Source organism: Ranitomeya imitator, chromosome 3 (genome assembly GCF_032444005.1).
Source record: "Ranitomeya imitator isolate aRanImi1 chromosome 3, aRanImi1.pri, whole genome shotgun sequence".
Classification (NCBI taxonomy): domain Eukaryota; kingdom Metazoa; phylum Chordata; class Amphibia; order Anura; family Dendrobatidae; genus Ranitomeya; species Ranitomeya imitator.
The window spans coordinates 149,283,095-149,427,273 of record NC_091284.1 but is presented as its reverse complement, the minus strand read 5'-3'; the positions used below and the strand labels follow the sequence as shown (position 1 = coordinate 149,427,273).

The window sequence follows — 144,179 nt, the reverse complement described above, 5'->3', positions numbered from 1 at the left end:
TACATGCTGCCGAAACACATCCCCACAGTATGATGTCACCGCCATGTTTCATTGTGGTTATGTGGAGCGCCCCCAGACGCAGGGCCGTGGGTTACTCGGTACCGGTCTTCTGCTGGCTCAGTTCTGGGGATGTCACGGTGGCTGGACCCGGTCCGTGACCCTGCTAAGGGGCGCCCAATGAAAGGTGATACGAGTCTGTCAAGGGTTTGTGACGCCACCTGTGGTGTTCGGTCAGGGTGACCGACGCTGCTTGGGGTCCACTGGGGTGATGTGATAGCAGCTAGATGGTATATCTTCTCACAGGTGAAGTATGTCCCCAGGGCTTCCCAGTAAGGTGGATGGTGATGGTGTGAGGTGCAGACAATAACGAGGACACAGGGTTGCAGTCTCTTTACCTCTTTACTGAATACTTCAGGATCCGCAATCCAGAGCACAGTTAACAGGGCTGTCTGAGACAGGCCGGTCCGAAGGCACATCCAGAGTTCCCTTTGCAGGTGGAAATCGTTGCCTACCACTAGCGCCTGTGTGTTGTAGTGCTTCCCTGCTGAGCATTCGGGATAGTCCTCACAACTTCTATTCTCGTTCGTTCTAATTCGTTCCAGTTCTTTCTAGTTCTCCGTCACCCAGTATGTTATGGCTAGGACGCACCCGTTTGACGGGTAGGCTCGGAGCTCTTCCGGGACCCTAGAGACGCCCCTCTCCACGCGTTGCCCCCTATGTCTGCTTAGGTGATGTAAGGTAGACAGCCAACCTATAATTAACTGTCCTGCGGTATTTGAAGTAAGGCATAAAGTCAGTCACTTCCTCGGTGTTCCGGGCACAGGCTACGCTCCTCAGTAGGATGTTGCCGTTCTCCAGGCACGACTCCTACTGGCTCTCCTTTGTGCTTGATCTCGTTTCTCACTGTCCACAATATCCTTCGCTTCGTGTCTCTTTCTTAGGATACTGCCGCGGGTAGTGCAGGCGCGGTTCCGTAACATTCTGTTCTTGTCGCTAGGTACCTGCCAGGTTCCCACGCCTGACAGGGACCCCCCTGAATCTTCTCCCTGCAACACCCCCTGCCACGGGATGTTGCCTGAATCCAACCCAGTCAGCTTCTGACTAACTTCCTATCCAACCCCTAGTTTTACCAGTGTGAGGAGTGGCCTAATAAATAAAACCTTTTGCTCCCCCTAGTGGCCGGAGTGTGAAGTGTAATGTGTGCTGGTGATACCTGGTCAGAATAACTCCTTTAGTGCCATCAGACATACCATCACTCCCCTTAGTGGCAGAGCAACGTTACTGCAATGACCAGGTCTCTGGGGCGCTGCATATGGTGTTCTTGGGGTGATGAGCTGTGTTGGTTTGGTACCAGACATAGCATTTACCTTGGTGGCCAAAAAGTTTAACTTTTGTCTTATCTGACCATAGCATCTTCATATATTTGAAGAGTCTCCCATATATATTTCGGCAAACTCAAAATGAGCCTTACAATTTTTGTGTATAAGAAATTTGTTTTTTCTGCCCACTTTTCCATAAAGTCCACCTCTATGGAGTGTACAGCTTATTGTGGTCATATGGATCTATAATCCAGTCTCTGATTGGGAACTCTGGAGCTCCTTCATAGTTACCTTTGGTCTCTGTGCTGCCTCTCTGATTAATGCCCTCCTTGCTCTGGTTGAGAGTTTTGGTGGGCAGCCTTCTCTTGGCAAAATTTGTGGTAGTACCATGTTCCTTCCTTTTGACGATAATAATGGATTTGATGGTGCTCCGAGGGATCATTAGAGATTGGGATTTTTTTTTTTTATAACACAACCCTGACTTGTACTTCTTAATAACTTTGTCCCTGACTTATTTGGAGACCACCTTGGCCTTCATGGTGTTGTTTGGTTAGTGGTGCCTCTTGCTTAATGGTGTTGCTGCCTCTGTGGCCTTTCAGAAAACGTGTGTATATACTGACAGACCATGTGACACTTAGGTTGCACACAGGTGGACTTCCTTTCACTAAGCATGTGACTTATGAAGGTAATTGCTTGCACCAGAAATTTTTAGGGGCTTCATAGCAAAAGGGGTAACATAGTAACATAGTTAGTAAGGCCGAAAAAAGACATTTGTTCATCCAGTTCAGCCTATATTCCATCATAATAAATCCCCAGATCTACGTCCTTCTATATAACCTAATAATTGTATGATACAATATTGTTCTGCTCCAGGAAGACATCCAGGCCTCTCTTGAACCCCTCGACTGATTTCGCCATCACCACCTCCTCAGGCAAGCAATTCCAGATTCTCACTGCCCTAACAGTAAAGAATCTTCTTCTATGTTGGTGAAAAAACCTTCTCTCCTCCAGACGCAAAGAATGCCCCCTTGTGCCCGTCACCTTCCTTGGTATAAACAAATCCTCAGCGAGATATTTGTATTGTCCCCTTATATACTTATACATGGTTATTAGATCGCCCCTCAGTCGTCTTTTTTCTAGACTAAATAATCCTAATTTCGCTAATCTATCTAGGTATTGTAGTTCTCCCATCCCCTTTATTAATTTTGTTGCCCCCCTTTGTACTCTCTCTAGTTCCATTATATCCTTCCTGAGCACCGGTGAATGCATATATCCCATAAGTTTAATGTATGCCTATATTTTTCTCATTTCACCAACTTAGACTATTTAGTGCTGTTGCATCATACTCAAATCGGACTACAAAATATTTAAATGCAGGTTGTAATATTACAAAAAAAGCCAAGGGTGGTAAATAATTTTGCATAACACGGTAGGGGTAAATTTAGTCCCATGTTATGGAAAGTTAAAAATCACATTTCTAAAGTATGCTCAAAACTTCATCACAAAAGTAAACATGTAAAAAACATTGCTCAAATCATTTTATTGGCCTAAATATTAAATAGAATGAGTTTATACTTGTCATGCAATATTCTAACACCCCCTCCATCCTGTTCTAGGCACATTGTCTGTACAGAGAAAAGTGCAATCAGTGGCTAAAAACTATGTATACGACATAAAATGCTGAGCAGAGTAACAATGCTGGGAAATGTGGTATTTGCACATACAGAATGAAACTTCCCATTTCCCATGATATAAATAATGATGCAATCAATTTCACAGTGGATTTGTGTAGGGTGTTAGTTGCGTCATATTCTGATGTGAAATTGTGAACAGGCACACTTGTAAAAGGTGGTGTTGCACCTCTAAATAAATGTACAGTGGCATGTAAAAGTTGGACACCCCTGATCAAAATTAATGTTATTGTAAACAGTTACGCAAGTTGAAAATTAAATGATCTCTAAAAACGCTAAACTTAAAGATGATACATATACTTTCAATTTTAGGCCTATATATATATATATATATATATATATATATATATATATATATATATATTCGTGAACACTTGTCTGATGTTGTTAATTCGCCTCCAGCAGGTTTCTCTGCAGTTTCACGACATTTCGCCAATAAGCATAATGGGGATCTAAAATCTTTTTCTTTCAAAGGAATAGAGAAAGTGTCTAAGCCCGTTGGGGGGGGGGGGGGGGACTGGGGGGCAACTTACACATCAAAATCTTGGCAAGGGAAAGTAAGTAGATGTTTTTTACTGGGAACTAGAGTGCCGTGTGGTTTAAATACAGTAGCCGCATAGACTTGATAATGCAATATTAAATATAAATCGAAATGTTATAATAGAAGCTCTATAGTCACGGTAATTTAATATGAAATAATTCCACAATTAACCATTTTTTTGTGCTGTGAATTTCTGAATATTTAATATCGTATAAAAAGAATGGATATCGCGCTACAACTGCGGTCTAAAAGACAACTGCTGTTCCAAAAAGAAAAAAACCTTAGAAATCTATATCACAACATGTTACAGCCTTATAACATAGTGGATAATCTATTAGGAACTGTAACTGTAGATACCACTGGTGTGCAGTAAGTGGGTGATAATCCCACTATTACCACTTATTATAATCATTACTACTGTGTTAGGATAAAATGTATATACACTTGCTTGCAATGACAGTAACCCTCAAATACGTCATGAAGGTAGACGGATCAAGGCCGATTTCTTACCCAATTAGCATTAGTTAGGTGTTCGGTGCTTGCACGTTCCTCCACACCGTAAGTGGTAGGTAGATAGGCGTCCCGATTTCTGTATAGCTGATGACGGCCGTGCAGAGCCAGGAACGCCCTGGCCGGCGTCGTCGCTGGATGCTCGGGAAGAAAACAGGAAAAAAGGTGGCTGCTAGTGGTCGCTTACAGCGTGTGACGTCACTCGGCTACAAAGCCTCACTGGGGCCAAAAGAGTTCAACCAATGCATTTCAAAGGATCGTGTCCTTCCTCAGGACCTCTAGCGGCCGCCTTTTTCCTGTTTTCTTCCCGAGCATCCAGCGATGCTGTGCAAGCACCGAGATGAGATCCTCAGACCCCTTGTGAAACCATATGCTGGTGCGGTTGACCCTGGGTTCCTCCTAATGCAGGACAATGCCAGACTTCATGAGACTGGAGTGTATCAGCAGTTCCTGCAAGATGAAGGTATTGAAGCTATGGACTGGCCCGCCCATTCCACAGACCTGAATCCTATTGTACACATCTGGTACATCATATTTCGCACCATCAACCAACGTCACGTTGCACCACACTGTCCAGGAGTTGGCAGATGCTTTAGTCCAGGTTTGGGAGGAGATCCCTCAGGAGACCATCTGCCGCCCCATCAGGAGCATGCCCAGGCGTTGTAGGGAGGTCATACAGGCACGTGGAGGCCACACACACAACTGAACATCATTTCCTTGTCTTGAGGCATTTCCACTGAAGTTGGATCAGCCTGTAATTTGATTTTCCACTTTGATTTTGAGTATCATTCCAAATCCAGACCTCCATGGGATATTCATTTTTATTTACATTGATCATTTTTATGCTTTATTGTTCTCAACACCTTCCACAATGTATTGAATAAAGATTTGCAATATATATATATATATATATTCGGAGGGTCGGAGCTGTATGGACCGGGAGTGGTGGATGTAGCATGGGAGGCTTGGGGACCTAATTTTTCTCTCCTCTGACATGTATATCATGTCAGAAAAGACAGAAATATTGTGTAATAGCTGGCACGCTTTTTTCGCGTGATCACTGTTACTGATTGAATAACGGGGACCAAAAATACTGGGTGTTCTCTCCACTAGCTGAAACCCCAGAGATTTTCCGACCCTGGGAGGGCACTAAAGGCTTTTTCCCGATCTCCATTTTAAAATGGCAATAAGGGAATAAGGCCCCTTAACAGCTGCTGTTTTAATGTGTATCGGCAGTCGTCAAGGGGTTAAATATTAGTAACGTGTAACACATGGAATAAATGATAGTAATACAAATAAATCACTAGAAAGTCATAATTTCATAGTGAGGACAATAATGTTATATGGATATTACTGATCATGCCCGATGCGCGTGTCGCCAAGGCTTCTTCAATGGGGCAATATCAGCAATGAAGATAGCATGGTGTAAAAAGGGCAAGAGAAAGTGGAAAATGAAAACATGAGGCAGGAAGGAAGTGGAACGTGATTGATTGGTGGAACTAATGAATTATAAAAAGTGCATATATAAAAATATACACCAAATGGATACACATGAACCATATTTAATAATGTTAATAGAGGAGGGAGGAAGAACACATCATGAATAACTATTGCATACAAAGCCTCCTGTTGAGGCACATCCAAATATGGTATATATCCATATATATTAGTTATTGTCAGATCCGACTTACAAAATGGAAAATACAGAAACAGCAGGTATATGCCGCAGGACCGACAGGACAAGACATAAACGTGAAACACCGATGGTGATAAAACTAAGTGCACACAAGTGAGTGTAAAAATCCTTTACTATATGTATATGCACTATATATACACATGCAAATAAAAGCGAAAATGATAAAAGTGCCACAAACTGCTAAATACGTGAGACTCATAAGGAAAAATATGTATTATCATTAATAAATAAATACAGCTGGAATCATAACATATGTAAAAATATCATTTTATGAAGGTAAGTATAAACAAATATGATGAACTAAGGTAAGTGTGTAAGTGATTGTGCAAGAAAAATATTGCTTTATTATCATGGATGAATTGATAAAGCTGGAATCATAACATTAAGGCTATGTTTGCACATTGCATTATTGACGTTTTTTTTATACAAATTTTAAGCTACATTTTACTGTACCCGCAAAAGCTATGAGATTTCAGAAATCATGCACACACATTGTTTTTTTTTTTTTTTTCGTGATTGAATTGGAAAACCGCTGCATTTTTGCAAACTGCAGCAAGTCACTTCTTAGAAAGCAATGAGTACGGTAAGTGAAAAAATGCAGAAAAAAAATGCAGGTATCGGTTTTTGCTGCGTTTTTGTTGCAAAAACCTAAGGAAGTTGCATCATGATTTTTTCGGGCCACTAAACTTTATCAACATGCACAAAAGACGATAAAAAAAAGCAACAAAAATGCAGCAAAACCGGCTTCTTTACTGCGCAAAGAGCAGGTTTTGCCTGCAGAAAAATAACGCTGCAAAAACGCAACGTGTGAACATAGCCTAAGTATATAAAAGTGTAAAAGTATATTTTTTTTATGAAGGTAAGTATAAACTACTGCTTTGCACATGGCCTATGAGGTGAGGTGGGGGGCGATTATCCCCCTTCCAAGCTGCCCTAGTCAATCCAGATCTGAGGTTGCAGTCCTGATGCTTTTCCCCCTTTTTCTGGGTGTAAGGGTTACTCAGGGGACAAGATGCAGGTGCTGGCACAAATTCAATTTCCTAGGGGTGTGACGGCGCCATTTCGTGATTAGGGTGCTAACCCCCAGGGTTAGGCAGGGAACAGTTTCCCAATAGGACCTTAATAGGGATATTTTTTATCAGGTCCTTTTTATATACTGCCTGCCCTACAGATTGTTTCTATTTCGTGCCCCTCCCCCCTCTATTAATTGTTTTTGGGATTTCATTATAGTATGCTTTTTATTGGGATATGAATGATCCCTCGCGGGGGGGGGCCTATTTATATTTATTCATGTTGATTTTTTTTTTCACATATTTATATATGCGGTATTTTTAATGTTTATCAATAAAGTTTTAGACTCTTATAGAAGGATTTTTCTGGCAAATAATTGTTTATACCTTATTGTTTCATTACCTGTGAGCTATGTATAACCCCATCCACACCCCTGATTGACAGCTTCTTCTTGTGTACACATCACATTGTCAGTTAGCAGCCAATCATTGGTGGGGATGGTAGAGACTGGGTTATACAGATTAGTCTGACTGGCTTGCACAATATACCTTGTCTGGCAGTGATAATCTCCTGCTGATAAAACACTGATTTTATTAAAACTGCAGAAAGCCTCTGAGCGAGTGACAAATCCCTGGAGTCAGGCTTTCATCATGCTGCACTCAAAATAAAAAGCAAAATCCTGCTTAGATTCCTTTTAACCAATATTCCGTTTTTAGGTTATTTGCCATCCTCACTTCTTTTTCCCTGTAATATGATTCCCGTAATGCAGCCATTTTCCATGATGATCCTCACCTTACATCGCTCCTGCTCCCATTTAGTGACAGCCAATGAAGAATTACATAGATCTGCTTTCCGCTGATATATACTGCAGGGAATATCACTGATTTCATGTAAGAGAAAAAATGATAGGACAGATTTATGAAACCATCTAAAGTAAAACTTTTGCTCAACGGAACCAATCATTAAAACGCAGCTGGTTGGGAATGAGCTATGTGCAAAAAAAGAGCATTGCGGAAATTTGTCTGCAGGTTTTTTTCACCTCATCTGAGATTAGTACCATGTAGGCAAAGGGAAGCTGAATCCAACGACATTTATCACTTAAGATTACTGTGTGCAGCAGTTCTGTCACAATCAGACTTTTTAGATTTAGCAGATTTACGTAGCCAAATCAGTTCTCATGCTTCGCACTGACGAGGGCCAACAGCCCGAAACACCGTGTCTGCGAATTGAGATATTGATTTGGCTTTTATCCAAAGTCATATTGCAAGACTCGTTAAAGGGTTGATTGTGACTTGTAGGATCGCTACTTCCAACAGGTGGCGCTATAGAGTTTAAGTCCTCTTTTTCTCAGAAGAGGCAATTTGCATATAGATTTAGCAGTGCAGCAGAGCTGAGAAAGCTAACCCCGCCCACCCCAGGCTCTCTATGTACATAGTCTATAGACAGTGAGCTGCTTATCAGTGGAGGGGGTGGACTCCAGGTGATTAAATTTTCAATCTAACAGGCTAAATAAGCAACACCACACAGGCAGACATGTGACACATCGTTGAATACTGTGTTTTAACTCCTACCTCATGCTGTCCTCAGATTACATAGCAAAAACCTGCTGACAGATTCCCTTTAATATTAATAAAAGTTTGTTTTATCTGTAATTAACCTATTTAGTTTTGTGGAGTGATCATTGGGTATTTTCTTGCAAAGCTCCAATTTGTCAGGGCAGCACAGTGGCTATGTGGTTAGCACTACAGCCTTGCAGCGCTGGAATCCTGGGTTCTAATCCCACCTTGGACAACATCTGCAAGGAGTTTGTATGTTCTCTCCGTGTTTGCTTGGGTTTCCTCCAGGTACTCTGGTTTCCTCCCACATTCCAAAGACATACTGATAGGGAATTTAGATTGTGAGCCCCATCGGGGGCAGTGATGATAATGTGTGCAAAAGTGTAAAACGCTGCGGAATATGTTAGCGCATATAAAGAGTATTATTATTATTATTAATTTGTTGTACAGAAAGGATAATTTTATGCCCACCACCTATCTCTAGTGGAATCCAACAGACCAAAATATAAGGCAATAAGGTCTGTCAGACACCTTTAATGTCAATCTCCTATAAAAGATAAGAAAGCTTCCAGGGAAGTATTAATGGAATATTAGGGCAATATTAGAGAAATAAAAATGTTATTTCTCAATGTATAGGTTTATTGAGTACATATGTTACATAGTAAAGCGTTATCTTACCAATCGGACAAGTGTGTCTGCACATTGTAAACTCTCTTATCTGATCGTCACAGACTTTAGAAGAAATCTGATTGAAAAGAAAACATGTTCTGTTACATTTTACATCGTTTCATCACACATCAACACTAGTTTAGTCAATTCCTTGTTTTATCTTTGTAACTGAAATGAGCCCTCGCCCTTCCTGTCTGAGAGGTACAACGTTGTCAGAGCTTCCTGAGCTCGCAGTGTGGCAACTTTGTTGTCTTCTCTAGCTGCTAAATTAGTTAAAAATAATGCTAAAAGGTACAAGATACAAGTTCATTTATTGTAATAATAGGAATAACTCAAAAAGGCCTGCCTATGTTGGTGGACAGAAAACTCAACCTTAACCCCTTTACCCCCAAGGGTGGTTTGCACGTTAATGACCGGGCCAATTTTTACAATTCTGACCACTGTCCCTTTATGAGGTTATAACTCTGGAACGCTTCAACGGATCCCAGTGAATCTGACAATGTTTTCTCGAGACATATTGTAATTCATGATAGTGGTAAAATTTCTTTGATATTACCTGCGTTTATTTGTGAAAAAAACGGAAATTTGGCGAAAATTTGGAAAATTTCGCAATTTTTCAACTTTGAATTTTTATGCAATTAAATTACAGAGATATGTCACACAAGATACTTAATAAGTAACATTTCCCACATGTCTACTTTACATCAGCACAATTTTGGAACCAAAATTTTTTTTTGTTAGGGAGTTATAAGGGTTAAAATTTGACCAGCAATTTCTCATTGTTACAACACCACTTTTTTTAGGGACCACATCTCATTTGAAGTCATTTTGAGGGGTCTATATGATAGAAAATACTCAAGTGTGACACCATTCTAAAAACTGCACCCCTCAAGGTGCTCAAAACCATATTCAAGAAGTTTATTAACCCTTCTGGTGCTTCACATGAATTTTTGGAATGTTTAAATAAAAATGAACATTTAACTTTTTTTCACAAAAAATTTACTTCAGCTCCAATTTGTTTTATTTTACCAAGGGTAACAGGAGAAAATGGATCCCAAAAGTTGTTGTACAATTTGTCTTGAGTACACCGATACCCCATATATGGGGGTAAACCACTGTTTGGGCGCATGACAGAGCTCGGAAGCGAAGGAGCGCCATTTGACTTTTCAATGCAAAATTGATTGGAATCGAGATGGGACACCATGTTGCGTTTGGAGAGCCCCTGATGTGCCTAAACATTGAAACCCCCCACAAGTGACACCATTTTGGAAAGTAGACCCCCTAAGGAACTTATCTAGAGGTGTGGTGAGAACTTTGACCCACCAAGTGCTTTACAGAAGTTTATAATGCAGAACCGTAAAAATAAAAAATCATATTTTTTCACAAAAATTATCTTTTCGCCCTCAATTTTTTATTTTCCCAAGGGTAAGAGAAGAAATTGGACCCCAAAAGTTGTACAATTTGTCCTGAGTACGCTGATACTCAATATGTGGGGGTAAACCACTGTTTGGGCGCATGGGAGAGCTCGGAAGGAAAGGAGCGCCGTTTGACTTTTCACTGCAAAATTGACAGGAATTGAGATGGGACGCCATGTTGCGTTTGGAGAGCCACTGATGTGCCTAAACATTGAAACCCCCCACAAGTGACACCATTTTGGAAAGTAGACCCCCTAAGGAACTTATCTAGAGGTGTGGTGAGCGCTTTGACCCACCAAGGGCTTCACAGAAGTTTATAATGCAGAGCCGTAACAACAAAAAATTTTTCCCACAAAAATTATTTTTTAGCCCCCAGTTTTGTATTTTCCCGAGGGTAACAGGAGAAATTGGACCTCAAAATTTGTTGTCCAATTTGTCTTGAGTGCTCTGATACCCCGTATGTGGGGGGGAACCACCGTTTGGATGCATGGGAGGGCTCGGAAGGGAAGGAGCGCCATTTGGAATGCAGACTTAGATGGAATGGTCTGCAGGTGTCACATTGCGTTTGCAGAGCCCCTAATGTACCGAAACAGTAGAAACCACCCACAAGTGACACCATTTTGGAAAGTAGACCCCCTGAGGAACTTATCTAAATGTGTTGTGAGAGCTTTGAACCCCCAAGTGTTTCACTACAGTTTATAACGCAGAGCCGTGAAAATAAAAAAAAAAACTTTCCCCCCAAAATTATTTTTTAGCCCCCAGTTTTGTATTTTCCCGAGGGTAACAGGAGAAATTCGACCCCAAAAGTTGTTGTCCAATTTGTCCTGAGTACGCGGATACCCCATATGTGGGGGGGAACCACCGTTTGGGCGCATGGTAGGGCTCGGAAGAGAAGGAGCGTTATTTGGAATGCAGACTTAGATGGAATGGTCTGCAGGCGTCACAATGCGTTTGCAGAGCCCCTAATGTACCTAAACAGTAGAAACCCCCCACAAGTGACTCCATATTGGAAACTAGACCCCCCAAGGAACTTATCTAGATGTGTTGTGAGAACTTTGAACCACCAAATGTTTCACTACAGTTTATAACGCAGAGCCGTGAAAATAAAAAAATCTTTTTTTTTTCCACAAAAATTATTTTTTAGCCCCCAGTTTTGTATTTTCCCAAGGGTAACAGGAGAAATGCCCTGTTTGGGCATACGGGAGAGTTCGGAAGGGAAGGAGCACTGTTTTAGTTTTTCAACGCAGAATTGGCTGGAATTGAGATCGGACGCCATGTCGCGTTTGGAGAGCCCCTGACGTGCCTAAACAGTGGAAACCCCCCAATTATAACTGAAACCCTAATCCAAACACACCCCTAGCCCTAATCCCAACAGTAACCCTAACCACACCTCTAACCCTGTCACACCCCTAACCCTAATCCCAACCCTATTTCCAACCGTAAATGTAATCTAAACCCTAACCGTAACTTTAGCCCCAACCCTAACCCTAACTTTAGCCCCAACCCTATCTGTAGCCTTAACCCTAGCCCTAGCCCTATCCCTAGCCCTAACCCTATCCCTAACCCTAGCCCTAGCCCTAGCCCTAATGGGAAAATGGAAATAAAAACATTTTTTTAATTTTTCCCTAACTAAGAGGGTGATGAAGGGGGGTTTGATTTACTTTTATAGCGGGTTTTTTAGCGGATTTTTATGATTGGCAGCCGTCACACACTGAAAGACGCTTTTTATTTCAAAAAATATTTTTTGCGTTACCACATTTTGAGAGCTATAATTTTTCCATATTTTGGTCCACAGAGTCATGTGAGGTCTTGTTTTTCGCGGGACAAGCTTATGTTTTTATTGGTAACATTTTCGGGCACGTGACATTTTTTGATCGCTTTTTATTCCGATTTTTGTGAGGCAGAATGACCAAAAACCAGCTATTCATGAATTTCTTTTGGGTGAAGCGTTTATACCGTTCCACGTTTGGTAAAATTGATGAAGCAGTTTTATTCTTCGGGTCAGTACGATTACAGCGATATCTCATTTATATTTTTTTTATGTTTTGGCGCTTTTATACGATAAAAACTATTTTAAAGAAAAAATAATTATTTTTGCATCACTTTATTCTGAGGACTATAACTTTTTTATTTTTTTGCTGATGATGCTGTATGGTGGCTCGTTTTTTGCGGGACAAGATGCCGTTTTCAGCGGTACCATTGTTATTTATATCTGTCTTTTTTTCGTGTGTTATTCCACTTTTTGTTCGGCGGTATGATAATAAAGCGTTGTTTTTTGCCTCTTTTTTTTTTCTTACGGTGTTTACTGAAGGGGTTAACTAGTGGGCCAGTTTTATAGGTCGGGTCGTTACGGACGTGGCAATACTAAATATGTGTACTTTTATTGTTTTTTTATTATTATTTAGATAAAGAAATGTATTTATGGGAATAATATTTTATTTTTTTTCATTATTTAGGAATTTTTTTTTTTTTTTTTTACACATTTGGAATTTTTTTTTTGACTTTTTTACTTTGTCCAAGGGGAGGACATCACAGATCACTGATCTGACAGTTTGCACAGCACTCTGTCAGATCACCGATCTGTCTCAGAGCACTGCTGCCTTACCAAGCGCCTGCTCTGAGCAGGCACTTGGTAAGCCACCTCCCTCCCTGCAGGACCCGGATGCCATGGCCATATTGGATCCGGGCCTGCTGCAGGGAGGGAGGTAGGAGACCCTCGCAGCAACGCGATCACATCGCGTTGCTGCGGGGGTCTCAGGGAAGCCCGCAGGGAGCCCCCTCCCTGCGCGATGCTTCCCTGCACCGCCTGCACACCATGATCATGTTAATAGGGTCATATGGCAGAAAGGCGTTAATGACCAGTGCTATTTAACTGCCACGAAGGAAAAAAAATCATGGGATGAAACAAAAAAAGAGGCTTAAATGCTAATGACACTAATGACAGGAACATAGTTGTGCCTTTATACAAGTCATTAGTCAGGCCACACTTGAAATACTCAAATCTTCACAGGAGAAAGAAGTGGCAGGATGGCTCTCACTGTCCTCAATAATCCTTTATTGGATATCACATAAGGCAGGAGGACATGGAGTGAAAAAGTGCCGGACTACGGCCTTTTTGAGCACAAAATGCGCTTCTACGGGTCCGTAACACAAAAGGTTGATACATAAAATGAGAATAATGGGGATAGGGGAAAATATGTGTAAGTGGGTTAAGAGCTGGCTCAGGGATAGGAAACAAAGGGTGATTATTAATGGAGCACACTCGGACTGGGTCGCGGTTAGCAGTGGGGTACCACAGGGGTCAGTATTGGGCCCTCTTCTTTTTAACATATTTATTAATGACCTTGTAAGGGGCATACAGAGTGGAATTTCAATATTTGCAGATGACACTAAACTCTGCAGGGTAATCAATACAGAGGAGGACAATTTTATATTACAGGATGATTTATGTAAACTAGAAGCTTGGGCTGATAAATGGCAAATGAGCTTTATTGGGGATAAATGTAAGGTCATGCACTTGGGTAACAGTAATAAGATGTATAATTATGTGCTTAATTCTAAAACTCTGGGCAAAACTGTCAATGAAAAAGACCTGGGTGTATGGGTGGATGACAAACTCATGTTCAGTGGCCAGTGTCAGGCAGCTGCTACTAAGGCAAATAAAATAATGGGATGCATTAAAAGAGGCATAGATGCTCATGAGGAGAACATAATTTTACCTCTATACAAGTCACTAGTTCGACCACACTAGAATACTGTGCACAGTTCTGGTCTCCGGTGTATAAGAAAGACATAGCTGAACTAGAACGGGTGCAGAGAAGAGCGACCAAGGTTATTAGAGGACTGGGGGGTCTGCAATACCAAGATAGGTTATTACACTTGGGGCTATTTAGTTTGGAAAAACGAAGGCTAAGGGGTGATCTTATTTTAATGTATAAGTATATGAGGGGACTGTACAAAGACCTTTCTGATGATCTTTTTAATCATAGACCTGAGACAGGGACAAGGGGGCATCCTCTACGTCTGGAGGAAAGAAGGTTTAACCATAATAACAGATGCGGATTCTTTACTGTAAGAGCAGTGAGACTATGGAACTTTCTGCGGTATGATGTTGTAATGAGTGATTCATTACTTAAATTTAAGAGGAGACTGGATGCCTTGCTTGAAAAGTATAATGTTACAGGGTATATACACTAGATTCCTTGATAGGGCGTTGATCCAGGGAACTAGTCTGATTGCCATATGAGGAGTCAGGAAGGAATTTTTTTCCCCAATGTGGAACTTACTCTTTGCCACATGGGTTTTTTTGTCTTCCTCTGGATCAACATGTTAGGGCATGTTAGGTTAGGCTATGGGTTGAACTAGATGGACTTAAAGTCTTCCTTCAACCTTAATAACTATGTTACTATGTTAGCATATTACACACTATTAGGATTTGGCATGCTACAGTGCTTAGTTTTATAATTAATTAACCTAACATAAATAGAAATGTAATAATCCTTAACTTATCAGACAGCACAGTACTTTATTAACAAAGCAACGTTTTCATGTGTCTGGGTTTGAACCCTTGAGCCTGTGCTTTGGGGTCAGCTTCTCTATCTACCGAGCAATAGCTGATACACTTTTTCTCCAGGTGTTTAGTTTATGTTATCCTTGCTTCAGTCTTTTTAGGGTAAGAGGTGTTTTAATTTACTTATTTGTCGTCCCTATCACCTTTCTGGTGTGGTTTTATATACTTTTCCCCTCCTGGTATATCCTGCTAGTGATAGTCTCATTTGGGCCAGCTAGGGTTTATATCTTTCTTATACTCTAACAATGTGTACTTAATCTTTTGTATTGTATTTCGTGGTTTGTTTTACACACTCTGGGACTTATTTCTATTTCAGCACACTTTACCTTCTGTTGGTAATTTGCACTCTGATGTGATTCTATAGGAGGAATGTCAAACACTTGACCGCCTTTCAGGCATTATAGCTCCAAGTTGCCATCATCTAGTCTGTTGTTAGCACTATCTCCGCTCATGCAGGAACCACTAGAGACTGCTGGGGTCAAGATTTCTAGTCTGTACAGGAACCGGCAGGGTCAGTTGCAGTTTTTAGTATGTTACCTATTTTTTCCAAGTGAGTTGCTACACTATCTTAACATTATTACCAGCCCATTTTTTGTGTGCTGAGAAGCCACCATGGGCGCTGTGGACAACCTGACCATGCAATTGAAGTCTTTTTCCTTGAAGGTGGCAGACATCACGCCACAACAAAAGCATGCGTTATCCGCCGCTAAACAGGTTTTATTCCATCTAAAACTTCTGAGCCTAAAGTAAATTTGTCAGATTTTCTCGGCAGGGACAGAAGTAAGTTTTCCATCTGTGTTCATGCAAATTGTATTTTCGTCTCTATCCTGCCTCATCCAGCATAGAGAGTCAACACGTAGGTACTGTTCTGTCATTGCTCCGTGGAGATCCTAAACCTTGGTATTTCTCTGAATGAGGATTCTACAGTGTTTTCCTCAGTTGACACTTTTTTATCTTCTCTGGGGCTCATTTATGATGACCGTGATAAAGTTGCTGTTGCTGAATCAATGATCTGCAGGTTGGTTCAGGGAAATCGTAAAGTGGAGGACTAATGCTCTCAGTTCAGATGCTGGGCAGTGGAAACCTTCTGGAATGAGCAGCTCTCTGCAGTCAATTCTGCTAAGGTCTTTTTATGGCATTATTTCTGGGCTGTATTGTGCATAAATATGTGATTCTTCAGAATATGTATTAGTCCATGCCTGATGAAGAGACCTGTGTAGTCTCTAAAGCTTGCAATTTGTTACCATCTTTTCAGTTAGCTATTAAAAGGTATCAACCACTGAGGACTCTAAAGGTACCTTCACACTGAACAACTTTACAATGATATCGCTAGCGATCCGTGACGTTGCAGCGTCCTGGATAGTGATATCGTTGTGTTTGACACGCAGCAGCTATCAGGATCCTGCTGTGACATCGTTGGTCGGAGCAGAAAGGCCAGAACTTTATTTCGTCACTGGATCTCCCGCAGACATCGCTGAATTGGCTTGTGTGACACCAATTCAGCGAAGTCTTCACTGGTAACCAGGGTAAACATCGGGTTACTAAGCACAGGGCCGCGCTTAGTAACCCGATATTTACCCTGGTTACCAGTGTAAATGTAAAAAAAAACAAACACTACATACTTACATTCTGGTGTCTGTCCCCTCGCCGTCAGCTTCCCGCCCTGACTGTGAGCGCCGGCCGGCCGTAAAGCACAGCGGTCACATCACCGCTCTGCTTTACGGCCGGCCGGCGCTCACACAGTGCAGGGAAGCTGAGGCCGAGGGACAGACACCGGAATGTAAGTATGTAGTGTTTTTTTTTTTTTACATTTATAATGGTAACCAGGGTAAACATCGGGTTACTAAGCGAGGCCCTGCGCTTAGTAACCCGATGTTTACCCTGGTTACCAGGGGACTTCGGCTTCGTTGCTCGCTGGAGAGCTGTCTGTGTGACAGCTCTCCAGCGACCACACAGCGACGAAATAGCGACGCTGCAGCGATCGGTATCGTTGCCTATATCGCTGCAGCCTCGCTTAATGTGACGGTACCTTAAATTCTAAATATTTTTCTTTCCACTGGCTAACACGGTACCAAGATATATATCTTCCCTATATCAGGGTAATTTCAGCCAGATACGAGATATGATGGTCTTTTGTTCCTCCTCGTCCCTGGGAGAGGCCATGTAAGTGACAGTGCATTTGGACAGGTGTCTTTGGAATAAGAACACATTTGAGGGTCTTTTTATGATTTCTTCCTCTCATCCTATTGAGACAGGAGAACTGATGTAAATTAGGGCCTGTAGAGAGTTCAAGGAGGGAATTGAACATCTTTTTGTTTCTGTCTATACGACAGAAACAAACGATATGACTCTCGAATGGGTCATGTAATAATTCAATGTTTCAGATACAATAATACCTTTCTGAAAGGTAGAGAAAAGAACCAACCACCCTATGGATTGCCAGAGAAGCCACACACAGGTTTTATATCACAGAAATATCTTTATTCCAAATTACACATGGCAACCATCTAAAAACAATAAATATGTACGCAAAAAAGGACATACACAGTTAATACATAAGATGTTATCGGTACCCAGGTATCCACATAAATAGTCCCCAAAGTAATGAATGACAACAAAATCTATTAAAATTTAAACAATGTGCCTCAATCCACCTGTATCCATATACTCATAAAGTGCAATGTGCTAAAGGCCAGCAGCCGGTAAAGCATGTGCACAAACCATTTTTTAAAAAAAAGTGCTATGTGCTCAAGGGACAGGGGAATAGTGATTATACGTCTTTCAGTGTTGTATACCCACAGCAAACAAAAAATATATATAAATGTGTCCAAAAATCCATAAAGTGCTATGTGCTGAAGGGGCATAAATAATGGTGGGTATATACCTTTAAGGGTAGCTGGGTCCTGTAATCGCATACCCCGACGCGCGTTTCGGATGATTTCCTTTGTCAGGGGGTGATTACTTAAAGGCTCCAGAGTGTCTTTTATACTGTGTGTCCACCTAACACTGACGCCCGAGCAATGTCGGCGCGTGCGCAGTCAGGAGGACCCGGAAGTTCCAACTCCCGCCCCACGTGACCCGACGTATGGGGCCGAGTACCCGACATTTCCAAGGACACGGGGATGCGGTGAGGAGGAACTCCGGATCGCAGACCGGGCATGCGCACTTACTTGAGGCGCAGTCTAAGAGGAAATAAGTAAGAATACACGGGGGCAGGACAGCGTGTCTTATACTAAAGAGATCATGGCCAGATACGCTCTAGATCGAGGCACAATCCCATCTACACAGGGATAAGAGAGTGAGTGTCCGGAGATACTGTATATGAGATGGACCGTTACAAAGGCAGCACAATCAAGTAAATTAAATAACATATTTTGTGTCTCCATAATAACTATAATGGCAATAAATATATATACAGAAAATTATATATAATATGATATGTGAAAAAAACATCAAAGCAGTCGTGGATACTATTTATAAAAAAAATATATATATATAAAAATAATAATAAATAACTAACTATAGCATCCTATAATTGTGTAACACTCAATGCTATAAAAAATCAAAGTTATAAATATGACAACCTTGTTTTTGTAAAAACTCAACAATATATCCTTTCTCTCACTATAGTATATATGTACACCGGAGACTTCAATCCAGACAAGCTGCATGATCTCCATGATGATCCACTCTGCTGAAACCCCCACATAGTAAATTGCACACGGTAAGTAGTAATCTAATAATAAAAATGGATACAAAAATTAAGATTAAAATAGAACAATAAAATGACATAAAAGAGCTTAAAAACTGTGGTTTGCATAAGTCCCAATTCACAGGAAGGGAACAAAGCTAATATTTTCATTTAAGCCCATAGGTGTTACTGTATCTAAAGTCCAGATCCATCTGGTTTCCATTTTTGCCAATGGTGTACTAATTGCCCCGCCACGTTCACCGGTTTCAATCGCATCAATACCAATGACTTTCAACAGAGATGAATCACTATTGTGATGGATTCAAAAGTGTTTGGGGATTGTTTTCAAAGTTGAAATGTCCTCCACTTCCCTTGCATTCTGTTTCCCCAACACATGCTCGCGGACCCGAACCTTTAACTGTCTCGTGGTCATCCCCACATATATTAAGGAGCACGGGCATGTTGCGTAGTAAATTACTGCCCTTGAAGTACATGTTATTGAGTGTCTAATTTCAAAGGTTTTTTCCCCATTAGAGCTACAAAAATTATGTGCCCTTACAATATTGGGGCAGGCCACACATTTACCGCATGATCTACAACCCAGACTCCTTTTGGCACTGTCTAAGAAAGAAGGAGGGGCCGAATTGTGTGTATAGTGACTCTTTACCAGACAGTCCCTAAGGTGTTTTGACCTTCTATATGTTACACTTGGTTTTTCACCTATGTATTTTGATAATATTGGATCCGCTTTGAGAATACCCCAAGATTTACTTAATCGGGATCTCATCATCTCTGTTTGCCCATGATGTTGGGTGATGTATCTAACAAGTTGATTCGATTTGGTTGGTTTTACCCCATACAAAGCCTGATGCCTAGTGGTATTTTTCACCCGATTATAGCCTTTTTTGATTGAACGTCTGCTATATCCTCGTTCTAAAAATCTATTTTTGAGTTCAGAAGCTTGCTTTTCAAATTCAATTTCGTCAGAACAGATTCTTCGCAATCGTAAAAACTGTCCAATGGGTATAGAATTAATCATTGTAGCTGGATGCGAGGATGTTGCATGCAGGAGTGAGTTCACTGCCGTATTTTTACGAAATATGTTGGTGTATAGGCAGTGATCATTACCTCTATATACCTTCACATCCAAAAATTCCATCTCGTTTACATTGAATTTATACGTCAAGCGTAGGTTGTGAGAATTTTGATTCAATACCGACATAAAATCCTGTAAAGATTTAACCAAACCCTGCCAAATAAAAAATATGTCGTCAATGAAACGCACCCACAGGAGGATGCGGTCCACTGACGGCATGGGTTCAGACATGAAAAGGTCCCTCTCCCACAGCCCCAGGAACAGATTGGCATAAGCTGGCGCAAAGGCCGCGCCCATTGCTGTGCCCTGCAGGTAGAGGGACCCCCTGAACATAAAAAAAAATTTTGTTAATGAAAATTCAAGCAACTGGATAGTAAACTGTCTCATTGGTTAAGGCAAAAAGGATGACTCCAAAAAATACTTCACAGCCTACACCCCATCATTATGCCGGTTATTTGTATAGAGGCTTTCAACATCGCACGACACCAATAGCGTGTCCGTACCAATGTGTAGGCCATCAACTTTTTTTAGGAACTCATTTTTTTTTTTTTAACCGATGGTAGCCCTTCAACTAGTGGTTGTAATTTTGAATCCACGAATTTATAAATTTTTTCCAAATAATTACCACATCCCGAGATAATTGGTCTCCCAGGTGGGTTAGTTTGATCTTTGTGTACTTTTGGTAATAGGCAAAAAGTTGATATTGTAGGTTCAACCACTTGAAGAGCCAAAAATAGATCCTTCGATATTACATTAGCCTCACGGGCCCCACATAGTATCTCAGAGAGTTCACCCTGAAATTTTACTAGTGGGTTGAACGTCATTTTCCTATAACACACATTATCTTTTATATGGCGAGATGCTTCTTTTTCATATAATTCTTTGGGCCACACAACCACATTTCCACCCTTGTCAGCCATCTTGAACACCACAGCAGTTAAATTTTGCAAATTTCTCAAGGCTATCTTTTCCTCCTTGTTTAAATTGTCATATTGGGGAAAACGTGGAATTTTGTCAAATGCCTTACTGACTGTTTTAACAAAAACTTCAATAGTGGAGCAGGCCGACAAGGGGGGAAATTTACATGATTTCGGATGAATAGATGGCGGAATCTTACCTCCTATTGGTTCGTTATGTTTTTGGGCCAGCTCGTCCATGATAACTAGTGCCTCCTGTTCCGCCTCTGTAGGGAATAATTGTGATGTATCCTCATTATGAAAATGTCTCTTAAACATAAGTTTCCTTGCAAACAAGTGCAAGTCCTTAATTGCCACAAACTTATCAAATTGTGCAGTAGGACAGAACATTAGAACATTGAACCTCTCTGCAGAATATCAATCTCATTTTTAGACAATATGTGTGTACTCAAATTAATCACCTTTAAACTGTTCTTGAAAATTTCAGGGGAATATCCAAAATTCCGTTTAGCTGGTGCGTAGCGTGGCTCACGCTTATGTTTTGGGGTTGAGGCGATATTAGTGGACACAGAGGCGGAAGAGGAGGCACCAGATATATCCACCATTGCTGTATTGGAGGAGGTAGAATAGTTGCAGTTACGACCATCATCACTCTGGTTATCCTTACGCCATCTATAGATTCTTCCATTGGAAAAGTCCTTCTGGTCCCTTACCAATTTGTTCGTTTGATTTGCTCTGATCTCCTTTTTCCATTGGTCTATCAATTTTTCCAACTGACTGTCCATGGACGCAAATTGATCAGTTGGTAAACAGGACTTTGCCTTGGCAAACATCTCATCCAAGGATTTATCAATCTCTATCAAATTCTTAGAATGGTACTTCACTAGGAGTTCCATCAGTTGTTTGGACGCTACATTACATACCTCCTCCCAGTTCTTAACAATTTCATCATCATTAACCGGAATGGCTGGGGTCACATGTATCCGTAGCCCCCTTGGAATAAAATGATGCTGAATATAATTTTCCAAGAAGGCCCTATTCCACCAGGAACGGGTTCATTTATATGTTAAATTTCCAATCGTCTTAAATATCTCATCAAATTGCAAACCACCAGTGTTTGCAGTTGCCATATCACTATTGGAGAATACCACATTAATCTGTCCCTGCCATGATAGCTCCCTGGCTTTAAAATCCATGTTTGAGTTGAAGGAAGAGTACCTGTGCGAAACACAGTAATTACATATAATATTAACACACAGAAACACCAGAGATAACTCAATTAAAATATATATAAAACAATGAAATTATTTAAAATTATTGGCTCCTCACGGTGTTCTGTGAATGTTGGAGACCACCACCACCAAGTAGAGAAAAGAACCAACCACCCGATGGATTGCCAGAGAAGCCACACACACAGGTTTTATATCACAGAAATATCTTTATTCCAAATTATACATGGCAACCATCTAAAAACAATAAATATGTATGCAAAACAGGACATACACAGTTAATACATAAGATGTTATCGGTACCCAGGTATCCACATAATTAGTCCCCAAAGTAATGAATGACAACAAAATCTATTAAAATTTAAACAATGTGCCTCAATCCACCGCATATTACCTGTATCCATATACTCATAAAGTGCAATGTGCTAAAGGCCAGCAGCCGGTAAAGCATGTGCACAAACCATTTTAAAAAAAAGTGCTATGTGTTCAAGGGACAGGGGAATAGTGATTATACGTCTTTCAGTGTTGTATACCCTTCGTCAGGGGGTGATTACTTAAAGGCTCCAGAGTGTCTTTTATACTGTGTGTCCACCTAACACTGACGCCCGAGCAATGTCAGCGCGTGCGCGGTCAGGAGGACCCGGAAGTTCCAACCCCGGCCCCACATGACCCGACGTACGGGGCCGAGTACCTGACGTTTCCAAGGACACGGGGACGCGGTGAGGAGGAACCCCGGATCGCAGACCGGGCATGCGCACTTACTTGAGGCGCAGTCTAGGAGGAAATAAGTAAGAATACACGGGGGCAGGACAGCGTGTCTTATACTAAATAGATCATGGCCAGATACGCTCTAGATCGAGGCACAATCCCATCTACACAGGGATAAGAGAGTGAGTGTACTGAACACTGTGAGGAGCCAATAATTTTAAATAATTTCATTGTTTTTTATATATTTTATTTGAGTTATCTCTGGTGTTTCTGTGTGTTAATGTTTCTGAAAGGTGGAGAGATAGAAAAAAATAATTAAGATGTAAGGACACTGGTTCTAAAGGTTTGAAGTTATCTCATGCATACTACTGGTTGTTTTTTTTTACAAGCGTCTTTGATTACCAAATCTTGAGTTATAATTAACTCTGCATGTGTTGACTCAGGTTTATTTTTTATTTAACTTATATAACTTCATTAATTCATCAGCACTTTACAGACATTATTGGCACTGACCTCATTGGGGTTCATAATATAAATTCCCTGTCAGAATGTCTTTGGAGTGTGGGAGAAAACACAGAGTGACTGCAGGCTTATCGATTTTGACAGGACAACCCCTTTTATGTGGCTTAATGTAAGAGAGTCTTTTAGATTTTTTTGTCATCTTTGGTACACAGTTTCAACTTTCGGCCATCCTATTCAAGTATTCGCACTCACTCTGGGATCTCTTTCTATTTCAGCATACTTTCCCTTCTGTTCGTAATTTACCCTTTGCTCTTCCCTCCAGTTTTTTAGGAGGAATGTGAAGTGCTCGAAAACCTTTAAGACAGCACAGGACCGAGTTGCCATCATCTAGTCTATAGTTAGCATGATCTTAGCTATCAAAGGAACCACTAAGGACTGCTGGGGCAGGATCTCTAGTTTGTACAGCAATCAGCAGGGTCAGTTGCAGTTTTTAGTGTGCTACCTAATTTTCTGAGTGAGTTGCTAAACTATCATAACACATAAGTTACATTATCAGACACATTACGGATTGCTATATGTGTACAAGATCAGAACCAATAACAGTACATGAATAAATTACCAAATACACTAACAATCCAGGAATACACCATCATAAGCACCATTAGTACATGAATACATCATCAAAAATGCCATCAGTACAGAAATACGTCACCAAAACCACCAAAAGTTCAGAAATACAGCACCAAACCCACAATCAGTACAGTAACACATGACCAGAAGCACCAACATTATAAAAATACAGCATTACAACCATCATCAGTACATGAATACTGAGCACAATAGACATAAGTGTGATTCTGACAACTTTGAGCTAATCACCAGTCTAGGGGTAGGGGCAGTACAGCAGAGGTGAAGGGGCAATGAGAGAAGGGAAGGGTTTGTAATGTGACACAGTGAAACTCAGCTGTACTATCTCTCCTCCCATACTGACTACCAAGACCTTATCTGAGAGGTGTAGTCATCTGTTCTCTACTCCCAGTACTTTATAATCATCAATATGTTAGACCGGGAGATCAGGACTTCATCATTATATGAAACACACTGAGAAACCTGATCCAAGGTATTGTGGGGGTGTGCTCTTCTTTCTCAAGTGTGTTGCAGCCTGCTCATAATTAGTCAGCATCATACAGGATAAAGAAGTACATGCCCCCAGTGAAAACTATCCACTTGGATTTAACAAAAGTAAACTCATTAGGTGCCACATACTTTGCTTATATAAAGATGAAATTATAAAGACTATTTTACTCTACAGCCACTATTCCATCATGTGTCCAGTTCGACATAAATATCTGGTGAAAAGCCCACTTTAGTCATAATTAATTACAGATGAAGATTATTTACTGTATGAGCAGTGGGATTATGAAACTCTTTGCCACTGCACGTTGTAACTATCGATTCACTGAACAAGTTCAAGGAAGGCCTGGATACCATTCTTTAAAAATGTAACAGTATAAATTTATGGGCGCTAGATTTTGCGATGGGATGTTAATCCAAGGAACTGGTCTGTTATATCTGGAGTAGAAAGGAATTTTTCCACTAACATGGTACAATTAACATCTGCTTCATGGAGTTTTTGCCTTCTTCAGGCACGGGGGTTTTCTCCTTAAAAATGTTAGGTTATAGATTGAACTTGAAGGACTTGTTTAAGCCTTTTAGCTTTAATGTTCCTGTGCAGTGAGAGCCCTTTCTCTCTGTTTCAGGAGGGATTGTGTTTCACATGCTGGGCAGCAGAAAAGAAGTGCACAGTGAATTTAGTATCAGATCTGTGTTGTGCGTGAAAACTATACGTAATTACAGCACACTTTATAATAGAGGAGCTTAGAAGCTGCTGCATACAGAGGCAATGTGTGTGAGGGCAGAGAAATCATACGAAACGGTGTTCCTATTCTTTCACAATGCCGACAAAAACAAAATTCAGCAAAATGAAAACAACAATGTTATATGCAAATTGCCTCTTGTGAGAAAAAGAGGACTTAAACTCTATAGCGCCACCTGTTGGAAGTAGCAATCCTACAAGTCACAATCAACCCTTCAACGAGTCGTGCAATATGACTTAGGATAAAAGCCAAATCAGTATCTCAATTAGCAGACACCGGGTCAGCGAATTGAGATACTGATTTGGCTTTTATCCTAAGTCATATTGCATGACTCGTTAAAGGGTTGTTTGTGACTTCGCTACTTCTAACAGGTGGCGCTATAGAGTTTAAGTCCTCTTTTTCTCAGAAGAGGCAATTTGCATATTATATTTCCCAGAGGAGCATTGCACGGCGAATAAGCCTCCTTACCTTGACAAGCCAGAGATGGAATGTCACTCTCCATAAGGAGAAACGTTACCCCTTAGATCCCAACAACAATGCTACACACCACATTGGTAAGAAAAAACAGATACTTCTGAGCCATGATGGGCATTCAGACAGATTTAGGTAGATTTAAGTATGTTTATATACTTTGTATAAGTTTGGAAAAACTATCTTTATATCTTAAGCCCACCACTATCAATATCTATTTATCTATAGAATTGTCAAAGAGAAATAATGCCAAGGCTACAGATTGCCACTAGTGGTAATTAAACCATAACAAGAAGACAGAGGACTAAATGTAAGAGTAAAATTTGCAACAGGAACACCACCCACGCACATTGTACTGTACTTTTTAAAAATATGTATTACCTTATGTGATTGAGGGGATACTTGGGTTAAAGTGCTAGCTCTGCATTAAGAAACAGTCTATAGGGTAATAATAAATAAAAAAAATGTAAATATCTCACATTGCAGGCTAAAAATCAATAATTTCATTGTATTGTATGTCATTTCTCAGTGCTTGTTAGTTAATTTATAGGTTTTAGGCAATGCCCTTTTAAAAACCTAAGGTTTGTGGCTAAACTGTTTCCTGTTACGCTACTATGAGTATTAAAGATAGTCTAGTCTTGTATGCAAAACGTAACTGAACACAGAAATCTTCAGTTGAGTCTTCCTTTCATAGACCCCGCCTCAAGAGCTGCTATAGCTGAGAACAATTCAGTTGCAAAAAAATAATTTCATTTCCTGTCCTTCCTATTTTTGTCCGCTCTTACTTTGCGACAAGATGACAAATCTGTCTGAACCACAACTGAATGACAGAGCTGGTAAGCATTGGCTGGTACATGATAACTGTTGTACTAGATTATCTCTACTCTCGTGCATTTATATTTCTTTTTTTTGTTATCTGTGGCTTCATCATCTGCTGAGATGCCATTAGCTATAAATATTATAAATCACAAGGCTTTTTATCAAGCTTCGTAGCTCGGAGATGTCTCCAATGCATAAGTGTAGAATGCAGCTGAGTATGTTCTGTAATAGTCTAACAGTCATACGTGTAATAATAATGGTGAAATTACATGTTCAAAATATAAACTGCTACAAATCTACTTTAGGACCTTGTCACGACATTCCCACCTTGCTGGTGTCTTCAGGTTCATATAATATTGTATGTAACACCGCCCAAGACGTTTGCATTAGATACCTATTATTGCATTTGTCGACTTGTGAAGATGGGTATACACGCTATATGATGTTTGTAGGTATTTTTGGCCGTTTTAATCTACGTGTACTCTATGCCGGGATGCATTTTGGGCATGATACATACTGTATTAATATAGATAAGTCACTTTAAAGTGTCTGTACGCGGGTGTGCAATCACACACCTATAGCCCTTTGATAAGAAACTGTGACACTTGCAACAAGAATACTGCTTTATTACATATTTATATAGAATTTATATCCTGAAATGAAAAGTTTAAATTATGTATTTGTATGAGCAATAAGATACAGATTTATTTATCTATCTATCTATCTATCTATCTATCTATCTATCTATCTATCTATCTATCTATCTATCTATCTATCTATCCTGTGATCAATCAATCTTTGTTTTAAATAAGCATATACCACAGATTTCCCGAATTTTAGGGGTTAATAATTATACATCATGAAAATCTCATAAAACACGCCTCATCTGCACTGTTGCTGCGGATTGTTCCTTAGGACAAACAATATGATCTGGTAATAATTTCTGTGATTTCCGAATCAGGTGAGCAACTGACGTAAAGCATTAATGAGAGGTCACAGATAAATCATATTTTATTATCCTGTATGAACCTTTGTCCAGTATTAATAAGAAGTCACTTTGAAATCAATTTTTTCACGTTTTCTGCACTTTTTTAAGTGAGTACTACATTTGTTGTCCAGCAATAATTTTTATTTCTCCATAGGCTTGTAGATGTTTAAAACAACAAACACAGCATTACCTACCCATCCTGAGCCCATCGATGCCTTACAGCCGCTGCTCCATTCTTTGTTTACTTCCTGCAGCTGTGAGATCACAACTACAGAGTAGGTAACCGCTGCAGCCAATCACTGGGCTCGATTGCTTGTGCCACCGTCTTCGGCATTACTGCTGAACGTAGTGATTGCCTAAAGTCAGATTATTCTTCTATCCATTAATAATACATCTGTTCTTTTTAGCTCCTTAACATGGAGCTTGTTTTTGAACTAGGAGTATACCTACATTGTTACTTATAAAATAAACCTATTTAATCTTTGAAAGAGAATGTATAGTTGGCACCGGAAATCACCAAACATTTGGTAGCGCACACCGATAGTTCATTTCATTAGAAAGTGTCCCAATATGCAATATAATCTCACTGGGATCAAAGTAATCGATGCTTTAAAACTCAAACATGTAAGACATGGGCTGCCAACAAGGTACAGTCATGTCCGAAAGTGTTGGAACCCTTGAAATTGTTCCAGAAAATGAAGTATTTCCCCCAGAAAATTATTGGAATTACACATGTTTTGCTATAAACATGTTTATTTCCGGGGTGTATTGAAAGAGCACAAAAAAACTGAGAAAAAAATGCAAATTGGATATAATTTCACACAAATCCTCAAAATGGGACTGATAGAAATTGTTAGGACTCTCCATTTAAAGAATCCAGAGGAAAAAATGGCAGCACACACAATGCCATAAAAATTCTTCTTTATTCAATGTTCCACAAAACATGGATGTAGGAGAATGCAAATACAGAGACAAACGACGACCGTTTTGCAAACAATGGAGATTCAACGGGTCTCTTCTTTAGGTACATGAAGCACCAGAATTCCCAAACAAGTCGCAGGTGTGTGCGACATCTATTCATGATATGTAGGTTCTTAAATGGTGCTGGTGTTTTCTCCTTACGGCACCCTCAACTTAATATTTGGTTGTACACCCTTTGGAATAAATTGCTTCCGATAACCGTCAACAAGCTTCTTACATCTCTCAACTGGATCTTTGGACTACTCTTCTATTGCAAACTGCTCCAGGTCTCTCATATTTGAAGTGTGCCTTTTCCCAACAGCAATTTTAAAATCTATCAACAAGTGTTCAATGTGATTTAGATCTGGACTTGATGCTGGCCACTTCAGATCTCTCCAGCTTTTTGTTTCCATCCATTTCTGGGTGCTTCTTGAAGTATGTTTGGGGTCATTGTTCTACTGCAAGACCCATGACCTTGGACCATTGCTACCCAAAATCCTTTGGTTATCTTCAGATTGCATGATGGCTTGCACACAGTAAAGACACCCAGTGCCCGAGACAGTAAAAAACCCAAAATATATTTGAATCTCCATCATATTTGACTGTTGGTACTGTGTTCTTTTCTTAGTAGGCATTCCATTTTGGTAAACAGTAGAATAGTGCTTTACCAAAAAGCTCTATCTTCGTCTGTCCACAACAGGCCTGTCTCAGCAGTGAGGTCCCCCTGGGTCTCCTAACTAGAGATGAGTGAATTTGCTTAGGTTCCCTCTTATTCGGCAAGCTATAGCGCTTGCCGAATAAGCTGTAGAGGAAACCCGGCTTCCTGGATCGAGGCGGTCGATCAGCACCTCAGCTGCATGTGTCGCGGTTGTGTGACAGTCACGACACATGCATGGAGAGCCCAACAAACAGGCTCTCCATGCATGTGTCCTGACTGTGACACAGCCGCGACACATGCAGCTGTGGCGCCGATCAGCCGGCTCGATCAAGGAAGTCGGGTTTCCTCTGCAGCTTATTTGGCAAGCGCTATAGGTTGCCGAATAAGAAGGAACCCGAGCAAATTCGCTCATCTCTACTCCTGACATAGCGTTTCATTTAATTCAAAATGTGGACTTATAGTTCTCTGACACTGATGCACCCTGAGCCTGCAGGACAGCTTGAATTGTTTTGGACCTTGATTGCCTCTACTTATCCACCATCCAGACTATCCCTATTCTGCATTGCAACCTTTCATGATTATCTACAGCATCTGTTGTAAACTTCTTGTGCACTGTGGACAAAGGAACATCAAGATCTCTGGAGATGGACTTGTAACCTTGATATTGTTGATATCTTTCAACAATGTTAGTTCTCAAGTCCTCCGACAGTTCTTTTCTCCTCTTTCTGTTCTCCATTGTTAGTATATCACACAATGCAAAAATTGCGTCAACTTCTCCCCTTATCATCTGGCTTTAGGTGTGATTTTCATATTGCTAACACCTTTTACTTGCCACAGGTGAGTTTGAACGAGCATCAAATGCTTAAAACATAGCTGTTTACCCACAATTTTGGAAAGGTGCCAACAATTTTATCTAGCCCATTTTTGGGGTTTTGTGTAAAAATAGTTTTGGCCATGACTGTAATGTCTGTTTCACAATTTTATACTCTTTTTCAGACCGCATTCAAATTAGCCATGTTTATTCACACATGTGAAACTGTCAGTCACAGTACTTACAGTAGTATTTGTGACTTTTTTGTTGGATGTAATTTTTTTCTTGCCTGAAAGAATTGTTGCACATTCGTATGAATATCCATACACATTACCATTTGTTTACTTATGTGTTTTGGCATTTATTGAGCTGATGATGGCTTAATCTGATGTTCAGCCATAGACTTAACAAAATATTTTTAATATTCCCTAAAAAATGCCAAAAATGCACACTGACAGATGTTGTTCTTTGCTTTTGATTCCGTTTTAACACTCAATAAATTGATATGAACTGGAACTTGAGGTCCATGCACACAAGGAAAGTGGCTTAGAAAGACCCTGTGCCTTTGTATATTTATGTGTATGTGTATAACACCACATTCGCCCTGGGAAGATGGTAACCACTGTAATATAGAATGTGCTAGAATATGCATTTGTTCCTCTTCACTTATGCTCCTTTATGAGTTACAGTATGGGTCCATAGTGTTGTATAGGCACCGTATTATGAGCCCGCACAAGACATCCATAGTCTATATTTATTGTAGACACAGTAGAGCTGCAGCCCGGTTCTAATCACACAGATAGTTTAGTTACATCATTGTCAGTAATGAAAATGGCAACGGAAATTCTATTGACATGTGTAGTCAGACAGTTTCAAAGTACAGGTTGTCAGAGAATACAGAGTGATTTAGTTTGAAAGAGCTGGAGAGCCATAAGTTGGAGATTATATTTCCCTAAACCTTTGGTGTTATGGAGTAGTAGATGGTGGCCCGATTCTAACGCATCGGGTATTCTAGAATATGCATGTCCACGTAGTATATTGCTCAGCCACGTAGTATATTGCCCAGCCACGTAGTATATTGCCCAACCATGTAGTATATTGCCCAGCACAGAGCCACGTAGTATATTGCCCAGCTACGTAGTATATTGCCCAGCCACGTAGTATATTGCCCAGCTACGTAGTATATTGCCCAGCCACATAGTATATTGGCCAGCCATGTAGTATATTGCCCAGCCACGTAGTATATTGCCCAGCCACGTAGTATATTGCCCAGTCACGTAGTATATTGCCCAGCCACGTAGCATATTGCCCAGCCACGTACTATATTGCCCAGCTACGTAGTATATTGCCCAGCCACGTAGTATATTGCCCAGCCACGTACTATATTGCCCAGCCATGTAGTATATTGCCCAGTCACGTAATATATTGCCCAGCCACGTAGCATATTGCCTAGTCACGTAGTATATTGCCCAGCGATGTAGTATATTGCCCAGTCACGTAGTATATTGCCCAGTCACGTAGTATATTGCGCAGCCACGTAGTATATTGCCCAGCCACGTATTATATTGCCCAGTCACGTAGTATATTGCCCAGCCACGTAGTATATTGCCCAGCCACGTACTATATTGCCCAGCAACGTAGTATATTGCCCAGTCATGTAGTATATTGCCCAGCGACGTAGTATATTGCCCAGTCACGTAGTATATTGCGCAGCCACATAGTATATTGCCCAGCCACGTAGTATATTGCCCAGTCACGTAGTATATTGCCCAGCGACGTAGTATATTGCCCAGTCACGTACTATATTGCCCAGCCACGTAGTATATTGCCCAGCCACGTAGTATATTGCCCAGCCACGTACTATATTGCCCAGCAACGTAGTATATTGCCCAGCCACGTACTATATTGCCCAGCCACGTAGTATATTGCCCAGCCATGTAGTATATTGCTCAGTCACGTAGTATATTGCCCAGTCACGTAGTATATTGGCCAGCCACGTAGTATATTGCCCAGTCACGTAGTATATTGCCCAGTGACGTAGTATATTGCCCAGCATCGTAGTATATTGCCCAGCTACGTATTGCCCAGCCACATAGTATATAGCAGAGACACGTAGTATATTGTCCAGCACAGAGGCACGTAGTATAGAGACTTAAAAAAAAAAAACATATACTCACCTATAGCCCATTGAAGTCCTGCTATACTTACCCTCCGCTGCCTTTCTCGCTCCTCTCCACGCTTCCAGCACCACTCCATTGCAAGCGGCAGCTTGCGGTCCGGTCCCAGGGCCATTTTCTTCCGGACTGTGCCCGTCGCTGATTGGTCGTGGCTGTTTTGCAGCGACCAATCAGCGACTTGGATTCCCATGATAGACAGAGGCCAGGACCAATGAATATCCGTGACAGAAGGACAGACAGACAGACGGAAGTACCCCTTAGACAATTATGTACAGTGGGGCAAAAAAGTATTTAGTCAGTCAGCAATAGTGCAAGTTCCACCACTTAAAAAGATTAGAGGCGTCTGTAATTTACATCATAGGTAGACCTCAACTATGGGAGACAAACTGAGAAAAAAAAATCCAGAAAATCACATTGTCTGTTTTTTTATCATTTTTTTTTGCAAATTATGGTGGAAAATAAGTATTTGGTCAGAAACAAACAATCAAGATTTCTGGCTCTCACAGACCTGTAACTTCTTCTTTAAGAGTCTCCTCTTTCCTCCACTCATTACCTGTGGTAATGGCACCTGTTTAAACTTGTTATCAGTATAAAAAGACACCTGTGCACACCCTCAAACAGTCTGACTCCAAACTCCACTATGGTGAAGACCAAAGAGGTGTCAAAGGACACCAGAAACAAAATTGTAGCCCTGCACCAGGCTGGGAAGACTGAATCTGCAATAGCCAACCAGCTTGGAGTGAAGAAATCAACAGTGGGAGCAATAATTAGAAAATGGAAGACATACAAGACCACTGATAATCTCCCTCGATCTGGGGCTCCATGCAAAATCCCACCCCGTGAGGTCAGAATGATCACAAGAACGGTGAGCAAAAATTTCCAGAACCACGCGGGGGGACCTAGTGAATGAACTGCAGAGAGCTGGGACCAATGTAACAAGGCCTACCATAAGTAACACACTACGCCACCATGGACTCAGATCCTGCAGTGCCAGACGTGTCCCACTGCTTAAGCCAGTACATGTCCGGGCCCGTCTGAAGTTTGCTAGAGAGCATTTGGATGATCCAGAGGAGTTTTGGGAGAATGTCCTATGGTCTGATGAAACCAAACTGGAACTGTTTGGTAGAAACACAACTTGTCGTGTTTGGAGGAAAAAGAATACTGAGTTGCATCCATCAAACACCATACCTACTGTAAAGCATGGTGGTGGAAACATCATGCTTTGGGGCTGTTTCTCTGCAAAGGGGCCAGGACGACTGATCCGAGTACATGAAAGAATGAATGGGGCCATGTATCATGAGATTTTGAGTGCAAACCTCCTTCCATCAGCAAGGGCATTGAAGATGAAACGTGGCTGGGTCTTTCAACATGACAATGATCCAAAGCACACCGCCAGGGCAACGAAGGAGTGGCTTTGTAAGAAGCATTTCAAGGTCCTGGAGTGGCCTAGCCAGTCTCCAGATCTCAACCCTATAGAAAACCTTTGGAGGGAGTTGAAAGTCCGTGTTGCCAAGCGAAAAGCCAAAAACATCACTGCTCTAGAGGAGATCTGCATGGAGGAATGGGCCAACATACCAACAACAGTGTGTGGCAACCTTGTGAAGACTTACAGAAAACGTTTGACCTCTGTCATTGCCAACAAAGGATATATTACAAAGTATTGAGATGAAATTTTGTTTCTGACCAAATACTTATTTTCCACCATAATATGCAAATTAAATGTTAAAAAAAAACAGGCAATGTGATTTTCTGGATTTTTTTTTCTCAGTTTGTCTCCCATAGTTGAGGTCTACCTATGATGTAAATTACAGACGCCTCTCATCTTTTTAAGTGGTGGAACTTGCACTATTGCTGACTGACTAAATACTTTTTTGCCCCACTGTATATAGATTACTGTGCATGCAGGTGGTATGGAGTATTACTGTGCAGGCAGGAGGTATGGAGTATATTACTGTACAGGCAGTTGGTATGGAGTATTGCTGTGCAAGCAGGTGTTATGAACTATTGCTGTGCAGGCAGGTGCTATGGAGTATTACTGTGCAGGCAGGTGGTATGGAGTATTACTGTGCAGGCAGGTGGTATGGAGTATTGCTGTGCAGACAGGTGTTATGGAGTATTACTGTGCAGGCAGGTGGTATGGAGTAATTGCTGTGCAGGCAGGAGGTATTAAGTATTACTGTGCAGGCAGGTGGTATGGAGTATTACTGTGCAGGCAGGAGGTATGGAGTATTACTGTGCAGGCAGGTGTTATGGAGTATTGCTGTGCAGGCAGGTGGTATGGAGTATTACTGTGCAGGCAGGAGGTATGGAGTATTACTGTGTAGGCAGGTGTTATGGAGTATTGCTGTGCAGGCAGGTGGTATGGAGTATTACTGTGCAGGCAGGTGGTATGGAGTATTACTGTGCAGGCAGGTGGTATGGAGTATTACTGTGCAGGCAGGTGTTATGGAGTATTGCTGTGCAGGCAGGTGGTATGGAGTATTACTCTGCAGGCAGGTGGTATGGAGTATTACTGTGCAGGCAGGTGGTATGGAGTATTGCTGTGCAGGCAGGTGGTATGGAGTATTGCTGTGCAGGCAGGTGGTATGGAGTATTGCTGTGCAGGCAGGTGGTATGGAGTATTACTGTGCAGGCAGGTGTTATGGAGTATTACTGTGCAGGCAGGTGTTATGGAGTATTGCTGTGCAGGCAGGTGGTATGGAGTATTGCTGTGCAGGCAGGTGGTATGGAGTATTGCTGTGAAGGCAGGTGGTATGGAGTATTGCTGTGCAGGCAGGTGGTATGGAGTATTACTGTGCAGGCAGGTGTTATGGAGTATTACTGTGCAGGCAGGTGTTATGGAGTATTGCTGTGCAGGCAGGTGGTATGGAGTATTGCTGTGCAGGCAGATGGTATGGAGTATTACTGTGCAGGCAGGTGGTGTGGAGTATTACTGTGCAGACAGGTGTTATGGAGTATTACTGTGCAGGCAGGTGTTATGGAGTATTACTGTGCAGGCAGGTGTTATGGAGTATTGCTGTGCAGGCAGGTGGTATAGAGTATTACTGTGCAGGCAGATGGTATGGAGTATTACTGTGCAGGCAAGTGTTATGGAGTATTACTGTGCAGGCAGGTGTTATGGAGTATTACTGTGCAGGCAGGTGTTATGGATTATTGCTGTGCAGGCAGGTGGTATGGAGTATTGTTGTGCAGGCAGGTGGTATGGAGTATTGCTGTGCAGGCAGGTGGTATGGAGTATTGCTGTGCAGGCAGGTGGTATGGAGTATTGCTGTGCAGGCAGGTTGTATGGAGTATTACTGTGCAGGCAGGTGGTATGGAGTATTGCTGTGCAGGCAGGTGGTATGGAGTATTGCTGTGCAGGCAGGAGGTATGGAGTATTACTGTGCAGGCAGGAGGTATGGAGTATTGCTGTGCAGGCAGGTGGTATGGAATATTGCTGTGCAGGCAGGTGGTATGGAGTATTGCTGTGCAGGCAGGTGGTATGGAGTATTGCTGTGCAGGCAGGTGGAATGGAGTATTGCTGTGCAGGCAGGTGGTATGGAGTATTGCTGTGCAGGCAGGTGGTATGGAGTATTGCTGTGCAGGCAGGTGGTATGGAGTATTACTGTGCAGGCAGGAGGTATGGAGTATTACTGTGCAGGCAGGTGGTATGGAGTATTACTGTGCAGGCAGGTGGTATGGAGTATTACTGTGCAGGCAGGTGGTATGGAGTATTGCTGTGCAGGCAGGTGGTATGGAGTATTACTGTGCAGGCAGGAGGTATGGAGTATTGCTGTGCAGGCAGGTGGTATGGAGTATTACTGTGCAGGCAGGAGGTATGGAGTATTACTGTGCAGGCAGGTGGTATGGAGTATTACTGTGCAGGCAGGTGGTATGGAGTATTGCTGTGCAGGCAGGTGGTATGGAGTATTACTGTGCAGGCAGATGGTATGGAGTATTACTGTGCAGGCAAGTGTTATGGAGTATTACTGTGCAGGCAGGTGTTATGGAGTATTACTGTGCAGGCAGGTGTTATGGATTATTGCTGTGCAGGCAGGTGGTATGGAGTATTGTTGTGCAGGCAGGTGGTATGGAGTATTGCTGTGCAGGCAGGTGGTATGGAGTATTGCTGTGCAGGCAGGTGGTATGGAGTATTGCTGTGCAGGCAGGTTGTATGGAGTATTACTGTGCAGGCAGGTGGTATGGAGTATTGCTGTGCAGGCAGGTGGTATGGAGTATTGCTGTGCAGGCAGGAGGTATGGAGTATTACTGTGCAGGCAGGAGGTATGGAGTATTACTGTGCAGGCAGGTGGTATGGAGTATTGCTGTGCAGGCAGGTGGTATGGAGTATTACTGTGCAGGCAGGTGTTATGGAGTATTACTGTGCAGGCAGGTGTTATGGAGTATTGCTGTGCAGGCAGGTGGTATGGAGTATTGCTGTGCAGGCAGGTGGTATGGAGTATTGCTGTGAAGGCAGGTGGTATGGAGTATTGCTGTGCAGGCAGGTGGTATGGAGTATTACTGTGCAGGCAGGTGTTATGGAGTATTACTGTGCAGGCAGGTGTTATGGAGTATTGCTGTGCAGGCAGGTGGTATGGAGTATTGCTGTGCAGGCAGATGGTATGGAGTATTACTGTGCAGGCAGGTGGTGTGGAGTATTACTGTGCAGACAGGTGTTATGGAGTATTACTGTGCAGGCAGGTGTTATGGAGTATTACTCTGCAGGCAGGTGTTATGGAGTATTGCTGTGCAGGCAGGTGGTATAGAGTATTACTGTGCAGGCAGATGGTATGGAGTATTACTGTGCAGGCAAGTGTTATGGAGTATTACTGTGCAGGCAGGTGTTATGGAGTATTACTGTGCAGGCAGGTGTTATGGATTATTGCTGTGCAGGCAGGTGGTATGGAGTATTGTTGTGCAGGCAGGTGGTATGAAGTATTGCTGTGCAGGCAGGTGGTATGGAGTATTGCTGTGCAGGCAGGTGGTATGGAGTATTGCTGTGCAGGCAGGTTGTATGGAGTATTACTGTGCAGGCAGGTGGTATGGAGTATTGCTGTGCAGGCAGGTGGTATGGAGTATTGCTGTGCAGGCAGGAGGTATGGAGTATTACTGTGCAGGCAGGAGGTATGGAGTATTACTGTGCAGGCAGGTGGTATGGAGTATTGCTGTGCAGGCAGGTGGTATGGAGTATTGCTGTGCAGGCAGGTGGTATGGAGTATTGCTGTGCAGGCAGGTGGAATGGAGTATTGCTGTGCAGGCAGGTGGTATGGAGTATTGCTGTGCAGGCAGGTGGTATGGAGTATTGCTGTGCAGGCAGGTGGTATGGAGTATTACTGTGCAGGCAGGAGGTATGGAGTATTACTGTGCAGGCAGGTGGTATGGAGTATTACTGTGCAGGCAGGTGGTATGGAGTATTGCTGTGCAGGCAGGTGGTATGGTGTATTGCTGTGCAGGCAGGTGGGAATGAGTATTAGGCCAGGGTCACACTGGCGGTTTAACTCAAAACGGGCACTAGCTTGTGGGAAAGCTAAAGGTCAATTTTTACTTTAGGTGCCAGAAGGGAGTTATTACTATGGTGGAGATTAAGAGGTATCTTTACTGTGTAATGGCAGAAAGGGGGGGACAGGTATGGTTGGACACGAAGGAGGCATAAATATTATGTTGACAGTTGCAGAATGTTTCATTTACTCTGTAGGGACACCATACATTTATGGAGGACAAAGGGGACACTTTTACTGTGTTCTGGGCAGGAGAATTGAGTGTAGCAGCAAAATAAAAAGTTTGAGTGCAGACACAGGTTAGGTGGTTAAAGGAAAAACCTCAAATTTCAACCAGGGAAAACGTCATCTTTGAGTCACTGGGTTCCCCTATACCGATACCGATTATTTGCACCACTCCAGCTCTACAATGAAAAAGACACACACTGGAGTGGTGCTAAATCATGCATCATGGATGCCAGTGAGTCTGGAGCACCTGCTCTCACGGAGAACATCTATGAACCAAAGTTTTGGCCCTTTGTATCAACGCTGTCACATTTGCCACTCCGCATTGCAACATAAAGATTAGTGGTTGGGGTTAGGGGTGCAAAAGTATATAAAATGTAGAGAAAATGAAAGCTGAGGTACAGTGCTGTTCTCTCTCCATTGGTCTCCATCTCTAAAACTATCTTCCCCTCTTCAAATGATCTGTTGTGATACCAACTCTCCAGGGTGTGTCTGTGTTATGGAACGAACAGATGCAAACTGTCTGACTGAATGGCTGGTTTGCTGTCTGAAAAGACAAAAAAAAAAGAACCCACACTATTTTCATAGTCAGATGATGCGCACATGTGGCTGGTGCCATACGCAGCCCTCCATCACTGATCATCATATGGTTCCGGACCATTGTAGCCTGGCAGACATTTCGCTTGTCCTTAGCCAAACACCAACCCTAATGTAATGGCATCTTTTCCATATTTTGTGCCCCTAGGTCTGACAACATTTAAAGGGACATTTCATGTAAACTATGACAATCTAACTACAGTGTATCTTTTGTTTAAAGTGACGCAAGGCCATTTCTTTGCCCGAGGAAGGTTTTTCTTAACACTTTTTGTTTCGCACAGCGGTGATTTTTCTTTTATCCACACAGTGCCGGTACTGTTCCTTCTCATACTGTGCTAAGATTTATTTTATTTTTTATTTTAAAGTGACTATCCACCAAAAGTAGTGGCCGTATATTAATAAGTCAGAAGGTAGAGTTATAGCCAGAGTGCAGTAATAGTGCTTACAGAAATGATTGCAATCCTTGTAGAATTTTGCATACTTTGCTCAAAATATATGGAAAACCTCATATATGACAAACGTATCCATGGGACTTGCATTACTCAATAGAGGCCAAAATAATGTATTTATGCTTTTTTATCGAGCCGCTATACTTTTTTGCACTCTGGGATAATGTAGCCACCTATCCTTTTCCATACAAAGGTACATATTAAAAAAAATGCGTACCATATAATATACAGAAGCTGTTTGTTGCAATGGGTGCATCATAATAGTAATCTTTATGTAGCCCCAATATATTGTGCAGCAAGTTACAATTCGTAGGTCACATGACCAGGCAAAATCAGACATTACCTAATAACCAATTAGCAATTTACACAGGGTCAGATGGATCTGCTCACAAGAGCTTACAATCTATGGCCGCCGTCACACATGCGAGTTTTACGGACGTAAGAGCGCAGAATCTACGTCCGTAAAACTCGCAAAAAATACGGCACAATTATTCTCTATGCCCCTGCTCCTATTTGCCGTATTTTACTGATCAGTATTATACGGCTTTCTACGGCCGTACAAAATCGCAGCATGCTGCGTTTGTCACCGTACTGCGCAAGAAATACGCCAATGAAAGTCTATGGAAGCGTGAAAAATACGGATTACACACGGACAAGCAGTGTGACTTGCGAGAAATACGCAGCGCTGTTAGAGAGAAAAGCCGGTAATTCAGTGCGGTGTACAGTAAAATCACACTGACAGCTTCCAGTCCAATAGATATAATAAATGTGTACACATAGAATAAGTATATATATATATATATGTCAGTGAGACACATATATGTATATATATTAATATTTATTCCAGCGCTATACAGCTTGAAAGCCGGTAATTCAATTACCGGCTTTTTCTTTCTCCTTCATAAAACCCGACATGATTTGAGACATGGTTTACATACAGTAAACCATGTCTTCTCTCCATTTTTTTTGCAGATTCCACACTACTAATGTCAGTAGTGTGTATCTGCAAAATTTGGCCGTTCTAGCTCTTAAAATAAAGGGTTAACTGGCGGAAAAAATTGGCGTGGGCTCCCGCGCAATTTTCTCCGCCAGAGTAGTAAAGCCAGTGACTGAGGGCAGATATTAATAGCCTGGAGAGGGTCCACGGTTATTGGCCCCCCCCTGGCTAAAAATATCTGCCCCCAGCCACCCCAGAACAGGCACATCTGGAAGATGCGCCTATTCTGGCACTTGGCCACTCTCTTCCCATTCCCGTGTAGCGGTGGGATATGGGGTAATGAAGGGTTAATGCCACCTTGCTATTGTAAGGTGACATTAAGCCTAATTAATAATGGAGAGGCGTCAATTATGACACCTATCCATTATTAATCCAATTGTAGTGAAGGGTTAAATAAAACACAAACACATTCTTTAAAATTATTTTAATGAAATAAAAACAATGGTTGTTGTAGTATTTTATTCAACGCCCAATCCAGTCACTGAAGACCCTCGTTCTGTGAGTAAAGAAACATAATAAACCAACAATATACTTACCCTCCGCAGATCTGTAACGTCCAACGATGTAAATCCTTCTGAAGGGGTTAAAACATTTTGCAGCAAGGAGCTGTGCTAATGCAGGCTGCTCCTCGCTGCAAAACCCCAGGGAATGAGGCTAAAAATAGATCAATGATCTATATTTAGCATCATTTGCGGTGAGGCGCCCTCTGCTGGCTGTTCATAGATCGTGGGAAATTACCTAGAAAGCCAGGGAGCCAGGGAGCTTTCTAGGTAATTTCCCACGATCTATGAACAGCCAGCAGAGGGCGCCTCACCGCAAATGATGGTAAATATAGATCATTGATCTATTTTTAGCCTCATTCCCTGGGGTTTTGCAGCGAGGAGCAGCCTGCATTAGCACAGCTCCTTGCTGCAAAATGTTTTAACCCCTTCAGAAGGATTTACATCGTTGGACGTTACAGATCTGCGGAGGGTAAGTATATTGTTGGTTTATTATGTTTCTTTACTCACAGAACGAGGGTCTTCAGTGACTGGATTGGGCGTTGAATAAAATACTACAACAACCATTGTTTTTATTTCATTAAAATAATTTTAAAGAATGTGTTTGTGTTTTATTTAACCCTTCACTACAATTGGATTAATAATGGATAGGTGTCATAATTGACGCCTCTCCATTATTAATTAGGCTTAATGTCACCTTACAATAGCAAGGTGGCATTAACCCTTCATTACCCCATATCCCACCGCTACACGGGAATGGGAAGAGAGTGGCCAAGTGCCAGAATAGGCGCATCTTCCAGATGTGCCTGTTCTGGGGTGGCTGGGGGCAGATATTTTTAGCCAGGGGGGGGCCAATAACCGTGGACCCTCTCCAGGCTATTAATATCTGCCCTCAGTCACTGGCTTTACTACTCTGGCGGAGAAAATTGCGCGGGAGCCCACGCCAATTTTTTCCGCCAGTTAACCCTTTATTTTAAGAGCTAGAACGGCCAAATTTTGCAGATACACACTACTGACATTAGTAGTGTGGAATCTGCAAAAAAAATGGAGAGAAGACATGGTTTACTGTATGTAAACCATGTCTCAAATCATGTCGGGTTTTATGAAGGAGAAAGAAAAAGCCGGTAATTGAATTACCGGCTTTCAAGCTGTATAGCGCTGGAATAAGTATTAATATATATACATATATGTGTCTACTGACATATATATATATATATATATATATATATATATATATTCTTTTCTTTTTGGGACACATGGATCACTTCTATAGCGGTATGTTGGTTTTGCAAGCCTGCGAGAAAACCACGCAGTACGGATGCCATACGGATTACATACGGAGGATGCCATGCGCAAAAAACGCTGACACAGCCTGCCTACGGAGGAGCAACGGACCATTTTTTTGGGGACTTTTCAGCGTATTACGGCCGTAATGTACGGACCGTATTGTTTTACGCTGTGTGTGACGCCGGCCTATGAGGAAATATGTTATGTTTAGTTTGCAGTTTTTTATCAATACATTATACGAGCACTTGCCCTTCCCCACAATGGCAGCAATCTATTCTGCCTAATCCTCATCCCAGCCCTAAAAAGTAACTTGACAAGTAATATGGTGGTAGATCCAGCTGGTACTGTCGTACACATGACAAGATACATCATTTTGCAAGTAAAATGCAAATTGTGGGCAAATTTTGGTTGAAGGTTGAAATTGTGATTCATTTTTAAATATTTGGTGGTTTTAGGTGAAATTGTAATTTCAGATATTATGCTGTTGTATAAAGATATTAAGGTCATCTCCCCCCAAATCAAAAGTCCTGTGCATTTATTTTATTATTTTATAGTTGTTGTTGAGATTCCTCCTTTCTTGTCCCACAGACCTTATACAATGTCAAAGCTGAAATCTCATTTGTTAAAATGGGCAACTACTCCACTTTTTCTTTGCACCAGTTTTGATAAATTCCCCTCTTTATTCCTTTGCTCACATGGAATAACTGGTTTGATAGATCATGAAATTATGATTTTCCAGCTATACATGATAATTGTGTATTGGGTATTTTCACCCCTGCTGATATTCATATACTATACCATGTCCACGGAGACAGGGATTGAAAACAGTTCTGGGGACATTTTTAAGGGGAACCTTGTCAGCAGGTTTTCACATACAGAAGTTGCTAACATTATTTGTAGAGATCTGATGTACCAGTCCTAACAAATATAGAGTAGAAGTTATATGCAAAGCAGTCATCAAAGCAAAAGGTGGCTACTTTGAAGAACCTAGAATATAAGACATAATTTCAGTTTTACACTTTTTTGTTAAGTATATAATTCCACATGAATGTACAATTTCCATAGTCATGAAAATACAGAAAAATCTTTAAATGAGAAGGTGTGTCCAAACTTTTGGTCTGTACTGTAGGTCTAAGCACTTATCAGCAGGTATTTAAGCATCTGCCTGTTCCACCATGTGACAATCTCTGCCGGCTGTGACTACTCCTGTGACCGGCAATTCTCCTACGTCCTATGATGTCACGTCGACAGTGCAGTTCCTTCTCTTCCATGCTACACTTTCGACAACGTGTTGACATCACGTTGATTGATGGGTTGAGAAGGGACTGCCCTGTCAATGTAACATCACAGGAAACAGGAGAATCGCTGCCAGGAGCCGACTATGACTACTCTGAGTTGGGAGAGATGGTCACCCGGCAGAACAGGCAGGTAGTTAGCAATTACCTGCTGATAAGCCAAATAGAAAACAATTAGGTCCCAGATAACCCATTTAAGTGCACTAGCACACCGCAGTGCACTTCTAGTCTGTTTTGCCTTTATCTTCTGTAGAAAATGTTTCATTGCACATTGGAGCTCTCTTTTTTGTATAGGAGGACAAGCGCCCCCACAGCCCCTCCACTATTCCCATATGTAAATATGACTGGTTATCTTTATATACTTTCTGTCACCAAGTGGAGCACTTTACATTAAGTATCCTATAGGACTAAGGCTGCCGTCACATTATCAGTATTTGGTCAGTATTTTCCATCAGTATTTGTAAGCCAAAACCAGGAGTGGAACAATTAGAGGAAAAGTATAACAGAACCATATGCACCACTTCTGCATCTATCACCCACTCCTGGTTTTGGCTTACAAATACTGATGTAAAATACTGACCAAATACTGCTAGTGTGACGGCAGCCTAAGGTGCACAACCATAAATGTCCGACAGGTACAAATTCTCCTTGCAGGACTCTTACCTCCAAACATTAGTACACTAATACAGGTCCTTCTCAAAAAATTAGCATATAGTGTTAAATTTCATTATTTACCATAATGTAATGATTACAATTAAACTTTCATATATTATAGATTCATTATCCACCAACTGAAATTTGTCAGGTCTTTTATTGTTTTAATACTGATGATTTTGGCATACAACTCCTGATAACCCAAAAAACCTGTCTCCAAAAATTAGCATATCAAGAAAAGGTTCTCTAAACCAGGGGTCCCCAACTCCAGTCCTCAAGGCCCACCAACATGTCATGTTTTCAGGATTTCCTTAGTCTTGCCCAGGTAATAATTGCATCACCTGTGCAATGCAAAGGAAATCCTGAAAACATGACCTGTTGGTGGGCCTTGAGGACTGGAGTTGGGGACCCCTGCTCTAAACGACCTATTACCCTAATCTTCTGAATCAACTAATTAACTCTAAACACATACAAAAGATACCTGAGGCTTTTATAAACTCCCTGCCTGGTTCATTACTCAAAACCCCCATCATGGGTAAGACTAGCGACCTGACAGATGTCAAGAAGGCCATCATTGACACCCTCAAGCAAGAGGGTAAGACCCAGAAAGAAATTTCTCAACAAATACGCTGTTCCCAGAGTGCTGTATCAAGGCACCTCAATGGTAAGTCTGTTGGAAGGAAACAATGTGGCAGAAAACGCTGTACAACGAGAAGAGGAGACCGGACCCTGAGGAAGATTGTGGAGAAGGACCGATTCCAGACCTTGGGGAACCTGAGGAAGCAGTGGACTGAGTCTGGTGTGGAAACATCCAGAGCCACCGTGCACAGGCGTGTGCAGGAAATGGGCTACAGGTGCCGCATTCCCCAGGTAAAGCCACTTTTGAACCATAAACAGCGGCAGAGGCGCCTGACCTGGGCTACAGAGAAGCAGCACTGGACTGTTGCTAAGTGGTCCCAAGTACTTTTTTCTGATGAAAGCAAATTTTGCATGTCATTCGGAAATCAAGGTGCCAGAGTCTGGAGGAAGACTGGGGAGAAGGAAATGCCAAAATGCCTGAAGTCCAGTGTCAAGTACTCACAGTCAGTGATGGTGTGGGGTGCCATGTCACCTGCTGGTGTTGGTCCACTGTGTTTCATCAAGGGCAGGGTCAATGCAGCTAGCTATCAGGAGATTTTGGAGCACTTCATGCTTCCATCGGCTGAAATGCTTTATGGAGATGAAGATTTCATTTTTCAGCACGACCTGGCACCTGCTCACAGTGCCAAAACCACTGGTAAATGGTTTACTGACCATGGTATTACTGTGCTCAATTGGCCTGCCAACTCTCCTGACCTGAACCCCATAGAGAATCTGTGGGATATTGTGAAGAGAAAGTTGAGAGACGCAAGACCCAACACTCTGGATGAGCTTAAGGCCGCTATTGAAGCATCCTGGGCCTCCATAACATCTCAGCAGTGTCACAGGCTGATTGCCTCCATGCCACGCCGCATTGAAGCAGTCATTTCTGCCAAAGGATTCCCGACCAAGTATTGAGTGCATAACTGAACATTATTATTTGATGGTTTTTTTGTTTGTTATTAAAAAACACTTTTATTTGATTGGATGGGTGAAATATGCTAATTTATTGAGACAGGTTTTTTGGGTTATCAGGAGTTGTATGCCAAAATCATCAGTATTAAAACAATAAAAGACCTGACAAATTTCAGTTGGTGGATAATGAATCTATAATATATGAAAGTTTAATTGTAATCATTACATTATGGTAAATAATGAAATTTAACACTATATGCTAATTTTTTGAGAAGGACCTGTAGTATGTTCACACCGAGTTTTTTTTCAACGATTTGGAAATAGATTCTGTTCCTAAATCCACTTGAAAAACCACATCAAATACTCTTTGAAAAAAATTTCCTACTGATTTGAATATGAGAAATCTGCATTAGAGCACAGTACTGTTTTTTCACCATATTTTGTACATTTCACTGTAAAAACAAAAAGAAGCTTAATCAAGCAGTATTTGAAACATTTTTAATGTGGATTTGCAATAACATCCACTTCTAAATCCTTGTAGAAAGCTGTGTAAATGGAAGAGGTCATGCATGCACATGGCTCTCTACAACAGATCATGTTTTTTTTGCTTACTGCCCAATGATTCAGAACCCCCATGAACTACAGTGGAGTTAGCCATGGACACAGGAGGCCACCTTGTCTAGTTCACATACACCTTTCCGGAGAGCTAAATAGGTAGAGAGACCCCATCTCCTGATGATAATGAGGCATCCTGAGAGGTCTACACAGGGCACCATTAGTACTTGCCAGTCCCTTCTCCTTAGCCGGTTGCCACTACTCTTCTGTTTGTGGCTGCCCACATACAGCTAATTTAGCAGACAATCATTTTTTCTGTCCATATGGTTGGAGGCCTCACAGAATGGCATCATGGGCCGCATGTGGCCCCCAGTCCAAACGTTGTGCACCCCTCTAATTGGACAACCAGATACAGGGGAGGAAGTGATTGGAGCTGCACCCATAAGAGAAACTCTCCAATCATTACCTGCTCTCAATTCTCGTTATGTTACCTCTCCTTCCCCCTACTCAGACTTATTAGGCTCAGTGGCACCCACAAGCTTCATTTCATAAGGCTGGAAATAAACCCAACTAGTTTAGATGTTTCTTCTTAATAAAAATACGAACACCTCATTACAATAATTGCTTTGTTTTTGCATCACATCCCTGCATTATTATTATTATTATTATTATAGCGCCATTTATTCCATGGTGCTTTACATGAGAGGAGGGGTATATGTAGTAAAAACAAGTACAATAATCTTAAACAATACAAGTCACGACTAGTACAGTAGGAGAGAGAGAGAGGACCCTGCCCGCGAGGGCTCACAATCTACAAGGGATGGGTGAGAATACAGTAGGTGAGGATAGAGCTGGTCATGCAGCAGTTTGGTCGATTGGTGGTTACTGCAGGTTGTAGGCTTGTCAGAAGAGGTGGGTCTTCAGGTTCTTTTTGAAGGTTTCGATGGTAGGTGAGAGTCTGATATGATGTGGTAGAGAGTTCCAGAGTAGGGGTGATGCGCGGGAGAAGTCTTGTATGCGATTGTGGGAAGAGGAGATAAGAGGGGAGTAGAGAAGGAGATCTTGTGAGGATCGGAGGTTGCGTACAGGTAAGTACCGGGAGACGAGGTCACAGATGTATGGAGGAGACAGGTTGTGGATGGCTTTGTATGTCATGAACCCTGCCTCACTGACGCTGGGATTTGACAGTCCTTGATAAATTAAGGGAAATCATGTTATTTTACTATAAACTCAGAACATACTGTAATGAATGGCAATTGGACCCTCTACTTTTTCCCCACAAAAGTACAAATCTAAGCAAAGCCAGTGTCACGCTTGTTTGTCGCTGCAGAACAGATGAGAAGTTGCATATGATTTACGTTGGTTAGCCATCCTGCGGATTTTGTAACCAGGGCACAAGACATCCTGTTTGTACTTCAACAAACCTTTCAAAATGATTGTCACACGCGCAGCTGCCTCAAGTTCCTGATTACTTTCCACATCTGAATATGTCACGTGCTCTTGACCTCGAGACGTCTGATTTCAATGACTGAAGTGTGAACAGTAATCTAACGCTAACTGTATATCGTACAGGTGTTCATGACAGAAATATACCTTCCGCTGTCAGGAAAACAGACAACTGCAAGAACAGAATCAAAAGAACAATGCTAAAATAAAGGTAAATACTGAATTGTAAAATATGATTCATTACAATAAATCATAGCGTGGTATTTTGTAGCACACAGGTGCAGCACAAGTATGAAGGAGGTAGCGTTTCTTATCTACTTACCAATCTTCCCAAATCCAATTAAAACATCTAAGGACATACATCTCAGAGTTAAATATCACATGAAAAAAATGAAAGATAAAGTGATTGTCTGTGTTTAGTCTAGTTAATGCAGCCCTGTGATTACAGCAGCCTCTACAATTTTTCAATTGGCCATCTCTGATTTTTGAGAAGGAAGGATCCACTTTAGTGTACTAAAAAGAAGAGGGAACTGTGGCAAAAGCAATGTCAGCTACCAGACTTGTAGACAAAATGGCCATGACTGAGTTGTAGATTCATTGCATCTGTAGCACTACAAATTAATAGCATCATGTTAATGACTTAGGAAGGAGATGTCTACAGCACAAAAAGCTGAACTTTGAGGGTATGTGCAGACGATCCGCATGTGGCAGCGCTTTGGACATCTAAAGCTCTGCCGTCTATTGAACGCAGGTGATTCCGCATGTGTTCACTGAACCGTGCAGATTCACAGCGTCCAATACATTGTATTGGTGAAATTTCTCTTGTGTAGGCATGCTGAAGTCTGGAGAGACGTGCCGCATGTCCGTCTCCACGGGTGATCCGCTGGCGTCTGTAGACGCATTGTGGCATGGGACATGCTGTAACATTTGGGTGCTGGACAGGTAAGCTGCGTCCAACCCGCAACTTTTACTGATCGTCTGCACATACCCTAAGGCTCTGTTCCCACAGTGAATATTTGGTGACTTTTTGATGTTGCAGATTTTTTCCCCAGCATATCTGTACCTATTAGTAAGCGTTTCTTGTGTTTTTTCATTATATTTTTGAGTGAGTTTTTGTGCAGATGTTTATCATGTTTTGACTTCATATTTTTGTCTTTTTGGTATGTCATGTTTCAAATTACGATGCTTTATTTGTGATCACTTATGGCATTTGGTTTTGACAAAACTTTATTGATGCAATAATGTGTGGATTACATGCGCATTTTGTGCTTTTCCACAGTGGAAATGCACTAAAAATGCATCTGTGTTTCTTTACCTGTACATTTTTTTTGCATCTAATGCAATTCTATGGGGAAAATCCACACATAAAACTCAGCGTACCCACATTAGCAATTAACCGTTGCAGATTTCAAACAGGCACAGCAGGTTAGTTTACACAATGTAAAAAAAAAGTGCACCATGGCCATGAGATTTATATAAATCCCACCCATTTGGCTCGAACTATAAGATTTACATTTTTTCACAGCAAAAATACGCAGGGTAAAAAATTTACCAAAAATTCATTGTGCGTACTTAACACAGGGGAATGGATTTCCCAAAATACTTTATAAATGGATCTAAATGCAGTAGGCAGTTTTTAGTTTTGAACAGAAGTCCACTTTAAAGAGAAAGTCTATCCTTTTCTGTTTAGCTATTAAATTTGTGCTACCTTTTATATATAACATCAATTGCTTTTTTTTTTAACTAATTTGTTAGGTACTTCTACATATGTTTCACTTCAAAACGTAAAGGTAAAGGGAGGGGTGTACATTTTCCACATCTGTAGGGCAATATTTTACAAAAGTAGAAGCAAAACCAGAAGTAGGTGGATGGTATGCTGGTAGTTGATTTCAGGCTCTGAAACTGATGTAGTGTCTTGTTTTGATCATTTTCGGAAAAGTCCCTATACGTTACAGTTTTTCTTTTATTCTTTTGTAACAAACTATACAGTACGTGGTGTTTTCTACTCAATATCTAGAGGAAAGTTGCCAACGTCGTGTAGTTTTCTTTTCTACTCAGTATATTGAAGAAAGTGAAACTTTAAATATTAGGACATAGACCAGTACCATTTAAATAAAAATCCTGTGTTGGAAAACAAAAAGCTCTATGGTAGCTCAGTGGGAACACCAGTCCACCTACACTCTCCTGCTATTCATACAGTACTATACATTGTGATGTTCGATTGTCACATAGCGATTAGGGACTGTGAGCACCTACCCGATTCTTTGAACTAGGGGGCACCCTAGGCTATCCCTGTCTTCCGGATTACACTTGAAGGTGGAGATGCCGGGGTCACGTACCTTGCTATGCTCCTATCTTAGCCCTTATCTGTTCCCTCCCTCACCCAGGGAGGTGTGAGGCAGAAGTGTATAGGATTACACTAACCAGACTGACAGAGGTAGACATAAAAGGATAAAAGAAAACTACAATCATGCAATTACACTCACAAAAACAACAGAGTGGAAAACAGGTTAGAAATAGGAAGGAGAAACCAAATGGGAGGATCAACTTGCAAAACAACTCCACACAGAAATCTCCTGAACAACTCTCCAAACGCCTACTCCAAACACAGAACTTCTACTTCAACACCAAACCAGGAGTGGGAATTATCACTGGCAATTCCCAAGTGCCAGTGGTGAGCATACATACCAGAGGGGAGTGGCCAACACAGAACAGCTGAGACAATTCAGAACAGAGAGCTCCTGGAGATTCACTGAACTGATAAACCCTTGCAATAACAGAGCAAGGAAAAACCTCCACTATTTAATAAGATAGTGAAGCAAGTCTAATCAATGCAGAAGTTCGTGTGGCCAGACACTACAATCTTTTATCCTCTCTCTGTCGTGGTATCTCTGTGACATAGATTTTCTGGTAGTTTTGCTATGTGCTTGTAATTTGGTTACAATAAAGTTGTACAGGATTTGAAATGGTCACTGAACTTTCATACAACTTGATGTTGTTGTGTAAATAGGCAATCTGCAGATCACTTTGCATAGTAAATTTGTTGTCACAAAAAAATCAAACCAAAAAGTTGGCCACTAAGTGTTTTGTATAACGCACTGTCCCCTGGCTGTTGTGAGTGCAATCTGCCTCTAACAGCAAAGATGATGAGAGTGGTTATATGAATTTAGGGGCAGATCTTATTCTCTCTGCTCATGATCTCTTGTTCAACTTTAAACAGGTATCACACTGAGGCAGGCTTTCAGAATTGGGAATTCATGCCATTGGCAGTTGAGTGCTTGGTGAATTCCTCCTTTAAAGAGTTAGGACAATATATTACTTCATAAACACACAAGTGAGGACAATATAAGACATAATGAATACATGAGTTAGGACAATTCAAAACATAATGACTATATGAGTTAGGACAATACATTACTTCATAAACACACAAGTGAGGACAATACAAGACATCATGAATACATGAGTTAGGACAATACATGACATTAATACATGAGTTAGGGCAATATATGAGATTCTGATTATAATTAATCCTAATATAATTAAAATCAAAATGCTTTCATGATTTTATCATTTGGCAGTTAATCTGTGGTAACTGTCTGATGTAATATCACAGTTCCTATTGAGTACTGGCTTCCTTTACCTATTGAAACCTTCAAGCAGTGTGCTAATATCTGACACTGGTAAACATTTTTGTAACTACACAGAATAAATTCTATCTTGTTTTTTTTTACCTAATACCATCATGGCTTTTGTTTTGTTTGGAAATCATAAAACTGGCTCCACCATATGGGAAATCAGAACAACGACTGATTGACCTCGGTGACATTTCATGTAATTTCTTAAGATTTTATGGAGTCTTCTGTCTTTTTTTTAAAGGGAACCTGTCACCCCGAACATCGCGGGTGAGGTAAGCCCACCGGCATCAGGGGCTTATCTACAGCATTCTGTAATGCTGTAGATAAGCCCCCGATGTTACCTGAAAGGAGAAAAAGACGTTAGATTATACTTACCCAGGGGCGGTCCCGCTGCTGGTCAGGTCAAACGGGCGTCTCCGGTCCGCTGCGGCACCTCCCATCTTCTTTCCATGACGTCCTCTTCTGATCTTCAGCCACGGCTCCTGCGCAGGCGTACTTTGTCTGCCCTGTTGAGGGTACAACAAAGTACTGCAGGGCGCAGGCGCCGGAAAGGTCAGAGAGGCCCGGCGCCTGCGCACTGCAGTACTACAACAGGGCAAAGTACGCCTGCGCCGGAGCCGTGGCTGAAGATCAGAAGACGACGTCATGGAATGAAGATGGGAGGCACCGCAGCGGACCGGAGATGCCCGTTTGACCTGACCAGCAGCGGGACCGCCCCTGGGTGAGTATAATCTAACGTCTACAGAATGCTGCAGATAAGCCCCTGATGCCGGTGGGCTTACCTCACCCGCGATTTTCGGGGTGACAGGTTCCCTTTAAAAACAAAAATACAGTAGATCATCATGCTGAGCTATTCTTATTGTTAAGAATGATGGATACCCAATCCTGAAGTCATCCAGGAAACATTGTATTATTGGATTTCAAATTTAATTGGACAAGTCTAAGATATAAATACTGTGAAAAAGAATGATAAAGTCAGAAGAAAATGGCTATCAAACATTCTTGACTTGCATAAAGGTGCATACAATGTATTGTATGTAGGTATTCTTTCTCATGACCAAAGAGTCTCCCGAAAAGCTATCTTATAATTTCTTGGTTTCTTTGACCTTACCAATATTTTATTCCTAAGCACATAAAATCTAATACTCAGGTTTTTCTGATTTGCATAACCTCTTAAAGGGAATGCGTTATTAGAAAATGACCTATTATTTTAACCCTTTCACCCTCCAAGGCTGTTTGCATCTTTATGACAAAGCCAAATTTTACAATTATGATCACTCTTACTTTATTAATAACAATAGATATATTGTACTTCATGATAGTGGTAACATTTCTTAGATATGACTTACGTTTATTTGCAAAAAAAACGGAAATTTGGTGAAAATGTAGAAAATTTTACAATTTTCAAGTTATGAATTCTTATGCCCTTAAATCAGTTATATCGCACAAAATAGTTAATAAATAACATTTCCCACATGTCTACTTTACATCAGAAAAATTTCTGAACAAAATTTTTTTGTTAGGAAGATAAGGGTTAAAAGTTGACCAGCGATTCCTCATTTTTCCAACAAAATTTACAAAACTATCTTTTTTAGGGACCATCTCACATTTGAACTGATTATGAGGGGTCTATATGACACAAAATACCCAAAAAGTGACACCATTCTAAAAACTGATCCACTAAAGGCACTCAAAGCTAAGAAGTTTATTAACCCTTCAGGTGCTTCACAGGAACTGAAGCAATGTGGAAGGAAAAAATGAACATTTAACTTTTTTCACTAAAATTTTATTTAGACCCAATTTTTTTATTTGCACAAAGGCAACAGGAAAAAATGGACCGCAAAATTTGTAGTACAATTTCTTCTGAACATGCCAATACCCCATATGTGGGAGAAAACCACTGTTTGGGTGCACGGCAGGGCTCGGAAGGGTAGGAGTGCCGTTTGACTTTTTGAACACAGAATTGGCTGGACTCCAGAGTAGATGCCATGTCGCATTTGGAGAGCCCAAGATGTGCCTAAACAGTGGAAACTCCCCATAAGTGACCCCATTTTGGAAACTAGACCCCTCAGGGAACTTATCTAAATGTGTGGTGAGCACCTTAACCATCAGGAGCTTCACACAAGTTTATAATGTAGAGCCGTGAAAATAAAAAATCTAATTTTTTCCACAAAAATGATTTTTAGACACATTTTTTTTTTACAAGGGAAACAGGAAAAAATGGACACCAAATATTGTTGTGCAATTTTTCCTGAGTACGTTGATTCTCCATATGTAAGGGAAAACCACTGTTTGGGCACATAGCATGGCTTGGAAGGGAAGGAGCATCGTTTGACTTTTTGAACACAAAATTGTCTGGAATCCAGAACAGATACCATGTCGCGTTTGGAGAGCCCCTGATGTGCCTAAACAGTGGAAACTAATTGCTCATTGAACCAATAAGTACTTCACAGAAGTTTATAACGTAGAGCCGTGAAAATAAAAAAAATCACATTTTTTCCACAAAAATGATCTTTTAACCCCACTTATTTTATTTTGACAAAGTTAACAGGAGAAAATAGACCAAAAATTTGTTGTGCAATTTCTTATGAGTATGCTCTTACCTCATATGTGGGAGAAAGCCACTGTTTGGGTGCACGTCAGACTTTGATGGAATGGTCTGTGGGTGTCATCACGTTTGCAGAGCCCCTGATGTGCCTAAACACTAGAAACCCCCCACAATTGACCCTATATTGGAATCGATCTAGTGCTTTCCTGCTATGTGAATTTTATAATGTGTTGGCATACACGTAAATTGTGCAAAGCGCATTAGGTTGGCATACGTAAGTTGTGCAGTGTATGTCATGTTGTCATACATGAGTTGTGTAAGTCAGAAATGAATTTATTAGTCCATGAATGTGTGGTACAGACTGAAGCATTCTTTCATATACAAACCAGGTTTGTCAGCACAGGTGTTACATTGCCAAATGATGCCCTTGCGTATTCCCCTGTTGTCCCTTTTTTGGGACTTTCATTTCTTTGTGGTTTGAGGGACCTCACTGACAAAATGTTGGTCTGGTACAATACAAGCACCTTCAGTTCTGAACGTACTGGGGCCCACTCCTTCCTAACTGCCATATATTAGGGCCTTAATCACTAGCTCCTGGAACTGGTACCGGTCTGGCTTGCACATTGTGATAGCATGAAAGTGCTGTGCATTGACATCTGTACGATGTGCACAACCAGCTTCTTGTACCACACCTTGGCCTTTCTCATGGCACTGACACAACGCATTGTGACGGCCGCCGAACGACGGAAGTGGGAAAGAAGCCTAAGGCTGGAGGACTTGATCAGAGAGATCAACTCCCACCATGTTCTTGTTGTACCTCAGTACACAGTTTGTTTTGTGGACCTTTGTAGAGGTACCTCATACAGTCATGGAGGTGCTGCCATCACCATGTACAGTGGTCAAAAAAGGCTATCTCTGTTGTCATTGTACATGACCACCAGCCTGTTGTCGCTAGATTGGACTCTGCTCTCGCCCTTCCTGAGCAGCCACCCAATTAGCATCTTAGGAAAGTCTTTCTGATTTCTGCGGTACCTTGTGCAGAGAGGGATTTGAAGAAAAAATGCTGTGACTGGCTGTTCAGAATTGTGGCTCATGGGCCCATGATGTGTGGCTCATGACCATCTGCATTAGGACCAGGTCTAGCAAACAGCTATGAAGAGCAGGTCTCCAAATTGTGACTTTTGTGAGTAACCCCTCACATAAGAGCAGATCTGGATGCGTGTATACTGGAGGTAGGGAAGAATAATGTTTTAAGTTGGATAAAGGATGATACTGCTAGTTAGACGCTGTTTGAAGCTGGATAAGATGGTGTGGTGAGAATGCTTGATGCAAGAATACCAAATGGGGGTGAAGTGGAAAACCCTGGATGTGAATATTCTGACTATAAGTAAGAGGGGCACAAGGTATTGTTGTTCATCTCTGAGAGCGAAATATGGATCTCAAAATCTTTACGCTTTCCCACCCCTCTATGATTGAAGTGTTTGATTAAAGGGGTATTCCCATCTCCAAGATCCTTTCCCATTAGGAAGTAGGAGTAACAATAATATTAGCAAATACCTCCAATTAGAAATGTAGTATAGTTCTTCTTGTTCAGTATGTCATATACCCTATGTGCAGGACATTAGGTCAGGTATCCATGGTTATAATAATAATAATAATAATCTTTATTTTTATATAGCGCTAACATATTCCGCAGCTCTTTAAAGTATTCCCCGATAAGGCTCACAATCTAAGTTCCCTATCAGTATGTCTTTGGAATGTGGGAGGAAACCGGAGTACCCGGAAGAAACCCACGCAAACACAGGGAGAACATACAAACTCCTTGCAGATGTTGTCCTTGGTGGGATTTGAACCCAGGACTACAGCGCTGCAATGCTATCCACTGAGTCACCATGTTGCCCGTTATGACCACTAACAACTAACTGTTACTATGTAAGTGGTCATAACCATGGATTCCTAAGCTACAGCAATGCCCTGCACATGGGGTAAGCAACATAGTGAATCAGAAAAACTATACATTTCTAATTGGAGTTACATGCTAACATCATACAATTACATCTAAAACACATTGGGATAGAATCTTGGAGATGGGAATACTCCTTTAAGTTGAGTCTCCGTGAAGTATTGTCTTGTCTCATGAGTCATTTGTGATATATTGGGTGGAAAATAACCTCAATAATATATATATCTTAGCTATTCACAGAGCAAACACTTCAGAATAAGACAAGCCTTGTTCAGTGTAAGAAAAAGTTTACAATAAGTAAATTTAGCCAATATCTTACATTATTCCTAAAGAGATGCAAGACGGTTACAGATGGAGATAAAAGACAAACACAAGCAGGGTGCTATCAGAAGTTATATCTACTGGAAGCAGGCACGTGAATATTAGTCATGTCTATAAATACTGGCACACATATGATACATGTGTAGAGAGAAAGTGGTATGCAAGGTTACTGTGTTAAAGGCTATGGAAGCTATTTTTCATACGCTTCCTAAATGCAAAATGAAAAGGGACGTGTCAGCATGTTACATATAAGTAGTGTTACGGCGTTATAGGTGAATGTCCCACAATAAAAATGATTTTTGTAGAGATCTGATGTATCAGTCATGTGAAAATTAGCATAGAAGCCATATGCAAATCAGGCTGGAAGTGCATTGGGACGTGTCTCTGCCCTTGGAAGAAGTCGATTATACATTACCACGTCCTCTGCCTTATTTACATCTGGCTTCTACAATCGATTTCTCATGACTGCCACATAGGATCTCTATAAAAAAGTAATATTGTGTAAGGTACATGCGTCTATGCAGCTATACCACTACTTCCATATGTAAAAACTGCTGACAGATTCTATTTAAGCAACTTTCTTCACTAAAAATGCCAATTCTTTGTAAACCTTGTACTCGGGGTCTGCACCGTAAATGCTCATCTGTGTGCCCCCCAAACTACAAATCGGATAAGGGCATCACTCTGAACATTGGTGGTTAAAGGGGTATTGTTGCATCGATAAAAGAAAAAAATCTAATTTATTTTATGATGAAAAGTTATCTGACTTTCCAGTTGAATTGATTCAACACGCTGTTAAATATCTCTGCATACTGTCAATAATCAAAAGCATTCAGTGTTTACTCCCTGTGGATTTAAATCTGCCTGGAACACCGGGTTGTCAACTATCCAGAAATTTTTGGACAGTACATACCAAGTAAAAATAGGGCACTTTTTTCCCCATTATTATGACTGTAATTATCATAATTTTACAGTTCATAGGGAATGCAGCTAATGCCTGCTTATCAGAATTATGGGCTGTAATATTAAAAATGTGTTATGATATGTAACTCTTATAACATTAAAAATGTGTTGTGTCCATAAAAATTATTGTCTGTCCTTGATTTTTTGATAAGTTATCCAGAAAAATATAAAACATGAAGTTGGCAGCCCCCCTAGTCATGTGATGAACAGACAGATACATGGCTCTTTGTAAGACACAGCTTTGATTACACATCATATAACTAATGAGACTCGCGGCTGTATGTCCATCACATGCCCATGCGCGAGAATTATAGAGGCAACAGAGCCCACAAGACCATAGGGTGATACCATGTGAAAAAACAATAAAATTCAAGGGAATGTGCACACCTGAGCAAGTTGTGAGTTGTGTGAGGCACAAATCCTATTGAGGTATGATATCAGCTGCTGCCCTGTGGTTGGGGGATGAAATCCTCCAGGATATTTGACCAAATTAGACGAAGCAGAGTATTGGGCTGCGCTACCAAATTAAAGATCCTATTGCCAAGTATAGATTGAATGGTGTTTATTCCACAATGTATTTTGACGCTGGACTGGTGTCTTTCTCAAGTGTAAGTGGTGTACAGTCCAGCGTCGAAACGCAATGTGGAATAAAAACTGCTCAGTCTATATTTGGCAATACGATCTTTATTTCTTTAGTCCTCCAAATAAAATGAAAAAAATTATAGTCCTCTCCTACACCAGAGATATTGGTCTCCCAAATGAAACTCGCACTTCCATTAGACGAAACTAGGACATCCCGGAGAACGCCCATTAGTGGTCGCTGATAAACTACAGTACTCACATGACATAACAATGTCACCTGAATACTGGCAGATGCGGCACTGACTTTGCTGAAATGGTGCCAGACTTGGAGATGAGTATAAACTCTTTTTCTTATTAAAGGAACCTGTTTGATTTAAGAAGAGGTTGACAAAGTGAACAAGTAGCAGTGTCAAATCTAATTTAGGGTGTCATAGAGGCATTGTGCCAGTACGCCACTGACCTAGGCTTCCAGACCTGATGATCCTTTAGTATAGTCATAGCACTCAGGTGCACATTTCTGGGTGATCCATAGGAAGAGTGCCATGTCACTGTTAGTCTAGAGTAGTGTTCCCCAACTCCGCTCCTCAAGAGCCACCAACAGGTCATGTTTTCAGGATTTCCTTAGTATAGTCCAGGTGATGCAATTATCACCTCTTCAGTGCTAAGGAAATCCTGAAAACATGACCTGTTGGTGGCTCTTGAGGAGCGGAGTTGGGGAACACTGGTCTAGAGGTTTAGCGTTCAGTGTTCCTGTCATTAAAAAAAGCATCAGTGGGAAGAGTAGTTAGTGATATTGTTTTATTGTTGCAAAAGTAGAAAAAAATTAAAGAGCGACAGTGAAATAGGAATTGAATGTGCCAGAAGTTCCCATTTGCTGACCTTCCAATTGTCTGTCTGTTTTAGAATACATCCAAAGGCATTATGATTACATACCGTTCTTTGTCATCTTACAAGGCTGCCAAAAACAGTTTGACAGTAGGTTTGTTGCCAGTTTGACAGGAAGATAAATGTAGCCAACCAGTCACAAAAAACTTGAGACTGAAATCTGATAGAACCTTTACACTCAGGAATACATGAGGACTCCTACCAGGTCACTAATTTACCTGGAGGGCACCACAACACCCTGCCCATGATGTAGTCACTGAAAGTGCAGAATACCTTTGGAAGTCTCAGGTTCAGTTTCCGCTGCTACTAGAACAAAAGAAGCAAACATATAGAATTTCCTAGGGAAACAACAAAGATGTTATTTTCCCATAGTATTTTGGGAAATCCAAATAATTGTTTAATTGATTATATCATCAATAAAACTAAGAGAATCATAGACAAAATTATTAGAAAAAAAGTGTTTGAATCATTATTAAAAATCTATCAGCGGTGAAAATGGATAATTTTACGTTGTACATGCAGACTTACAAGTAGGCAGGATGGAGAGCTCAGCAAGTTAATTTATCAGTATATGTGAAATTAGTTCTGTGTTTCATTACAGAGGTTGTCTCTCAAGAGATATGTATGGCATATCCATAATATAAGGCATAAATGTCTGCTAGAAGCACCTATCTCCAGAACAGTGGTCATTTGATTCCTCATGCCGGCCAGAGTCCAATCACCTGTGAGTGGAGAGGTGGCGTTGTATTCATCAACTCTCTCAACTCATAGTTATGGGCGTTCCGAATACAGCGAAGCAAATACTCTCAGCTGGAATTGGAACAACCATAGTAATGAATGGAGAGAGCTGCCATGTCAATCACCAGCTCTACATTTACTGGTGGTCTGATGGCGTGAAGAACGTAGGGATCAGGTGAACCCTAGTCGGTAGATAAGTGAAGGGCCCAGAGGTGGGATCCGCGTCTATCACACATTTATGGCATATCCCTCTGATATGCCGTAAATGTTTCTACAGAGCCAATCTCTTTAATAAAAGCACAGCCCTTTCTATACTTAGGAGCTATGTGTGCAGTCCTATTCAATGACTACCAATTAGCTCAGTAAGCACAGTCATACAGGCAAGGCTGCCAATGTTATTAAAAACTGCTAGAACATGCAGTAAATAAGGCTCACATAAGCAAAAGGATCTGAGTATTTTCCCTCAAGATGCATTGTGGGAAGTAAAATGAGCTGATCCTTTTTTCTATATGCTCTTTACCTTCTCCCTATCAAAAAGGACATTTTAAACTTAAACTAGTAAAACAGGTAGAAAGTGTTTATAAGAAATTGTGACTTTAGTATGAAGATGTAGATTCATTTAGTGTTAATAAATGAATACGTTAGTAAAGAAATCAGCAGATTGAAGTGGTATGTCTTAGACCACCAAAGGAAATAACACGTGCTTGTCTAACCCCAAAAGGTGATCACCTCTAGCAGCAAAAAGTCAGCGTCTGATGGGTTGGCCTTTGCTGAACTCTACTATCTCTGTTGTGTCTGGGCCCTATCATTGTGTCATAACAAGAGCCCCCCAAATACGACTGTGTCCAAGGTGTGGGCCAGTCTGACCCTGCATACATTTAGGACAATGGGTTTTGTTTGTGTTGGATTAACTTTATTGAAATGAATACATTCCTTATGCAATATGCCTTCTCTTCACTAGACATCTCCAAACTGCAAAACTACAGAAATAATAATTTTATTTGTACATATTCTGTAGCACTTTAGAACTGACCGAGCCAGCTTGTTTAGCTTTCCATGACATCTCCAAAAGCAATGGGCCTTAATTGCCTTTTTTCATCTACCGTTACTTTGCCCATAAAAAGCTTTACCACTTGTCTTTTTTAAGATCCATTCAGCTTATAGTCTGATGATATTATAGCGTGTGTATTTCTAGAACTTATCAGGGGTTCAAACGCAATTATGTTGCAGAATGAGATGAGTGGTAATGATTAGAGTTGAGCAACCTTGACCTTTTTAGAGTCGAGCCGGGTTTCGCGAAACCCGACTATCTCAAAAGACGGGTCGAGTGAAATCGGCCGATTATGACGTAAAGTCGGGATCGACCGAAACACGAAACCCAATGCAAGTCAATGGGGCAGCATAGTCGGCAGTGAGTGGGGGCCAGGAAAACACCTAGAGTGCCCATTTTAATGTCAAAACCATCCATTCTTCTTAATGAAGCTTGTCAAGCGTAATTTACCTTATAATAATTGGAAGGCATTTGAAATTGGGGGTCATTTGGCTAAAGTTGTGGTGGGTAGGGCTGGTTCAAGTAATTAGTGGGCCCAGGAAATCTGGACCACGTCACGGCAGTGGAGCAGGGAGAGGTAAGTATTTCAACTTTGCAAGTGCTGTGAACCTGAGCAAGCAGGGGGGGCCCACTCGTTGGCATTGGCACTGGCACAGGGCCCCTCAAAGTACAGCGGTGTGTTTGCACGGCGGGGGCGCCTCCCACCGGCAGCAACACTTTTGCGTACTATGAGAGGCCCTGTGCCAGTGACGTCGCCAACTAGTATTCCTCCCCCCACCTGATGAAGGAACCTGCACTTTCATCTGCACCTTCCTCTTTGTCCCCGTGTAAGGTGGTATGGTATGCGGGAAGAGCAACCTGACTTTCAGCAGGGTCACAATGTTGTTGTGTAGCGTGCACGGGGAATGTTGCATTATGGGTCAATGTACCAGCAGACTCATCTATCACTGGCTGGGCAATGGGCAGGATGAGGAGGAAACACAGATATAGGCCCAAAGAAGAAAGTGGGCTAAATGCAGTTCAAAATTGGTAACACAGGAATAACCAGGGGGCATTGCAGTGGATGACAACTGGAATGAGAGGCTGACACAGAGAGTAGGCCCAAATCAGTAAGTAGTCGAAATGCAGTTCAAAATTGGCAACCGTAGTAAACAGGCGGCACAGCTTTGTTCAGTGGAGGAGAACAGCAAGGAGTGGCAGACACCGATAGTAGGCCCCAACCCAACTAGTAGGCCAAATGCAGTCTAACATTAACAACTACTTAACGAGCACCTGAAAACGGAATTTCAGGACAGGAAACCAGGAGAACAGCAAGGAGCGGCAGACACTGTTAGTAGGCCCCAAACCAACTAGTACGCCAAATGCAGTTGTTCCATTTAACCACAATTTAACGAGAGCCTGAAGATAGAAGCTCAGGAAAGGCAACCTGGAGAACACCTTGGAGTGGAACACACCATCTCTCTCCACCCCATACCCATTTTGTAGGCCTAATGCTGTGTAGTTTTCTACAACTACTAAACGAGAGTCGGAAGACCGAAGCAATGGCAAGGCAACCTGGGGAACACCTTGGAGTGTAACACACCATCTCTCTCCACCCGATACCCATTTTGTAGGCCTAATGCTGTGTAGTTTTCTACAACTACTAAACGAGAGTCGGAAGATCGAAGCAATGGCGAGGAAACCTGGAGAACACCTTGGAGTGTAACACACCAACTCTCTCCACCCCATACCCATTTTGTAGGCCTAATGCTGTGTAGTTTTCTACAACTACTAAACGAGAGTCGGAAGACCGAAGCAATGGCAAGGCAACCTGGGGAACACCTTGGAGTGTAACACACCATCTCTCTCCACCCGATACCCATTTTGTAGGCCTAATGCAGTGTAGTTTTCTACAACTACTAAACGAGAGTCGGAAGACCGAAGCAATGGCAAGGCAACCTGGGGAACACCTTGGAGTGTAACACACCATCTCTCTCCACCCCATACCCATTTTGTAGGCCTAATGCAGCCTACTTTCCGACAACTACTAAACGAGAGCATGAAGATCGAAGCTCAGGAAAGGCAACCTGGAGAACACCTTGGAGTGGAACACACCATCTCTCTCCACCCCATACCCATTTTGTAGGCCTAATGCTGTGTAGTTTTCTACAACTACTAAACGAGAGTCGGAAGACCGAAGCAATGGCAAGGCAACCTGGGGAACACCTTGGAGTGTAACACACCATCTCTCTCCACCCGATACCCATTTTGTAGGCCTAATGCAGTGTAGTTTTCTACAACTACTAAACGAGAGTCGGAAGACCGAAGCAATGGCAAGGCAACCTGGGGAACACCTTGGAGTGTAACACACCCTCTCTCTACACCACGGAAGGGCTGATTCTTAGGAAGGAAGGCTGTCGGAAAGAAGCAGGGCGCGTCCGAGGGTGATTATATTCTTATTAGGTATATACTCACCCTCGGACGCGCCCTGCTTCTTTATTTGTAATGAATGTTTATTTGCAATGTGATTTTGACTTACTCTATTTTTTTGGTAAATAATGATTTTATTATTTTCATTGTTTTGCATCTTCTTGGCAATAATATAAAGAAGACGTGACAGGACAACACTCGGTGGATGCCATATCTGTGTTTTAAATTGAAAAAAACTTTCAGTTAACTACTTGCAGGAGAAAGATATTGTAGCTGGTGGCCATTTTTAGTACTGTACCAGATTTTTGTTGTATGTGTTTGTTTTTAATGTTAAAATGTCTGCATTTGATATCTCTCCAGTATTTTCTTTTTTATAAGCAAAATACTTATTTTTATATTTTCTGATGTTGGTTCAAGGGGTACACGGGCAGCAGTAGACAGGTCAGTGGAGGCCTAGTGGAAGGAGGGACCGCAGACAGGCTTCGAAGCCCTAACATAATAAATTGGCCTGGCTGTAGGCAATTTACAATTGGTTCCAGGGGAACCCGGGCGGCAGTAGACAGGTCAGTGGAGGCCTAGTGGAAGGAGGGACCGCAGACAGGCTTCGAAGCCCTAACATAATAAATTGGGCTGGCTGTAGGCAATTTAAAATTGGTTCCAGGGGAACCCGGGCAGCAGTAGACAGGTCAGTGGAGGCCTAGTGGAAGCAGGGACCGCAGACAGGCTTCGAAGCCCTAACATAATAAATTGGGCTGGCTGTAGGCAATTTAAAATTGGTTCCAGGGGAACACGGGCAGCAGTAGACAGGTTAGTGGAGGCCTAGTGGAAGGAGGGACCGCAGACAGGCTTCGAAGCCCTAACATAATAAATTGGCCTGGCTGTAGGCAATTTACAATTGGTTCCAGGGGAACCCGGGCGGCAGTAGACAGGTCAGTGGAGGCCTAGTGGAAGGAGGGACCGCAGACAGGCTTCGAAGCCCTAACATAATAACTTGGGCTGGCTGTAGGCAATTTAAAATTGGTTCCAGGGGAACACGGGCAGCAGTAGACAGGTCAGTGGAGGCCTAGTGGAAGGAGGGACCGCAGACAGGCTTCGAAGCCCTAACATAATAAATTGGCCTGGCTGTAGGCAATTTACAATTGGTTCCAGGGGAACCCGGGCGGCAGTAGACAGGTCAGTGGAGGCCTAGTGGAAGGAGGGACCGCAGACAGGCTTCGAAGCCCTAACATAATAAATTGGGCTGGCTGTAGGCAATTTAAAATTGGTTCCAGGGGAACACGGGCAGCAGTAGACAGGTCAGTGGAGGCCTAGTGGAAGGAGGGACCGCAGACAGGCTTCGAAGCCCTAACATAATAAATTGGCCTGGCTGTAGGCAATTTACAATTGGTTCCAGGGGAACCCGGGCGGCAGTAGACAGGTCAGTGGAGGCCTAGTGGAAGGAGTGACCGCAGACAGGCTTCGAAGGCCTAACATAATAAATTGGGCTGGCTGTAGGCAATTTAAAATTGGTTCCAGAGGAACACGGGCAGCAGTAGACAGGTCAGTGGAGGCCTAGTGGAAGGAGTGACCGCAGACAGGCTTCGAAGCCCTAACATAATAAATTGGGCTGGCTGTAGGCAATTTAAAATTGGTTCCAGGGGAACCCGGGCAGCAGTAGACAGGTCAGTGGAGGCCTAGTGGAAGGAGGGACCGCAGACAGGCTTCGAAGCCCTAACATAATAAATTGGCCTGGCTGTAGGCAATTTACAATTGGTTCCAGGGGAACCCGGGCGGCAGTAGACAGGTCAGTGGAGGCCTAGTGGAAAGAGGGACCGCAGACAGGCTTCGAAGCCCTAACATAATAAATTGGGCTGGCTGTAGGCAATTTAAAATTGGTTCCAGGGGAACACGGGCAGCAGTAGACAGGTCAGTGGAGGCCTAGTGGAAGGAGGGACCGCAGACAGGCTTCGAAGCCCTAACATAATAAATTGGCCTGGCTGTAGGCAATTTACAATTGGTTCCAGGGGAACCCGGGCGGCAGTAGACAGGTCAGTGGAGGCCTAGTGGAAGGAGGGACCGCAGACAGGCTTCGAAGCCCTAACATAATAAATTGGGCTGGCTGTAGGCAATTTAAAATTGGTTCCAGGGGAACACGGGCAGCAGTAGACAGGTCAGTGGAGGCCTAGTGGAAGGAGGGACCGCAGACAGGCTTCGAAGCCCTAACATAATAAATTGGCCTGGCTGTAGGCAATTTACAATTGGTTCCAGGGGAACCCGGGCAGCAGTAGACAGGTCAGTGGAGGCCTAGTGGAAGGAGGGACCGCAGACAGGCTTCGAAGCCCTAACATAATAAATTGGGCTGGCTGTAGGCAATTTAAAATTGGTTCCAGGGGAACACGGGCAGCAGTAGACAGGTCAGTGGAGGCCTAGTGGAAGGAGTGACCGCAGACAGGCTTCGAAGGCCTAACATAAGAAAAATGTCAATACAATGGTATTGACAGTGCCAGGCATTGAAGGATGTCAGCGCATAGACTAAACATTGGTGGAGCTGTGAGAGAAAATTTTGCAAGTGGTAGAGCACTGTTTGACCTGGGGGGGGACTGTCTTGTGGCCGGCGGTACAGGCCCAGGGCCCCTCATATTACAACGGTGTGTCTGACGTTGGGTGCGCACCACCACCGCTAGACACTTTATTGTACTATGAGGGACCTGGTGGCAGTGCCGTCGACCAAAAGCGGGCACACCCACCTCTTCAGACAAACAGTACTCTCACGGGTGCTGGCGCCAAGTGGCGATACCACGGCCCCGTGTGGGGACTTTGGCCATTTAGGGAGGTGTTAACATGTCGGATGCTGGACAATCAGGTGCTGCAAATTATGAGATTGGAAAAGTCGTTCAGAATAGTCCACAGGCAAGACCTTTACATAGGAAAGCTATGTGTCAGCCGGGCAAGGTGGGGCAAAAGATTTCGAAATCCAGTTGTGGTTCATTTTAATGAAGGTTAGATCATCTACATTTTGGGTAGCCAGACGAGTCCTTTTTTCTGTTAGTATTGAACCTGCAGCACTGAATACTCTTTCTGATAGGACACTAGCTGCCGGGCAAGCAAGCTCCTGCAATGCATATTCTGCCAATTCTGGCCAGGTGTCTAATTTTGATGCCCAGTAATCAAATGGGAATGACGGTTGAGGGAGAACATCGATAAGGGATGAAAAATAGTTAGTAACCATACTGGACAAATGTTGTCTCCTGTCACTTTGAATTGATGCTGCAGTACCTGTCCTGTCTGCGGTCATAGCAAAATCACTCCACAACCTGGTCAGAAAACCCCTCTGGCCAACGACACTTCTGATTTCTGCCCCTCTAACACCTCTGGTCTGCTGGCCCCTGCAGCTCGTGTTAGAACGATCACGGGCGCTGTGTGCAGGGAATGCCAGAAGCAAACGGTCAACAAGAGTTGATTGTTTGGTTGCTAATATTAGTTCCAAGTTCTCATGTGGCATTATATTTTGCAATTTGCCTTTATAGCGAGGATCAAGGAGGCAGGCCAACCAGTAATCGTCATCGTTCATCATTTTTGTTATGCGTGTGTCCCTTTTGAGGATACGTAAGGCATAATCCGCCATGTGGGCCAAAGTTCCAGTTCTCAAATCTGTGGTTGTGCTTGGTTGAGGGGCAGTTTCAGGCAAATCCACGTCACTTGTGTCCCTCCAAAAACCAGAACCCGGCCTTGCCGCGCCAACAATTTCCACTGGCCCCGGAAAAGCTTCCTCATTGAAAATATAATCATCCCCATCATCCTCCTCGTCCTCCTCCTCCTCTTCGCCCGCTACCTCGTCCTGTACACTGCCCTGGCCAGACAATGGCTGACTGTCATCAAGGCTTTCCTCTTCCTCAGCTGCAGATCCTGATCCTTTATGTGCGTCAAACTTTGCATCAGCAGACGCATTAGGGGGATGCTCATGCTTATTATGGCGTTGTCTGCACTAACCAGCCGTGTGCATTCCTCAAAACACTGAAGGACTTGACACATGTCTTGAATCTTCGACCACTGCACACCTGACAACTCCATGTCTGCCATCCTACTGCCTGCCCGTGTATGTGTATCCTCCCACAAAAACATAACAGCCCGCCTCTGTTCACACAGTCTCTGAAGCATGTGCAGTGTTGAGTTCCACCTTGTTGCAACGTCTATGATTTGGCGATGCTGGGGAAGGTTCAAAGAACGCTGATAGGTCTGCATACGGCTGGAGTGTACGGGCGAACGGCGGATATGTGAGCAAAGTCCACGCACTTTGAGGAGCAGGTCGGATAACCCCGGATAACTTTTCAGGAAGCACTGCACCACCAGGTTTAAGGTGTGAGCCAGGCAAGGAATGTGTTTCAGTTGGGAAATGGAGATGGCAGCCATGAAATTCCTTCCGTTATCACTCACTACCTTGCCTGCCTCAAGATCTACAGTGCCCAGCCACGACTGCGTTTCTTTCTGCAAGAACTCGGACAGAACTTCAGCGGTGTGTCTGTTGTCGCCCAAACACTTCATAGCCAATACAGCCTGCTGACGTTTGCCAGTAGCTGCCCCATAATGGGAGACCTGGTGTGCAACAGTGGCAGCTGCGGATGGAGTGGTTGTGCGACTGCGGTCTGTGGACGAGGTCTCGCTTCTGCAGGAGGACGAGGAGGAGGAGGAGGGGGTGCGAATGGCTACAGCCAACTGTTTCCTAGACCGTGGGCTAGGCAGAACTGTCCCAAACTTGCTGTCCCCTGTGGACCCTGCATCCACCACATTTACCCAGTGTGCCGTGATGGACACGTAACGTCCCTGGCCATGCCTACTGGTCCATGCACCTGTTGTCAGGTGCACCTTTGTGCTCACAGATTGCCTGAGTGCATGGACGATGCGCTCTTTAACATGCTGGTGGAGGGCTGGGATGGCTTTTCTGGAAAAAAAGTGTCGACTGGGTAGCTCGTAGCGTGGTACAGCGTAGTCCATCAGGGCTTTGAAAGCTTCGCTTTCAACTAACCGGTAGGGCATCATCTCTAACGAGATTAGTCTAGCTATGTGGGCGTTCAAACCCTGTGTACGCGGATGCGAGGCTAAGTACTTCCTTTTTCTAACCATAGTCTCATGTAGGGTGAGCTGGACTGGAGAGCTGGAGATCGTGGAACTAGCGGGGGTGCCGGTGGACATGGCAGACTGAGAGACGGTGGGAGATGGTATTGTTGCCGCCGGTGCCCTAGATGCAGTGTTTCCTACTACGAAACTGGTGATTCCCTGACCCTGACTTCTTTGGCCTGGCAAAGAAACCTGCACAGATACTGCAGGTGGTGCAGAAAATGGTGGCCCTACACTGCCGGAAGGGATGTTGCGTTGATGACTAGCTTCATTGGCCGAGGGTGCTACAACCTTAAGGGACGTTTGGTAGTTAGTCCAAGCTTGCAAATGCATGGTGGTTAAATGTCTATGCATGCAACTTGTATTGAGACTTTTCAGATTCTGCCCTCTGCTTAAGGTAGTTGAACATTTTTGACAGATGACTTTGCGCTGATCAATTGCAGACTGAGCTTTAACCGGATGGCCACACTGTCCTCCAACAGGTTTTGACTTTGCCACGCGTTTTGGGCAAGATACGGGCCCGGCAGATGGAACCTGTTGCGATGTTGATGCCTGCTGCGGCCCCTCCTCCTCCGTTTCAGAACTGCTGCCGCCTGCACCCTGTTCCCCCAATGGCTGCCAATCGGGGTCAAGAACTGGGTCATCTATTACCTCTTCTTGTAGCTCGTGTGCAACTTTGTCTGTGTCACCTTGTCGGTCGGTGGTATAGCGTTCGTGATGGGGCAACATAGTCTCATCAGGGTCTGATTCTTGATCAGCACCCTGCGAGGGCAATGTTGTGGTCTGAGTCAAAGGACCAGCATAGTAGTCTGGCTGTGGCTGTGTATCAGTGCACTCCATGTCAGATTCAACTTGTAATGGGCATGGACTGTTAACTGCTTCACTTTCTAAGCCAGGGACGGTATGTGTAAAGAGCTCCATGGAGTAACCCGTTGTGTCGCCTGCTGCATTCTTCTCTGTTGTTGTTTTTACTGAAGAGGACAAGGAAGCGACTTGTCCCTGACCGTGAACATCCACTAACGACGCGCTGCTTTTACTTTTACCAGTTTCACGAGAGGAGGCAAAAGAGCTAGAGGCTGAGTCAGCAAGATAAGCCAAAACTTGCTCTTGCTGCTCCGGCTTTAAAAGCGGTTTTCCTACTCCCAGAAAAGGGAGCGTTCGAGGCCTTGTGTAGCCAGACGACGAACCTGGCTCCACAGCTCCAGACTTAGGTGCAATATTTTTTTTCCCACGACCACCTGATGCTCCACCACTACCACTACCCTCATTACCAGCTGACAATGAACGCCCCCGGCCACGACCTCTTCCACCAGACTTCCTCATTGTTTTAAAAACGTTACCAAACTAACGGTATTTGTTGCTGTCACACAACTTACACGGTGAGCTATAACTTCAGTATGATTTAGCTACCCCTTTACAGGTGGGTGAGACCACAACGAAAATCAGGCACAATGTTACACACTCTGTTGTTGGTGGCAACAAATGAGAGAGATGCCACACACGCAGGACTGTCACTGAAGCGCAAATGTAAATATTAATCTCCCACTGATTTGTGTTTTTTTTTTTAAAAAGGAGACTTTAGAAAAAAAAAAAAAATGATTTTTTAAGGAAGAATTTATAAACCAAATAAAATGAAATGATTTTTTCAGGGAGAATTTAGAAAACAAATAAAACATAAAATAGCCTTTCTAGGGCCCAGTGAGTGAGAGAGGACGCACACAGGAGTCAGGAGTGGCACACAAGCCCAGAGGCCAATATTTATCTCCCACTGATTGATTTAGTGATTTTTTCAGGTAGATTTTGGAACCCAAATCAAGCAAAAAAATTAATAGGCTTTCTATGGCCCACAATTGGAGAGAGAGAGATGGCACACCCAGGAGTCAAGACTGGCACACAAGCAGAAAGGGCAATATTAATCTCCCACTGATTTGTTTTTTTTTTTTTTTTCAGGGAGACTTTAGAAAAAAAAAATACAAAAAAAATGATTTTTTTCAGGAATAATTTAGAAACCAAATAAAATAAAATGATTTTTTCAGGGAGAATTTAGAAAACAAATAAAACAAAAAATAGGCTTTCTAGGGCCCACTGAGTGAGAGAGGACGCACACAGGAGTCAGGAGTGGCACACAAGCCCAGAGGCCAATACTTATCTCCCACTGATTGATTAAGTGATTTTTTCAGGTAGATTTTGGAACCCAAATCAAGCAAAAAAATTAATAGGCTTTCTATGGCCCACAATTGGAGAGAGAGAGATGGCACACCCAGGAGTCAAGACTGGCACACAAGCAGAAAGGGCAATATTAATCTTCCACTGATTTGTTTGTTTTTTTTTTTCAGGGAGACTTTAGAAAAAAAAAATACAAAAAAAATGATTTTTTTCAGGAATAATTTAGAAACCAAATAAAATAAAATGATTTTTTCAGGGAGAATTTAGAAAACAAATAAAACAAAAAATAGGCTTTCTAGGGCCCACTGAGTGAGAGAGGACGCACACAGGAGTCAGGAGTGGCACACAAGCCCAGAGGCCAATATTTATCTCCCACTGATTGATTTAGTGATTTTTTCAGGTAGAATTTAGAACCCAAATCAACCAAAAAAATAAATAGGCTTTCTATGGCCCACTATTTGTGAGAGAGATGGCACGCTCAGGACTGGCACACAAGCCCAGAGGCCAATATTAATCTCCCACTTTTTTTTTTTTTTTCCAGGGAAAATTTATAAACCCAATAAAAAAAATAATAAATAGGCTTTCTATGGCCCACTATCTGAGAGAGAGAGATGGCACGCTTAGGACTGGCACACAAGCCCAAAGGCCAATATTAATCTCCCACTGATTGATTTATTGATTTTTTCAGGTAGATTTTGGAACCCAAATCAAGCAAAAAAATAAATAGGCTTTCTATGGCCCACTGAGAGATGGCACACACAGGAGTAAGGAGTGGCACACAAGCCCTGAGGCCAAGATTTTTCTCCCACTGATTGATGTAGTGATTTTTTCAGGTAGATTTTAGAACCCAAATCAAGCAAAAAAATAAATAGGCTTTCTATGGCCCACTGAGTGAGAGATGACACAGACAGGGATGGCACTCTAGCAGAAATGCCAATCTTAATCTCCCACAAAAAAAAAAAAAAAAAGGAACTGTCCTTCAATTACTATCTCCCTGCAGTAATCTCAGCCAGGTATGGCAGGCAGCAATAAGGAGTGGACTGATGCACAAATTAAATAAAAAGTGTGGACAAACAAACAAGATAGCTGTGCAGAAAGGAAGGAGCAAGAGGAGTTGTGCTTTGAAAAAAGCAGTTGGTTTGCACAGCGGCGTACACACAGCAATGCAGCTATCAGGGAGCCTTCTAGGGCAGCCCAATGAGCTACAGCGCTGAGGGAAAAAAAAAAAATGTAGCTTCCACTGTCCCTGCACACCAAAGGTGGTGTTGGGCAGTGGAAATCGCTACAGCACAAGCGGTTTGGTGGTTAATGGACCCTGCCTAACACTATCCCTGCTTCTGACGAAGCGGCAGCAACCTCTCCCTAGGCTCAGATCAGCAGCAGTAACATGGCGGTCGGCGGGAACGCCCCTTTACAGCCCCTGTGACGCCGCGGACAGCAAGCCAATCACTGCAATGCCCTTCTCTAAGATGGTGGGGACCAGGACCTATGTCATCACGCTGCCCACACTCTGCGTTTACCTTCATTGGCTGAGAAATGGCACTTTTCGCGTCATTGAAACGCGACTTTGGCGCGAAAGTCGCGTACCGCATGGCCGACCCCGCACAGGGGTCGGATCGGGTTTCATGAAACCCGACTTTGTCAAAAGTCGGCGACTTTTGAAAATGTTCGACCCGTTTCGCTCAACCCTAGTAATGATTTCACTAAACAATGGACAAAACAGTCTCTTCTACACAAGATCATCATTTACGATAAATTGTTTCCTGCGGTCTTGGCACGGTCGAGTGTTGTGTGGACCTATCTTCTCTGTACAATTTTATGTCCTTCGTTTGAATCAAATGTATGACTATTCTGGTTTAATTGTTCAAAGGTACTGTATTTGGAATAAGGTCACAAAAGATCATCATGTAAGTCCACATGGTATGAAGAGCCAGGATAAGTGGACTTCAAGTACGCTGCTGTTTTAAAAACAGATCTGAAGATAAAAAAATGAAGGTGGTTTATTGTCAACCCGTTTCAGAGTTAAATCCGACTTCTTCCTCAGGAGAACTACATGTGTACTTGTGGTTGTCCTGCGGAAAGAAATACATTTAACTCTGAAACGCGTTGACAATAAACCACCTGAAATTATTTTGTCTCTGGATCTGTTTTTAAATCAGCAGCGCACTTGAAGTCCACTTATCCTTCATACATTACAAACCTTTCTGTGGATGTTGCAGCGGCTGACAATTATGCTACGATAGTGGTTGTGTCACACACAACCCTTGCAGGTGAGCAGATTACATTAATCCCTAACTACATTACTCGGATAAGACCCTATTGCGCTTTGTACCCTATTTACAATTACGTACATCCAGACTAATGGCAAGTAATGGGCTACTGAGTGAATTTCTACCAAGATATATTTCTTCTAAGCTGATTCAAGATGAAACTACTTGACCTTATTGATGATACGTCCTGGGTGCAATGAAAACAGCAAACTACAGTGCAATTAAAATCTGTCAAAAATGGAAGATGACTGTAGACAGAATTCATCCGACACGGAGAGCCATGAAGATTATCTTTTATTAAAGATGAACCCTGGTCTAGAAACTACATCAGTATTCCATGACTACCAGACGAGAGCCCTGCAAGCTGCTTCCTACCTGCCGACATCCCCCACTCCTCTTTTGACCAGCCAAACTGTGCACCACACCACAACAATGATGTTGAATCAGGCTGCCGAATCAAGAGAGGAGCTAGGAATGCTGGCAGGTAGGAGGCAGTTCGTAGGCTTCCCATCTGATGGTCTTGGAATACTGATGGACCAGGGTCCTGTAAATTTTTTTTGATCATCCCTACATCTTATTTATCTCTTTTAATCCCACTTTCTCTGTGACCCATTTCTTAAGAGGTGAAATGTTTTGAGACACTTCCTTAAAACCATCTAGACTGATAAGATATCTCACATCCTGTGTTGTCTGCATTTGAAACGTGACATTACACAGAGTCTGTCATAGTAAATCTTCTTTACATTTAGAAAAACACAATTCACAATTTAAAGGAAATTGTCAGCTAATATGGCAAGAACATAACAAGAATTTCTACACCCTGAAGTTTCATTATGGTAAAATAAATGAAAAAATAGATTTTTGATAAAACTAGCTTGATTCCTCCTATTTTAGGACCACTCCCCTGGTCCCTCTTGGTGATGTGATGAAAGGGTATGGCTATATAGCTCAACTCATTAACAAAACCAGACCCCTTCACCATCTCTGAATTAAGTGTGATGGAGAAGGATACTGGTTTTGCCATAGACCTGAGCCAGACAGCCAGATTTTCAAGACACCACTGAAATTGGATCGCCTGAACAGATCTGAACAATAAAGTTACTACAGTAATTTTTTTTTTCATTTTCTTAAATAGGCAACTCATCAATGGCCCCTTTTAACATCTTGCCTGATTATTGTACCCCTTCAACTTTTGATGTTTTTTTTCTGCCTCATTAGATTCTGATATAACTTATAAACTCAACGGAAGCTATTTAAGTCCTTATCAAAGATCTTTCCCTGCTGGCACATGATGGTAGACAGAGTTTGATTGTTTTCATGTTACTGTGTGGCTGCTTCTCTAAGGGTACCGTCACACTATACGATTTACCTACGATCACGACCAGCGATATGACCTGGCCGTGATCGTAGGTAAATCGTAGTGTGGTCGCTGGGGAGCTGTCACACAGACAGCTCTCCAGCGACCAACTATGCCGAGGTCCCTGGGTAACCAGGGTAAACATCGGGTAACTAAGCGCAGGACCGCGCTTAGTTACCCGATGTTTACCCTGGTTACAAGCGTTAAACTAAAAAAAAACAAACAGCACATACTTACATTCTGGTGTCCATCAGGTCCCTTCCCGCATTCACTGACTGCCGGCCGTAAAGTGAAAGTGAAAGCACAGCCGCTGTGCTCTGCTTTCACTTTACGGCCGGCAGTCACAGTGCGGGAAGCAGAGACGGCAAGGGACCTGACGGACACCAGAATGTAAGTATGTGCTGTTTGTTTTTTTTTAGTTTAACGCTTGTAACCAGGGTAAACATCGGGTAACTAAGCGCGGTCCTGCGCTTAGTTACCCGATGTTTACCCTGGTTACAAGCGAACGCATCGCTGGATCGCATCGCTAGATCGGTGTCACACACACCGATCTAGCGATGACAGCGGGAGATCCAGCGATGAAAGAAAGTTCTAAACGATCTGCTACGACGTACGATTCTCAGCAGGATCCCTGATCGCTGCTGCGTGTCAGACACAGCGATATCGTAACGATATCGCTGGAACGTCACGAATCGTACCGTCGTAGCGATCGAAATGTTATAGTGTGACGGTACCCTAACATAGCAGCTGATCAGGCCCCTGACAGCAGGACTTCATATAGTGCCCTGATGCCTGTCCTGATTTCCAGGATAGGTTGGATTTATGACTTGCTCATGATTCTGGTAAAGCTGTCACTCTACTAATTGTTGGCTACTCTACTTTGAAAATATAACAAAAAGATCAATAAGATAAACATTTCATGGAAATATCCTTATTAATCTTTACTGTTTTTACTCATTGTGATTAATAAATCAGTTTAAAAACTCATTGTGTTAATATCAGGTTAACATGAAGAACTCTCTGAAAGGGTTAGAGATGATATGTAGTGATGAGCGAATATACTCGTTACTCGAGATTTCCTGAGCATGCTCGGGTGACCTCTGAGTATTTTTTAGTGCTCGGAGATTTAGTTTTCATCACCGCAGCTGAATGATTTACATCTGTTAGCCAGCATAAGTACATGTGGGGGTTGCCTGGTTGCTAGGGAATCCCCACATGTAATCAAGCTGGCTAAGAGATGTAAATCAATCAGCTGAGGTGAGGAAAACTAAATCTCCGAGCACTAAAAAATACTCTGAGGTCACCTGAGCGTGCTCAAGAAATCTCGAGTAACGAATATATTCGCTCATCACTAATGATATGTGGAAAACTTCGGTAGTGTGAGAAAAGATCAGTCAGCAGCAAGAGCAAAGCCAAGCAAATTGTTTCTCTGCAGTTTCCAGTTTGTTAACATTCATCAGTGAACAACCTTTTACCCAAGTCATTGGAAGTGGAGCAAGACTTCTTTAAAACAGACATTCCTTGAATTAAGAACATAGTTGGTCCACTACTAAGTCAAAATTGAAACCTGTCATTAGGAAAAAAGCCCCCAAAATCCCTCCTTTGTGACAAAATATAGTCACTCGCTATGTTGCCTAAAGGCTGATGGACCTCCTGCGCCTACTTCAGTGGTCCTGGATAAGCATGGGCAGTATATACTGGTGACAAGTGAGAAATATGATGAGGCTATGATGACTAGATCTTTTCTCCACATGGCATTGAAAGTAGAGTTCCCATAGGTCCATCCATAATTGGAAACAGGGCCGCCATCAGGGCATTACTGCCCTGACTGGCATATGGGGCCCAATCAGCAGAGGGGGCCCGCATCGGGCTCTGTCTCTTCTGCTGATTGGGCCCCAGCGGCAGGCTTCTGCCGGTGAAGTAAAAAAAAGGGAAGAAGCCAGCACTGCTTATGGTCAGAACGCAATAACTGAAGTGCAATTGCACATAAATTCTAACTGTATTTCAAATATGAGACATTTAGCAAACAATTGATCAATTCTTTGAGCTACCCCGCCACTTCACGGCATTCTCATAATGGGGCAGTCCTTATCTACGTATTTTATTTACGTTGTGCCATTATGGCCTCCTGAATGTATAAAGAGTATAAAAAAAAAAAAAAAAGGACCACATTACATGCGAACTGTACCTGGCGCATTTTCAGAATCACTCCCTTGGCGTCAGGAAAGCAAACATCAGGAAAACAACTTTGCAGGATGCGTTTTTGCCCCATAGCGTAACATTACCGACGCATTGCGACGTATTGACACACGTCGCAACCGTTGTGCAACGGTTGCGCCGTTTTGTGGCGGACCGCTGGGAGCAAAAAACGTTAAATGTAACGTTTTTTGCTCCAGACGGATGGCTTTTTCCAACCGCGCATGCGCGGCCGGAACTCCGCCCCCATCTCCCCGCACCTCACAATGGGGCAGCGGATGCGCCGGAGAATGCATCCGCTGCACCCGTTGTGCGGCGCTAACAACGCTAGCGTTGGAATCTCGGCCCGACGCACTGCGACGGGCCGAATTCCGACGCTAGTGTGAAAGTAGCCTCAGGAGACGGGAGAACATCACTCATGCCCGATTGAGCACACATGGGTATGGGTATAGATGCAATAGATAGCTTTTCACTTTCTATTGAATCCGTACTCCACACTGCACCCCCACATGGGATGGAGCTATGTGTTTCTGTCTCCGGAGCTCAGTACTACTATGCAATATTGTAAGCAATCGGTGGGTGTCCAGAATCCTCAATAATCTAAAAGCAATAGCGTTGTTGAGTTTATAAGAAAAATAGGTTAAAGGGGTATTCCAATCTCCAAGATCCTATCCCAATATGTAGTAGCTGTAACGATAATAATATTAGCAAATACCTCCAATTAGAAATGTAGTATAGTTCTTCTGATTTGCTTTGACGCATACTCCTTGCGCATGACATTGCAGTACTTAGGTATCCATGGCTATGGCCACTAACAGCTAACTGTCACAATAGGAGAAGTCATAATCAATGATACCTAAGCTACTGCAATGCCCTGCACATGGGGTGAGCGAGAAAGCAAATCAGAAGAACTATACTACATTTCTAATTGGAGGTAGTTGCTAATATTATTATTTCATATTGGGATAGGATCTTGGAGATGGGAATACCCCTTTAACTGTTTACTTACTCTTTAAATGTTAGATGAGTGGGAATCCCACAGCTGAAATTTCCCGTCCTCTCAGCTGTATTACTACACCAAATGGAGGAAATAGCAGGATTATGTAGGCACAATAGCAGGGTGACCTTTACATGTGTCTTAGAAGAATATCTTAACAATAAAGTTCACAGTGTTTCCAATTCCATTTGCAGGTGCACATACTATGAGTGTTGTCATTACCATATTTCTATATCTAAACTTCTGATGCACGTGTCAATCACAAGAGTCTTAAACGGGAACTTTTCTTTCTATTTTTAAAGTGCGACCATGTGCTTATTAGTCATCACTGTTCCATGTTTTACCATACATAATTCACTATATTTCACATTGTCTGGACACCATAAACAAAACATATCCAAATGTGTAAAAGCCGATCACCCTAGTGTCCAAACTAGGCTTGTGCCAATTTGTCTTCATTTAATAGGACAACCAAAGCCACGTACAGCTCCAACAAGATTCTAGACCACATGCCGACATCTCATCGAGATCCTGGACCAGATAAGACACCGGATCAGACAGTGTCTGTGCCAGGCACAACAGTTCCTGCATATTATTATTAGACCTCAGATGAGGCGAACGAATGCCTCATGTTTTTAATACACCTCAGATCAGCGAGATTATGTGGTCTGATAAAGTAGTGGTTTGTAAAAATAGCACTTAAGTTTAAGTGGACTGAACATAACAGATAATATAAGGGCTCGTTGCCAGATTTTAATTTGTTTTGTGTGACTGAGACATTCTTGCTACATTGAGTAAATATGGGCAAATTGATTTATAGTTTTGTTTCAAAGATTTTGTATAATTTGTTGTTTTTTTGTATCATTTTTACAATTTGTCATTTGATTTCATTATTGAAATCCTTGCTCATTCTTATCCATACCTAAGTGTAGAAAAAAATTAAATGGGTTGCCTGATTTCAGAAAGTCTTCGCCCCAGCTGCAATTTATTATAGAAAACCAAACTGCTCTTTACTCACTGTCCCCAAGATCACTGCTGAGTCTGTGGCGCTGCTCCCAATTATTGAGCTCAGCGGCTCTTAAGGGGGGTGTTCTGTTTTCACAAGCAGAGTCACTGAGTTCAGTTATTGTCGGCCGCATTGTTAATTTGACATCAGCTCGTTAGCAGCGACTCGGCACTAGACCCATGGATGGTGAATTAAAAGCGGTTTGTTATCCATCAGCTTGCAAAGTCGATAGTTTCGAGGGATTTTGCTTGATAGATTATCAAAAAATGTAAAAGATATTCCTATCTTATTGCGAGTCAACCTTATGTTAGCCCTAATGACGGTGCTTCTGCTGCTGTCTCACCAGTCACTGCACTCGTAGTGATGTGGAAAGAATATCCTTCTGTGTTCCTCAGGCCCTTAGAATATTCTTTATCATGTCAAGCTGTAGAATAAGTAGTTCTTACTGTGTGTTATCTAATGTCAAATTGTAGTAAAGAGAACAAATACCGCGCTTGTTCTAAACCTAACGAGGTCGGTAATGATGACCACAAGACCAGCCGCATCTGAAGAAACTTTTTAATTTGAAACTAACTTATATGATGTTCAGTTTTCCTTTTATCCTCCTGTCACATAATAAAGAAGCATGGTGCGGAAAATAGAACTATAACTAGATGAATATTTTTCATTTTTATTAAAGAGATGATGTCAAGGATTAAGTACAAAAATTACTAATTAAAAGTACAGCTGCTTTGCTCATGTGGGTTCCAAAGTGATGGACACAATCAAGATACACAACGCAGTAACGTTGTGCAACAGATTATACAAGCTAGTACCCAATAAAGTCTTGGTCATGTGTTGTTTAGCCCCTTTTGCCATCCTTTTCTTCTGTCTTTTGAAAATCCTCCACTGTCTTCTTCAATCTGTTAATGCTTTTTTTTGGCTCCTGCCTGGGGAACCGCAACTAATCTCCATCTAAATGAATGATCGTGAGCGTTCCTTACCGTGTGAAATATTACCACAAGAGCTAGTCACTGTGGGACCTATCAATGGCTATAAAAAGGGTGTAAATCCTTTTTTTTAAGATTAAAATAACAGAAACAGTTATGTAAACATGGAAACATTCTTGTTTTGATTGTTAATCAAATATAAACAGATATAGTTTCCAATGGCACCATTTTCAGGTACATATATTTCTTTGTACATCCTTTGTATGAGAAGGTTCTTAGTATTGAAATGAATAATAAATAATCTACAAAACCCCTCACCCCAACCCCCATCTGTGGCTAAACTCCAAATGACAAGTTCACATACGTGTTTACATTGCGTAACAGCTGTTTGCTCAGACTTGGTGAAATTGTGAAAGTCCCCTTGATTTTGAAACAAAAAAATGAGAATTCAGGAGCATCTGTGTGATGTGTCTAATCTCGGCAGATTAGGCTGGCTAGGCTACTTTCACACAACAGTATTTTGGTCAGTATTTTGCATAAGCATTTGTAACCTACAGAGAAAACATAGAATGGAAATATTTGAACCTTGTCTGTGTTATAGATCTACATCTGGTTTTGGCTTATAGATATTGTCCTGTGAAAGTGGCCATATGCAAATTAGAGTTGTTTTTTACATGGTGTAGATTCTACTCTCTCAGGTAGGCATTAGGCCTTAGGTAGTGTTCACACAGGTAATGCAGTTTTGGTCCAAACAAGTACAGTTTGTATTGCTTTGCTCAGGTTGCACGATGTGTGTGTGTACCATAAAAGGGAAATACATAAGTACCCCAAACTGTAGCTATCTTTCCCTTTCACCTGGACAAAGGTAGAATTCACTGCCACTCACCTGTATCTAAATATTATGGCAAAGTGGCTTGTTGGTGCTCCATAATGGGATCTAGAACTCACACTGATTGCACCCCTCTAACTACAGCTTTAACCAAATATCTTTACCTTTCACCAAATTTTTCATGTTGAACTGGACATGATGAAATACTGTCAGCAGAGAATAAAATATTATTTTTTTATTATTATCTTACCACTTTGTTGCAAATATAGCAAAACAGGTTGTAGCTGGAATTAACCAGCGAACCAAAAGAAGAGAACCAAAGTACACTCAAAATATCATATTTTATTAATAATTATTAAAAAGTATAAAAAACATAGTACAACAAAAGAAATACCCTTAGAGGGGCCCAAATCAACCAACCCAAATTACTTTAAATAAATAAATACATAAGTAGCTCCCTGCAATATAAATCTGTAAAATCCTGGTGCTTAGATGAGCATGGTTGTATACAACTATATGAAATTGTAGGCAATCAGACAGGGTACTCAAAGTTAATATAATAAATCAGTGCCTAAGGCATCTATACCTAATTACCATTGAGCGATGTAAACCGTGCATAAATATATTGCACATCAGGTATCCTTATATTACCTCTTCAAAAGGAGCCACAGATATATCAGCCAGTAAGCAGCAAAATTAAGGGTGGTTAGATTGTCCCCTCTCGCCCCGACGCGCGTTTCGCCCTTAGCTTCTTCCGGGGGCGTGCAAACATATTAGCAGTCAAAAATTTTACCACCGAAAGAGTTCATTTTCATTAAGTCCAAGAGGACTTTATAAGATAGAAACTATTTGATAATGCCAATAAAAAAAACGAAGCGTGTGAGATGTAATAAAAGACAGCTTTGATCTATTGGTTTAACCTTGTGCATAATTAGAAAGTATTGGGAGTCAAGCACGGATGACTAACACTTTTCAGATAAGGTCACAGCAGTCAGTGTGGGGGCGGGGGAGGAAGGGGCAGCACAGGTTCAGATAAGGTCACAGCAGTCAGTGTGGGGGCGGGGGAGGAAGGGGCAGCACAGGTAAGTTTAGCTGTGTCACATTACAAACCGCTCTATCAGTTTTTCTCCTTTCATAGCACTGTCGACTCTGCTGTACTGCTAAGTCCAATAGTAGAGAAAACACACATCCGCACTGCTCAAAGGTCCAACTCAGTGACCGTATTATAATATCGGTCTAGCACCACAGAAAGTGATACTGGCTGTATGAATCCTTTACACCTGAATCAACGGGGTGCTGCTGCCAGGAAAAATGTGTGCAGAATCCAAATGGCAAAAAAGAAAAAGTAGGCGCGCACTTACCCTGTTGCGGTGAATATCACTTTATTAGGACATATAAACAAACGGATAGCAGGGAGGGATAGGGTCAGCCACGGACAACGATCGTTTCGTGCTCTACGGCACTTCAACGGGTCCCGTTGAAGTGCCGTAGAGCACGAAACGATCGTTGTCCGTGGCTGACCCTATCCCTCCCTGCTATCCGTTTGTTTATATGTCCTAATAAAGTGATATTCACCGCAACAGGGTAAGTGCGCGCCTACTTTTTCTTTTTTGTCTGCTGTACTGCTCCTCTCCCACACAAAGAAAATACCAGCTCACCTGTCTTGGAGAGCGCCTGAATCAAAATCCACCACAAGCAAGACATTTTAATCGTTAAAATCTGGCACATATAAAATGTACAAAGCTTTATTTTTCATTGATTAAAAACTTAGCAGTGAAAGGATGGCATGTCAAAAAAGTGGAAAAATGGAAATGGAAAAAGTCCCTTATTAGACCAAAAAAGTTGAAGCATTTTGAGGCAAATGCCTCTTACTCATATAACCTTAATAAACCGCACAGTAATAAAATGATTTTAACTCCCCCCACCAGAGGTACACACCACTCACACATGTGCTCAATGACATCATCAGGTTAGCAAAGCCTGTTCATGGGAAAACCCCTTTAATGCAGACATTATTCCACATTATCATCAATATTCCACAACGATAGAGAAGAATCCTCAGCACAAGTATGGACATCCGTAAATCCAGCCATAATTTTATATATGTGCCACACAGAGTTCAGTAATCAGTCAAAAAAAACCTGCAAGATTAGATAAAAAGGAGCAACTGGCTCACCTACCTTGGGGAATGCACAATATCAAAATCCACCACTAGCAAGAAATCCAAAAAGCGATAATCCGACACAACTAACAATATACAAAGCTTTATTTTCCAATAATTAAAAATATAGAATCACATATTTGCAAGAAGCACATTTATCACCACCGCATTTATGGAACCCCATTGGTATAAGCCAAATTCTGTTCATTCCCTACTTGTATTGTTTTTAGTAACCAAACTAAGGGAAAGCATATTGGAGAAGGTGATTTTCTTTACAGAAAAAATATCCATTGTATAAAATCACATTTAAATGACAATCACCACATAACATGAGTAAGTACCTCTTTAGAATAGCTTTAATCTGATCATATTCTCTACTAAACGTAGTTACAAAAACAAATATATATATAAATATATATATATATATATATATATATATATATATGTTGGTATTTAGTTTTCTGTTGTTCTCATTTCTTAGCTCCTAACGGTTTATTTTATGCTCTATCCTCTTGAATCTGGATACTCCCGATTTCTCCATGTATCACTGATCATGTCCCTTTCTTGCAAAAACTGTTTCTCCTCTGTACAGCTTTGTTTAGCCTGAATTATCTCACCCATTGGTTATTAGTTTTTATATGTGTAGGGTGGCACAAATCAGCTTTGAGTATAGTGTTTCCCAATGTATCTTTATGAAAGGTACGTTTTTAATAGTTTTTTGTACCCAGTCCACCTGCAGTATCAAATCCAAACGGAATATTCCGTTTACCATATATACTCGAGTATAAGCCGACCCGAGTATAAGCCGAGACTCCTAATTTTGCCACAAAAAAACTGGGAAAACGTAATGACTCGAGTATAAGCCTAGGGTGGAAAATGCAGCAGCTACTGGTAAATGTCAAAAATACAAATAGATACCAATAAAAGTAAAATTAATTGAGACATCAGTAGGTTGTTTTTGAATATCCATATTGAATCAGGAGCCCCATATAATGCTCCATAAAGTTTATGATGGACCCCATAAGATGCTCCATATTAAAATATGCCCCATATAATGCTGCACAAATGCAGATTATGGCCCCATAAGATAAGATGCTCCATACAGACATTTGCCACATATAATGCTGCACAAATGTTGATTATGCCCCATAAGATGCTCTATAAAGATATTTGCCCCATATAATGCTCCACAAACGTTGATAATGGCCCCATAAGATGCTCCATAAAGATATTTGCCCCATATAAAGCTGCACAAACACTGATAATGCCCCAAAAGATGCTCCATGTAGACATTTGCCCCATATAAAGCTGCACAAACATTGATTATGCCCCATAAGATGCTCCATGTAGATATTTGCCCCATATAAAGCTGCACAAACATTGATTATGCCCAGGGCTGCCACTAGAAATTTCGGGGCCCCATACTGGCAAAATTTTCGGGGCCCTCTTGAGACTCCGCCCATGCTCCACCCCAGCCCCGCCTCCACCCCTCGAACTGTCCACAGTCCCACCGCTCTCTCTTGGAAAAACTCCACTTCTCACCTATCACACATTGACAGTTCCCATCACCAGATCACACATATAACCAGCAGCTTTTGTTTTGGCCAAAAGATTTTTTAAGCCGCCACCATAACACGGTAGACACTTTTGGCCGGGCCCTACTCTACTGTAACCTATTAAATATTTGTTAAAATACAATTTAGGTATATTTTTATTTATTTTTCAATGTTTAAAATGACCAATAATATCACATACAAGGAACAAATACCACAACACCATGTCCAGACCACATATTACCACCACAGTGAGCGAATAATATCACATACAAGGAACAAATACCACAACACCATGACCAGACCACATATTACCACCACAAAGTGACCGAATACTACAATTCTGATCAGTAATTTAAAAAAAAGCACCATACTATCACCATAAGTGCCATTATACACAGGAGATCTGTACTTAGTATGCAGTGTCTGTGTACAGATAACACAGTGATCACTAGTGAAATTATACACAGGAGCTCTGTATATAGTATACAGTGTATAGTGTCAGTGTATAGGTAACACACTGACTCACCAGTGACGTCTCTAGGTGAAGTCCTTCATCTTTCATCCAGCACAGACCGCCATCATTTCATCCAGCCAGGACTCGTCTCTGCAGGAAATAACACAGTTATCTCGAGCTCCGCTTGTAGAATACATTACTTAATTTTTCACAACTTCTACATTACACCACATGAAGAAAAAGAGGCAACATAGTATCACTCTATACAGTAACAGGACTGCCTCCTCATTTAAAACAGTATACTCAAAAAATAAAAAATACATCACTGCAATAATAATATCCCTAAATTAGCCCCTATGGTAATAATATTCCCCATCCTGGCCACCGTGTGTCTCATTCCTGGCGTCAGCCATATGTTCTCCCATCCTGCCCTCATGAGTATCCATTCTGCCCCATATGATCTCCCCATCCTGCCCCATATGATCGCCCCATGTGATCTCTCCATCCGGCCCCATCTGACTGTCTCCATCATATCCATCCTGCCCCATGATCCTGCATGATCTGTCTCCAATTCTGCCCCAGTGTCTCCAATCATGCCCCATGTCTCCATTCTGCCCCCTATGTCTCCAACCATGCCCCTGTGTCTGCAATTCTGCCACTTGTCTCCAATTATGCCCCCTGTGTCTCCATTCTGCCCCATCTGTCTCCAATCCTCCCCCATCTGTCTCCAGTCATGCCCCCATGTCTCCAATCATGCCCCGTATCTCCATTCTGCCCGGTGTCTCGCATTCTGCCCCAATGTCCAGCATTCTGCCCCAATGTCCAGCATTCTGCCCCAGTGTCCAGCATTCTGCCCCTGTGTCCAGCATTCTGCCCCTGTGTCCAGCATTCTGCCCCTGTCACTGTGTCCAGCATTCTGCCCCTGTCACTGTGTCCAGCATTCTGCCCCTGTCACTGTGTCCAGCATTCTGCCCCTGTCACTGTGTCCAGCATTCTGCCCCTGTCACTGTGTCCAGCATTCTGCCCCTGTCACTGTGTCCAGCATTCTGCCCCTGTCACTGTGTCCAGCATTCTGCCCCTGTCACTGTGTCCAGCATTCTGCCCCTGTCACTGTGTCCAGCATTCTGCCCCTGTCACTGTGTCCAGCATTCTGCCCCTGTCACTGTGTCCAGCATTCTGCCCCACTGTGTCCAGCATTTCTGCCCCACTGTGTCCAGCATTTCTGCCCCACTGTGTCCAGCATTTCTGCCCCACTGTGTGTCCAGCATTTCTGCCCCACTGTGTGTCCAGCATTTCTGCCCCACTGTGTGTCCAGCATTCTGCCCCACTGTGTGTCCAGCATTCTGCCCCACTGTGTGTCCAGCATTCTGCCCCACTGTGTGTCCAGTATTCTGCCCCACTGTGTGTCCAGCATTCTGCCCCACTGTGTGTCCAGCATTTCTGCCCCACTGTGTGTCCAGCATTTCTGCCCCACTGTGTGTCCAGCATTTCTGCCCCACTGTGTGTCCAGCATTTCTGCCCCACTGTGTCCAGCATTCTGCCCCTGTGTCCAGCATTCTGCCCCTGTGTCCAGCATTCTGCCCCTGTGTCCAGCATTCTGCCCCTGTCACTGTGTCCAGCATTCTGCCCCTGTCACTGTGTCCAGCATTCTGCCCCTGTCACTGTGTCCAGCATTCTGCCCCTGTCACTGTGTCCAGCATTCTGCCCCTGTCACTGTGTCCAGCATTCTGCCCCTGTCACTGTGTCCAGCATTCTGCCCCTGTCACTGTGTCCAGCATTCTGCCCCTGTCACTGTGTCCAGCATTCTGCCCCTGTCACTGTGTCCAGCATTCTGCCCCTGTCACTGTGTCCAGCATTCTGCCCCTGTCACTGTGTCCAGCATTCTGCCCCTGTCACTGTGTCCAGCATTCTGCCCCTGTCACTGTGTCCAGCATTTCTGCCCCACTGTGTCCAGCATTTCTGCCCCACTGTGTCCAGCATTTCTGCCCCACTGTGTGTCCAGCATTTCTACCCCAGTGTGTCCAGTATTTCTGCCCCACTGTGTGTCCAGCATTTCTGCCCCACTGTGTGTCCAGCATTTCTGCCCCACTGTGTGTCCAGCATTCTGCCCCACTGTGTGTCCAGCATTCTGCCCCACTGTGTGTCCAGCATTCTGCCCCACTGTGTGTCCAGCATTCTGCCCCACTGTGTGTCCAGCATTCTGCCCCACTGTGTGTCCAGCATTTCTGCCCCACTGTGTGTCCAGCATTTCTGCCCCACTGTGTGTCCAGCATTTCTGCCCCACTGTGTCCAGCATTCTGCCCCACTGTGTGTCCAGCATTCTGCCCCACTGTGTGTCCAGCATTCTGCCCCACTGTGTGTCCAGCATTCTGCCCCACTGTGTGTCCAGCATTCTGCCCCACTGTGTGTCCAGCATTTCTGCCCCACTGTGTGTCCAGCATTTCTGCCCCACTGTGTCCAGCATTTCTGCCCGTGTGTCCAGCATTCTGCCCCACTGTGTCCAGCATTCTGCCCCACTGTGTGTCCAGCATTTCTGCCCCACTGTGTGTCCAGCATTCTGCCCCACTGTGTGTCCAGCATTTCTGACCCACTGTGTGTCCAGCATTCTGCCCCACTGTGTCCAGCATTTCTGCCCCACTGTGTGTCCAGCATTCTGCCCCACTGTGTGTCCAGCATTCTGCCCCACTGTGTGTCCAGCATTCTGCCCCACTGTGTGTCCAGCATTTCTGCCCCACTGTGTGTCCAGCATTTCTGCCCCACTGTGTCCAGCATTTCTGCCCGTGTGTCCAGCATTCTGCCCCACTGTGTGTCCAGCATTCTGCCCCACTGTGTGTCCAGCATTCTGCCCCACTGTGTGTCCAGCATTCTGCCCCACTGTGTGTCCAGCATTTCTGCCCCACTGTGTCCAGCATTCTGCCCCACTGTGTGTCCAGCATTCTGCCCCACTGTGTGTCCAGCATTTCTGCCCCACTGTGTGTCCAGCATTCTGCCCCACTGTGTCCAGCATTCTGCCCCACTGTGTGTCCAGCATTTCTGCCCCACTGTGTCCAGCATTCTGCCCCCCCCCGTGTCCAGCATTCTGCCCCCCCCCTGTGTCCAGCATTCTGGCCCACTGTGTCCAGCTTTCTGCCCCCCCCCCCGTGTCCAGCTTTCTGCCCCCCCCGTGTCCAGCTTTCTGCCCCCCCTGTGTCCAGCTTTACTGCCCTGGGCCCCCCCGTGTCCAGCTTTCTGCCCCCCGTGTCCAGCTTCCTGCCCCCCCTGTGTCCAGCTTTCTGCCCTGGGCCCCCCCTGTGTCCAGCTTTCTGCCCCCCCTGTGTCCAGCTTTCTGCCCCCCCCCTGTGTCCAGCTTTCTGCCCCCCCTGTGTCCAGCTTTACTGCCCTGGGCCCCCCCTGTGTCCAGCTTTCTGCCCCCCCTGTGTCCAGCTTTCTGCCCCCCCCTGTGTCCAGCTTTCTGCCCCCCCCTGTGTCCAGCTTTACTGCCCTGGGCCCCCCTGTGTCCAGCTTTCTGCCCCCCCTGTGTCCAGCTTTACTGCCCTGGGCCCCCCTGTGTCCAGCTTTCTGCCCACCCCCTGTGTCCAGCTTTCTGTCCAGCTTTCTGCCCCCCTGTGTCCAGCTTTACTGCCCCCCTGTGTCCAGCTTTACTGCCCTGGGCCCCCCCCCTGTGTCCAGCTTTACTGTCCTGGGCCCCCCCCCTGTGTCCAGCTTTACTGCCCTGGGCCCCCCCTGTGTCCAGCTTTCTGCCCCCCCCTGTGTCCAGCTTTACTGCCCTGGGCCCCTCCCTGTGTCCAGCTTTTTGCCCCCCTGTGTCCAGCTTTCTGCCCCCCTGTGTCCAGCTTTACTGCCCTGGGCCCCCCCTGTGTCCAGCATTCTGCCCCCCCCCTGTGTCCAGCATTCTAGCCCACTGTGTCCAGCTTTCTGCCCCCCCCGTGTCCAGCTTTCTGCCCCCCCCTGTGTCCAGCTTTACTGCCCTGGTCCCCCCCTGTGTCCAGCTTTCTGCCCCCCCCGTGTCCAGCTTTCTGCCCCCCCCTGTGTCCAGCTTTCTGCCCCCCCCGTGTCCAGCTTTCTGCCCCCCCTGTGTCCAGCTTTCTGCCCCCCTGTGTCCAGCTTTACTGCCCTGGGCCCCCCCCCCTGTGTCCAGCATTCTGCCTCCCCCCTGTGTCCAGCATTCTAGCCCACTGTGTCCAGCTTTCTGCCCCCCCCCCCCCCGTGTCCAGCTTTCTGCCCCCCCCGTGTACAGCTTTCTGCCCCCCCCTGTGTCCAGCTTTACTGCCCTGGTCCCCCCCTTTGTCCAGCTTTCTGCCCCCCCCTGTGTCCAGCTTTCTGCCCCCCCCTGTGTCCAGCTTTCTGCCCCCCCCTGTGTCCAGCTTTCTGCCCCCCCGTGTCCAGCTTTCTGCCCCCCCTGTGTCCAGCTTTACTGCCCTGGGCCCCCCCTGTGTCCAGCTTTCTGCCCCCCCTGTGTCCAGCTTTCTGCCCCCCCCTGTGTCCAGCTTTCTGCACCCCCTGTGTCCAGCTTTCTGCCCCCCCCCTGTGTCCAGCTTTACTGCCCTGGGCCCCCCCTGTGTCCAGCTTTCTGCCCCCCCTGTGTCCAGCTTTCTGCCCCCTGTGTCCAGCTTTACTGCCCTGGGCCCCCCCTGTGTCCAGCTTTCTGCCCCCCTCTGTGTTCAGCTTTCTGCCCCCCATGTGTCCAGCTTTACTGCCCTGGGCCCCCCTGTGTCCAGCTTTCTGCCCCCCCCTGTGTCCAGCTTTACTGCCCTGGCCCCCCGTGTCCAGCTTTCTGCCCCCCCCCCGTGTCCAGCTTTCTGCCCCCCCCTGTGTCCAGCTTTACTGCCCTGGGCCCACCCTGTGTCCAGCTTTCTGCCCCCCCCCTGTGTCCAGCTTTCTGCCCCCCCTGTGTCCAGCTTTCTGCCCCCTGTATCCAGCTTTACTGCCCTGGGCCCCCCCCCTGTGTCCAGCTTTACTGCCCTGGGCCCCCCCCTGTGTCCAGCTTTACTGCCCTGGGCCCCCCCCTGTGTCCAGCTTTACTGCCCTGGCCCCCCCCCGTCTCCAGCTTTCTGCCCCCCCTGTGTCCAGCTTTACTGCCCTGGGCCCCCCCTGTGTCCAGCTTTCTGCCCCCCTGTGTCCAGCTTTCTGCCCCCCTGTGTCCAGCTTTACTGCCCTGGGCCCCCCACTGTGTCCAGCATTCTGCCCCCCCCCTGTGTCCAGCATTCTAGCCCACTTTGTCCAGCTTTCTGCCCCCCCGTGTCCAGCTTTCTGCCCCCCCCCCCGTGTCCAGCTTTCTGCCCCCCCTGTGTCCAGCTTTACTGCCCTGGCCCCCCCCTGTGTCCAGCTTTCTGCCCCCCCGTGTCCAGCTTTCTGCCCCCCCCCCCCGTGTCCAGCTTTCTGCCCCCCCCTGTGTCCAGCTTTACTGCCCTGGCCCCCCCCTGTGTCCTGCTTTCTGCCCCCCCGTGTCCAGCTTTCTGCCCCCCCTGTGTCCAGCTTTACTGCCCTGGGCCCCCCCTGTGTCCAGCTTTCTGCCCCCCCTGTGTCCAGCTTTCTGCCCCCCTGTGTCCAGCTTTACTGCCCTGGGCCCCCCCCCCTGTGTCCAGCATTCTGCCTCCCCCCTGTGTCCAGCATTCTAGCCCACTGTGTCCAGCTTTCTGCCCCCCCCCCGTGTCCAGCTTTCTGCCCCCCCCCCGTGTACAGCTTTCTGCCCCCCCCTGTGTCCAGCTTTACTGCCCTGGTCCCCCCCTTTGTCCAGCTTTCTGCCCCCCCCCTGTGTCCAGCTTTCTGCCCCCCCCTGTGTCCAGCTTTCTGCCCCCCCCTGTGTCCAGCTTTCTGCCCCCCCGTGTCCAGCTTTCTGCCCCCCCTGTGTCCAGCTTTACTGCCCTGGGCCCCCCCTGTGTCCAGCTTTCTGCCCCCCCCTGTGTCCAGCTTTCTGCCCCCCCCCGTGTCCAGCTTTCTGCACCCCCTGTGTCCAGCTTTCTGCCCCCCCCCTGTGTCCAGCTTTACTGCCCTGGGCCCCCCCTGTGTCCAGCTTTCTGCCCCCCCTGTGTCCAGCTTTCTGCCCCCTGTGTCCAGCTTTACTGCCCTGGGCCCCCCCTGTGTCCAGCTTTCTGCCCCCCCCTGTGTTCAGCTTTCTGCCCCCCATGTGTCCAGCTTTACTGCCCTGGGCCCCCCTGTGTCCAGCTTTCTGCCCCCCCTGTGTCCAGCTTTACTGCCCTGGCCCCCCCTGTGTCCAGCTTTCTGCCCCCCCCCGTGTCCAGCTTTCTGCCCCCCCCCCTGTGTCCAGCTTTACTGCCCTGGGCCCACCCTGTGTCCAGCTTTCTGCCCCCCCCCTGTGTCCAGCTTTCTGCCCCCCCTGTGTCCAGCTTTCTGCCCCCTGTATCCAGCTTTACTGCCCTGGGCCCCCCCCCTGTGTCCAGCTTTACTGCCCTGGGCCCCCCCCTGTGTCCAGCTTTACTGCCCTGGGCCCCCCCCTGTGTCCAGCTTTACTGCCCTGGCCCCCCCCGTCTCCAGCTTTCTGCCCCCCCTGTGTCCAGCTTTACTGCCCTGGGCCCCCCCTGTGTCCAGCTTTCTGCCCCCCTGTGTCCAGCTTTCTGCCCCCCTGTGTCCAGCTTTACTGCCCTGGGCCCCCCACTGTGTCCAGCATTCTGCCCCCCCCCTGTGTCCAGCATTCTAGCCCACTTTGTCCAGCTTTCTGCCCCCCCGTGTCCAGCTTTCTGCCCCCCCCCCGTGTCCAGCTTTCTGCCCCCCCTGTGTCCAGCTTTACTGCCCTGGCCCCCCCCTGTGTCCAGCTTTCTGCCCCCCCGTGTCCAGCTTTCTGCCCCCCCCCCGTGTCCAGCTTTCTGCCCCCCCCTGTGTCCAGCTTTACTGCCCTGGCCCCCCCCTGTGTCCTGCTTTCTGCCCCCCCCTGTGTCCAGCTTTCTGCCCCCCCTGTGTCCAGCTTTACTGCCCTGGGCCCCCCCTGTGTCCAGCTTTCTGCCCCCCCTGTGTCCAGCTTTCTGCCCCCCCCTGTGTCCAGCTTTTTGCCCCCCCTGTGTCCAGCTTTCTGCCCCCCCCTGTGTCCAGCTTTACTGCCCTGGGCCCCCCCTGTGTCCAGCTTTCTGCCCCCCCTGTGTCCAGCTTTCTGCCCCCCCTGTGTCCAGCTTTACTGCCCTGGGCCCCCCCTGTGTCCAGCTTTCTGCCCCCCCCTGTGTCCAGCTTTCTGCCCCCCCTGTGTCCAGCTTTACTGCCCTGGGCCCCCCTGTGTCCAGCTTTCTGCCCCCCCCCTGTGTCCAGCTTTACTGCCCTGGGCCCCCCTGTGTCCAGCTTTCTGCCCCCCCCCTGTGTCTAGCTTTCTGCCCCCCCCCCGTGTCCAGCTTTACTGCCCTGGGCCCCCCGTGTCCAGCTTTCTGCCCCCCCCTGTGTCCAGCTTTCTGCCCCCCCCCGTGTCCAGCTTTCTGCCCCCCTGTATCCAGCTCTACTGCCCTGGGCCCCCCCCTGTGTCCATGCTTTACTGCCCTGGGCCCCCCCCCTGTGTCCAGCTTTACTGCTCTAGGCCCCCCCCTGTGTCCAGCTTTACTGCCCTGGGCCCCCCCCCTTGTGTCCAACTTTCTGCCCCCCCTGTGTCCAGCTTTACTGCCCTGGGCCCCCCCCTGTCCAGCTTTCTGCCCCCCTGTGTCCAGCTTTCTGCCCCCCTGTGTCCAGCTTTACTGCTCTGGGCCCCCCCCCTGTGTCCAGCATTCTGCCCCCCCCTGTGTCCAGCATTCTAGCCCACTGTGTCCAGCTTTCTGCCCCCCCCCCCGTGTCCAGCTTTCTGCCCCCCCCCGTGTCCAGCTTTCTGCCCCCCCCCTGTGTCCAGCTTTACTGCCCTGGCCCCCCCCCCTGTGTCCAGCTTTCTGCCCCCCCCTGTGTCCAGCTTTGTGCCCCCCCCGTGTCCAGCTTTCTGCTCCCCCCTGTGTCCAGCTTTCTGCCCCCCGTGTACAGCTTTCTGCCCCCCTGTGTCCAGCTTTGCTGCCCTGGGCCCCCCCTGTGTCCAGCTTTCTGCCCCCCCCTGTGTCCAGCTTTCTGCCCCCCCCCCCTGTGTCCAGCTTTACTGCCCTGGGCCCCCCCTGTGTCCAGCTTTCTGTCCCCCCTGTGTCCAGCTTTCTGCCCCCCCGTGTCCAGCTTTACTGCCCTGCTGCCCTGTGCCCCCCCTGTGTCCAGCTTTCTGCCCCCCCCCCCCGTGTCCAGCTTTCTGCCCCCCCTGTGTCCAGCTTTACTGCCCTGGGCCCCCGTGTCCAGCTTTCTGCCCCCCCTTGTGTCCAGCTTTACTGCCCTGGGCCCCCCCTGTGTCCAGCTTTCTGCCCCCCCCCCCCGTGTCCAGCTTTCTGCCCCCCCCCCCCCCCGTGTCCAGCTTTCTGTCCCCCCTGTATCCAGCTTTACTGCCCTGGGCCCCCCCCCTGTGTCCAGCTTTACTGCCCTGGGCCCCCCCTGTGTCCAGCTTTCTGCCCCCCCTGTGTCCAGCTTTACTGCCCTGGGCCCCCCCTGTGTCCAGCTTTCTGCCCCCCTGTGTCCAGCTTTACTGCCCTGGGCCCCCCCCTGTGTCCAGCTTTACTGCCCTGGGCCCCCCCTGTGTCCAGCTTTCTGCCCCCCCTGTGTCCAGCTTTCTGCCCCCCCTGTGTCCAGCTTTCTGCCCCCCCTGTGTCCAGCTTTCTGCCACCCCCCCCCCAGGCGGCGCTTGCCTCCTTCTCCTCCGCCGGTCCCCGCTGCCGCCTGCCTCTTCTCCTCCGCCGGGTCCCTCGTCGTCCGGTGGTCCCCTGCTGCCTCTTCTCTGCTCCCTCCGCCGTCCACGTGGTGTCACACCGCCGCACGCTGCTCTGCTCTGGTCCCGGAATGAGGAAGTGGAGCAGGGCAGCGTGTGACGTCACTAACTTGCGGCGGGCGGGCCCATGATGCACCGCGGGCCCGGCCGCCTTAAAGGTACAACAGGCTCATTTACAGACAGGCATAGCACAGTGGCACTGGCAGCCACAGCCTGAATAAAAATGTCAGGGGGGGCCCGAGCAGAGCGCGGACCGGACCGGCTGCCAGCGTGCTCGCTCGAGCCCCCCTTTTTGCTCCTCATCACCGGGCCCCATACGGCAGTGATGCCTGTAATGCCCTGATGGCGGCCCTGATTATGCCCCATAAGATGCTCCATGTAGACATTTGCCCCATATGTTTTTGCTGCGATAAAAAAAAAATCACATACTCTCCTCTCGTCGCTCAGGCCCCCGGCACTTGCTATATTCACCTGTTCCCCGTTCCACTGCCGCCACTGTGTCTTCCCTGTCCTCTGCACTGACTGTTCAGAGGGCGGCGCGCACACTAATCGTGTCATTGCACCCTCTGATCTGAGTGTCACTGCAGAGGACGGGGAAGATGCAGTGGCGGCCGGCAGTGGTGGAACAGGGAGCAGGTGAATATCACACACTGCGTTATACTCACCTGCTCCTGGTGCGGTCCCTGGTTCCCCGGTGCCAGCAGCTTCTTCATGTATTGAGCGGTCACATGGTACCGCTCATTACATTAATGAATATGCAGCTCCACCCCTATGGGAGTGGAGTGGGGTCCATATTCATTACTGTAATGAGCAGTACCATGTGACCGCTCACTACAGGAAGCTTCCGGCACCGGGGAACCACGGACTGCACCAGGAGCAGGTATGATTACACAGCGGCTGCTCCACCTCCCTTGCCGACCCCTGGGTATGACTCGAGTATAAGCCGAGAGGGGCAATTTCAGCCTAAAAAAATGGGCTGAAATTATTGGCTTATACTCGAGTATATACGGTAAATGTGAAAAATAAATTACAAAATTTTTTATTAAAATAATCCACAAGGTGTGGTAGGTACGACAGGCACACCGGATGACCACACCATGATGATTTTGTCCATGTATCTGCCAAGCCACACCAAAGAGCTGAAAAAAGGATTATCCTCTGAAAAATATACCTGCCTTCCCACCAATAAACAAATAGATTCGCAAAACAAGGTGAAAATGCAGCCCCCATCAAAACACCTTTACACTGTAAATAATAACCACCACCGAACATAAAAACTTTTATGTCCAAAGAAAGCGTAAAGCCAAAACAATAAATGAACATAGATCATCACTATAAATGGTATACTTTTGCAAAAACTCAGGCACAGTCATAATGCCAATATCACGTGTAGAAAGGCTCAATGACCCAAGTAATCTACTACATAATTGTCTAATGGTCACTTCCGTCTTTCTGTCTTTCCTTCTTTCTGTCATGGATATTCATTATTCGTGGCCTCTGTCTGTCATAGAAATCCAAGTTGCTGATTGGTCGAGGCAAAACAGCCACAACCAATCAGCGACGGGCACAGTCCGGAAGAAAATGGCCGCTCCTTCCTCCCCGCAGTCACTTTTCAGCGCCCGCATACTCCTCTCCAGTCACCGCTCACATAGGGTTAATGTCGGCGGTAACGGACCGCGTTATGCCGCAGGTAACGCACTCCGTTACAGCCGCTATTAACCCTGTGTGTCCCCAACTTTTTACTATTGATGCTGCCTATGCGGCATCAATAGTAAAAAAATGTAATGTTAAAAATAATAAAAAAAACAAAAAACTTGCTATACTCACCCTTCGTACTCCGCCAAGCCGCTACGTGGGCAGTACTATATACTACATGACTGCTATATACTACGTGGGCAGTACTATATACCACATGGCTGCTATATACTATGTGGACAGTACTATATACTACATGGCTGCTATATACTATGTGGACAGCACTATATACTACATGGCTGCTATATACTACGTGGACAGCACTGTATACTACATAGCTGCTATATACTACGTGGGCAGTACTATATACTACATGGCTGCTATATACTATGTGGACAGTACTATATACTACATGGCTGTTATATACTACGTGGGCAGTACTATATACTACATGGCTGCTATATACTACGTGGGCGGTACTATATACTACATGGCTGCTATATACTACGTGGACAGTACTATATACTACATGGCTGCTATATACTACGTAGACAGTACTGTATACTACATGGCTGCTATATACTACGTGGGCAGTACTATATACTACATGGCTGCTATATACTACGTGGACAGTACTATATACTACATGGCTGCTATATACTACGTGGACAGTACTATATACTACATGGCTGCTATATACTACGTGGGCAGTACTATATACTACATGGCTGCTATATACTACGTGGACAGTTCTGTATACTACATGGCTGTTATATACTACGTGGGCAGTGTTATATACTACATGGCTGCTGTATACTACGTGGCCTGTGTTTGATACTGTGTGGGCTGCATTATATGCAACGCATTGGGTATTCTACAATATGTATGCATGTATATAGCAGCCACATACTATATAGCACAGGCCACGTACTATTTGTATGCTATATACTACATGGCTCCTATATACTACGTGGCCTGTGCTATATAGTATGTGGCTGCTATATACATACATACATATTCTAGAATACCCGATGCGTTAAAATCGGGCCACCATCTAGTATTTTATATATATATATATATATATATATATATATATATATATATATATATATATATATATATATATATATATACACAGGGCCGGCTCCAGGTTTTCGAGGGCCCCGGGCGAAAGAGTCTCAGTGGGCCCCCCCCCTTTAACACATACCCCGATTTATGATGCACAGATACGGCAGAGAAATGTATAGTACAATGCCAGATTTCACTTCTTACATGAGTGACAGCTATTGTAAATTCTGCAGTGTATATATACAGGACAGGAGGAGTGTTACTGTGCAGTGTATATATACAGGAGGAAAGGTGCTGTGCAGTGTATATATACAGGAGAGGTGCTGTGCAGTGTATACATACAGGAGGAAAGGTGCTGGGCAGTGTATATATAGGACAGGAGCAAAGGTGCAGTGTATATATACAGGAGAGGTGCTGTGCAGTCTATATATACAGGAGGAAAGGTGCTGTGCAGTGTATATATACAGGGGGAGAGGTGCTGTGCAGTGTATATATAAAGGAGGAGTGGTACTGTGCTGTTGTGAATTCTGCTTTTGGGTTCCCTCCGGTGGTTGTAGGTGGTAATGCAGTTGTCCCTGGGCTGCTGTCTTGGACAGGTGTATCTGCTGATTGCAATTCTGACTGGGGTATTTAGGTTTGCAGGACTCATTAGTCCTTGCTAGTTGTCAATGTTTCTTGGGAAGTGTTGGACCTCTGTCTGGCTTCTCCTGCTTAGCTGCCAATTCAGCAAAGATAAGTGTCTGTTTCTTTTTCTATGGCACACAAGCTGTGTGCTTGTTTTTTTTATTGTATTCCTGCTCTGTGTGTAGGAGTCTCTGGAGTTGCAGATATACGTTCCACGTCTTTAGTTAGATGGAGGAATTTTTTGTATAATCTGCTGTGGATATTTTTGGAAGGGTTTTAATACTGACCACACAGAACTCTGTTCTATCCTTTCCTATTTTAGCTAGAGTGGCCTCTTGTGCTAAACCCTGTTTTCTGACTGTGTGTGTCTTTCCTCTCCTACTCACAGCCAATATTTGTGGGGGGCTGCCTATTCTTTGGGGTTCTGCTGTGAGGCAAGGTAGAATTCCTATTTCCATCTTTAGGGGTACTTAGTCCTCCGGCTGTGACGAGGTATCTAGGGCTTGTTAGGTACACCCCACGGCTACTTCTAGTGCGGTGTTAAGATCAGGATTTGCTGTCAGTATAGTTATCACCTACTCCAGTGAAAGTTTTCATGCTGCTCCAAGATCACCGGATCATAACACTGTGCAGTGTATATATACAGGAGGAGCGGTACTGTGCGGTGTATATATACAGGGGGAGAGGTGCTGTGCAGTGTATATATACAGGAGGAAAGGTGCTGTGCAGTGTATATATACAGGAGGAAAGGTGCTGTGCAGTGTACATATACAGGAGGAAAGGTGCTGTGCAGTGTACATATACAGGGGGAGAGGTGCTGTGCAGTGTATATATACAGGAGGAAAGGTGCTGTGCAGTGTACATATACAGGAGGAGCGGTACTGTGCAGTGTATATATACAGGGGAGAGGTGCTGTGCAGTGTATATATACAGGAGAGGTGCTGTGCAGTGTCGTGAGCAGGGCGTTGTTGTATCAGAAAATCTTTTCTGTTTTCAGTTTTTCTATGAAACAAAGACTTTTCTACATAAACAACGTTGTTTGGTTTTGCGGCCCTAACAGATCTGTGCTTCAAAGTAATAGGCGGCTCGGGCATTAATGAGGGACCTGATGCTGAATCCTTTCCACAAACCCTAATGACCCAATTAGTGCCCCGTCATTAGAAGCTCATTAAACGCCTCCCTGTCCCGAGCAGTCATGTACAGTATGGGGGGATCCTGCAGCCCACCCCCTGACTGCTCCATACCATACACTGCCCTCTGTTGCTCTCACTATTATCCTGTGCATTTCTCCGTCATCGTTACCCCATGTTACACTTGTTTCCCCCACTACAGAGTAGCAGGGCAGCCAATGTCACCCCCTCCCGTACCCTAATGGCAGCAGGAAATGTCTGCTCCTCTATTGGTTTGGAACCTGATTTAATCAAGGAATAATGTGGATTTGTTGCCGGTGGCTGTAGGGGAAGGGTTAAGTGATGCCATGTCCTTGGTGGGAGCAGTGGCAGCTGCTGGGACCTGGACAGACACAACCAATGTTGCTGTGACTGCACAGTGTGACCTGGAGGAGAGAAGCTGAGACTCCGGAGCAGAAATCACCCACATGCCAGCACTGGGCAGAGTCCCTCCAGTCACCAGCCTGGGGCCACTGGGCCCCAAAGTACAGCCCACAGCTCAGTTTTATCCATGGCAGCAGCTCCCCTTCCTCCTGGCATCTGGTTAACCCCATTTATGTGGGTCAGATTGTTATCTTTAAGGTTTAGCAATAACCTTCACACAGATGGGAAGGGGTTAAGCTTCTTCCTACCCCACTGGTGCAGGTTTGGTGCAGCATGCATGTATTCTGGGAGAGCTGGGTGGCTGCAGGTTGCACCCCACCAGCTGCTCCTACAGACATCACCCACATTTTTAGGCAGCGGAGACAGACAGCAGCAGACTGAGCCATAAGACCAACTGCAATCACTGCTGGATACCTTTGCACTCACTCAGGCACTGGTAGGAGCTCCTCTGGAATCTGCCTGATAAGTTCAGCTCAGCACTGCAGCCAGCCAAGGGCGGAGAACAGAGCAGAGAACGTGCTCTCTCCGCCCACAAACAATGTCACACTGGCTGCCTCCCCTATGTGTGCCTGCCTGGCTGCACTGACTGAGTGAGATGATGCTTGTGTCAGAGCTGGCACATAGGGGTTAAGAGAACGCAGCCAGCAGTGACTTTGTGGGCGGAGAGAGCATGTTCTCCTGCTCTGCTCTCCCAGCTGTATCTATGACAGCGTGAGTGGGCCCCCCTCTCTTCCCAGGGCCCCGGCATTTGCCCAGGTGCACCGGGTGCTGACGCCGGCCCTGGCTGGCATGTGGGTGATTTCTGCTCCGGAGTCTCAGCTTCTCTCCTCCTGGTCACACTATTCAGTCACAGCAACATTGGTTGTGTCTGTCCAGGTCCCGGCTGCTCCCACCAAGGACATGGTATCACTTAACCCTTCCCCTGCAGCCACCAGCAACAAATCCACATTATTCCTGGATTCCTCCAGAATCTGCCTGATAAGTTCAGCTCAGCACTGCAGCCAGCCAGGGGCGGAGATCAGAGCAGAGAAGGTGCTCTCTCCGCCCACAAGCAGTGTCACACTGGCTGCCTTCTCTTAACCCCTATGTGTGCCTGCCTGGCTGCACTGACTGAGTGAGAAGATGCTTGTGTCAGAATGAGATCAGTATGCTTATTTAACCTCTGTGGGTAAGATGTATCCAACATCAGTTTTCATTATGTATCCTTGTTAGGTCAGTCTCACACGTCCAGATAATTCCGGTACCGGAAAAATCGGTACCGGAATTATCCGTGTCCGTGTGTCCGTGAGCTCCCGTGATACATCAGTGTGGCACACGTGCGGCACACGTGTGCCGCCCGTGTGCCGACTGGGTACCACACGGAGCATGCAGGAGACAGCACTAGAGATAAGCGCTGTCCCCTGCATCTGGTGCTAAAGCGGCCATTCATATCTTCTCTCCAGCAGCGTTCGCTGGAAAGAAGATATGAAAAATCCTTTTTTTTTGTCCTCGTGTTTAAAATAATGATCCCTGTCGCCACCCCCTCCCACCCCCCGTGCGCCCCCCCGCTGTTAATAAAATACTCACCCGGCACCCCCGCAGCGTCCTCTCCGCGTCGCACCTTCTCCTGTATGAACGGTCACGTGGTGCCGCTTATTACAGTGATGAATATGCGGCTCCATCCCTATGGGAGGTTGAGCCGCATATTCATGACTGTAATCGGCGGCCCCACGTGACCGCTCATACAGGAGAAGGTGCGGCGAGGACAGGACGCTGCAAGGGAGCCGGGTGAGTATTTTAGTAACAGCGGGGGGGCGCACAGGAGGTGGGAGGGGGGTGGCGACAGGGATCTTTATTTTAAACACGAGGACAAAAAAAAAAGGATTTTTCATATCTTCTTTCCAGCGAACGCTGCTGGAGAGAAGATATGAATGGCCGCTTCAGCACCACGTGGGGGGGACAGCGCTTACAGTAGCGCTGTCTCCTGCACGGCACTCGGACTGCACACGGACAGCGTCCGTGTGCGGTACGTGTTTTACATGGACCCATTGACTTTAATGGGTCCGTGTAATCCGTGCGCTCCCACGAACACTGACGTGTCTCCGTGTTTTGCGTGAAAACATTGATTTCAATGTGTCTACGCGAGTCAGTGTCTCCAATACGTGAGGAAACTGTCACCTCACGTACCGGAGCCACTGACGTGTGAAACCGGCCTTAAGAAGAGCTCCAGTCATCTTCTGTCTCTACTCTGAGGTAGGGGATTAACTCTTTCTAAGCCAAATAACTCAAGGTCACTCAGAATACCTTCATGCATCTGAAATAATTATTTCAATACAGTGGATGGATTAATTGCTTCAAGGGAACCTGTCATCCCGTTTTTTGAGATTGAGATATAAATACTGTTAAATAGGGCCTGTGCTGTGCGTTACTATGGTGTATGTAGTGTACCCTGATTCCCCATGTATGCCGAGAAATACATTACCAAAGTCGGCGTTTTCGCCTGTCAATCAGGCTGGTCTGGTCAGGTGGGCGTGTTCACAGCGTTCTTTTCTTCCCCAGGTTTCCGTTGGTGGCGTAGTGGTGTGCGCATGTCCAAGGTCCGGATTCCCTGTGCCCACGTAAAGACACAGCGCGCGATCTGCGCTGTCATTCCTTTCATCGGTGCGGGCGGCCATCTTCCTGGGGCCGCGCGTGCGCAGATGTAGTGCTCTGCTGCACGGGGCTTCAGGAAAATGGCCGCGGGATGCCGCGCGTGCGCAGAAGAGATCGCGGCGGCCATTTTCCCAAAGCCGAGTTTGCATCTCGGCTTTGGGAAAATGGCCGCCGCGATCTCTTCTGCACACGCGCGGCATCCCGCGGCCATTTTCCTGAAGCCCCGTGCAGCAGAGCACTACATCTGCGCACGCGCGGCCCCAGGAAGATGGCCGCCCGCACCGATGAAAGGAATGACAGCGCAGATCGCGCGCTGTGTCTTCACGTGGGCACAGGGAATCCGGACCTTGGACATGCGCACACCACTACGCCACCAACGGAAACCTGGGGAAGAAAAGAACGCTGTGAACACGCCCACCTGACCAGACCAGCCTGATTGACAGGCGAAAACGCCGACTTTGGTAATGTATTTCTCGGCATACATGGGGAATCAGGGTACACTACATACACTATAGTAACGCACAGCGCAGGCCCTATTTAACAGTATTTATATCTCAATCTCAAAAAACGGGGGTGACAGGTTCCCTTTCACTTCTATTAGAATCCCTGGTGTGCTAGTTTATCCTCTTAGTTTTGCATAGTAAATCCAGTATATTTAACATTGCATAGTGTGCTACTACAATTCAGAAACAATTTTATCTGATGTTTTTTATTCTGACCCACTATATCAATTTCATTTATTTGTATCACATATTTGCTAGAAGCACATTTATCACAACTGCATTCATGGAACCCCATAGGTGAAAGCATATTGGATAAGGTAGGAGATTTTTTTTACAGAAACAATATGACCATTGTATAAAATTGTATAAAAATTGTATAAAATTGAATAAAATATTATTTAAATGAAAATTAACTTGTTATTTGATTGAAACACAGGCTATCCCTTCAGTGCCATGTTATTAATTATTGGGAAATAAAGCTTTGTGCTTTTTATATGTGCCGGTTCTTCGCTTTTTGGATTTTTTGCTCTCCCACACAGCCTGTTTGGAGATGTCAGTAATCACATTTATGTTTGTTTTGCTCAGGCGAACTAGTAATCAGCCCGCAGTGAGAGTAGAATAGTCTGTCATTACATCTCACACAGGAATAGCCTGTTCTGATCCTTTGTTTCCTTTTCTTTTTCTCCTGTGTGTTGCTACCTGCTTATGATTGGTCAATTTCATATAGAAGGAAGAAGTACATGCCCCCAGTGAAAACGCTCTGATGTTGCCCTCTTGTACTTAATGAATATCAACTGATTAGGTGCCACTTTAATTGCTAAAATCTCTGCAACGAAAATGTGAAAAAGAAACCAAACAAAAATTATATTTTATTCTGCTCTGCTGCCACTATTACATCATGTATTCAGTTCAACATAAAACATTTTGTGAAAGGTCCTCTTTAAAGAGAATCTGTCAGGAGGACTAACTCTACTAAGCCATGTATATCGGCATATAGGTTATAGAAAGTTGAATAAAATAATACCATGATATATGTGATCTGATGGCACATTTCAGATTCATCTACATTTTTCTTAATATGTAAATGAACGGATAAGATCTTTGGGCCGGACGTAGCTCTAACAGAACTCCACCTTTAGTTTGCTCTCATGATCTGCATGTCTCACACAGGTGATACCCCCCTTCCTTTAAAAAAAAAAAAAAAACTCTGGAGGCAGATTCTCAGGGAGATCTGTGCACGGAACATAGATCTTAACAGCTAATTTACATATTAGTAAAAACATGGATTTCTTGAGAATAAGATATTGGATTACAGATATCAATATATTATTGTATTCAACTTTCTATGACCTACATGCCCATATAGATGGCATGGGGGCGTTGAACCTACTGACAAATTCCTTTTAAAGGGAATATGTCATTAAAAATAACCTATTAATTTATCCAGGTTTTTGTGTTGAAGGTTTTTTTTTTTCATTATTGGCAATGATTTATTTAAATTTCACTGGGCCTTTTTTTAGGCTTCCTCTTGTTTCAAGAATTCCACATATACATAGCCACAATGATCATACACTGACCCTATTTCTTTTATTAACCCATCAAATAATCCCATATAAAGTTATTGGTAAAGAGAGGGCGAACAGGGTCAACTGAGGCAAGGCCTATTGTGATTGGTGGATCCTATATTATAAGTGGTGTATAGGGGTGTTATCGGTCATTGTAATCTGGTCTCTGATGATAAAGAACCTTCTGAAGAACAGTATGAGTATAAAATAGCCTCCGTGGTCAGTGTGAAAATTGCAAGATTACTAATTGTGTTTTTATTAACCTTTTTCTGACCTCAGACGGGATAGTACGTCCGAGGTCAGAACCCCCGCTTTGATGCGGGCTCCGGTGGTGAGCCCGCATCAAAGCCGGGACATGTCAGCTGTTTTGAACAGCTGACATGTGCCCGCAATAGGGCTTTAAGGGTCAGTTGACGAGGAGCGGGGGCACCATATTGCGTTCAAGAGGGTGCCAACCTCCGCAGACAGGCAGGGAGTATCTTTAGGGACGTGTAGTTTTTGCATTTCGTCCATTTGCCCCTCCTACTCTTTGCCCTTCATTTTTTGGGCCAGGTTTTTATTGACCCACTCCCACTACGAGGGGCGATCCAAAAGTAATGATAATCAATACTAAACACAATGAATATAGTCAAAAAATTTTTTTATTTTTTTACATAGTCTCCTATCAAGTCTATACATTTAGTCCATCTCTTTTCTAAACTTAGAATTCCCTTAGAAAAAAATTCTTGATCTTGACCCTCAAAAAAATCCCCAACAGCGGTTATCACATCGCTATTGTCATCAAATTTCTTGCCCCGGAGGTGTCGAGGAAAGAGAAAGAAGTCACTGGGGGCTAGATCTGGCCAATAGGGGGGGTGTTCCACCAGTTCAAAGCCCGCTTCTTGAATGGTAGCCATGGCAACTGCAGCTTTGTGAGCCGGCGCGTTATCTTGGTGAAACAACACTCCAGCCCGCAGTTTGCCGCGCCTTTTCTCCTTGATAGCCTCCCACAATCTTATTTGTTCTGCGTAGTAGGAGCCCGTAATAGTGGCTCCCTTCTCCAAATAGTCCACCATAATAATTCCTTCATCGTCCCAAAAAACGGACGCCATAACCTTCCCTGCTGAGCTTGACACTTTGAATTTCTTCGGCGTTGGTTCGTCGGCTCGTTTCCACGTCATCGATTGTTGTTTAGTTTCGGGATCAAAGTGGTGGATCCAGGTCTTGTCCATGGTCAAAAAACGTGACAAAAAATTTTCCTCGTCTGCTTGGAACTTTTCGAGATTTGCTATTGAAATGTCAACTCGTTTCTTCTTTTGCTCGTCGGTTAACATTTTTGGCACCCAACGCGCGGAGACCTTTCTCATATGCAATTCTTTTGCAAGGATTCTTTGAATACTGCCATATGAGATCCCTGGGACCTCAGCTACATGCCTGATATTCACTCTTCGATCTGCCAATACAACTTCTTCAACTTTTTTCACGTTTTCTTCCTTGAGGGACGTGGATGGGCGTCCTTCACGATGTTCATCTTCTGTCGATGTTCTTCCCAGCTTAAATTCCTTGGCCCAGCATGCAACTGTGGAATATGGAGGAGAAGAGTCCCCCAATGTTTCCACCAAGTCGCTGTGTATGTCTTTGGTAGTCATTTTTTCAAGCAGAGGTATTTGATGACAGCTCTGAGCTCGTTTTTTTCCATTTTGATGTTCACTCCTCCGCAGTTCATATTCAAATGAATGTAGCTCCCGGGAATCGTGGTCTATTTAAGTGATTTTTTTTCCTGGACTAGTGGGTACCTAAGAGAGAAGAAAAAATTTTATTTTAATTTCTGTATGCAATAGAAATATCCGATTATCATTACTTTTGGATCGCCCCTCGTATAAAGGGTCTGGGTGTTGTGTCAGTTTTTAATCCTAATTTGGTTTAATAAAGTTTTTTGGATATATTAGTTTTTTCGTTTTCTTTGTTTAATACTAATTTGGTTTATCAGATAGTATACTTTTATCCTGACATCATATTCAGAGCCTCAGGAAATTCTGATTTCCCTCACTTCATGCTCTTTATTTGTCACTGTCAGTGGCATTCACTAAAAAGAAGGGACTCCGTATCACAGTATGATGCCAGGTTCTGCCAGGACAGAAGGTTCCCCACGCAATTTATCAGTTCCTTGTTTGCATTTAATTCAGTATGTCTGGAGAGGAGAGTCATTTACGTGTTTTTGATGCCTAATTGTAAAAGTGATGGGTCTAACCTGGATGGGGTCCCCATAGAAGTGAGGTTGTCTGCCTCCGATGTACATCCTTGCTATCTACAGGATCTCACTGGTCACTATGGAATGTAACACGCACCTAAAAAAGTCATCATCGGCTATGGTATGAATCCTTCTTTGAATTAAATCCTCTAATCAACAACCTGTTACGTTTTAGTTGTGCATTATAAAACATTCAAAAAGCACCAGAGTATAAAAAAACACACATTTGCCTAAGGAACTTGTTTTCATTTTTCGGAATATCTTGGATGTAAAGATCTTGTTACTCGCTGTTAGGTTTGCACGTTTGCGGACACCATTAGAAGATGTCAGCCGCATGCCGCAGAGAATCACTATTTTACTTAAGAAACTTGTTTGGCAGTTAAAGTATTGGCTAACATATTGCATTTACTACTACAGGAAATGTTTCAATTCTGCTTTTTTGACCACTATTTTCTTCATGTTGCCGAATATCATCCCTACCGATTATTATTAATCCAAGATTCACATTTAAATGCTGTATGGCTCCTAACAAAAGCCCACATATACAAAAACCCTATTGAAAAGGGACATGGTAATGCTCAATCTGCAATCTAGTATTTTATAAAAAATGCTATATAATTACTCTAGACACAAAAACAGACATATCAGGAGAACAGACACATCCTCTTTAAGGGGTAAGGCTTAATAATCAGAAATAGCAAGGTGTTACCAGAATTGCCTAAATGCTAACATTATAGGACGTGCACCGGTATGATGTTTTGCTTCTTTGTAATATTCAAGTATTCTTTTAATTTTTGTTTTAAATGTTTCCAGTAAATTAGTGTTCGTTACAAAGGTGTCATAAGTTTAGCAAAATAACGAAACCAGCAAGTCTTTCATGTGTTTTCGACAGTATTTCTGAACGCTTTGCTGGTGCTTTTCAAATCGAGAAGTTAACATTATTTACTGGTTGATTTTGACTGTGTAATTAACTCTTTCCCATGGCATGAATCTGGGGTAGAGAAAAAACATTGTGGTTTTCCCACAAAACAAGAGATGGTTTCATCTGAAACGGCTTCTGTTCATTGTTTCACCTATTATGTACTCACAGTGACATATTATACTATTGTACATTAGGAAAGAGAAGTTGCAGAAGTCTTTCGCCATGGACTACCTCCAGTGCCACTTTGTAGATACTCATCATCACCATTTATTTAGAATCCACTGTAGACATATACAGTGCCTTGCGAAAGTATTCGGCCCCCTGGAACTTTTCAACCTTTTCCCACATATCATGCTTCAAACATAAAGAAACCAAATGTAAAATTTTGGTGAAGAATCAACAATAAGTGGAACACAATTGTGAAGTTGAACGAAATTTATTGGTTATTTTAAATTTTTGTGGAAATTCAAAAACTGAAAAGTGGGGCATGCAATATTATCCGGCACCTTTAACTTAATACTTTGTTGCCCCACCTTTTGCTGCGATTACAGCTGCAAGTCGCTTGGGGTATGTCTCTATCAGTTTTGCACATTGAGAGACTGAAATTCTTGCCCATTCTTCCTTGGCAAACAGCTCGAGCTCAGTGAGGTTTGATGGAGGTCGTTTGTGAACAGCAGTTTTCAGCTCTTCCACAGATTCTCTATTGGATTGAGGTCTGTACTTGGACTTTGCCATTCTATAACCAGGATACGTTTATTTCTGAACCATTCCATTGTAGATTTTGCTTTATGTTTGGGATCATTGTCTTGTTGGAAGACAAATCTCCATCCCAGTCTCAGGTTTTTTGCAGACTCCAACGGGTTTTCTTCAAGAATGGTCTTGTATTTGGCGTATTTGGCTCCATCCATCTTCCCATCAATTTTAACCATCTTTCCTGTCCCTGCTTAGGAAAAGCACATTATTCCTTGGCAAACAGCTCAAGCTCAGTGAGGTTTGATGGAGATCGTTTGTGAACAGCAGTTTTCAGCTCTTTCCACAGATTCTCGATTGGATCGAGGTCTGGACTTTGAATTGGCCATTCTAGCACCTGGATATGTTTATTTGTGAACCATTCAATTGTAGATTTTGCTTTATGTTTGGAATCACTGTCTTGTTGGAAGTCAAATCTCCATCCCAGTCTCAGTTCTTTTGCAGACTCCAACAGGTTTTCTTCAAGAATGGTCCTGTATTTGGCTGCATCCATCTTCCCAATGATTTTAACCATCTTCCCTGTCCCTACTGAAGAAAATCAGGCCAAAACCATGATGCTGCCATCACCATGTTTGACAGTGGGGATGGTGTGTTCAGGGTGATGAGCTGTGTTGCCTTTACGCCAAACATATAATTTGGCATTGTTGCCAAAAAGTTTGATTTTGGTTTCATCTGACCAGAGCACCTTCTTCCACGTTTGGTGTGTCTCCCAGGTGGTTTGTTGCAAACTTTAAACAACACTTTTTATGGATATCTTTGATAAATGGCTTTCTTCTTGCCACTCTTCCATAAAGGCCAGATTTGTGCAGTGTACGACTGATTGTTGACCTATGGACAGACTGTTCAACCTCAGCTGTAGATCTCTGCAGTTCATCCAGAGTGATCATGGGCCTCTTGGCTGCATCTCTGATCAGTCTTCTCCTTGTTTGAGATGAAAGTTTAGAGGGACTGCCGGGCCTTGGTAGATTTGCAGTGGTATGATACTCCTTCCATTTCAAGAAGATCGCTTGCTCATTGCTCCTTGGGATGTTTAAAGTTTTGGAAATCATTTTGTATCCAAATCCAGCTTTAAACTTCTCCACAACAGTATCACGGACCTGACTGTTCTGTTCCTTGGTCTTTATGATGCTCTCTGTGCTTCAAACAGAACCCTGAGACTATCAAAAAGCAGGTGCATTTATACAGAGACTTGATTACACACAGGTGGATTATATTTATCATCATTAGCCATTTAGGACAACATTGGATCATTCAGAGATCCACAATGAACTTCTGGAGTGAGTTTGCTGCACTGAAAGTAAAGGGGCCGAATAATATTGCACGCCCCTAATATTGCAAGCCCCATTTTTCAGCTTTTGAATTTCCACAAAAATGTAAAATAGCCAATAAATTTCATTCATCTTCAAAGTTATGTTCCACTTGTTGTTAATTTTTCACCAAAAATTTACATTTGATATCTCTAAGTTTGAAGCATGATATGTGGGAAAAGGTTGAAAAGTTCCAGGGGGCCGAATTCTTTTGCAAGGCACTGTATATGATCTAAAGTACAGAACTTCACAACTTCATACTATACTATACTAGAAGGTCAAGATTCACAGGAAAAGCTACTTTTATAACATATAAACATTTTTAAATTGCAATCTTACCATAGGTATATATGGGGATAGATTTCATGGCACATTGTTGCATAGTGTTCCATACCATTTTTTAGACACTTTGATGACGTACATTCAGTCTGACCTGTGAAAGATTGAAAGTATTGTCTAAATATCTAAAATACACATTAGGCGAATGTCGACTGAACTGTAGATATCGACTGTCTAATGTGTATGGGGGCACTGGCCAAGCGATCATCAAGGGAGATGTCGATCTGTCATGTCCGATTTTGGACTGCCGATCACAATGTTCTCTTGGTGATAAGCACTGGCCATAATGTCAGCCAGCCGCTTTCTCATTGAGAACACAGGACCACTCTGCCGAATGATCGTTCTTGTGTATGGGAGAGTCGGCTGAGAAGGTTGTCAACCAAACATTTGGCGTTTGGGAGACAGCCAGCTAATATGTATAGCTGTCTTTATTCTCACTTGATTTAAAATTATACAGATGCTTATCTTATATTCCATTATCTTGCAGGAGTATCTGTCTAAACCAAGTAAAAGCCATCATAAACCAGAGCCATGATGAATTTGTACAGCTTACCAAATGAATCCCATCCAGACAATGAGACATTAGATATGCTTAAAAACAAAGCAATCTGGGTGGCTTTACCAGTGGTGTATTCGCTTGTAACCTTAGTAAGTATTCCCGGAAATTTAATTTCACTCTGGATTTTGGTATTTCACTCTAAACCTATCACATCTTCAGTAATCCTTATGATCAACTTGAGCATTACAGATCTTGCCCTTGCCATGCTTCTTCCATTTCAAATACACTACCATGCCAACAAGAACGATTGGATATTCGGAAAGGACCTTTGCAATGTGATATCAATTATGTTTTATGTTAATATGTATGGTACAATATTAACAATCATGTTAATCAGCCTGGAGCGGTACTTAGGCATTGTCCACCCAATGAAATCAAGTTTATGGAGGAAAAAAAGGTACGCAATTGGAGCAATTCTTCTAATTTGGCTGGTGCTACTTGCTGCATTATACCCTATGGAGTCAACAGATCTAATGTATGAAGTGAAGGAGCTAAATATCAAAACATGTTTTGATATTCTGAAATGGAACATGTTGCCAAACCTCATTGCTTGGGCTGTATTCATCATTGGACTTTTCCTTTTCTTTTTTTTAATACCATTTATAATTACTGTGGTTTGTTATGCCCGTATCATTAGGAAGCTGATTCAGACGTCCAACAGGAATGGTACTGGTTATGAAAGAAGATCTATCAACCTTGCTATATTTGTCCTTATAGTGTTCATCACCTGTTTTGCACCAAACAATTTGATCCTTCTGCTGCACACAATTGTTCGTCTGTTCTATGGCAAGAGCTATTACTACGCTTACAAACTGACTCTTACGTTGAGTTGTTTAAGCAGTTGTGTGGACCCATTTCTCTATTATTTTGCTTCTAAAGATTTTCGCAGGAAAGCATTGGAGTTGTTGAATTTCAGGTCTCGAAGCATTAAACAGTGTGTAGTAAGACGGGACAGTGTGTTCTCTGCTCTGACTTTTTCCTCTGGACAGTGTGAAACCTTACAAAATGGGAACAACCACAGATATGACCACAACCAAATGAGCGATATGTAGACATTTTGGACACCTATTGCATATGAACTGAGGGCACTGAATCAAATGTTTCTATCTGAATCTAAGTGGAGTAACCGTTAATCAGCATTTGAACTAAGGACATGGGACTGACTACAAAGGCAGCACTTTTAATTCAAAAGATGGTTTTATAATGAAGTTCAAACATTGAGTGCTTTATCAGATAATACATGTTGGTATTGGAAATATTGTACAAAATTATTACATTTTTAAGTTTTGGTAAATTATTTTATAAATGCCTAACAAATATCTCACCAAACATATGTGCTTTAGACAACAAAGTACTTGAGGCATGACTTCAATGGAACAAGTCATGTCAGATAATGCCATTAACCTTTAGATATGGGGCTAATCTGCATGTTAATAGCATTAGAAGGGTACTCTGCTGCCATACTGAAAGTGTGAATCCTGGAAGAAAATTAACTTTTCTCCTCCCGGGAGCTGCTGTCTTTCAGCCATACAGCTGTGTACAGTCACAGCCCAGTACACAAAGAGCAGCGGCTTTAAGCACACCCTGGCACTTTGACTGACAATCGACTCCGCAGTGCATCAGTGCAGTGCCATCTGCCAAAGTGCTGGGACATGTTTACAGCCACCGCTCACAGTATACTTGGCAGTGACTGTAGCTGCTCCACATATGCCTGCATGAATTAAATATGGTGCCTCCCAGGAGTAATAAAGTTCATGTTCTTCCTGAAGTTGCATTTTCAGCAAGGAGGATGAGCATAATTGTACTCCTGTTAACCTGCAGATTAAAGGGGCTGCCCACTACTAGAACAACCCTTTCTTATTCCTCATGTTTGGCCCCGTTAAAATAAAAACACTGATACTCATCTCCAGTGCCTGCTCTGTTGCAGCGGTGTTGTCACTCTCGTTCCAGGGACTCACATGAGGTTGTTATGTCAATGAGCCCTGAGCTCAATCAGCGCTGGCATCGCTATCCCTGCCCTTCAGGCTTATTGAACATCAACAGGAGGCCAGGACTGTGGCTACTCTCTGACTTCCTCTTACTGATCGATCTATCCGAAGGCGGGGACAGTGATGCCAGCACTGATTGGATGCAGGGCTAATGTGACATAACAACTTCACGTGAGCTCCGAGAATGCAGATACAGCTGGAACAGCACCAGCACCGGAGGCGAGTATAGAATTTTTTATTTTAACCGGGCCAAACATGAGGAATGAGAAGAGATTGTTCAAGTAGTCCACAAGCCTTTTAACCACATAGTGGCAGGTTAATAGTGATATCCAACATGACAGATTCCCTATAAAGAGGACCATTCATTAATTTTGTTTTTATCTAAACTGAGTACCTCTTCCACTTGTCTCTGCATCACTGACTCTGGAGCAATTTTTTTTTTTTTTTTTTGTCTTTTGCCTCCTCCTGGCCAAAGTTATGCCCCCAAGTAAACTTTTCCTTTTTAACCAAATGGGTGTATGCCACAAAACCTCAGACATAGTTGATAAAAAGCTAATGCTTCAAAACAAAAATTTCCAGAATCAATGGAACAGCTGCAATTAGCGGAGGTGCTCAGTTTAAGTTTAGTGAAAGCTCCTTTTTACTTTATTGGTTTTTGTATACTGCTCAACATAGCAATGTCATTTGGATTGATGAACACAAGAAACATTGCAGTCATACATACAGTATGTGTATAACGCTTCAGTTTTTGTTATAGGCCAATTGTAATTATACTTTCAGTTCAATCTTTATAGCTGTATTGGATTGTGGGCAATTTCATTCATTTTACAAGTAAAAGTCATACATGTATATAAACTATTGTAAATAAAATTTACATAAGTAAACCTGGTGTGCTGGTTATCCTAATTTGGTTGCAAAGTAGTAGTACTTAACAATTGATAATTATTGGAGGACTTAATTAAAGATGGACATACTTTTGCACTATTGACAAAAAAAAGTACTTTTATGTACTGTATATATGGATATATGGGCTAATGATAACATATGATAAATGAGAACAAAGAAGACATTCATAATCACAATTTCTTCATACAATTTTGGCCTAACCAAAGCCAGTGTGACTCTGCAATGTAATGGCATCACATGAGGTCTAGTATTTAGTCATCAAACAATACCATGATGTGAATTGTACAGCAACCTCATAACGTCACAGTAATCACAAGAGGCACCCAGGATGCCAGCATTACAGTATGGACCATGAAAAATTCCACTGTACTGATCCAGTTGCCCCAAACTTCCGGTGAGGAAACTAGACCAGGGTAATGCTAACTTTATTGTGGCAGTTTAAAGCAAACAAATGTCCGTTAAAGGGTTTGTCCATGGAAAGCAAGTTATGACTTATCTACAAGATATATATATCAACCTGTTTTCTCCAATAGAATGGAGTGGCTGTGCACATATTCTATCACCGCTCCATTTATTGCCCAAGAGGGTTCCAATTACTGCGCCCAATTTTGAATGATGCGGAGGTCAGGGCATTAGGCTTGCTGCTCTACTTTGTAACAGTGGTAAAAGTGACCTTTTGGGGATAAACATTCCTGTACTGCCGATCTGAGAGACTCCCAGCTGTCGCACCTCCACTGATCGGTAAGTTATCACTTATGCTATAGATAGATGATAACTGGTTTTCCCTGAACAACCTCTTTAACCCCTTAGTGACAGAGTCAATTTGGTACTTAATGACCAAGCCAATTTTTACAATTCTGACCACTGTCACTTTATGAGGTTATATGTCTGGAACGTTTCAACGTATCCCATTGATTTCAGTGCGCAGCTGAATGATTTACATCTGTTAGCCAGCATAAGTAAATGTGGGGGTTGCCTGGTTGCTAGGGAATCCCCACATGTAATCAAGCTGGCTAACAGATGTAAATCATTCAGCTGCGGCCCTGAAAACTAAATCTCCGAGTACTTACAAATACTCGGAGGACACCTGAGCGTGCTCGAGAAATCTCGAGTACCGAGTATATTCGCTCATCACTAGTCGTAATGTAACAAAATGGGTAGAAATTGGGGTGAATAATTTCACAAGCCATTGTAGGTCATAGGAAGCAGCATAAAATGACATATTCATATCTACAATCTGTTATTCTATTCCGGAGATATACATCTTTTTATTATATGTGAATTATCTTTTCAGGGCTATGGGTAGGACCAGCGTCAGACTGGGGTGTCTGGGGCCCACCAGAGGAATGGACTCTAGGGGCCCACCCTACAGCTATATGCAAATATCTGTCATTATAGTGGAGCATCGGCTGTAAAACACCAGCGGCTGCTGCACATCTACCGTGTGCCCCAATAACTGGGATGTATAATTACGGTAGTTTACATTAATGGGGTTCTTGGTTAAAACAAGTTATCACTGATCCATGGGCTCCACAGGATAGGTGATCGCTTAGATCCGACCATTAGAAACTGCACCGATCGGAAGAATGGGAAAGTTTTATTCCTGACAGGTCACTTTTATCACTATTTTAAAATGCAGCGGCAGGTGGGATTTCTGACCGCAGGTCCATTCATTCTCTGTGGGGCTTCCAGAAAAAAACAAGTGCAGCCACAGAGTGAATGAATAGATCAGTGATCTAGTCAGACATGCCACTCCAGTCTAATGGGGATAAAAAGTTCCACATTTTGCTGAAAGGGTCCAAGCAGTCAGACCACCACCAATCAGTACGTTATCACTTATCCTGTGGAGACGTGATTACTTTTTTCCACAGGAAACCCCCTGTAAGTGCATCTTTGCCGCTGTGTACAAAGCATTAAAACTCTAATGGAAATGAAGAATCTTCTCCTAATTAATATCAGAGAGAACAAATGACCACCATACACAACACAATCCACTATACCAAGACCAATAATATCACATAGAGGAAGAAATACCACCACACCATGACCAGACCACATAGTGACCGAATAATACTACATACAAGGGACAAATACTGCCACACCATGACCAGATCACATATTACCACCACAGTGACAGAATAATACTACATACAAGGGACGAATACCACCACACCATGATCAGACCACAAATTACAACCACAGTGATCGAATAATATCACATACAAGGAACAAATACCACTGCACCATGTCAAGACCACATATTACCACCACTTGGTGACCAAATAGCACATACAAGGGACAAATACCACAACACCATTTCCAGACCACATATTACCACCACATAGTGACTGAATACTTAATCTGGTAGACTGGGACAATATCCTCAGAAATGAGAATACAGATAATAAATGGGAAATGTTTAAGAACATCCTAAATAGGCAGTGTAAGCGGTTTATACCTTGTGGGAATAAAAGGACTAGAAATAGGAAAAACCCAATGTGGCTAAACAAAGAAGTAAGACAGGCAATTAACAGTAAAAAGAAAGCATTTGCACTACTAAAGCAGGATGGCACCATTGAAGCTCTAAAAAACTATAGGGAGAAAAATACTTTATCTAAAAAACTAATTAAAGCTGCCAAAAAGGAAACAGAGAAGCACATTGCTAAGGAGAGTAAAACTAATCCCAAACTGTTCTTCAACTATATCAATAGTAAAAGAATAAAAACTGAAAATGTAGGCCCCTTAAAAAATAGTGAGGAAAGAATGGTTGTAGATGACGAGGAAAAAGCTAACATATTAAACACCTTCTTCTCCACGGTATTCACGGTGGAAAATGAAATGCTAGGTGAAATCCCAAGAAACAATGAAAACCCTATATTAAGGGTCACCAATCTAACCCAAGAAGAGGTGCGAAACCGGCTAAATAAGATTAAAATAGATAAATCTCCGGGTCCGGATGGCATACACCCACGAGTACTAAGAGAACTAAGTAATGTAATAGATAAACCATTATTTCTTATTTTTAGTGACTCTATAGCAACAGGGTCTGTTCCGCAGGACTGGCGCATAGCAAATGTGGTGCCAATATTCAAAAAGGGCTCTAAAAGTGAACCTGGAAATTATAGGCCGGTAAGTCTAACCTCTATTGTTGGTAAAATATTTGAAGGGTTTCTGAGGGATGTTATTCTGGATTATCTCAATGAGAATAACTGTTTAACTCCATATCAGCATGGGTTTATGAGAAATCGCTCCTGTCAAACCAATCTAATCAGTTTTTATGAAGAGGTAAGCTATAGACTGGACCACGGTGAGTCATTGGACGTGGTATATCTCGATTTTTCCAAAGCGTTTGATACCGTGCCGCACAAGAGGTTGGTACACAAAATGAGAATGCTTGGTCTGGGGGAAAATGTGTGTAAATGGGTTAGTAACTGGCTTAGTGATAGAAAGCAGAGGGTGGTTATAAATGGTATAGTCTCTAACTGGGTCGCTGTGACCAGTGGGGTACCGCAGGGGTCAGTATTGGGACCTGTTCTCTTCAACATATTCATTAATGATCTGGTAGAAGGTTTACACAGTAAAATATCGATATTTGCAGATGATACAAAACTATGTAAAGCAGTTAATACAAGAGAAGATAGTATTCTGCTACAGATGGATCTGGATAAGTTGGAAACTTGGGCTGAAAGGTGGCAGATGAGGTTTAACAATGATAAATGTAAGGTTATACACATGGGAAGAGGGAATCAATATCACCATTACACACTGAACGGGAAACCACTGGGTAAATCTGACAGGGAGAAGGACTTGGGGATCCTAGTTAATGATAAACTTACCTGGAGCAGCCAGTGCCAGGCAGCAGCTGCCAAGGCAAACAGGATCATGGGGTGCATTAAAAGAGGTCTGGATACACATGATGAGAGCATTATACTGCCTCTGTACAAATCCCTAGTTAGACCGCACATGGAGTACTGTGTCCAGTTTTGGGCACCGGTGCTCAGGAAGGATATAATGGAACTAGAGAGAGTACAAAGGAGGGCAACAAAATTAATAAAGGGGATGGGAGAACTACAATACCCAGATAGATTAGCGAAATTAGGATTATTTAGTCTAGAAAAAAGACGACTGAGGGGCGATCTAATAACCATGTATAAGTATATAAGGGGACAATACAAATATCTCGCTGAGGATCTGTTTATACCAAGGAAGGTGACGGGCACAAGGGGGCATTCTTTGCGTCTGGAGGAGAGAAGGTTTTTCCACCAACATAGAAGAGGATTCTTTACTGTTAGGGCAGTGAGAATCTGGAATTGCTTGCCTGAGGAGGTGGTGATGGCGAACTCAGTCGAGGGGTTCAAGAGAGGCCTGGATGTCTTCCTGGAGCAGAACAATATTGTATCATACAATTATTAGGTTCTGTAGAAGGACGTAGATCTGGGTATTTATTATGATGGAATATAGGCTGAACTGGATGGACAAATGTCTTTTTTCGGCCTTACTAACTATGTTATGTTACTATGTTAATACTACAATACTGATCAGTAATAAAAAAAAAACACAATACTATCACCATAAGTGCCAGTATTCACAGGAGATCTGTACTTGGTATGCAGTGTCTGTGTAGAGGTAATACAGTGATCACTGGTGACATTTTTTGGAACCAAAATTTTTTTTTGTTATGGAGTTATAAGGGTTAAAAGTTGACCAGCAATTTCTCATTTTTACAACACCAATATTTTTTAGGGACAACATCACATTTGAATTCATTTTGAAGGGTCTATATGATAGAAAATAACCAAGTGTGACACCATTCTAAAAACTGCACCCCTCAAGGTGCTCAAAACCACATTCAAGGTGGTTATTAACCCTTCAGGTGTTTTACAGGAATTTTTGGAATGTTTAAATAAAAATGAACATTTAACTTTTTTTCACAAAAAATTTACTTCAGCTCCAATTTGTTTTATTTTACCAAGGGTAACAGGAGAAAATGGACCACAAAAGTTGTTGTACAATTTGTCCTGAGTACGGTGATACCCCATATGTGGGGGTAAACCACTGTTTGGGCGCATGGCAGAGCTCAGAAGGGAAGGAGCGCCATTTGACTTTTCAATGCAAAGTTGACTGGAATTGAGATGGGAGGCCATGTCGCGTTTGGAGAGCCCCTGATGTGCCTAAACATTGAAACCCCCCACAAGTGACCCCATTTTGGAAAGTAGACCCCCTAAGGAACTTATCTAGATGTGTGGTGAGCACTTTGACCCACCAAGTGCTTCACAGAAGTTTATAATGCAGAGCCGTAAAAATAAAAAATCATATTTTTTCACAAAAATGATCTTTCGCCCCCAATTTTTTATTTTCCCAAGGGTAAGAGAAGAAATTAGACCAAAAAAGTTGCTGTCCAATTTGTCCTGAGTACGCAGATACCCCATATGTGGGGGTAAACCACTGTTTGGGCGTATGGCAGAGCTCGGAAGGGAAGGAGCGCCATTTGATTTTTCAATGCAAAATTGATTGGAATTGAGATGGTACACCATGTCGCGTTTGGAGAGCCCCTGATGTGCCTAAACATTAAAACCCCCCACAAGTGACACCATTTTGGAAAGTAGACCCAAGGAACTTATCTAGATGTGTTTTGAGAGCTTTGAACCCCCAAGTGTTTTACTACAGTTTATAACGCAGAGCCGTGAAAATAAAATTTTTTTTTTTCACAAAAATGATTTTTTAGCCCCCAGTTTTGTATTTTCACAAGGGTAACAGGATAAATTGGACCCCAAAAGTTGTTGTCCAATTTGTCCTGAGTACACTGATACCCCACATGTGGGGGGGGGGAACCACTGTTTGGCACATGGCAGAGCTCGGAAGGGAAGGAGCGCCATTTGGAATGCAGACTTAGATGGATTGGTCTGCAGGCATTACGTTGCATTTGCTGAGCCCCTAATGTACCCAAACAGTAGAAACCCCCCACAAGTGACCCCATATTGGAAACTAGATCTCCCAAGGAACTTATCTAGATGTGTTGTGAGAACTTTGAACCCCCAAGTGTTTCACTACAGTTTACAACGCAGAGCCGTAAAAATAAAAAATCTTTTTTTTCCCACAAAAATGATTTTCAGCTCCCCAAATTTTTATTTTCCCAAGGGTAACAAGAGAACTTGGACCCCAAAAGTTGTTGTCCAATTTGTGCCGAGTACGCTGATACTCCATATGTTGGGGTAAACCCGTTTGGGCGCACGGGAGAGCTCGGGAGGGAAGTAGCACTGTTTTACTTTTTCAATGCAGAATTGGCTGGAATTGAGATCGGACGCCATGTCGCGTTTGGAGACCCCCTGATGTGCCTAAACAATGGAGACCCCCAATTCTAACTGAAACCCTAATCAAAATACACCCCTAACCAGGGGTGGATTAAGGGTAGCCAGGGCCCCGGGCTGTTCACACACTGTGGGCCCCCCCGGTCATGTGACGGGGGTCATGATATACCCGAACCAGATTATTCCAGAAAAATGGCCGGGCCCTACTCTACTGTAACCTATTCAATATTTGTTAAAATCTGCACTACAATTTAGGTATATCTTGACCAATAATATCACATACAAGGAACAAATACCACCGTACCATGACCAGACCACAAATTACAACCACAGTGATCGAATAATATCACATACAAGGAACAAATACCACCGCACCATGTCAAGACCACATATTACCACTTGGTGACCAAATAGCACATACAAGGGACAAATACCACAACACCATTTCCAGACCACATATTACCACCACATAGTGACTGAATACTACAATACTGATCAGTAAAAAACAAAACAAAAAAAACCCACAATACTATCACCATAAGTGCCAGTATTCACAGGAGATCTGTACTTAGTATGCAGTGTCTGTGTAGAGGTAATACAGAGATCACTGGTGACATTGTACACAGGACCTCTATATAGTATACAGTGTATAGCGTCAGTGTATAGGTAACACTGACTCACCAGTGACGTCTCTAGGTGAAGTCCTTCATCTTTCATCCAGCACAGACCGCCATCATTTCTTCCAGCCAGGACTCGTTTCTGCAGGAAATAACACAGTTATCTCGAGCTCCGCTTGTAGAACACATTACTTAATTTTTCACAACTTCTACATTACACCACATGAAGAGAAAAAGGCGATATAGTGTCACTCTGCACAGTAACAGGACCGCCCCCCCATTTAAAACAGTATACTCAAAAAATAAAATAAATACATCACTGCAGTAATAATATCCCTTAATTAGCCCCTATGGTAATACTATTCCCCACCCCATGTATCTCATTCCTCGCTCCAGCCATATGTTCTCCCATCCTGCACTCATGAGTATCCATCCTGCCCCATATGATCTCCCCATCCTGCCCCATCTGTCTCCATCGTATCCATCCTGCCCCATGATCCAATCCTGCCCCATGTCTTTCATTCTACCCCGTGTCTCCAATCATGCCCTGTGTCTACATTCTGCCCATGCCTCCAGTCCTGCCCCCAGTGTGTCCAGCAATCTGCCCCAGTGTCCAGCAATCTGCCCCACTGTCTCCAGCAATCTGCCCCACTGTCTCCAGCAATCTGCCCCACTGTCTCCAGCAATCTGCCCCACTGTCTCCAGCATTGCCCGCCAGTGTGTCATCCAGCATTGCCCGCCAGTGTGTCCTCCAGCAATCTGCCCCACTGTCTCCAGCATTGCCCCCCAGTGTGTCCTCCAGCATTGCCCCCCAGTGTGTCCTCCAGCATTGCCCCACTGTCTCCAGCATTGCCCCACTGTCCCCAGCATTGCCCCACTGTCCCCAGCAATCTGCCCCACTGTCTCCAGCATTGCCCCACTGTCTCCAGCATTGCCCCACTGTCTCCAGCATTGCCCCACTGTCTCCAGCAATCTGCCCCACTGTCTCCAGCAATCTGCCCTCAGTGTGTCCTCCAATCTGCCCCAGTGTCTCCAGCATTTCCCCCCCAGTGTGTCCTCCAGCATTGCCCCCCAGCAATCTGCCCCACTGTCTCCAGCATTGCCCCCCAGTGTGTCCTCCAGCAATCTGCCCCACTGTCTCCAGCATTGCCCCACAGTCTCCAGCATTGCCCCACAGTCTCCAGCATTGCCCCACAGTCTCCAGCATTGCCCCACAGTCTCCAGCATTGCCCCACAGTCTCCAGCATTGCCCCACTGTCTCCAGCATTGCTCCACTGTCTCCAGCAATCTGCCCCACTGTCTCCAGCAATCTGCCCCCAGTGTGTCCTCCAATCTGCCCCAGTGTATCCAGCATTTCCCCCCAGTGTGTCCTCCAGCATTGCCCCCCAGCAATCTGCCCCACTGTCTCCAGCATTGCCCCCCAGTGTGTCCTCCAGCAATCTGCCCCACTGTCTCCAGCATTGCCCCACAGTCTCCAGCATTGCCCCACTGTCTCCAGCATTGCCCAACTGTCTCCAGCATTGCCCCACTGTCTCCAGCATTGCCCCACTGTCTCCAGCATTGCCCCACTGTCTCCAGCATTGCTCCACTGTCTCCAGCAATCTGCCCCACTGTCTCCAGCAATCTGCCCCCAGTGTGTCCTCCAATCTGCCCCACTGTCTCCAGCATTTCCCCCCAGTGTGTCCTCCAGCATTGCCCCCCAGCAATCTGCCCCACTGTCTCCAGCATTGCCCCCCAGTGTGTCCTCCAGCAATCTGCCCCACTGTCTCCAGCATTGCCCCACAGTCTCCAGCATTGCCCCACTGTCTCCAGCATTGCCCCACTGTCTCCAGCATTGCCCCACTGTCTCCAGCATTGCCCCACTGTCTCCAGCATTGCCCCACTGTCTCCAGCATTGCTCCACTGTCTCCAGCAATCTGCCCCACTGTCTCCAGCAATCTGCCCCCAGTGTGTCCTTCAATCTGCCCCACTGTCTCCAGCATTTCCCCCCAGTGTGTCCTCCAGCATTGCCCCCCAGCAATCTGCCCCACTGTCTCCAGCATTGCCCCCCAGTGTGTCCTCCAGCAATCTGCCCCACTGTCTCCAGCATTGCCCCACAGTCTCCAGCATTGCCCCACAGTCTCCAGCATTGCCCCACAGTCTCCAGCATTGCCCCACAGTCTCCAGCATTGCCCCACAGTCTCCAGCATTGCCCCACAGTCTTCAGCATTGCCCCACAGTCTCCAGCATTGCCCCACAGTCTCCAGCATTGCCCCACTGTCTCCAGCAATCTGCCCCACTGTCTCCAGCAATCTGCCCCACTGTCTCCAGCATTGCCCCCAGTGTGTCCTCCAGCATTGCCCCCCAGTGTGTCCTCCAGCATTGCCCCCCAGTGTGCCCTCCAACCTGCCCCAGTGTCTCCAGCATTGCCCCCCAGTGTGTCCGCCCTCCAGCATTGCCCCCCAGTGTGTCCACAGTCCACCGTTTAACTGATCAAATAAAAACAAACAGTCTCCTCACCTGTCCACGCTCCCGGCGGCGAGCTCCCTTCTGCAGCGCACACTCGCCGGCGACTGACAATGACGTCAGACGCCGGCGACGTGTGCGTGCGGCCAACTTCAGCCGCCAGCCTCCAATTGGCAGCGCAGGAAGGGGCCCGGTGAGCAGATGAGAAGGGGCCCGATGCGGCCCCCTCTCTCTGCCCACCTCCAGCATTGCCCCCCAGCAATCTGCCCCACTGTCTCCAGCATTGCCCCCCAGTGTGTCCTCCAGCAATCTGCCCCACTGTCTCCAGCATTGCCCCACAGTCTCCAGCATTGCCCCACAGTCTCCAGCATTGCCCCACAGTCTCCAGCATTGCCCCACAGTCTCCAGCATTGCCCCACAGTCTCCAGCATTGCCCCACTGTCTCCAGCATTGCCCCACTGTCTCCAGCATTGCCCCACAGTCTTCAGCATTGCCCCAGTCTCCAGCATTGCCCCACTGTCTCCAGCATTGCCCCACTGTCTCCAGCATTGCCCCACTGTCTCCAGCAATCTGCCCCACTGTCTCCAGCAATCTGCCCCACTGTCTCCAGCATTGCCCCCAGTGTGTCCTCCAACATTGCCCCCCAGTGTGTCCTCCAGCATTGCCCCCCAGTGTGCCCTCCAACCTGCCCCAGTGTCTCCAGCATTGCCCCCCAGTGTGTCCTCCCTCCAGCATTGCCCCCCAGTGTGTCCACAGTCCACCGTTTAACTGATCAAATAAAAACAAACAGTCTCCTCACCTGTCCACGCTCCCGGCGGCGAGCTCCCTTCTGCAGCGCACACTCGCCGGCGACTGACAATGACGTCAGACGCCGGCGACGTGTGCGTGCGGCCGACTTCAGCCGCCAGCCTCCAATTGGCTGGCGGCTGTTGTTGTTAACTATTGACGTGCGGGCGCGCGCCCGCACATCAATAGAAAACCGCCGCAGCGCAGGAAGGGGCCCGGTGAGCAGATGAGAAGGGGCCCGATGCGGCCCCCTCTCTCTGCCCACCGGGTCTGGGGGCACATAAACGCCGCCCGGCAGGCATTCACAGATGATTTTCAGAGGGTTAATCTGTGCGGTAGCCCAGGGCCCCCCCAGACCACTGGGCCCTGGGCTACCGCCCATATTGACCCTCTGATAATCCGCCCCTGCCCCTAACCCTAATCCCAACAGTAACCCTAACCACACCCCTAACCCTGACACACCCCTAACTCTAATCCAAACCCTAATCCCAGCCATAAATGTAATCCGAACTTTAGCCCCAACCCTGACTTTAGCCCCAACCCTAAGCCTAACTTTAGCCCCAACCCTAACCCTGACTTGAGCCCCAACCCTAACCCTAGCCCTAACCCTAACCCTACCCCTAACACTAAATCTATATTAAAAAAATAAAATAAATCTTTATTTTTACATAGCGCTAACATATTCCGCAGCGCTTTACAGTTTGAACACATTATCATCGCTGTCCCCGATGGGGCTCACAATCTAAATTCCCTATCAGAATGTCTTTGGAATGTGGGAGGAAACCGGAGTACCCGGAGGAAACCCACACAAACACAGAGAGAACATACAAACTCTTTGCAGATGTTGTCCTGGGTGGGATTAGAACCCATGACTCCAGCGCTGCAAGGCTGCAGTGCTAACCACTGCGCCACCGTGCTGCCCAACACTAGCCCTAGCCCTAACCCTAACGGAAAAATGGAAATAAATACATTTTTTTTAATTTTATTATTTTTCCCTAACTAAGGGGGTGATGAAGGGGGGTTTGATTTACTTTTATAGCGGATTTTTATGATTGGCAGCTGTCACACACTAAAAGACGCTTTATATAGCAAAAAAGTTTTTGCGTCTCCACATTTTGAGACCTATAATTTTTCCATATTTTGGTCCACAGAGTCATATGAGGTCTTGTTTTTTGCGGGACGAGTTGACGTTTTTATTGGTAACATTTTCTGACACGTGACAGTTTTTGATCGCTTTTTATTCCGATTTTTGTGAGGCAGAATGACCAAAAACCAGCTATTCATGAATTTCTTTTGGGGGAGGCGTTTATACCGTTCCGCATTTGGTAAAATGGATGAAGCAGTTTTATTCTTCGGGTCAGTACGATTACAGCAATACCTCATTTATATCTTTTTTTATGTTTTGGCGCTTTTATACGATAAAAACTATTTTATAAAAAAAATTATTATTTTGGCATCGCTTTATTCTCAGGACTATAACTTTTTTATTTTTTGCTGATGATGCTGTATGGCGGCTCGTTTTTTCGGGACAAGATGACGTTTTCAGCGGTCCCATGGTTATTTATATCCGTCTTTTTGATCGCGTGTTATTCCACTTTTTGTTCGGCGGTATGATAATAAAGCGTTGTTTTTTGCCTCGTTTTTTTTCTTACGGTGTTTACTGAAGGGGTTAACTAGTGGGACAGTTTTATAGGTGGGGTCATTACGGACGCGGCGATACTAAATATGTGTACTTTTATTGTTTTTTTATTTAGATAAAGAAATGTCTGTTAGGAGTCGAATTTCCTCTGCTGCACAGGGGGAATCTCGATCCGTGTCTGCTGCGGTCTCCCATTCGGTATCGGCCGCAGTGGGCTCTGCTCAGCGGAGACGTCGCTCCCAGCGTCTCGCTGGGGCTGATTCGGTGCATAGGGTCACTACTGCCTTTTTTTGGCTTTCCTATGGTACCCTGCACTGATCTGCGGCGAGCGAGCCTCTCTGGGACTAAGTCCTTGTTTACTCACACTGAGCATGCCCAGGGCAGGGTCTCCCATTGGAGGTCGAGGGCCACATGTTCGGTCACATGCTCAGGTGCTGCAGTACATTCCATTGGTCCTTCTGGAAGGTCGTGAAAGGGCAAAACATGCTCAGGTACTGCAGCACTTTCCATTGGTCCTTCTGGAAGGTCCTGAAAGGGCAAAAACTTCAGTAGCAGCTTCCTGTGCTGCAACTATATAAACTGCGCATGACCGCACGGCCATGCGCTAGTATTGTCTTATGTTATGTGCTTTGCGCCAGTGTGGTCACATGTATGTGTGTTCAGGGACCCGGCTGAAATAAGCCCCTAGAATGCTGGCTCCTCCGGCGAGTTTTGTGTGTTTGTGTGACCACTGACTGCTCTCTGTTTGGGCAGTTAGCCTGTGCCTCTGTGGAGTCTAACAGGGCACAGTGCTTTCCTTTCACGGCTACTCAGTGAATTAACTGAGTTAGTCTATACCGCCATATAGCTCCGCCGTTTGCTAGCAGCAGGTACTCTTGCACGGTGGACCCCGGGCTGCGAACGCACCAATATCAATAAACATCTCTATTTACTCGGTGCGTTCCGCTAGCCCTAACAATGTCTTTATGGGAATATTTTTTTTTTCTTTATTTAGGAATTTTTTTTTTCTATTTTTTTTTACACATTGTAGCATGGCTAACGGGTGTGTGGTCGACGGGAGGTATGTGTCACATAGGTACCTTGTCGCTGTAATGTAGCCCGGAATATTTCTTTGTTTTACATAACCATATATTTGTGTTTCAGGACCTGTGGTGATGTCAGACCACATGGCTAATCATATGATAGATTACTGGGTGTGGTTAGTCCTATATAAGACAGGCTAATGCTTAACACAGTAGATATGTGTGGAGGTGAAACCCTCCTGAGTGTGTCAAGGCTTCAGGACTTAGCCGGATGAACTGGACACTTGTTTTTCTTTGCCTGAACCAAAGGCTATTTGTTTTCTGTTGTTTTGCCACATGGTTTATGAAGCAATAAACCCAGTGAACTTTAAAGGAACACGCCTCCTGAGTGTCAGCTATCGCACCTGAGTGAGTGGAATCCCTACAATTGGTGGAGAATGCGGGCAGCGTTCCCAGCAGAGACGTAAGTCTATTGTTTAATGTCCTGGGTCAAGTCTGTTGCAAGCCAGCAAGCGTCGCCGGGGAAAATGGAGGACCTGCTGAAACACTTGGTTCAGTTACAGTCACAGCAGGAGCAACGGCAGAGCCAGCAGGAGCAAAGGCAGCAAGAGACCAACAGGCTGTTGATGCAGCAGATACAACAGAGCCAGCAGGAGCAACGGCAGCAGATGCAACAAAGCCAGCAGGAGCAACGGCAGCAGATGCAGCTTCTGGCAACCGCCATCCAGGGCAAGATGAGCTCCCCAACCCCAGGTCTGGCTGATGACACCCACGTCCGGAAGACGGTAAGACGCGCATTGCAGAAAATGACCCCCGGGGATGATGTTGAGGCATTCCTGACGGTGTTTGAGAGGGTCGCTGAGAGGGAAAAACTTCCGCCAGAGCAGTGGGCAGAGGTATTGGCGCCATACCTGACGGGAGAACCCCAGAAGGCGTACTATGACTTGACCTTGCAGGATGCCAAAGAGTATCACAAATTGAAAGCCGAGATTCTCGCACGTTTGGGGGTGACACTGACTATCAGGGCACAGCGAGTTCACTGCTGGGCCTATCACCGGGACAAACCACCTCGTTCCCAAATGTTTGATCTGTTGCACCTGGTCCAGAAATGGCTGCAGCCAGAGTCATCTACTCCTGCACAGATGGTAGAACGAGTGATGATGGATCAGTTTGTACATTCTCTCCCGAGGCCTATACAGTCTTGGGTTGCCCAGGGTGATCCCCAGAATGCTGACGAGCTGATCGGACTGGTTGAGAGATACCAAGGGTTGGAAGGCTCCTTCGGGAGGCAGCCCATGCCGTACTGGGGGTCCCAGAAGGGAGCTGAGTCCCAAAAAGGGGTGGTGCGTCCAAGGTCACAAAGGGCGGGGGAGGTGGTGCCCAAGGTCCCTACGGGTGATATTATTTGTTGGAGGTGCCACGGGCCAGGACATATAGCTGCCCGTTGTTCCCAGACCACTGAGCAGATGGACTGCAGCATGGGACGCCGTTGTTCATACTATGCGTATCCAGCCTGTAGTGTGAACTCTCCATCCAACGAGGGACCTCAAGCGTGTCCCGTAAAGGTGAATGGTCGAGCAGTAATGGCACTGTTAGACTTGGGGAGCCTAGTGACCCTGGTGAGGGCCACTTTTCCTCTCCACCTGCTCCCAGGAAGGAAGGTCGGAGTGCGGTGCATACATGGTGATGCAAAGGACTACCCTATGGCCAGGGTGGACATTGAAACGGCATGTGGCACTGAGTCCCATATAGTCGGCGTCGTTCAGGACTTGTTGCACCCTATAATTATTGGCCGGGATTTCTGTTTGTTTTGGGATTTGTGGGGGAAAGGTTCTGAGCTCCCTAGCAAGAGTAGGGAACCAATGAACCCTGGAAGGGTGTCGCCACACCCAGAGTCAGACAGGTTTCCTTTTTGTGTCCTGGTTGGAGATGAGGAGGAAGTGTCCCCTGCATCTGACATTCTGGAGTTAGAGGTATCCAGTGAAAATTTTGGGACTGCCCAACATAGGGACCCCACTCTAAGGGAAGCCTTTAATAATGTCACAGTTATTGACGGGGTGGTACAGGAGCCGGGGGCAGACACAAGATTTCCCCATTTTCTGATGAGTGGGGAGTTGTTGTACCGGGTCACGAAAATAAGGGAGGAGATGGTAGAGCAGTTGGTAGTGCCGGGTCCGTATAGACGGAAGGTGTTGGACATGGCCCATTCACACATCTTGGGTGGACACCTAGGGGTGGAAAAAACGCAGGAACGGGTTGTGCAGAGGTTCTATTGGCCTGGGTGTCACCGGGAAATAGTGAACTATTGCAGGTCCTGCCCTACATGTCAGCTAACTGCTCCCACTCATTTCCGGAACCCCCTTGTGCCACTGCCCATTATTGAGGTACCGTTCGAGAGAATTGCCATGGACTTGGTCGGTCCCTTAGTTAAATCAGCTCGGGGCCATCAGTATATATTAGTCATCCTGGACTATGCCACACGCTATCCTGAGGCAATTCCCTTGAGAAATTCTTCCTCAAAGAGCATAGCCCGCGAGTTGGTCCATGTCTTTTCCCGGACAGGTCTGCCGAAGGAGATCCTGACTGACCAGGGTACACCTTTCATGAGCAAGGTGATGAGGGAGTTATGCAAAGCCCTGAAAATCTCCCAGTTGAGGACCTCGGTGTACCATCCCCAGTCAGATGGCCTTGTTGAGAGATTTAACAAGACACTGAAGAGCATGCTGAGAAAAGCTATAGAGAAAGACGGTAGAGACTGGGATTGTCTCTTACCCTATCTGATGTTTTCCATTCGTGAAGTTCCACAGGCCTCCACAGGGTTCTCACCGTTTGAGCTTCTATATGGCCGACATCCACGAGGACTCCTGGATATAGCCAAGGAAACCTGGGAAGCCGAAGTCACGCCCCACAGAAGCGTCATTGAGCATGTGGCCCTGATGCAGCAGAGGATTGCAAAGGTGATGCCTATCGTGAAAGATCACCTTCTCCAAGCACAAGAAGCTCAGGCCAGGGTCTACAACCGGTCTGCAAGAGTGAGGCAGTTCAATCCGGGAGACCGAGTTCTTGTGTTAGTTCCGACGGTGGAAAGCAAGTTCTTGGCCAAATGGCAAGGGCCATATGAGGTTGTCGAGAAACTTGGTGAGGTAAATTATAAAATTCACCAACCACGAAGACGGAAACCATTCCAAGTTTACCATGTCAACCTCATCAAGCCGTGGCAAGATAGAGCCGACAGTAACTCCATCGTTGTTAAGCAACCCAGAAGGTGAGGTTGGAGCGGTTACTATAGCAGAGACGCTATCGAAGACCCAGAAACAGCAGTGCCGGGAGTTACTCCAGAAAAACAGGGACCTGTTTTCAGAGTTGCCAGGACACACGAAAGTCATAGAGCACGAGGTTCTAACAGAGCCACATGTGCGGGTGAACGTGAAGCCCTATCGTATTCCTGAGGCTCGTCGAGAAGTTATCTCCAAGGAAGTGGAGCGTATGTTGAAGCTTGGAGTCATTGAGGAATCCAAGAGCGGTTGGTCGAGCCCAATTGTCCTGGTCCCAAAACCTGATGGAGAGTGGAGGTTTTGCAACGACTATCGGAAGTTGAATGAGGTCTCCAAGTTTGACGCTTATCCCATGCCCCGCGTTGATGAGCTCATCGAAAGGCTTGGGCACGCCAGATATATATCCACCTTGGATTTGACAAAGGGGTATTGGCAGATCCCCATGGCACAGGAAGCCAAGGAGAAGACGGCCTTTTCGACACCTGATGGATGCTTCCAGTATGTCGGATGCCGTTTGGCCTACAGGGAGCTCCGGCGACCTTCCAGAGGGCTATGGATAGAGTCCTTGCACCCCATAAGGCCTACGCTGCTGCGTACCTAGATGATATCGTCATCTTTAGCCCGGACTGGGAGAGTCATCTGGAGAAAGTCCAAGCGGTGTTTGATGCTCTAAGAGAGGCGGGGTTTACAATAAACCCGAAGAAGTGTGCCTTGGGTAAGGAAGAAGCTAAATACCTAGGCTATATAGTGGGTCGTGGAGAAATAAAGCCCCAAATCAGGAAAGTGGAGGCAATCCAAACGTGGCCAAAACCACTTTCAAAAAAGCAAGTTAAAGCCTTTCTGGGAATCGTGGGATATTACAGGAGGTTCATCCCGAACTTCGTCACAGTGGCTGCGCCTCTGACTGATCTGCTGAAGGGGACAAAGTCAGTGATGGTTAAATGGTCCGAAGAGACAGAGTCAGCCTTCCAAGAGTTGAAAGGGGCTCTATGTAAGCAGCCCGTTCTGATGGCCCCAGACTTCAAGAAAGAATTTATTCTTCAGACAGATGCCTCAGATGTTGGGGTAGGAGCAGTCCTTTCCCAAGAGCTACATGGGGAGGAGCATCCCGTTCTCTATCTGAGTAGAAAGCTGTCCTCATCTGAGAAGAACTACTCAGTCGTGGAAAAAGAATGTTTGGCCATAAAGTGGGCGGTGGACACGTTACGGTAATATCTGCTGGGTCGTAAATTCAGACTAATATCTGACCATGTCCCACTTAGATGGATGAGGGAAACAAAGGGTAAGAATGCTAGGGTCACCTGTTGGTTCTTAGCCCTGCAGGACTTTAGTTTCCATGTTGAACATAGGGCCGGAAAGCTGCACGGTAATGCGGATGCCCTATCAAGAATCCCTTGTTTAGTTGGGGAAAGTGCCAAGCCCCACGGCTTTAGGCAGAGGGGGGGAGGTATGTAGCATGGCTAACGGGTGTGTGGTCGACGGGAGGTATGTGTCACATAGGTACCTTGTCGCTGTAATGTAGCCCGGAATATTTCTTTGTTTTACATAACCATATATTTGTGTTTCAGGACCTGTGGGATCTCAGACCACATGGCTAATCATATGATAGATTACTGGGTGTGGTTAGTCCTATATAAGACAGGCTAATGCTTAACACAGTAGATATGTGTGGAGGTGAAACCCTCCTGAGCGTGTCAAGGCTTCAGGACTTAGCCGGATGAACTGGACACTTGTTTTTCTTTGCCTGAACCAAAGGCTATTTGTTTTCTGTTGTTTTGCCACATGGTTTATGAAGCAATAAACCCAGTGAACTTTAAAGGAACACGCCTCCTGAGTGTCAGCCATGGCACCTGAGTGAGTGGAATCCCTACAACATGTTGACATTTTTTTTTTAACTTCTTTACTTTGTCCCTGGGGGGACATCACAGATCGTTGATCTTACAGTTTGCACAGCACTCTGTCAGATCAACGATCTGACTTGCAGTGCTGCAGGCTTACCAAGCTCCTGCTCTGAGCAGGTACTTGGTAAGCCACCTCCCTCCCTGCAAGACCCGGATGCCGCGGCCATTTTGGATCCGAGCCTTGCTGCAGGGAGGAAGGTAGGAGACCCTCGCAGCAACGCGATTACATCGCGTTGCTGCGGGGGTCTCAGGGAAGCTCACAGGGAGCCCCCTCCCTGCGTGATGCTTCCCTGCAATGCCGGCACACCGCGATCATGTTTGATAGCGGTGTGCCGGGGGTTAATGTGCCGGGAGCGGTCCGTGACCGCTCCTGGCACATAGTGTCGGATGTCAGCTGCGAAAGGCAGCTGACACCCAGACGCGATCGGCCGCGCTCCCCCCGTGAGCGCGGCCGATCGCATATGACGTACTATCCCCTCACCGGGAATTAAGTCCCAGGGCACCTTGACGGGATAGTACGTCATATGGGATTAAGGGGTTAAACAGTGATAGAAATATATTTACTGTATAAGCATTGTAAAATTGTATTAATTGTAACAGAAATATATGTAACAGCTGTATCAAATAGCATCCGGTAAATTTTCTAACACTAATGTAAGGTGTTATTTTCAGCTGCATATGTGGCTGTTTTACCTGGAAAAGTAAAGGTTTTTTGCCTACTGGTATTTCTCACTTCAGTATAAGTGAATGTCTGTGAGTATGTAACAACTTAATTTAACCTATAGTCAGGATTCACCTACAAAACCACCATTTCCTTTATTTTTACTTCATTTACATTTGGTATGCGCATTTGAATACAAAGGCCCCAATTCATCAAGTTTTTCTCACCAGTCTTGATGAGGGAGTGTGTTGGAGTCAGGGGTTCCTCATTTATTAATTTATTAAGAAGTGCAAGACTGGAGTGAGGCCGGGGTCATACTTGCGAGTGCAATGCAAGAAACTTACACAAGTCTCTCGCATCAATACCCGGCACTGCTGCAAGCACTCGGGACCGGAGTGTGTGGCTGTATGTATTTCTCGCAAGTGTGACCCCGACTTAAGACTGGCCTAGGAACACTACAGCTCATGTTATACACCAGTTTTCAGTTTGGAATTGACAGTCAGTCTTTTGCTATTTGTAGATTATCTTTCTGACTGAGCACTCCACCCATCAGCCTGCTGGTGGTTTTAATTTCAGCAGGATTTAATTTCCATTCTTTCCATTTTTTCTTATTATCTAGAGCAGTGATGCAGTTCAAATTTCAAATATTTCCTGATTACATGCTATAGCACTATAAAGTGCTACTTTATTTTTTTGTTAGAGTAAAGTACACGTCACTCCTGCTCCTGATTCATTAAGAGGCATGCGCATGACAGCTTAAAATAATGCTTACATGGACAGGTTTTGTGCTAACCACTCTGAATATCAGGTTCCATGGGAGAGCTGGCCCTCTCTATAATTCTTGTACAGGAATATGGACCTATACAGGGGCTTTGGGTTGAGTCCATGGGAGAGCTGGCCCTCTCTATAATTCTTGTACAGGAATATGGACCTATAAAGGGGCTTTGGGTTGAGTACTTGGGAGTAGCTTCTGGCCAGTGAAGCGGATTGGCAGAAATTGTCAGGTTGCCAGATCATAAACAGAAAGTAGGACATGGGACAAAATGACAAATCAGAAGAATCATGAGTAAACGTGCTGAAGCCAGAACGAGAGAAACACAGGTTGAACAGAAACTGAGCAACGGAATTGAAACGTAGCTAATAAAACTATAACTTTCTAACTCTTCACTTTCTCTCTGCTGACATTCACACCATCATCATGGGTGACTTCAACATCTCCAGTGACACCCACCAGTCAGCAGCCCCCATACTCCTGTCCCTTATTTCATCTTTTGGACTTACTCAGTGGTCTTCTTCAGCCACGCACACAGACGGACACACACTAGACCTGGTCTTCACCCGTTTCTGCTCCCTATCTAACTTCACAACCTCCCCTCTTCCTCTATCTGACCACCATCTACTCGCTTTCTCATCACTGTTCTCCACACTTGTCACCCATGTTCAGCAACATGCGCACCCCCGCAGAAACCTCGCACATCTAGACACTCGCACACTCTCTGACTCTATTCGACTTCTGTCCTCCATAGCTTAACTGTATGACACAGACATGGCCATTAGTTTCTACAATGCCACTCTTGCATCAGCCATCGAACCGGTCACCCCGTCATGCTTAGCATAGTGCGACGAATCAATAGACAACCCTGGCACAATAACATCACTAAAAAGTTTTGTCAGGTATCCAGAATTGCAGAAACGCGTTGGAAGAAAATGCATTCGCAAGATGATTTCACTGCAGTCAAACAAGCAACACTCGCATTCAAATCAGCTCTCAACTTGGCTAAACAGGCCTACTTTACATCCCTTGTATCTTCCTTATCCCACAACCCAAACAGTTGTTTAACACCTTTAACTCCCTCCTCCGCCCACCACTGCCCCTTCCAACCTCCCTCATCTCTGCTGAGGACTTTGCCACGCACTTCAAAAATAAGATTGACCAAACAAGGCAAGTCTTTGTTGTCCGACCACCACAACCCCTTTGTATGCCAGACCAATACCCTAAACCCATAACTTCCCTCTCCAAAATCACTGAAGGACAGCTTGCTCATCTTCCCTCCAAATCACACCTCACCATTTGTGCACTTGACCCCATCCCATCCCGTCTCCTCCCCAACCTCACCACTACAATAATCCCATCCATAACCCATCTCTTCAATCTATCACTAACTTCTGGTACCTTCCCTTCTGCTTTCAAACATGCCACAATCACACCTATCCTCAAAAAGCCATCCCTTGACCCGAGCAATATGTCCAGCTATCGCCCCATATCTTTGCTCCCATTTGCGTCCATGCTGAACTTTCTTCTCACCTTGCATCTAGCTCGCTCTATGACAACCTACAATCTGGCTTCCCTCCCCACCATTCCACTGAGACTGCCCTGACCAAACTTGCAAATGACTTACTTACAGCCAAAGCTAACAGACAATTCTCTATATACTCCTCCTTCTAGATCTGTCCTCTGCCTTCGACATAGTTAACCACTGCCTCCTACTACAGATCTTTTCTTCCTTTAGTGTCAAAGACCTCGCCCTATTGTGGATCTCCTCATACCTTACTAGCCCCACATTAAGCATTTCCTATTCCCATACTACCTCTTCATCTCGCCCCCTCTCTGTTTGTGTCCCTCAAGGCTCTGTCCTCGGACCCCTTCTCTTCTCAATCTATACCCTTGGCCTGGGACAACTCAAAGTCCTATGGCTTCCAGTACCATCTATATGCTGATGACACTCAGATCTACCTCTCGGACCCAGATGTCACCTCTCTGCTCTCCTGAATCCCAGACTATAAGCCAAATCCTTCTTCTTCTCCTCTTGCTTCTTCAAACTCAATGTGGACAAAAATCTTAACTAATTATCTTTCCTCCATCTCGCATACCCTCTCTACCTGATCTATCTATCACAATAAATGAATTCACACTTTCCCCTGTCCCAGTAATCCGCTGTCTCTGCGTAAACCTTAACTCTGCTTTGTCCTTCAAACCGCACATCCAAGCTCTCACTACCTCCTGTCGCCTCCAGCTCAAAAATATTTCCAGAATCCGTCCTTTCCTCAACCCTCACTCTACCAAAATGCTTGTCCATGCCCTAATTATCTCCCACCTCAACTATTGCAACATCCTCCTCTGTGGCCTACCTTCTAACACTCTCGCACCTCTCCAGTCTGTCCTTATCTCTGCTGGCTGCCCAACTAATTAATCTCTCTCCTCGCTACACTCCTGCTTCCCCTCTTTGCAAATCCCTTCACTGACTCATTTTTCCAGCGTATCCGTTTAAACTACTAACACTGACCTACAAAGCCATCCATAACCTTTCTGCTTCGTACATTTCCGAACTAATCTCTCAATATCTTCCCTCACGTAATCTCCGGTCCTCCCAAGACCTCCTTCTCTCCTCCACGCTTATTCGCTCCTCATCCAATCGCCTCCAAGATTTCTCCTGAATATCCCTCATCATCTGGAATTCTGTGCCCCAACACGTCTGGTTATCCACCAAATTTGGATCCTTCAAACAGAACCTGCAAACCCATCTCTTTAAAGAAGCTTACAGCCTGTAATGACCACATGGCCACCTCAACACCATTGGAACTATTGCAACCCCTGACCTACTGTCTCCTTCCCCATAATCCTTTAGAATGTAAGCCCACAAGAGCAGGGTCCTCTTCCCTCTGTATCAGTTTGTCATTGTTAGTTTTGTTTACTGAAAGGGATATTTGTATTTTGATGTAACCCCGTCTAATGTACAGCACAGCTATTTACTCCTGCTGGACAGTAAAACACTCATACTGCCATACTGAATGGCACTAAAAAAGTCTATGTGAGCGGACAAAGCCTGTACTGTCCAGAGCTTTTGTAGGTGACGTTTCCTCCATTACCAGCACTGGCCACAGAATATGATAGCACCTGCTGACAGAAGATGTTGTTCAAGCAGATTTAGGTGGAAAAGTAACAGGTATTCCCTCTCACAAGGATAGGGCAAGGACAACATCTCCAAGGAGTTTATACGTTCTCCCCATGTTTGCGTGGGTTTCCTCCCACATTCCAAAGACATACTGATAGGGAATTTAGATTGTGAGCCCCATTAGACAGCGATGATAATGTGTGCAAAAACTGTAAAGCGCTGCGGAATATGGTGGCGCTATATAGATTATTATTATATTATATTATTTTATCATACTGACCTACCTAACTGAAGTGTTATTACACTAAAAGTAACAATTTCAAGTAATTATGAACATCTAACATAAAAATGTAATAAACCTTCTTTTCCCTAATATGTTGAAAATAAAAAAATTCCACGTTTAAATAATTTAAAAACTCTTTAAAGGACTATCAGTGGGTAAAAATGTATCTAAAATCGAAGGTATTGCTTTTTGAAACCTCAAGAAACTAAAAACATTTGGACTTTGTAACACCCGAAACATTTCCTGTAACACCCGTAACAGTCCAATTATGTTTTTGTAAAAATGATAATAATAATAATCTATCTATATATTTGTCTAAGGGGCACTTCCGTCTGTCTGTCTGTTACGGAAATCAAAAGACGCTGATTGGTCGCAGCCAGCCGGCCGCGACCAATCAGCAACGGGCACAGTCCGGCAGCGAATTGGCTGCTTCCTACTCCCCTGCAGTCAGTGCCCCCTCCATACTCCCCCCCCAGTCAGCGCCTGCCGCCCACATAACGTTTTAGCAGTCCGTTAAACCGACTGCATTACAATGCGGCATAACGCGGTGTAACGCAGTCTGCTAACGCTGCGATTAACACTGTGTGACAAACTTTTTACTATTGACGCTGCCTATGCAGCCTCAATAGTAAAAAAATATAATGTTCAAAATAATAATAAAAAAAATGGTGCTATTCTCACCTTCCGCCTTCCACCAATGCGCGCGGGCAGCGAGGCTGCCGCCAGCTTCCGTTCCCAGTGATGCATTGCAAAATTACCCAGATGACTTAGTGGTCTTGCAAGACTGCAAAGTCATCTGGGTAGTTTCGCAATGCATCACTGGGAACGGAAGCTGGCGGCAGCCTCGCACGCATCGGGACAATTTTGGTGGACGCCAGAGGGTGAGTATATAACTATTTTTTATTTTAATTCTTTTTAACAGATATATGGTGCCCACACTGCTGTATACTACGTGGCCAGTGTTATATACTGTGTGGGCTGTGTTATTTACTGCGTGGGCTGTTATATACTACGTGGCTTATATATACTATATGGCTGCTATATACTACGTGGCTGCTATATACCACGTGGTTGTGCTATATACTATGTGGCTGCTATATACTATGTGGCTGCTACATATTATGTGGCTGCTACATACTACATGGCTCTGCTATATACTACGTGGCTGTCTGTTATATAGTATGTGGGCTCTGTTATATACTACATGGCTGTGCTATATACTACGTGGCTGTGCTATATACTACGTGGCTGTGCTATATACTACATGGCTGCTATATACTACGTGGTTGTGCTATATGCTACGTGGCTGTGCTATTGTCACGGACAACTGCGGCTGCAGATGCGGCCCAGCCCATAGACGCCCCCAAGCCAACCGACCTCAGAAGGCGTGGGGCGCGCATCCCCCGGGGACAAAATACGGACCCTTTAAACCGCAGAGGGGGACCCGGCCCTACCCGAACTAGGGGAGGGCAGAGACCGGGGTTCTGTGGCAGAAGCTCAGGCCATCAGTTACATCAGGATATCAGACACAGGGAGGACATCAGGGAACAGACAGGATATCAGGACATCAGGGTCCATGAGGTCATCAAGACACAGGCAGGACATCAGGGTACAGACAGGACATCAGGACATCTGGACCCAGGGTCACCGACAGACATCAGACAGGAGTCGTTCGGTTCCGGACATCCGACACGACCTACAGGCACCACCAGAGTCATCAGGCTCCAAGCTCCAGACAGCAGTCATCAGGTTCCAGACTGCGATCGTCAAGCTCCGGGCATCGGACCTAGAAAGGAACTCAAGCGTGATGGTGCAAGGACCGCCATACTGGACATTAGCCAGACGGGGTTAACACCGCATGGTAGTCAAAGCACAGAATAGTGGATAATCAGCAGAAACACCGGTTTCAAGAGACTCAAAGTCACTGGGAGTGAGGCTCCAGATGCAGAGGGATTCCAGGAACATAATCACAGCAGACACAGTTCAGACAGGTTCAGGTACAGGACAGGTACAGGATCAAGGATTCGGGCCTGGATATACCGCCTCCAGGACAGGCACCAGAACAGGACAAAACAGGACTCAAGGCAAGGACTTTGGTACCAAAACATAGACAGGAGAGGTGCAGGAACACAAACACACATAGCAAAGTCCAGGAGCTTTGTGAGTAGCTCAGGCCCCGCCCATAGGGCAAGGAAACTTTATATAGAAGCTGCCCCTCAGCAATTGGCTGCGGACAGCATTAGAAGTACACACCCTCACCCTGATAAAAGCAGGGGAGGTGTGGCCGCGCATGCCCTAAGCACAAACGGAAACCATTACAGCACAATCAGTGCAGGAACTGAGGCTAAGGGCACCTGGCTGTGACTGCAAGCACTGACGCACGTGGAAAGTCATGCACCATATGCAAATGACCTCACAACCCCCGGACAGCTTCCACAGTGGCATCCAGGGACCGCACATGAGGAAGGTATGCAGCAGGGCAAAGACCTAACCACCATGTAAGGCTGAGCAGCAGGGCAGGGAACTGAGAAGGCTCCATCCAAGTAACAGCCAACAGTATCCCAGCTCAAATTAGGGGGAAAAGAGTAAAGGGATAAAGCAAACATATGCATTGTCATGCCGAAAACCAGAAACAGACAGAACGGCATGACAGCTATATAGTACGTGGCTGTGCTACATACTACGGGCTGTGCTATATACCTGGCTGCTATATACTACGTGGCTGTGATATTTACTACATGCTACGTGGCTGTGTTATATACTACGTGGCTGTACTATATCCTGCACCCCGAACCCCCGACATCAAGCTCCCAGAATCCCCGACAACTTGCGATCAATCAGTGACAGAAGGACTCACCAAAAATCACGTTCATAGGAATGTTAACCCCTTTACCCCCAAGGGTGGTTTGCACGTTAATGACCGGGCCAATTTTTACAATTCTGACCACTGTCCCTTTATGAGGTTATAACTCTGGAACGCTTCAACGGATTCCAGTGATTCTGACATCGTTTCCTCGTGACATATTGTACTTCATGATAGTGGTAAAAATTCTTTCATAGTGCCTGCGTTTATTTGTGAAAAAAATGGAAATTTGGCGAAAATTATGAAAATTTCGCAATTTTCCAACTTTGAATTTTTATGCAATTAAATCACAGAGATATGTCACACAAAATACTTAATAAGTAACATTTCCCACATGTCTACTTTACATCAGCACAATTTTGGAACCAAATTTTTTTGTTGTTAGGGAGTTATAAGGGTTAAAAGTTGACCAGCAATTTCTCATTTTTACAACACCATTTTTTTTTTAGGGACCACATCTCATTTGAAGTCATTTTGAGGGGTCTATATGATAGAAAATACCCAAGTGTGAAACCATTCTAAAAACTGCACCCCTCATGGTGCTCAAAACCATATTCAAGAAGTTTATTAACCCTTCTGGTGCTTCACAGGAATTTTTGGAATGTTTAAATAAAAACATTTAACTTTTTTTCACACAAAATTTATTTCAGCTCCAATTTGTTTTATTTTACCAAAGGTAACAGGAGAAAATGGACCCCAAAAGTTGTTGTACAATTTGTCCTGAGTACACCGATACCCCATATGTGGGGGTAAACCACTGTTTGGGCGCATGACAGAGCTCGGAAGCGAAGGAGCGCCGTTTGACTTTTCAATGCAAAATTGACTGGAATCGAGATGGGACACCATGTTGCGTTTGGAGAGCCCCTGATGTGCCTAAACATTGAAACCCCCCACAAGTGACACCATTTTGGAAAGTATACCCCCTAAGGAACTTATCTAGAGGTGTGGTGAGCACTTTGACCCACCAAGTGCTTCACAGAAGTTTATAATGCAGAACCGTAAAAATAAAAAATCATATTTTTTCACAAAAATTATCCTTTCGCCCCCAATTTTTTATTTTCCCAAGGGTAAGAGAAGAAATTGGACACCAAAAGTTGTTGTACAATTTGTCCTGAGTACGCTGATACCCCATATGTGGAGGTAAACCACTGTTTGGGCGCATGGGGAGCTTGGAAGGGAAGGAGCGCCGTTTGACTTTTCAATGCAAAATTGACAGGAATTGAGATGGGACGCCATGTTGCGTTTAGAGAGCCACTGATGTGCCTAAACATTGAAACCCCCCACAAGTCACACCATTTTGGAAAGTAGACCCCCTAAGGAACTTATCTAGATGTGTTTTGAGCGCTTTGACCCACCAAGGGCTTCACAGAAGTTTATAATGCAGAGCCGTAAAAATAAAACAAAAATGTTTTCCCACAAAAATTATTTTTTAGCCCCCAGTTTTGTATTTTCCCGAGGGTAACAGGAGAAATTGGACCCCAAAATTTGTTGTCCAATTTGTCCTGAGTGCGCTGATACCCCATAAGTGGGGTGGAACCACTGTTTGGGCGCATGGGAGGGCTCGGAAGGGAAGGAGCTCCATTTGGAATGCAGACTTAGATGGAATGGTCTGCAGGTGTCACATTGCGCTTGCAGAGCCCCAATGTACCTAAACAGTAGAAACCCCCCACAAGTGACACCATTTTGGAAACTAGACACCCTAAGGAACTCATCTAGATGTGTTGTTAGAGCCTTGAACCCCCAAGTGTTTCACTACAGTTTGTAACGCAGAGCCGTGAAAATAAAAAAAATAAAAACTTTGCCCAAAAAATTATTTTTTAGCCCCTAGTTTTGTATTTTCCCGAGGGTAAGAGGAGAAATTCGACCCCAAAAGTTGTTGTCCAATTTGTCCTGAGTACGCTGATACCCCATATGTGGGGGGAACCACCGTTTGGGCGCATGGGAGGGCTCGGAAGGGAAGGAGTGCCATTTGGAATGCAGACTTAGATGGAATAGTCTGCAGGCGTCACATTGCATTTGCAGAGCCCCTAATGTACCTAAACAGTAGAAACCCCCCACAAGTGACCCCATATTGGAAAGTAGACCCCCCAGGGAACTCATCTAGATGTGTTGTGAGAACTTTGAACCCCCAAGTGTTTCACTACAGTTTATAACGCAGAGCCGTGAAAATAAAAAATCCTTTTTTTTCCCACAAGTTATTTTTTAGCCCCCAGTTTTGTATTTTTCCAAAGGTAACAGGAGAAATTGGACCCCAAAAGTTGTTGTCCTATTTGTCCTGAGTACGCTGATACCCCATATGTTGGGGTAAACCCCTGTTTGGGCACACGGGAGAGCTCGGAAGGGAAGGAGCATTGAGATCGGACGCCATGTCGTGTTTGGAGAGCCCTGATGTGCCTAAACAGTGGAAACCCCCCAATTATAACTGAAACCCTAATCCGAACACACCCCTAACCCTAATTCCAACAGTAACCCTAACCACACCTCTAACCCTGACACACCCCTAACCCTAATCCCAACCCTATTCCCAACTGTAAATGTAATCTAAACCCTATGTCACCACCTCGCAGTCCGGGGCACCTTCTTTCTCTTCCCCGCCTGCTCTTACCTCTTCTGGTCCTGTCCTTAGCCAGCAGGGTCACGCTCCGGTCGTCCGCCGGCGCTCCGGGGTCCGTCCCTGCAGACATGCTGCCCGGGTCCTTGCTCCCATGTCTGCTGCACTTCCTCCTTTCTCTCCCTCTCCTAGGGAGTGCATAGGGGGCGGGCAGGTGAGCTCTCTGGCTTCTTAAAGGGTCAGCCCCTCCCTACTCACTGCCCCTCCTCCCGGCCTATCACCTGGAGGCTGGAGGTATATAAGGATCTCAGTCACTCCTGGACGCCGCCTGAGCAACTTCTAGTATCCTGAAGTTGCTGCTCCAGGTCTTATCCTGCTAGGCTTATCAGTCCAATTTGCCTGTCTTATTCTGTGTTCCTTTTTCCCTAGGATCGAGTCTGGTCTCCCCAGCATCCGGAGTCCAGTATCCTGTGTGGTTCCCTGCAGTCTTCTTCCTGCTTCCAAGTTCCACATTCAGCCCTGTTTTGTTTATTCATTTCTTCCTACCTCCTAGGTCGGTTTAACACAGGTGTCTGCCTCATCGGACCCTCTATTGGTGGTCTAGGGGAAATCCCTTTATAGGGGTCACTCCAAGCCTTGGTCTCCTTAGAGGCTTTCTGGTGTTGTGGCCCTGTGGCCTTCCTTTGGGGTGTCTCCCCTAGTGTTTGTATTACTGTACAATAAAGCGTTTGAACCTGCTTTCCTGGTCTGGTTCTCCCTTCCTGGTATCAGTAACCGCTGCATTTGCGGTCCAGTGGGTCCACCTGATAGACACGTCTGTAGGGCGTGACACCCTAACCCTAACTTTAGCCCCAACCCTAACTGTAGCCCCAACCCTAACCCTAGCCCTAACCCTAATGGGAAAATGGAAATAAATACATTTTTTTAATTTTTCCCTAACTAAGAGGGTGATGAAGGGGGTTTGATTTACTTTTATAGCGAGTTTTTTAGCGGATTTTTATGATTGGCAGCCGTCACACACTGAAAGACGCTTTTTATTGCAAAAAAATATTTTTTGCATTACCACATTTTGAGAGCTATAATTTTTCCATATTTTGGTCCACAGAGTCATGTGAGGTCTTGTTTTTTGCGGGACGAGTTGACGTTTTTATTAGTAACATTTTCGGGCACGTGACATTTTTTGATCGCTTTTTATTCCGATTTTTGTGAGGAAGAATGACCAAAAACCAGCTATTCATGAATTTCTTTTGGGGGAGGCGTTTATACTGTTCCGCATTTGGTAAAATTGATAAAGCAGTTTGATTCTTCGGGTCAGTACGATTACAGCGACACCTCATTTATATAATTTTTTTTATGTTTTGGCGCTTTTATATGATAAAAACTATTTTATAGAAAAAATAATTATTTTGGCATCGCTTTATTCTGAGGACTATAACTTTTTTATTTTTTTGCTGATGATGCTGTGTGGCAGCTCGTTTTTTACGGGACAAGATGACGTTTTCAGCGGTACCATGGTTATTTATATCTGTCTTTTTGATCGCGTGTTATTCCACTTTTTGTTCGGCAGTATGATAATAAAGCCTTGTTTTTTGCCTCGTTTTTTTTTTTTTTCTTACGGTGTTTACTGAAGGGGTTAACTAGTGGGCCAGTTTTATAGGTTGGGTCGTTACGGACGCGGCGATACTAAATATGTGTACATTTATTGTTTTTTTTTTTTATTTAGATGAAGAAATGTATTTATGGGAATAATATATATATATTTTTTCCTTTATTTAGGAATATTTTTTTTTATTTTTTTTTACACATTTGGAATTTTTTTTTTAAACTTTTTTATTTTGTCCCAAGGGGGGACATTACAGATCGGTGATCTGACAGTTTGCATAGCACTCTGTCAGATCACCGATCTGACATGCAACACTGCAGGCTTCACAGTGCCTGCTCTGAGCAGGCTCTGTGAAGCCACCTCCCTCCCTGCAGGACCCGGATCCGCGGCCATCTTGGATTCGGGCCTGGAGCAAGCAGGGAGGGAGGTAAGACCCTCGCAGCAACGCGATCACATCGCGTTGCTGCGGGGGGCTCAGTGAAGCCCCCTCCCTGCGGGAAGCTTCCCTATACCGCCGGCACATCGCGATCATCTTTGATCGCGGTGTGCCAGGGGTTAATGTGCCGGGGGCGGTCCGTGACCGCTCCTGGCACATAGTGCCGGATGTCAGCTGCGATAGGCAGCTGACACCCGGCCGCGATCGCCGGCGCTCCCCCCGTGAGCGCTGCCGATCGCATATGACGTACTATCCTGTCGGTGGTCATAGGGGCCCACCCCACCTCGACGGGATAGTACGTCTAATGTCAGAAAGGGGTTAAAATTAGCCACCATATCCCCGAGACTCTTAGAACCAAAATCATATACAAGTCCCTAGGGGAGTAATTCTCCCAACACGAGAATCATAAACACATCACATTAGCAATCACAGACCGCATATCCCATATCACAAATGTCGGTTATTGGGTGAATCGCAGCAACAGTGATTGATATATAAAAACTGGAACGATCTCACCTCTGGACTTCCTTCCTCTAGCGAGGTTGTGACCGCTCAGTATTGGCACTGTATCCGGGAAGGGGGCACATTCCGGCCACACACCCACGCTGCCAGTGTTTTAATTAACCCCAATAGAAAGAATACATTTCCCTACGCGCTTCGTTTATTCACTCATCAGAGGAAAATTGTATTATCCCTCCAGCCATGTGGGAGACTGCTAAACGCGGGGGTAATTAGACGATCTCCAAAAAGCAACGCCAACTGCTGTTAAATAGCCCGCCGAGCTCTTACCCAGGCTCCTGGGCTGACGTCATATCCTAAGTGCCCAGCGTGGTACGCATCACTGGACCGCACACGTCACTTCTGGTGACGTGCGCAATTTTGTTTCCATAACAACGCACCACAAGACCGTACCTTCCACTTCTGGTCGGAGCGTCTCTGTTGCTAAGTGACTTCTAGAGTCCGGGTACCGCGCCACATTGGACCATTAACTTAAAGTCTCAAAGGCCCCGCTATGGTAAAAAAGACACATTAACCCTTCCACAGTTATAAAAACACTAACCTAGGCGTATTTCACTGTCTCATTCTACAGGGCCGTTTCTTAGGTTAGTAAATACGATTCTACCTAAACCTCCTAATAGGAAGGGGAATCATTACATCAGGCATCTGCGGGTAAAACAAAAAAAGAAGGAGAAAAAATGCTTCAAGGGCCTGTGGCCTCACTAGTCTGGCAACAGCCATAAAGTACTTCTAACGGGAGTCACAAATGTGAAATCCCCGGTATAGAGTGGTAAGAAAAAATGATACTACAACCGCAGAAGAAGAATATTATGGAGAGATGGAGGGGATAGGAGGTAAGTACTCTAGGCCTTAAAGGGATTGGTGCACAGAAAAAAATTGTTAGAGGGATAGTATTATGTGCAAACCCCCGACCTTTCCCTATGTGAACTCCTAGTGCTTATCCCCTGCCTAGCAATGGAGGTTGGCACCCTAGGATAGAAAAAACAAGACGGAGGCGCCCCCATTCCACGATGGCTGACCCTATTTATGGCCCTATCAGGCCCTAATGAGTAGAAAAAAGGACGAGAAACTGTAAAACATGCAAACAAATAATTAATACTAAATTTTTCTTTAATCATGACAACACTCAAAAATTTAATATCAGGAGTTTTATTAACTGCAATACTAAATCAGTAGTGTATAAAATTGATTGCACTATTTGCAAACTAGCTTATGTGGGCTGCACTACTAGAAAATTGAAAACACGCATAGCTGAACATTTAAGTGATATTTACAATGGCACTAATGTTAATTTCTCCCATAGTATATCTTCAGTAACCAAACATTTTGTTCAGGGACATGCCTGCAATATTTCTTCCTTGCAAGTCTGTGGATTGGAGAAGGTGAAGAGTTCATAATGGGGTGGAGATGTCAGACGTCAACTGCTAACTAGAGAAGCGTACTGGATCTATTACCTAGGCACTAGATTTCCTGACGGATTAAACAGACGCAATGAAATCATGTTTCATTATCATTGAATTTTATTGTATATATTACTCTTATGTCATTATTGTATTTATGTATATAATTTTTCTCTTGTTTTTTCATGATTGTTCTTATTTGTTTGTTCACATTCTAGTTTGTAGGACCTTACATGTCATGTGATTTTTCACTATGTATTGATTGGTCTGGTTTATATTTAAATATTTGCCATTTTGAGCATATAGCAGCTTTGATAAAGATCGCTGTTGCAATCGAAACGCGTCTTGCTGTTTCTGTGTGCACATCTGGATGGCAGTAGAGAGGAAGCAGGACTGCACCTAAACAGAGCTAACCTGCAGTGCAGCTACCACAGGTGGCAGCAGATTAGTCAAACAAACTGGGTCAAATCCTAGACTGTAACGCAGCACCAATGGAAAAAGCAAACTCGCGGTCAGAGACAAGCCAAGGGGTCAGTAAGACAAAAGACAAAGGACAGGAATAGGTTAGAATACAAGCCAAGTCAAAACCACATGGTCTGGACACTAAAGAGAAACACTGAATCAGGACGGGAACGGGGGAAAACAGAGACACAGGTTCAGACAGCAAACGCAGCAGGATCAATGAGAGAAATCAGAGTCAACTACAGCAGCACTAGTCAAAAACTATAACTGACATGATCTCTAAGACACAGCGGGGATAAATAGCAAACCTGAGACCAGACTGAAGCTGAGAAAAGTTAACCCCTGACATGATCAGGCCGGGAAAAGGGAAGACAGGACTCAAAACCCAGTCTGGATAATGACAGATTATAAAAAAGGTGATTCAACTTCTAGATAGTAATTTATCTCATCCTCAGATAGATTCACAGTCACACACTCAGTACTGCTGCATAATGCCCTCTATGCTGCTTCTGCCTATGTGCTACAGGAGAACGGCAGGAATCCATGTGTCTGTGCAGCGAATATGAAATATCATAGTAGTTAGTTTACCCATTCCTTTTTTAGATGATGAGCTAACCCCTGTAATCCAATATGCTAATTAAGTGATTAGTGCACTATTGGCGTGACTGAGCTGTTAAGTGCACTCTTCCTCTTATAGCTTTTGCATGCCTTACCATCACCCTCTGCTTTGCCTGACAGCAAGCAATGTCTGAAGCACTGTCAATCAAGGTAGAGGGAGTTGGCAAGGCATATTAATGCAGTAGGAGGAATTGTGAATTTAAAGAGAACCTTTTGCAAAATCTTTTGTGTTGAACTGAATACACATTTTATTTTTAATTTTGCCACACCTTTGTCAAGATATTAGCAAAGTATTTGGTACTTATTAAGTTAACTTTTGTTAAGTCCAAGTCAGTGTTATCAATGGGGGTGTGTACTTCTTCTCCCTGTATTATGTTGACCAATCATAAGCAAGAAGACACAAGAGAAAAAGAACATACCCACCATAGCTTAAAGCAGGTTTCTCAGTGTGGTAGATGAAATCATACTTATGTCAGCTGTGGTCAAGGCAACTTGTAATTGCTTTGCAGTGAGAGCAGGCCATCAT

At 44.5% G+C, this 144,179-nt stretch overlaps 1 protein-coding gene across 3 annotated transcripts; it reads left to right on the top strand.

Annotated features, from left to right (window-relative positions):
* Positions 1–26,091: 26,091 nt before the first annotated feature.
* Positions 26,092–110,349, top strand: P2RY8 (P2Y receptor family member 8). 3 transcript variants are annotated; one of them, XM_069761553.1, is made up of 4 exons: positions 26,092–26,265; positions 27,391–27,511; positions 46,984–47,068; positions 107,406–110,349. In XM_069761553.1, exon 4 carries the CDS (start codon positions 107,450–107,452, stop codon positions 108,527–108,529), a length of 1,080 nt encoding a protein of 359 aa, XP_069617654.1. In that variant the 5' UTR covers positions 26,092–26,265; positions 27,391–27,511; positions 46,984–47,068; positions 107,406–107,449; the 3' UTR covers positions 108,530–110,349. The 3 variants fall into 3 exon arrangements, with proteins under 3 accessions (XP_069617654.1, XP_069617653.1, XP_069617655.1); XM_069761552.1 differs by lacking the exon at positions 27,391–27,511; XM_069761554.1 differs by lacking the exons at positions 27,391–27,511; positions 46,984–47,068.
* The last annotated feature ends 33,830 nt before the right edge of the window (positions 110,350–144,179 follow it).

What these genes read in the sequence shown, in the direction of transcription:
- P2RY8 (XM_069761554.1), top strand. Translation starts at nt 107,450, where the DNA reads ATGATGAATTTGTACAGCTTACCAAATGAATCCCATCCAGACAATGAG.